Here is a 105,416-nt window from a genome sequence, read left to right as displayed (position 1 = left end):
AGGATCCGCACAGGTACCTTAACATGGTACCTTTTGATTTAAAGTGAATCCGTGAATTGGTACTCCGTACTATGGACGGAATTTGGTACCTATAAAAGTAGCTTATTCAGTACCCATTCCTGTGTATATGTATAATATCTTCAGAGACATAAAACAACCCATCAGCATCATCAGTCACCCAGGGTAGTTGTGGGGTTATTTGGAGACTGTTGTCCACTTAAACCTTGTTAAGTACAGATGTGACATGTAAAAGCATTTCGGGCCTGTTTTAGCTGAAGCATTTTTCTGTGGGGGGGCATAATGTCTGCCTGCTGAAATGTGTCAGCTGTTGATATGAACTCCTGTGCAATATTTCACAGCTCATATACCTTTACAGGTGCCCCCAGTAGCCCTCGTCTTTTGAATTGAAAAAGAGCAACTGTGCATGCATAAATTATAATGAGAGTCATTGGAGGCCTGGGGCACAAGTACCATGTGCCACAGGCTGGGAACACCTGGCCGGTCAGTCACTTTAGACACATAGCTCATTTTTCAAGTTATAAAAGAGTTTGCCCCCTCGCTGTTCCCTGTGTTCGAGTGTGGGCATGTGAGTAACAGTGAGGGAGCACAGAGTGGGAATAACATGCAGCAGGGGCTGGGACCAGGAAATGAAGCGGTGCTAGGGAGCACAGCATCTGTCACATGATTTGATTGGTGAGCTAAACGTGACCTCAAAAAGAGCATTTTAATACAGAGACTTCATGAAATTTCATGTTAATATATAAACAGACATCAGGGCTGTCAACGAACTCATTACTGTAATCATGATTAACTGCAGAATTTCCTCAGGTAATCATGATTAATTGCATTTTTAATTGCATGTTGAAAATCTTATGAGACTATTTTTTTAGGTCCATATTAACAACATACAGTGAGTCTTGTTAGTGAATTGATTAGGAAATCAAATGATCTTGGTGGCTCTCAGAAGAAAATCACATAACATCATCACATAGTAATTATATGCAGTGTAAAATAATTAAAGTAGGCTTTTACTGTCCACAAAATCAGACAGACTCAAAGAAGTACCCACTCCTTTAGCTTCTCCTGTATAAAATTTGTTTGATGGTAAAATGTCCTGAAACTCTTAAAGCAGCAAGTTTAGATAATACAAACGGAAAAAAAATCAGGGAAACTCCTCTTGTGCATGACAACGTAGCCTGCAGGTGGCTGAGGCATGCACATCCCCAAACTGTCAAGTCAAGGTGATAGAAAGAGACTTTATGCATACATATGTTACCAAAGATTATCAAGGCAATCCTATTTGTGCAAAAAGGCTTAAAAGGGGCATGCTATGCTGCAAAAAAAAAAAAAAAAAAATCAGCTGTGGTTTAAATGTAAGTAAACAACATGCGCAAGAATGCTACTTACTTTGCTGTGCAGTTTGTGGAGGATTTTGCCCTTTGTGCATTTTTTTCTTTTCCACATACGATGTTGACTTGTTTACACAGGTTTAGCAGGAGCAAGGCTACACAATCTTTTTGAATCTGGCCTCCACTTTGGATCAAAATATGTACAAAGATTCTCCTCAGACTGAGTGAATCTGATAAAGGCCTGGTATCTCTTGCAGTAAAAGCAACTACAGACTGAGGGTTTATGGTGTATTTTATTCATTGAAGGTCTCCAACTCTCCTTGTGATGTGGGATGTGGCTCTGCCAAAGTGTGGTCTGTTCACCAGCTGGTACTCACCGGTGCTTAGCTCATTGTCTAACAGTTGTGTGGTTATATAAACATTGTGAGTATCAGGAGGCTACTACTATAGAAACAACCCAGAGGTGTTGGTGATGAACCATCTATTACTTAGCCGTTATGGAAATCCCCTCTAGAGAATATTTTGCAACATAATCTGGAAACAGTAGCAGAAACATTGATGCTCAGCAGTGATTGAGGGGCAATAAAGAGGTCATTCTCAAAACATTGTCTAATTATTTCCCATTTTTTCTCAAAGAATGTAAAGTGAAAAGAGACATATGAAGCTCTTTTATTGTTCTGAACTGCCTGCTGATGTCAGTGACCCATTAATTATTTGTCAACCAAACAATTACTCTTGTTTCTCCAGATGTTAGGTGTTGTTTACCCAGCGTTGACTGACTGGGAATGAGTGTTTGGGGAAATGACACACAGACTTATTTGCAGATCAACAAACGAGTGTGTGAAGCACATTGTTGCACGGGTTACAGATGGATGGTGGCCAGAATGAGAGAAAAACTGAGGAGCTGGGAAGTCGCAGAGAGAAGGAGTTGGGTAGATTTGTTGTGCACCAGTGGGGTGAGAAATTGCAGAAGCTGCACAGATGGCGTCCTCTCACCTTCATCAAGCTCTTCCTCCATCAGTCTTCTTCTCCTTGGCACCAGTGTCACATTACATGACCTTCTGAATGCACCCTTCACATGAGAATCCAGTCCAGTTCATCCTTAGCGTGATGTGTGCATGTGCTGGGTTTATCCAGAGGAAGAAGGCTGTGAAGAAAGGTAGTGTGAGAAACACAGGCAGTGGATTTAAAAAAGTAGAGGCTGTCAAATCTCAGTAGAAAGAACTCCAGAGTTGAAGCTCATTGTTTAAAATTCTGATTGTATTTGAAAATATTAATGATAATGAATATTGATTTAATACTTTTCTTTTTCAAAAAAAAAAGAAAAAAGAAGGAGAAAAAAAAGGAAAAAAGATGCCTGGTTGGCACGAAGGTAAGTGTATAAAAGCAGTTCAATAAAATAATAATAATAAAAGATTAAATATTGAAAATAAAGTAGAAGTCTGACTCCCTAAAACCTGAAGAAATTGTAATTCTTGAGTCTTTTCCCATCAGTGAAATATTACATTATTTATTTCCACAAAGAAAGAAAAAAAAAGTGCTACTTAGAGTGGGAGAAGAATCAGAGCACTTTTATGAGTCAAACTACATAGCCATGAAGTATCAGATTTGAAGTATATACATACAAATTAGACTGAGATTTAGCAATCAGAAGGAATGGTGCGTTTTTAGTAATGTTAAATTATTACCTATGATGCAAATCCTAAAAACTCCCGGTAGGCCTTTCTAGACTAGTTTTATTTATTTATTTAAGTCTGTGATATGAGTTCTTACCGGTCTTATTTTGTAACATCCCTCTTTCTTCTGTCATGTTCTGCTGGTGTGCTTCCTCTCCTCTTTGATTGTATGACCCGCCCACATTGTTTTCACCTGTGCCTCGTTAGTATCACCTGTGCCTGATTACCCCATGGGCTCTTTTCTTTTTTGTGTCAGTTCAGTTCAACAGACTTTTCAGTGCTTTTCTAAGTTCTCATGGATTCTCTTTCAGCATCAGTGCTTGTTGGCCTTTTTGTTGGACTATCATTTTCTTTTAGATGTTGACTTTTCTGGCCTCTTCAGAAGTCAGCGTTTGCCTTTTTTATGAGTCGGGTTTAGCTTTGAAAGTCTGCATCTGGTTTTTCCATCATTTTGCAAACCTGAAAATCACAAGCAGCAGGGGAAGTTGAATACTTTAAAGGAAGCTTAAAGACTGACAGCTCTGATCTGGTGGACATCTGTCTGCATGGTGAAAGAACATGTTGCAACCATCCATCTTCATACACTGGTAAGTAAAGCTAAGACACTTAAAACATCTTCTGTTTTCCCCGCTCATACTCATGCTTTCAATGTTAAGAGACTGTGCTGCTGTTCAAGTGGTTCTTCTGAGTTAAGTATAACCCTTTTGCTTGCGCTAATGTTGCTAAACATTTGTAATGATGTTCACACACTCAGTAGTATGGACAAGTTATGTGAAAATATATGACAATTCATTACATAATAGTTGTAGTGACTCACGTGATAAAGTCTCATGACAGAGTCAGCAAAATGCTGGTTGGCTTTTCCAATATTTGTAGTTTGACTTAAATTCGTATTGTACATTCAGCATGATGCAACCTCCAGTGTTAAAGCAAAAGCCAACACTGCACTGCCAAAAACTGCCGACACGAGACTGGCTCCAAGGTAATCCTTTAAGAGCCTATATAAGATATAATGTAATTTTAACGTCACAAACATGTTTAAAGTTAATTGAAAAAAAAAAAAAAAAAAACAATGGTTTGGAGATAGAGACCAAACAATGGTTTGGTCTCTATCTAGTTTTTTCTTCATTAATAACAGCAGTACCAGAAATCAACTATTACATTCTTTAATTATGATAAACTTTGGAGACCTTTATGAATCAGGTATCAGCATTATCAGGCACAGTTTCATTCCATTCGGAAACAGGTTAATACTTTGAACGAGGGGAACCTTGTCTGTCTTGCTCTTGTTTCTTGAATTCCTTCATCTTTTGTTCAGAATCAGCTCCTATCACAGGTAACTGGCTCGACCTCCCTATCATTTATCCCCGCAGAGTCTCAGTGCTTTAACACAGTCTGACGCTCAGCGTCTTCTGACTTCAGTGGAGAAGCGTAGAGTGGGTTGTTCCACTGTGGAAACTGGACAGTCATTGGATAAACGCTGGGCTTTGTCCTACCCATTGGACGCTCAGCGTCTCTGGGGGTCTATGAGGCAGTGGGCTGGCCTGGACGCTGGGCTTCTGCATGATGATTGGATGATCTGTCTGAGGCTGAATCCCTTTTTGATTGACAGTAAAATGAGCCAGTCAGCGATCTTGCAGTATAACCCTCCACCAGAGCATCTTCTCAGTTTTACAGTCAGCTGTTCTGGACTGATCTGGAGGCTTTATCTTACCTTAGTAAGATAAAGTTTACCTTTGTTAAAAACGACAAGTGTTGAGAGAACACTGGTAAAATCCCTGGAAAAAAACACCTGGTTGGTAAGACAGGGTCACAGACAAGGAACAGAGGGTAGAATTTACGTTTAAATAAATAACCAAATTTATGAAAAAAAAGTGAGCTTCCCCTCCTTGACTGACCAGCAGGTGCCACTGATAAATGCATGTCTTGTATATAATGCTAATTTATCTGCCCATCCAGAACAGGGCCAAAAATCAACTACTGGAGCTGTCACTGTTCATCAGATGCTGTTAAAGCTCTGAAATTTCATGAAATGTTTTATCCAGTAATCATTTAAACCTTTTATGTGGCATGCATCAGGCTGTTTTGAGCACTAAGTGCATGTTCTAATGTGCCCCCAAACAATTTGCCTCCATCACAGTATGGACAGCAGTCTTTATTCAGTTAGCAAAAGAAATAAATAAAATACAAAATAGTGGTGCACATATGATGAGGGGTAAGTACAAGGGAAGGGGATTTATGCAACTAAATTTCCACCATAAACTGTGCCATAAATACTCACAATGCAAGAAAATGAACCTCTGCATCTATGAGGACAAAAAGCAGAAACAGAATTAAGAGCTTTCAAAATAGCCTTTTAATTGCTGCTGGTGACAGATCTACATTAACCATAGCTTCCTGTGTGCAGGTGTGCCATAGCATACAGCAGGTGCTCTTTTTAATTTCTGTTTGCCCCTGCCCTAAACAGCATGAGTGCACCAGTGAACCTTCCTGTTCAAACACTCCCATCACATACCATCTAAAGTGTATCTAGGATGCAAAGAAAGCTATAGATGGCCCCACCCCGCTCCCCTTCCTCTCCTTCATCCCTTTCTCGTCTCCTCAGGAGGGGAACAGATGCGTTGGCGGCACTAAAGCAGCAGCTGATTGTGTTTGTGATGTTTACCGCTCCCCTAGCTGTTGAAGATTTACAGTAAATATCTGCTTTATTGCTCACACAGGACCCAGCATTTACACTGATGCACCAGTCCCACCTCGCTTATATACCTTTGACCACCCTCTGTCGACTCGGGGCTTGTAACCACAGCTTGTATCCTCTCTGCCATATGCGGCTGTGGCTTTAAACGAGGCATCCTGCATGTTTGTCATATCATTGATCGCAGGATCTCGCAATGACTCTTAAATTTCACCATAAATGCACCCAGTGGTAAATACAGCAGCCTTTATTAGTTTTTGTCCTCAGTGAACAAACTTTAAGGTAAAAAGGGTGAAAATGACTTTGTTTACATTTATTTTTGAGGAATACCACGGCACAGTTCTTGTCTGCGTTAATCCACTTCCAACAGTAATGTTGTGCTTTTGAAATGCTGTTATTTGTATTCAGAGGAGAAGTGAACTTTAACCACAATTTGCAAACATAAATGGAATCCTGCTCTCAGCCGTGGCTTTGTTAAGTAACACAGAGGACTGTGAAGCAGGTGAAAAGTTATTAAGGCTTGTTTGTATGCGGCTGTGTATGTAAATATTGCTCTTACTTCTATATTTAGAATTCACACAGAGTGTGTGAAGAATAGATGCACCTCAGAGAATAAATAACACTCATGCTTTCTGTGTCATTCCTGCTTTGTGTTCAGAATCTTAATACTTCGACTGGCAGATACTGAAGTTTTTTTTATCGTATGGAGAGGGAAAAGTGGTGAAATTGAGGATTTTTTTAGGGGATGAAACCGAGGTGCTCATCTTCCTCCTGGCATCTGTTCAAGATAGATTTCTCTCCATGGATCACCCATGTTTTCATTTCATGCTTGTGGCCACGCTTCCGCTCAGCCAGTCAGTTATCAAACGTTGTGGAAAGCACGGGGGGAGACATGGAGTCATGGAGAGGGGAGAAGGGGGTTGTTCACATAAAGGTGAATGATACGGAAACTATCCATCCCGAGTGGAAGAGAAATGGTAGGATTTGCTGATGGAGGAAAGGATGTAAGGTGATGGAGGTGTGATGGAGGGATGAAGTGATAAAAGAATGCAAGTTGGACGGAGAGGGGGTTTTTGATGGAATGGCGGGGCCTCCTGGAGTCCTGGGTCACACGTTGAACTCTAAAAGCACCCGTTTGATCATGACATGTCAAGGATGTGAGTAGAGAGAGCATGAGGGACCAAGAAAGATGGCACAGCAGGCAGAAAAAATGCTCATCGTTTGGCACCAGATTGAGTGATCCGTTTCAGGAACTGGCCAATGTGTGTGTGTGCATGTGTGTGTCACCTCCATTTCATGCACTGTCTCGCGCCCATCACTCCTCATGGGTAGGTGGCGTATTGCTTAGCCCACGGATTTGACGGACGGCACATCAGTGAGCCGTATCGATCTGGGAGGTTCGGTGGGGGGCGGTGTTGGAGGGTAAAGTTGGAGTGTGGTTGTCACAGGCGGGGAGATGGAGGATAGTATCAGGCGTGCAATCTCACAGCCGGGGACCCTGGCGTGGAGGGATAGGTCGGGGCCATCCATCTTTCTGCATTACCCACAGCCACAAGGACATTAAGCCAGAGGGATAAGGGTCTGTCTGGGGGTGTTTAGAGCTACGCCTGGTTATCTCTCTGCGGGGACCTCAAACCCAGAGACCGGTGCTCCACCCAGGCAGATGCTGGGACCAGCACTCTGCTTTGAAGTCTGTTGAAGTATAGGAGGAGAATAGGAGGGCAATGCATGCTTACAAGGCTTTTACAGGCTTTTCTCAGTTTCTGTGTGATCTCTGGCCCGTTTCTACACTCAAATAACTCAAGTGTGTTTAAGATCAATAGATTTTTTGATGTTCTAAAGAACCCTTCTTTACAGAGGATAACAAGACATCGAGCTCAGGAGATATGGCCATATGAATGACTCTCCATTAAATATTTTATCTAAAAGATCTTAGAGAGGAAAATGAGCAGTGATGGATTTGCACTTTTAAGTTCACATTAATGCTGAAAATGTGCGATCTCTGTCGACTGATTGCAACTTGGCAGCTCATAAGACACTCTTGTCTAAAGTGCCAGTCAGGCTAGTCGGGAACTGTTAAAGAATAGTTGAGAGAGTGAGCTTTTAGATTTGAGACGTAGTCTGCAGTGTCATATTTGATCAAACCATAGTCCCTGTAACATTGCTCCTGACAGTTTAATGCATTCTAGCGCTTTTCTTTCACAATACATTTAGCTCATTGACCACAAAGAATAAAAAGTCAGTTTAAATCGCAAGCTGTGCTGAACAGGTACTTGAACCTGTGCTCTGTGTGAAATGTTCGGCAGGTAACACATTTTCCAGCTTCACAAAGCCAGAGTGAGATTAGTGGCTTTCTATTGATGCCATGATTACAATAAATGTATGGCACCAGAATGTACATACAGTATAAATCTCTTCAATCAAAGGCTTTTTGTCATATCTATAGGGGTGCTTTTGGTTGCTATACAGATTTCAGGAACTGAGCTCTCTGAGCAGTATCTTATTTATCTAAAAGCTACTACTACTACTTTTTTAAATCTATTTTTCTTTTTTCCCCAAAAGTGTGGTTGTGGGAGACACCTATCGATGCTAAGTGCATTACCTACAGGAAATGTTTATCTGGCTGGTTTCTCAACATAGGGACTGAGCAGAGAAGTTAAATTGAAGCTTGGCTACCAACCACTGTGGGACACGTCAATGTTACAACGTAATTAAGCTAAAACAAAAAGACCACTGAACAAGACTTGAAACAAGCACTGATCTTGGAGTGAGTGTTCACTTTGACACAACATTTGTGTGCACTTTGCATGGACATAATTCATAGTGTCAGTAAATTCATGGACTGCCAAAAAAATTGTGCAGAGAGTGATAGAGATGGAAACAGAATGGCACTGAGATAATCATTTCCCACAACCTAATACCAACAACATACCCTTACGAAAGAAAAATATATGTACCAATAAAATTTTTGAAATGTATTGTAATATATTATTGATATATTATGATATACATGGAGGGCACATATACAAAACATTATATATTCATGAAATATATTGCAATATATTGCAAAATATACAAATAATTGCTGCTTTCCATATATTGCAATACATTGGAAAATATAAATACTAAATCTCATATATGAGAATATATTACCTAATATACAACATGATATTTTCCAATATGCTGCAATGTATTTTTCTTTCGTAAGGGTAGGGTACGTGATTTTCAGGTTTGGGCTTGAAACTCTAATGAAGTTTTTTCTTTTTTTTTTTTTCATTAGCAGATATACTTATTGATTATACAAGATCAAAAAACTTGCCGTTATAGCAGTTGAGCCCACTTAGTCTAAAAGCTTCACAAGTGCAATAAAATGTATATGAAGCCTTCAGTCACATCGCACACGTGCAGCTGGTGTTTGAAAACCTTTTGAGCAGATTTTGCTGATCAAGTGCAATTAATTTCTTAAGTTTCTTCTACTTCTTAAGTTTAAATAATAATAAAATCTTAGCCTTAAATGTGATGGACACTTTGCCCTGTGTAAAATTTTACTTATAATTGCACTTCATATATTTCAGGTTCTCCTAAACAGGTCAAACTTCTAAGGTTACCCGCAGAGAACATCCTACAACTAAGTCCCTGATATACCTTGACATTATTATTATTATGAATAATAATAATAATAATAATAATAATAATAATAATAATAATAATAATAATAATAATCATAAAATATAAATAATAAAACAAAATCTGTGAGCTGAAACTGTAAGCTGAATGGGGACATTAACTGATTCATCAAGGCTTTTGATGAACAGAAAAAAAAAAGCTTCATCCTGTTACTTTACTAATAAAAAAAGCTCCCATCTGTTACTATGAAACGGCTACCATCATGCACCTTTTCCCTGCTGACACAAAAACTGTGCAGACAAATGAGCGAGCAAGCAAAACTGCATGGTGTCCTCACAACAAAGGACTCTAAGGCCATTCTGGTGTGATAACAGAGAGATTAAAAAAAGAAAAAAAGAATACTGATGGGGCCTTCAGGAGCGTCTAATCGTGGCGAGGATACGGCTGTGTGTTTCACCCTGAAAGCTTGTCTGTCGATCCTCACTGTCTGGCTGGACAATCCCTCGGTGCCTTAGTGTGGGACATCTCTGATCGATACTTAGTGCTGTCAGGATAAGTAATTGTTGATTAGCAGACATTCACAGAAACAGCATACGGCCACCTGCAAAACTATAAACAAGTGATAGTGAATCAAAGAGAAAGGCAATCAAAGATTGGGACGGTTAATGACTGGCATTGTCTTTTAATAGCTCCCCACTTAAATGTCCAACCAGAGTTTGTACCATCTACAACTGCAGAGATGTATATTATCAAACAACAACAACATTGAGTAATGGATGATTTAAAATTTAAAATGTAATCAGAATTAGCCTAAAAAAAAAAAAAAAAAAAAAAAAAATATGCCAAGCAGGAATAAGGTAATAGTGTGATTGGGCTTTTCTTTATATACTGTGAATATATTTTGCAAGGCAGACAATCCATGCTTCCTGTTAGTCCTCCTGTGTTTCATAAACCAGAATTTTGTCTTTTGGTACCTCACACTTTCTACCAAAATAAGAGAGTGAAACTACATTAATTTAATATTTGACTGTTAAAAGCTCAACTTCCTACTATTAGACCAGCTAGCTTGCGTGCTAAACCTACGGCCTTCTAGACTACCGGGAAATGTCCGTGTGTTTGCCACTGAAGTGTTTCCTCCCTTTTATGTCACTGTTTCCTAGCATCTTCCGCACACAGCTTTTCATAAATCAATGTGTTTGCCATCAGTCAGCTCTGTAGGCAAATTAGTCCCACCAGGAGACTCCAGCAGCTGATTGTGTTCACCCGCACAGGGTGTAGAGGTATTCTTCCAGAAGATGACTCACTGTTGTCATCAGTTGTGTCGAGGCAGAGGCGTTGCTTTCCTCTCAATGGAAGCAGAGGCTTACTCTTTATAAACGTGAATGAGTGACAGGTGTGGATCTCCCTGTGTATTGACAGCCTGACATGCCTTTCTTGCTGCTGCTGATGCCTTTGGAAAGCGGTGACACTGTTTCGTCTTTCACTCCAGAAATTGACTCTTCACAGTCATTTACAACTTAAATAAAGCACCAAACATTAAGAACTTCCATTACTGTATCATTTAAAAGAAACAGGATCAGAAAAGTGCCAAATTACCATAAAACAGTCAGGAGACCCTTGTGCCATGACTTTGTCATTTTAGTAAGTCTCATGAAGATCTTGTGATGATCTCTTGCTATCTTTAGAAAAGGCTGTTTGAGCAGTTTACAGACAGATCTGCACATAAAGTATGGACATAATGTTAAAATATGAGTAAATAGAAAACTTCCTCTTTAGGGTTGAACGCAAGGCTTCAATGTAGTGAACACTGTCCTAAGTCAGTGCTATTAAAACTCTTGTATAGAGCCTTAAAACATGTTAAGAGTGTGTTAGAAAAATGGTTATTGTCTGTCGAGCCTAATTTCTTAGTTTTTCATTTTACACCTTACAGGTTTTTCATTCTTTAGAGCACATTTTATCTGTCGATGGCTCAGACGTAAGTGTTTATTTTGGCTATCAGGCGGGCACGTTGTCACTATATGCCAAGAGGTCAGAGACTACACTCTATCTATACTCTTGTGACTATGTTGAGGAAACTTATTTGATATAGCAACTGCCATTGTTTGGTTTTCTCTTATATCGCAGAACACATCATAAATAAATAAATTAATCAATGTACTGCCTTGAGGTTAATCATACCACTACAGATAGCTTAAGTTGTATTTTGGTCCTCTTCAAAATGGTTATGCTCATGAAATCAGATGAAATCATGAAATCAGCAACACCTTCTTTTTTTTTCTTTCTTTCCTTTCTTTTTTTTTTCAGGAAAATTGTTGCTAATATTTTCAAGAAGTTCTGGTAATGAATAAAATCCATTTTTTAAATTCATTTTTTAAAATTGTTTCCTGCATTGAAAGAACACATTTACTAAAAAAAATACTGAAAAAGTTGCCAAAACTGCCAAATTTGTCAAATATGATAAAAATAAAAATCATCATAAAAAATACTAATAGTACAATTTTACTGTGTGTTTTATGCTACAAACAGTAAATGAAAATTTCAGTTCCAAAAAAAAATAAGGTCAAGAAATCCTGGCACAACTTCACCAACTTCCAAGGTGCCTGGAGAGAAAGAGTCTTGAAGAGGTCAGAAAAGCTCCAGCAACACTTGTAGTTTAGGAAACAACTTTATTTGACCAACACATTTTGGCTTGTGGCCATCATCAGGGTCATCAGAAATTAATTAAAAACAGAACTGTGCAATGTTAACAGCAATGTTTTTAATTCATTTCTGATGACCCTGATGAAGGCCACAAGCCGAAACGCATTGGTCAAATAAAGTTGTTTCCTAAACTTTATTATTATTATTATTATTATTATTATTATTATTTATCTCAAACTTTAAAAAACAGAAAACAAAAGGAAATAAAGAAATAAACATGTGAGTGCAAACACATGCACAGCAACCAGTTTGAGAAGGAGCAGAAAGAAGCAAAAAAGCTTATCTAGTTCTGCCCCTTTCCTTTTAAACTACAAGTGTTGCTGGAGCTTTTCTGACCAGTTCCAAAATAAATAAATAAATAAAAATTAAGGCAAGAAAAGAAAAATAAACTGGCAACTTTTTGATGGGTCAGGGTTTACAGGGTTAATGATGCTTCTTGAGAAACCAATTGCTGACAGCACTGAGGCTATGTTCATGTTTCATATTGTCTATGACTCGTTCCCAGCACACAGCTGTTGTCTGAAGCAACTGCAAAAGGCTAACACAAATCTATGCTAATGTGCTAAAACGGGTTATCATCAACTTTTACTGTTCTTCAGTCAGTATGCTGAAGAACAATGGGTCTTTTGTTTGAAATGGATGGATTGAGGGGAACTCAGTTGCAGTTACTGTCAGTCATCAGAGTGAACGATGGCATCGTTAAAGAGGCCAACCCCAGTCTGCATCTGTTCAAGAGCCATCTCGATAAGACTCAGCATCATAATGAAATAACTCCAACTCGACAGAGACGCAGTGTTCTCAGCTAATAATTGTACATTTGATGTGCTTTTCTTCAATTTCATTCATATCAGCGTCAGCAATCAGCTTAAGTGCGTTGGAATAATAACAAGTGATCAGCTAAAAACAACATATTTTGCATTCCTCATCAGTTTAACAGTTCTCGTGAGATCGCAATAGAATTAAATGACCAGTAAATGATTTTTTTTAATAACACAACATAACAGCATTTTCTGGATCAGCATAAAGATTGTTTTATTGTGCTTTTGTCATAACTTTCAGATGCTTCAGTGTGTTTCTGTATGTGTCAGAAAGTTTTAACTTCATTACTACTTCCCTGGGTTTTGTTGCTCTGTGTCGCTGGTCCCGAATGTTGAAACCCTAGAGTCTTCCATAGAATTGAGTCAACACTATTAGTCGATAAATGGAGTTATTTCCTCCAAATGTGGAGAAGAATGAACAAAACTTTGAGCATACTGTTTCCTAAAAATACTGACATCAAACCTCCAAATGTCCCCGCCTTCCCACAATGTTAACACATCCATAATCACCAGCAGATGTTGATTCAGTGTTTATTGTGATTACAAAAGTAACAGTGGCACACAGGCAGCAGATGACCCTTTTTATTAAGCTAACAATAAAAAAACAACAGCATTAATTCAGCCTCGTGTGGCTCAGTTAAGATCCGGAGCTGATACTGTCGAGCTTAGCATAATTTTGGAGCAGATTGAATTTCTTTTTAAACCCCAGCTGGTAACAGATGGGTTAGGAGACTGTGAGGAAAACATCATCTTCCTTTTTTTTATAAGCGCGTGTCTGTCAAATTAGCTTTGCAAAGTGTTGTGTGTATCCCAGAGGAAATTTTTGTGAAGTTGAATGTTTGACATGACTGAATGCTTAACTTTCATATTTCCTGTTTTTTTGGCAGCAAAACTTGAAAATACCTATTTATTAGTTTTGAAGAATATCCTTTCACAGCATCCTCTGCAATAATATCTGTTTTTTTTTTTTTTTTCTGGTACACAAGCATCCATGTATGAGAACTCTCCATATTTATTCCCACACACACACATGCTACATGTGCACGCTGTGAGCCCGCCGAGTGGAACAGCAGCCCATCCATTTCATTTCACGGTGGATTCTTCTTGCTGTGAAAGGCACTAAGTGTTCATGCTTGTAAGTACTTTATGTGCAATTTTGTGGGTTTTCTGTCCTTACAGCAAGTTTGTGTGTGCACCTGCTGGGCCTATTTACTTACATCACACAGTCTCAGTATGCATATGTACACACAGCTGCCTGTGTATCACAGCCCTGCTCTGTGTGTGATCTACACACAGCTTCAGATCTTTGATATTCTTTCATAGCAGCACAGGGGGACGGTAGGCAGTCAGGAGACCCGCACAAAGCCCACACCAGACCTTCTCGGTAGGTGGACGTGTTGTTTGAATAAAGCAGACAGCCACTGCATCCTTAAAAAAATTGTGTGTGCATATTCATGGGCAAGTTCCTTTGTTTGTCCTCACAGCAGCAAGGATCTCTGCCATGTCAATAACAATGGAAGGAGCCAAGATTTTAATGGGAATATAATCTCCTGCCTATTTGTTCTTTCTTTGGCACTCAATATATTTAGCCTGCCTGCGGTGATTCGGTGTGGGGAGAAGTGAAGGATAAAAAGAAAGATGGATTTGATCAAGTGAAGGTCTGCTTATAGATAAGAGAAATGTGAAGAAGGGACAAGGAAGAATAAAATCAAAGAGAACACACAAGAGCGCCCTAAAAGTGTAAAAATAAATAAAAAAGACAAGGAAGAAGTTGAAAGGGAAAAAAATCTCACTCGTAAAGTTCCCCACAGGTTATCTCGGGCTTTCTCCACAATATTTTTCATCCCACTCCAGGTCTTTGGCCCTCACCTCTCCACGAACGCTTTTATTATGGAATCACACCATTCCTTTTCAAGAGCTCATATGACACACACAACCAGAACCAATGATCCTTCCCGTGGCCTCAGCAGGACCAAAGACCTCTCTGTGAGGAGATAACGAGTTCCTGTCGAGGTGTGAACGAGACAGGGTGGAAGTGAGATACAGAGAGATGAGTCCGCTGATAGGGCTGAGAGAAATAACATTCGCCAGTGCATGACTCCCCCAGTCTTCCTGTGACTAATACTGTTGTCCTTTAGACAGCATGGGGTGTTCTTTCTTTAGTTTGTCTTCCTGCCTTTCTACCTCTTGACTCAAGGGTACATCCAGCCTGTCTGTGCTCTGTAGTTGGCATTAAAGCGTGTATCTGGGCAGTAAGTGTTGTTCTAAGAGGACAGTCGTGTTGCATTTGAGTCCTTAGGGCATGAATAAAAGTAATTAGTTTCTTAGGGTTGATTTAAATAATCACCCAACATAAAACTGAGTCTATCTGAAATATTTGATTTAAGTGATTGTCTGTTGTGTTTATCACTATTATCACCCTGGGTACCAACCAAAGACATAAAAATACACAATTTATATAACCAAAAATATTGCCAGTAACCCGTCCATGTCAACTCAACCTTGTGCTTGCAGGATGAATTAAACAAAGTGAATATTTCAACTCAAGGTCAAGTTCAAACTTTAGACTCTTTATGTAATATCACCCACATAAAGGGGAACATTTCCAGGGACGGTTGAGTCAGACAAGGTGAATGGGACTCCCGAAGGAATATTTACGTCGATTTCTGTCCTCATTTAGCTCTTCCTCCCTTCAAGACTTTGAACTTCACAGACCTTTAAACAGTATGACGCAAATACCAATGTCTGATATGACATATACATGTTTTTCAATTACATTAAAGCTAACAGTGACTAAGATATACAACTCACTATATTGTCTGCTGTTTCCTGGATTGTACAAAAAAGATCCTGCCCCGCTTTCTGAGATGGTTGCGACCCTAGTTCTTTCAAGTTTAGGGGCCCTAATGTACAGAGAGTGCGTACGCCCTTCTTCGACGCAAAGTTTAGATTTATCAAGAGTGAAATGACCATGGAAATGTGCGGTGCCTCGTGCCAACTTCATGGCTGGCCTATGCACGTTTCAACAGCTGGTGACTTTTGGCGACACTTAACCCCAATTCACACGAAAAGCGTAAGTGCCACGCTGCGGTTTTTGGGGTGATATCACAGGAGACCCACATGTTCCTGCAGGAATCCCACCCATGACAACATACTTGCATAGTGAATAACTAGCATGATAAGCTCACCTGGCCCTCCCAAAACTTAAGCAACTTCAGTCCATGCCTTCCCCTTTCTGTTGGTGTCCTTATAGAAAGAATATGTTGTGTCGTATAGATATATGAAGTTTTTCACCTCAAAGATTATTTTTTTCTCATACAAAAGCTTGGGTTTGTTTTGCATCTGACCTGCTGATGACTACTGACCATGTGCCAGTGATGTATTTTGGATAAACAACAAACGCGTGCTGTGTGAACGCAATGATTGACTAGAGTGGTTTCTAAGTACGGCGTCGTGCGCGGGCAAAGTGCGTGGCGCTCACGCTTTATGTGTGAATTGGGGGTTAGAGATGATGCTGGGAACAGTTAACACACTAACATCCACGAGTCTGCAATCACATTAGTGGATATGAAGGCATGCCCACATAGGTGCAAAAAAAACAAAATAGCGTTACATAACTGCTCTAGCAGATCTAGAGGACACTGTAAATGGTGGAATAAGAAGAGAGGTTGTGTTCAAAGGCAGAGAGGATTTACTGGACCATGATGACAACTGGCTCATCAGATACTTTAAGTTCCTGAGGGCAACCCAGACTACAAGCTGTCACTGTGCGCCATGGGTGGCTTCTTGGTGAGTAAATCTATTGGTGTAACTATTTTAAACTGAATCCCTGTTATGTGCGTTGAGCATGTGCGCACTCAAATTCTATTCAGTTTTCACAGCATCATTAGTTAGTGGTTAAAGTTCATGACTTGCTGTTTTTTCCCAGTTAAAATAAAGCTTAAGATTTATTTTTTAAGTCATTTTTTTAGCTTTTATTCCTTTAAGAGGATAGTGGATAGAGCAGGAAACAGGGAAAGAGCAGAAAATTACATGTGAAAAAGAAGCCACAGGCTGGTTTTGAATGCAGGCTGCCTGCTCCAGGGCGAACATCAAACAGCGTGACCTCGACCACTTGGCCGTTTGCACTCCTCAGTCCTCTTTGCCCAAGACTTTCAGAAAAGCCGCTGATCGTCTCTGTGTGCAAAGTATTCATGTTAATAAGCCCGTGTATAAAGTTTGAAATGTCTTTATCAGCCTCACCTTTTCCATTGCACACATCAGCACACACACACACTCTCTCCCACTCACTCCTATTGTGTTTGATACTGATGCTGGAGGACAGTGTGCCAAAAACACATATTTGCCTCAACTTCAGCAAGTAGCTCAACCAAATTTGCCTTTCATGAATGAAAAAAAAAATCATCTAACTCATTCTTTGTTCAGTTTTCTGATTATGCACAGAGGAAAATCTCAAGACTCCAGGTTCATTTATATATGATTTGCATATGGGGAACATAATAGGGGTCAGGACCTGGGGTTAATATGGGAGCGTAGACAAGGAGGGGTCAGGGACTCTAACATGTGTGCTTAATTCCATGTTAATTGGGATGATTTAAATGTGCTTGGATTCATGCTTGCGCACAGATTCATACATCTGAATGTATTTGGGCATACAACGCTTTTCTGGATTTCAGTGTAAGCTAAGTTTCGGTAGGAAATCCACGCAAGTTTTTGTGCACAAGGCCCCTGGATTTTAGGATCAGATTGTCCCTAGTGCTGCTTTTGCAGATGAGAACAAATCAGTCACAAAAAGGGTTTTTAGCAAACAGAATGAAGAAGTGAACACAGCCGTGTAATAAGAAAATCTAATCCAACATTAGCTGAGGGAAATAATCAAGTAATAACAGTAAATCATGCTTCTGTGACATTCAAAGTAACAAGAAATACTATTTTTCTGGCTCGTATGCCAGAATCATCCATCAATAACTGCCTGAAAGTTACAACCATATATATTGTAGCAGCTCTGAACCTTTGATCTTCCATGTTGTATTTCCTCAGCACTGAACTCTGGCTCACATAAAGTCTGCTCCAGCTCTGACAACACGTTATAAAATCTGCAGTAATCAATAATGTCATCTGCGTGTGTAAACCACAGAATCAGTTTGTGTGTCTGAAGTGTCATCCTCGACTCTGATAGCTGACCGAGCAGCGGTGATCCTCTGATTGACGCTCCCCGGAGCCACAGAGCGGAATATCAAACGTATGTCTCAATATGTAGGTGTCCTGTCAGCAACTGTCAACAAAATATACGAGAGAAGTAAACTAGAACTGCTGCAGTGATACAGAAGACATGGGAGAAACAAGTGAATGATATATGAGGAGCTCTGTCAGACAAGATACACGGTGGATTACATATGTCTACAAACACATACATATATGCACTTTTATGTTACTTTAATGCCACTCTGTCAAAATGACATGTGTTTTAAAAGCTCTTTAACCAAAATGATGTCTTAATACTTAAATATAATTATTGTTCTAATCCATGCATTTTTAAATGTACTTTTTTATAGAAAAGAGCAGAAAAAAAACGTAGAGTAAATTATTATTGTTTATTTATTTATTTATTTTTAATGTCAATTTACAGTTATTTCATGTAAAGGGAAATGTGTTTTAGTGGTTTTTCATTTGTTTTCTAATTAATTCTGAACTTCCATTCCCTATAGTTTGAAAAAAGGAAAAAAAATGGATGTTGAAAATATATTCAAGGTTAAAAACAGTTGTTGTTTTTTTTTTTGTGTGTGTAGGGCCCATAGACAGTATATAGAGTGGACATCGTGGCTCCACCATTTATCATTGTACAGTTTTGAAGCCAAAATACCGCCTTCTCAGGCGCAACCATTGTAGCAGTTTGGAGCCAGAGACGGCTCAGTACAGAAGATGGGGGATTCTGGGAGACTCCGAGTGGAGCTGGGTCACAAAAATAATATAAATATTTTTTTCTTTCCAGAGTCTAATCACTTCCTGACTCTACCTCCCAACATATTTTACAATCCCCCCAAAAATACACAGGAATGGCAGCTGTCAATCATCGCTAAACGTTACATAAAGCCTTGTTTTTAACCTTGTATAACTAATGAAAACATAACTTTTCAGAAAAAAGAGGACTTGGATACAAGACATCCAAATAATTTCTTCAAATCACCACAACAATCGGACATGAGAAACATTTCTATGAGGTTTATTCATTTTTAAAAGTTTGACCACAGACCATCTGAAATGGCTGGAGGGTCGGATTTTTTTTTACCTATACTGCAGCCAGCCACCAGGGGGAGCAGTTTTTGTGGAGCCCTCAATTGGAGCCGAGCAAGCGGACGTCCATTTTTTTTACAGTCTATGGTAGGGACAATAGACTGTTAAAATTAAAAAAAAAAAAAAAAATGGACGACATCTTGCTTGACTTGAAGTGAGGTTTTACGTCACGTTTAACAATGATTGACAGCTGCCGTTCTTGTGTATTTTTGGGGGGGATTCTGAAATATATCGGGAGGTAGAGCTGAGAAGGGATTAGGCTCCTGAAAGGAAAACAAAAAAAGTTATTTTTGTCACCTCCACCTCCAGGAGCTTCTCTCAGATTCTCCCAGAATCCCTCACAGTCTCTACTGCGCAGGCTCTGGCTGCACAACTGGTACCAATGGCTGCTCTGTGACAGGGGAATTTTGGCTTCAAAACTGCACAATGGTAAATGGCGGGGCCACGCTGTCCACTCTATATACAGTCTATGGTAGGAACATAGTGCATGTTTTTATCCTCAAATCTTACTACCATCTTTATAAAATTTGTGGCACTCTCTGGGGGTAAAAAGTAACCTGCAGTTTGTCAACTGCACAGTCTCTCAGCAGGTTGCGTGATGTGAGGGGCACCAGAGCATACCTCACATTGATTCACCGTCTGATAAGGGTGAAGCATTGCCACGCGCTTGGAAAAGGTCGCTGTCACTTGTTACAAATAATTGACCCTGCGTTTCACAATAGCTGCTGTATGTTCTCAAGCATCATGGATGTGGTGACACTTCACTCCCCCACTTTTCTCATTAGCTCAACAAATCCCTACAGGTGATGAAGATGTGACACGGGTTTGTGGAGCAGCCCTCATTGTGTCTTCACACAGCAGTCTTTATTAACAGTATAATTACATTTGGTGACAGTGCACATTATTAACAAGTGTTTCAATGTTTTCTGTCACTGTGCGCCGCTGATGACTTTTTTGTTTTTTTCTTCTTATCACCCCACATATTAATTTTTTGTTCTGTGTTTGTAAGACAAACTGAATTATATTTAGTGGATTAAAAGACATGCTTTAATCTTTTAATGACTTTGGGAAAGGCACGCAGGTCACATGTCCAAATAGAGAACATGACATGGGTCTATAAATCTGTAACTATTTCATTTATTCGTCCCTTCTCTCACCCCCAGAGCTGCCACTAAGCCTCAACTACAAATGTGTTTGTGCATGGGTTAGAGTTTGTGTGCATTTTCCTACCAGGTTTGACTTTTAGAAATATCAGGCCCTGTAAGTGTGCATAAAACTTTGACAGAGGGATAACTATTTGTTCTTTTGAAGTTGTGGTTTATAGCTGCTGAATTATATTCAGATGTGTTAATATTTTTTCTTCACTTACATCAGAAAGAAGCAGAAAACAATAACTCAGTTTAATTCATATAATACTAAATGTAAAAACAAACAATCACTGAGACCTCAATAATAACACTAGGGATGTCCCAATCCCTAGTATCGGATCGGGACGATTTTCACATTTTTAATGGAATTGGTAATTGGGAATTTTAGCCGATCCTCTCAACTGATCATAACGCCAAAATTGCTGCCAAACGCCAATGAGTTAGTAAAACCGAGCTCTATAAGTGCGCCCAACCTCATAAAGTTGATGAGAGAATGATAAAATAAGGAATGGTACAGTTAAGTAGGACACAGCCACACTTAGCTTTGTTACAGAACACATGTGCACAACCAGATACGTCACAGCAACTATATCTGCTTTACAGCACCCTACAGTAACTCAGCGGGGACAAACAGCTCAAAGCGCGAAAACAAACACAGTCAAGTCTGTTAGCTTAGCGCTAACAACTCCACGGCTTCAGTGTCAGCAGTGTGGAAATACATGAAACTAGAAAGTGAGATCAGTCCAACAGCCACATCTATGCTCTGTGATCTTTTTAAGAGGCGTTCAGTTCAACCAAAACTTCCCAAAACAACAGGCAACATAGTTCACTTACAGAGGGAAGGCTGCTCCGCTGTTTCTGGCCTTTAAAAGAATAGATAAATATCCATGGAGAGAGGACAACAGCGCCCAAAAAGCTCTGAGAAAAAGGTGGGACGCAGCTCTATGCCAACTCAGTTATCCACGTATGTCCTTCCGTTCAGACACTTGGGTTTAACAGCCTGCTTCACTGAAGCTGTACAGCACAGTCTGTAGTAACATGCGAGGATGTGATGATGGTGAGATCAGTTTAACAACAGAAGTTTGTCCAGTGTTTCTGTTAAGCCTCGCAGCACAGTGGATTGATCCCTTACCATGGATGGTCCAGGTCAGTTAAAGTTATAATCCAGTTTGTAGCAAAATAAGTATTTCCATGAAAGGGGAAAAACGTGAGATAGTCGCGTTTGTTTCTAATATGTACGTTCGAGGTCTCTCTGCGTCTCCAGAGAGTTGCTTTCAGGGTAGCCTCTGACTTTAGCACGCTGTATTACATGCATACAAGTTGTACACCATTTGTGGTTTGCTGAAAGCCATGTGAAGCTTAAATTATTTTGTTTTACAACTCAATTTAGAAAGCAAATTGGTCATTTTCTGCAAATGTTCTGAGAAGACATGGAAATCAAAGTCATGTTGATGAAATTCTGCCGTTTTCTGCATCACGTTAAGACATGTTTCCAGCTTTGCGTGTGATGCATTCAGGTACCCTCGGAAACTCGAGAATCTGACGATTACCCTAGTGTTTTCAGTTTCTGGATTTGACAAATAGCTTGTAAATGCCAGACATTTAAAAATAAGTGGTACTTTGATCCCGCTGACGGGTTTGGGATCCAGAGGGTTTCAACTTAAAAATTCACTGGATTAAGTTAAATGGATGTAATGAGCCTAAACTATTGTTTTTTTTTTTTTTTTTTTTTTTTTTTTTTTACTATTCTGTATTGTTAACACACACACACACACACACACACACACACACACACACACACACACACACACACACACACACAAAAAAAAAAAAAACACTTTGGTTCTTCACTGTCTCACTTTTATTAATAATATATTTAAAGTATATCTCCAAACCCAAAAATCGGATCGGGACTCTGTATGGCCCGAAACTCAAAATTAAATAATTGGGATTTGGGGCAAAAAATGCTTATCGGTACATCCCTAATAAACACCAGACTTAAAATCAGTGAATTACTTTCAGAAAAACTGATAAAGAAAGTCCTGAAGAAAATTATATGAATATGAGAGGCTTGCAAATAGTGAAGCCTTTACAGGTTAATGCATAAATCTCTATCTCACGATATTAACCTTGTGGACACCTGCTTGTATCAGCGACAGTAGTAAAGCCTCTGCCAACAGAGGAGACTGAAACATAAGGGGAGTGTAGTTGCAATTTCTCATCTTGAGCTGAGATGGAGTGACTCAGAAGCATGTATTTTTTCCCTTTAAGTAACAATGCACAGCTTGAGTGAGACTCTAAGGCCACTGTGCGGGTACGCGACTTAAAATAGAAATGGGAATTCGCAGCTTTGAGGTGTTTAGAGTTGTTAACGCTCACACTGTGCTTCAGAAAAGTCTGACTAAGATGATAAGTAACTTTTAAAATAATTAAAACCTTTGTGATTGCCAGGCTCCTGACTGTTTAAAGTAAAAACTTGATTTGATCTGAATTTGAGGTCACTACGTCCTACCACGCTTTTCTTTCAAGCATCTGCTGCACTTCAGGGGAAAATGAGCACATCTATAATTAGTCCTTGGGGGCGAATAAACTTGGTTGTAAGTAATATCTAATAGATATTAATCTTCTTTCCTTATCCTTAAGTTAAATTTCACATTCCCCTTTATTTTTAAGAGTCTCAGCTGCGCACTTCTTGCTTTTGGGGGGTCATACCTTGGGCTGGGCCTTTGGGAACTGAGTTTTCCTTTTGTCTTTGCTAAGAAGTTTTTTTCCCCTCCTCTAAAATTATCCACACCTCCAAGAGTGCAGGACCAAGGGAAATCACATTCTGTGGATTAGTTTCAAATCTCCCAACTCCTCGGGCAATAAAAATTACATAGATCAGCCAGATGGTAGCACTAGAAGAAAAAGTGTGTCTAAAACTAGACAAGGTGACTATTTCCATGGCACTAATGCAGCCTATCATCGACATTGACCAACTCTCTGTGTCACTCCTGAGCTTTAGAGAATTGTTGAGAAACCTGAGGTCAAAGTCAGAAAATCCCTGAGGCATTAATCCACACCTCAACCAATTACACTGCTCCTGAAAGTGGTCCAACTTTTTAACTTCTTCCAGAGCTCAGAGAAACAAAGCTCTGCCATCAGACTGACAGGGCTGGTCATTTGTAGTTCACAGGTATTGTTTCATGAGTTATTCCCAGTGGTCAGTGAGAGGTAAGGTGACCAGATTGTGAAAATGGGTACAGAGCTTGCCAATGCCAAGAGGGATGAATCTGATTTAGTTGAACTGATTTCTTATCATCGGGTAATATTTTTTAAAATTGAAAGGTCAGCAGCTGTATATGCTTGATAAACCCCAGTTTTGGGCCTTTCTAATAAGAAATCAGAGGGATACATTTAGTACCTAATGTGTCTTATTTTGAATTAAACCCCTTAAACATCCTCAGGAGCAGAGCTGCCACAACATCTCCACACATTTGTTAAACTTTGCGCCCTGTACATCGACTCTCACGCCACCTGGGATCCCCTCCCTCTGTGAGAACTTGTGCTAATGATATTCTAGCTTTAACTCACTTATTACATCTAAATTAAATTTAGGAAGAGTAAAGGAGTGAAGAAAACTGAGAATATAAACTTCATTTGTTGAGCTCTGAGTGCAGAACATAGTTCTTTCCTATTTCCTCGAGCAATCATTCATTTTAATTGGGTAACTATAGGGCCTTAATGAGCTCTTATGTTGTGAATAGCTGTGCTGGCTTGAGCACCTCCTGGCTGTCATGCAAGCACGGAGTGGAGTTTATCCCCCACTTCAAACTGTTTATGTCACCTTTAGAGAGCTTTCATATTTATATTCTTATTTCATAATGTCTTAAAAGGGTAAATCAGCGCTGAGTCACAGTGGGCAGAAAACGCTGCTGCTGTGCTGCTTTCTGTTCAAAATGCTCTTTCTCCAGACTGTTAGTTTCTTTTAAAATATAGATACTTTTGTCTTAACTAATGCAGATCCAATCAATATATTTAGTTCCTGACAGAGCCACTTATCTCAACATACTTCACAAAAAGAGAAGGTCTATACCATACTCTGTGCTGTCTGATACCTAAACTTTATTATAAGCTGACATGAGGGCCCCTCTGAAACGTTTGCAAAGTTTACCTCGCTGGACTGTGCCAGGAACCCTTGAACACTGGATGTGTCGATGCCAATGCATTTGCCCAAGTGCACTTTGAATGACCGTTATTCCTAAATAGTTTGCACAAATCAGGAAAAAAAACCAATGGTTTGTGAAAGCTGAGGTGTTGCTCTTTCAGCCAATATCTGGTTATTACGGTAATTTCAGTCAGACATTTAAGGTAGCCCATTACAAACACACTGAGTGCAGAAGAATGGATAAAAGGAAAGGACAGAAAATAAAGCAGAGTTTGTCCAAAAGTGCAAAAAAGAAGATCTTCTGGTGTTGAGATTTCTTGATTTCTTGGTTGATTTTGGGATCGAAGGGGCGTCTGACGTCATGTGAAAAAATACTTCTGGAAGGGTTGAATTTCAGGATTTGTATTTTTGGTGCTACTTTAGAATATTGTACCAAGACTTTTTTTTCCATGTGTGCATGATCCCAGGCTTGTATCGTGTGGTAATGTTTGCTGAACAATGTGCCATGCCTTGTTTGTATTATACAGTGAGTGTGACTAGCTGAATATTTGTCTCCACTACTTTCAGTTTGTCTGGTGATAAGGAGCGGCTGTCCTCGAGTGGCTTGTGTGTTTTCCTGACCTTTCCTGACCTTTTAATAGTCATAATCAGCAAATATAAAAAAGTCCAGGCAGACATTTTAAGGCTTAGGTGTTAAAGCATATTAGGATTTTCTTTTCTAATCTGCATTGGATTGCTTTCTGATTTCAAGAAACCTGTAAGAATGCCCCACTGAAGAAGACCTTAAAGATGCTATCTTGCACCTTTTCACTGTTACTGTAATGACAGGTTCAGTGTCTGAAGTCAAAGGAGAAACTTTTTGGAAGTTGTTGCATTTCTGTGCAGTGGTTGTTTTGGGTTGTTTTTTCCACAGCTGGCAAGAGCTGGGATATGTTGTGATGTAGGATTGGTTTATTTGCTGATAAACTGGCTTTAATGTATTTTAGTGAGTACCGGAGGCCCTTACAGGAACCAATATCTGTAATATACAAATTCTGGCACATAAATCAGAGCAACTCAAATGAAATGTTAGCATTTCAGGCATATAATGCTCAAAAGTACATCTGCTATGACCTCATGAACCTCGGTACGACCAGAAGTAAAACCGGTAAAAGGCGGTTCAAGTTTCTCTCTACTACTCTGGGCTTGATGATGCAAGTAAGAAGCTAATACACTAAATTCTAACGCTTTCACTCTATATGATGAACTTTACAGTGCCAAACACTAATTTGAAAGTTTAAAATTAAATCAGATACAGCCTCAGGTTCATTTGAGCCAGGTACTCTGAGATCAAGGTTAAGCAGTTTTAGTCATTACACAGATTGAGGCTAAATCACCAAATTTAAGTTAATGGCCCCATTTCCATTAAATCTAAATTGTAGCTGTCATCACAGGACTTCAGTATAAAATCTAAATGTTCTGATATTTGTAGAAGGTCATCAGTAATGTCACCACAGAATAAGAGTTTAACTTGAAGTGGAAGCCGTGACTTTAGAGCCTGAGGCAGCTGATGAATCTTGGGCCAGGCTGTGGTTTTTCATCAGCACAGCATGTCATGCTTTAGCAACACATTTATATTTTAAACTGTGACAGTTCCTGTTCTCAACTAAACTGTTTGCATCATCTAAAGTTAATGTACTCAGCATGGCAGGGTTTTAAAGAGGTGCCACTATTAATGCTGTCCATGTCAACTCAAAGTGTTCATTGCTCCTTTACTCCTACAGTTATGTGAAACCATGTTGGACTTTTGTTCTGAATCAAAGAGGCTATTTGATATGAATATGGAGAAAAATATCTCATGTCTATAACTTTGGCCTCATCATATTCAGATCTCAGTGCTTTTATGGTAATAATTTTCATAATTAAGATAATGCAACCTACCATCTCTCTGACCTGTACTCCTCCAGGACTCTGAGATTGTGGCTGACCCCTCTCACCCTGCACACGGACTATTTGAGACTCCCCACTAGTCAAAGACTGTGGTCCATCAGGACCAGAACATCTTGCCACAAGAACAGTTTCTTCCCCTCTGCCGTCAGCCTGATGAACATTGCCCATGCCCTCCTTCCTCCTACAGATAACCCAGACTCTCCCTATGAGACTGTCCTTATGTCTGCATATGCGTTACATTAACGCCCACTGAACTTTAAATTGCACAGCTCCAGTTGCACTTTGTATCCTCTGTTTCTCATTATAATTATTATTTTTTATGTAAATATTCCTATTTCTTATTTTCATTTAATGCCATTTTTTCCTATATGTTTTTTTTTTTTGATATTTCTATATTTTTATATTTTAACTTTTTCTATATTCTGTCATGTTACCCTTACAAAACTCAATAGTTCTTACCAGCATTAAATTTGATAGTTATTTTTTTTTCCCAGATGTACAGTAATGCTCTCACCTTGCAGCCCCATTGGCAGAAAAGAGATGTGTAAACTCATCAGCAAAATAAGGGACCAGCTCAAACTGGGATCCAGCTCTGAATCAATGTTGTGCATTTTTTTTGTCACCAGAACCTACATAAATATACAATTTATTAACAAGTGGAATGGTGAGGGTGATCAGTAATGACAGGGAGGTGACACAAGTTAAATGCAATGAAAATCAAACCGGGTAAAGTTCTGTGGAGACATGCGGACTGTGCTTCCATAGCAACTACCGCAGTCTGCTGCAGACTGATCCTGCTGCTTTCAAAGCTTTATGGGCGATGGCAGCTTTTGAGATATTTTTGGATGCAGCATCCAATTGGAATATTTTGTTGTTGTAATTTGGAGAGCGATTTTTACTGTGTGAGTGACCCTAGGATTATGGTTCATTGCAGTGTGAAAACAGCATCCTGCTGAGTGCCCTTTCTTGAATGCAGCCATTTTTTGGGGAATGAAGTTATATTTCTAAATGAAAGAAAGTGTTCTTGTAGTTATTGGAGTTCACAAAACTAGTAGATATTTTCCACCAAACAACGTGCTCTCCATACATCCTAAGTCTGAGACATCAAAATGTTACACTTCGTCTTTGAAAGTTTCAGATACATTTTCCTTCTTAATTCAAACATGTTTTGATATGTCACTATTCTATGAATAAAATATGGACATCAGAGTGAAAGAAAGGTTCTGTAATACAAATAAAGCTCCAAAAAGGAGGACATGGGGTAAAAACAGAGGGACTTGGATCCACTGGGGTTTACTTAAGGTACTGAGACTTTCCCTCCCTCTCAAATTGTTTGATCCCGGCTATGTTCTTTTCACTCTGTACGTGATGTGCAGTCCCGATCTGAGAGTCGTTTTGTTAATAAAGGAGGAAGTGCTGTGTCTGCACAGGCCTTTGATACTAGCTGAAGGCAACTCCATCTCCTGGGTGCCACATTAATAATACAGAGGAAGATCCAAGTGGAGAGGGAGCAAATGTGTCACTGTTTAAGCTTTGAGGAGATGTGTGGTGATATACCACCCACCGCACAGCAACCTCTCTGACTGCACCCCTGTCGCCATAAGCAGCCTCAGTCCAGCCCTTCATCTCTGTCTCTGTGTGCTCTCAGAGCAGCTGGAAGCTATAAAATGTGTAGTCTTTTAAGTTTGTGCATTGGGAAATTACAGTTTGCTTTGTAACTTTTTGAGAGAGATGCTCTAATCTTTTTTTTTTTCTCAGTTGTTTGCACTCTTTCCCAAGACAACTCAGAACAGCTTCAAATAAACAATATTGCCGTTAGTTCTGAGCAGCATTGACTTGAATTGATAAATAGAGCACATGCGAAAAATGGTTAGATTAGAAGACAAATGATTTTTCTTTTATTTTTTTAATTGAGCCATTTGGTGTTGGCTGTGTTAACATGCCTCCAACTGTGTTTTTAAAAAGACACAAGTGGGTAAAGTCTATATTTCTTGTTAGGCTGCTGCCCTGTTGGACAATGGTTTGTGCTCACATTACCACAGTGGGAGTTTGAAATGGCCTTCAGTTACAGTCATGAAAAGAGCCACTTCTCTGAAATATGTGACACTGCTGGACCCTGAAATTTAGCTTTCATTTAGCAGCATGTGGTCCCTGTTTGGCCCTGAAACTCATCTACCAGCCTGATACATCCCACAGCTCATGATTTAGAAAATAAAAGGGTCCTTAGTTTTCATGTTCAGTTTTAGTTACTCAAGTTTTAAATGGTGATATTCAGCTAACCTGCTGAAAGTAAGCTAATGAAATTTGTACATTTATTGGATCTTTAAAGGGGCTGTGAGGAGTTTCTCAGTGATCTTGAAAAAGTTAAGATATATGCCTGATTGTAATTCACACTTTAAAATGACAATCAGAACCAATATTAAGGGTTACAGGTTATTTAAAAAACTGCTTCTTAGCTTCCAGATCGGGTATCGAATAGGACTGGACTGATTTACGGCATGTCTCTATGACAACACCACCCAAGCTGATGAAGTTTAGTAGCGGGAAGAGATATCTGTGTTTTTCTCTGTTGAAAACAATTTCTGTGATTCATTTTGTTGTGATGGTGGACACTGGAGCCTAACTTTTAGACAGGAAGAGGGCAGAAGAGCAGAAGGAAGCTACACAGGAGAGTGATACAGCGCAAGCTAAAGGCTAACACAGGGGCTAAACTGTGATAATGTTCATCCAACCCACAGTCAGCAGTTATTCTGCAGTGGTCTATTCAAACTTGAGAGTCTATCAATAAGATGAAGAGTGAGGTTAGACATTACACATTACAGACATATCTTCGAGCTGTGGACTGCCAGCTAAGCTAAATATAAATAGCTACTAAACTCCTTACAAACTGACAGTGTTTACTTGTTGTCACATTAGCCTACAGATACGTCGGAGCACCAGGCTGCCAATGTCGCTACATGTAGCCAGCTACTAGAACGTTTGCTTGATGTCACGCCTCAAACCGTAGCGCTACCTGACTGTACCGATAAATACCTTACCTCGGTGCGTTGTATCCAGTAAAAAATTGTCTTGGACAAAGAAAATTTGTTTCAATCTGATCTCCATTCATTTCCAAAACAAACACACGCTGCATCTTTAACAAAGCAAACCCACACTGAGTTTATTCAGATCCAAGCTAGTTGAACTCATTACAACATTTTGTACACTTAAATTATAAGTTTAAAAAAAGTGTCTGAATCATGTGAAAACAGGTTTGGGTGAGGCTTTAGAAAAGCAGAAGCTTCTTCAAATACTTCTAAATGTCTAAAGCTGTGCTTTGCATGTTTTTCATCTGTGTGAAGTCGACACCTTCACTCATGCACACTTTCATGTGCCTCGCACCGCTGCATGCTAAATCAGTGTTGCAGCAGTGCAGCTGTGTAGTATGGGCCTGCTGCCGATATGCCAGTCATGGGTGAGATAGTTGGAGACTTCAAAGTGTTTGAAAGTAGCTCAGAGTCAGCCTCAGTTTTATGGCAAGCAGGTTCAGGTTTACCTGACAAGCCTCTTAAAACACTTAATCCTGTTAATTCACAATGTAAGTCTGTTTGCTGCACACTTCTCATCCACAACCAGGAGCTGAGCCCCGGCTGAGTTTGTCTGAGACAAGTTAAGCTGGAAAGTCTTTACAAAGAACATTTCTTGTGTGTCAGAATGAGTGCATGGAAACATAGAGGCTGAGCGATTATTTTCGGACAGTCATACCTCTTATTGGATGTGGTTTTGTGTGCTCTCTAATGGGGATGCTGAGTGACACAGAGACTAAGGTCAAAGCGAGAACTGTCAGTGTTGTGTGTCTTTTAAAGCCTCGCTCAACAAAGTTAGCAGACATATTTACAAAGTGATTATTCCTTTTTTAAAGCAGCATTTATGTGCAAGATTGAGTTAAAATTACCAAAAGACACTCAGCTGTCAGTTTCCAGTCGTCTTTGGTGTTATTCTCGTCAAAGAGTTAAGAGTGCCTAGTAAAAGAATAATCAAGGAGGCCTTGTCCCAGCTTTAAGTGTGCCATGCTTTTAGTGCATTACCAAGGTTGGAGCAAAAACACAACAAAAAAAAGTAACTAACTTCTACCTGCTCTCTCCCTGTTCTTACATGGAACAAATCCTGAACTTGTTTCAGCATGTTTCTGTGTCTTAAAATGGTATAGAAAAACTATTTATAAAAGAAACAAAAGTATATTTTAATATGTGCTTTCCAACATGTTTCTTTATTTATTTCCACTCAGGAAGCAGCTCACCTCTCCTCACCAAGGGTACTTCTTAACTGTATCACAGCTGGCCCTGCCGTGAGTTATGGCGCTCGGTGATTCATTGAGCGATTCTGATGAGGTTATGAGCGAGCCAAGGACAAAGTTATCTCTCCTCTGCCCAACAGAAACACTGAGTTTATTAGCCTTCCAAGCAATAGACCTTCTTTTTTTTAATCTAATCCTGCGTTGCTGCACATCACACAGGCACTTCATGCGACACATGCATTGGCTGGCAGAATACATAACGCCGTGGTGAAGCAGGGGGGAGAAAAAATGAAAAGAGGTAAAAATCCATTACACTGCTGCCTTGACTCATGAAGCCTATATATAGTGTAATTCATCCTGATGCTTGTTCAACTCGAAATGGCCTTATTTACCGAGTTCCATTACAAGAACAAGAGGGAAAAAAAAGAGAAAGAGGAACTTTGAGGGAGCAAAGACGACAGTGTGTCCCTGTGTGTGTTTGCTGTATGTAAGAATCACGTCCAGAGCATGTAATCCAATGATGGGAACTCCAACTGCTCCACCAGAACTAAAGGGCAGACTGAGAGACTCTCATAGAGATCATAGTGAATACATAGTACAGTACAATATATGTACAAAAGCATCAACTGGTTACTACTTTTAAAAAGTAACTAAATTAACTCAAGTTATCGAAGCAGCTTCGATGTTTCTACTTTTTGCTTCAGCGCTCTTAATATAGAATGTACCCTGACTCTTCTCTCACCACTCTTGGTTAATGAGTCCTCTGAGAGCAGCAGACTCAACATGGGAGTGTCTCCAATTACATACCTTACCACAGAGTATGAAACACACGGGATAATTGGGAAGTCCCCTCTATCTAGTAGTTCAGTTTTGTGCTCAAGTCTACCATATATGTAATATGCCATATACATATGAGATATGTGAAACTGTGTATATTATTTTTTTTAATCATTATTTTGTTTTTATTTTTGTCTTTTTTTGTTTTGTTGTAGTGGTGTCATGAGTGTTATCAATTATTATTTTTAGTTATACTATACTTTTGTAGTTTTTCTGTGCTGTGTCTGTAATGTCCAACCTTATGTTTGTTTTGTTTTATGAAAAAAACAAACAAAAAAAAAATACAAAGCAATATTTTTTTGTTATTGTTTTTATTGTTTTCCAAATATAATCACACAGAATAAACAAAAACACAACAAAAAACAACAACAACAACAACTGAAAAAAAGCAAATCAACAGACAAACAAGAGAGAGAAACAGACAAACAAACAAGAAAAAGCTGCCAACATCAGAGATATAAATAGGCATGTCAGTAAATACATTAACACCAGAGTCCAAAAGAGAACCATACAGTCATAGGTTGAGTCCATGAGACTGTGATTAAAAGAGGTCAGGGAGAGTAATGCCGCGGCCACACCAAACGCGAACACGCGAATTTACTCGCGCGAATGGCCTGTCACGCGCCGCGTGAACGCCCGAGTCTCGCCGCTGGACTTTTTTGACAACCTGAGGCGCGAACACGCGAATGCGCGGTACTGCGCATGCGGAGTAGAGAGCTCATTCATTTAAAGACCGAAAGTCCAAAAGAGCAGCTGAAAAACAATGAGCTGTGGTTTCAAAAGCATGACAGGAGAGTGTGTGAAAGCTTTGGAGATCACAATCAATGCCTGCTGCCTCTCCCTGGTAATCCACCAGCCCTGCTTGGCTGTTCCCTGCGATCTCATCCCCGATCCCCCGAACCTCCGACACCCCGTACCCCCGACCACCCGAACCCCTGACCCATGTTCCCGGAGGTCTCCCTGGGGATAATGAAGGGGTGGAGGAAAGAGAGGAGCACAGAGAACTTTCATCTTTTCCCTGGCTCTGCCCCTGCTCCACACTTTCCTCCTCTCTATCAGGCTTAAAACTCCGCTGAGGAAAACACAGTCGGACTCAGTGATAGCCCGTACAGGCAGATCCAGCTGGGAACGAATGTTTTCAGAACTTACATTCAAAACCTGTCTCCTCAGAGACTTTCAACCAAGCCTGATCCTTTTTTCCCGGTCTCTGTAGAGTACACACGTCGTATCGTATAACTCTGGATGATGACACACCGCACAGATTGTTTTCTCCTCCATCCTCCGGCGGAGTTGGAGCTGGAGCAGGCGGCAGTTGCCCCCCAACGTTGTCAAAACAATGACGTCGTGGGGGAATATTTTGAACTCGAGCGAATTCGCGTCTACCGCCCAAACGCGTGAACGCTCCAAACTCGCCGCGCCAAACGCGCGAATCGCGCCAAACGCGCGAATCGCGCCGCGAGAGGCGAATCGGCGGCTAAACGCGTCTTTGCATAGACTTTGTATGTAATCGCGCCGCAAATTCGCGTTTGGTGGGCCACACCATTAGAGTATCAGAGTACGATTGTTCAAAGCACCATGTATAAAATATAATCCAAGGGAAAACAGTTCAGTGTAGTTGGTCCTGAGGTTTCCACCTATCCTTCTGAATATAGTCAATGAAGGGGCCCCAAATATCCAGGAACCTTTGATGAGTGTCCAACAGGGTGTACCGGATTTCCTCCAAATATATACAGGAAACCATGTCATTCAACTATAATTTGTAGCATGGAGGAGAAGCCGATTTCCACTCTCTCCCACCCGCTTTGCGACAACTATACCAAACATTAGTTCTTGTTGAATTGGAAAAGAAGGGTAGGAGAAAAATTTGAGCATCCCAGTATTATGACAAGACTATCAGGAATCAGCTGAAAGTAATAAAAATTTCATTTAAAAAATATGCCATATACACAAAACATGGCTAATGTTGCTACCAAGGACACTGAATTGACTAAAAAGTCTACCAATGACTCTGCTGTAAAAAAAAAAAAATAATAACTAAGCACACATGTATGCAACACTTTTACCTTATGCACAGCAGGTGAATCACGGTTCAGTCAAATAAAAAATCTTCTTCTACCTTGACCCCTTACTGCCTGAAATTATTTACAGTTACATTTAAAAGTGGTGTTGGGTGTTTTTGCTTTCTTACAAATGCTACATTCAGTGGAGATTGTACATTTAAATAAAGCACATACAATAGTTAGAAACAAGATATATACTATATAGAGATTTACTAAGTTCACCCTCTGACCAATACAATGGGACATAGTGCATTTGGTGAAGGCCTTGGTGCGTGTGTGTAGAATATGAATCAATAGGCAGTAGTGGGATTCAGAGGTCATTTCAGCTGCATCACGACCTGACAGAGTATGCCACAAATTTGCGACAGTAGGCATCAAGGGGTTAAGAAGAACCACCTATAGACCCCTTGACTTGGCTTTCTGTACCATCCAGGTAACTTTCCAACTTAAATCCAAGATCTCACCAACGGTACTGGATGGATTGTTCCCAAGGGAGTCCGTTTAGGTCCACCAGCAGAGACGACCTGTTGGTGGCTCAGCTGTCACTGTTCCTGTAGATCTCTTGTTGTAGTCCCCTTTTATCAGGAATAGATCTGTTGCCATACGTTAATTCTCCCCAGTCCATTTCCAGAAATAAGTGGGCTCTTTTCTTTTGTATAAACAGAACAATATATCTTTCGTATCCTCACACCTTAACAAACTTTTCACACTTTCCCACAATCCACCTGTTGCCAGCTCATAGAAACAGCTGCCGAGGCTGCACCCTGGTTGATCCTTTATCTCTTGAGCCCTCATCCCTTGTGTCAAGAAGCTCCTTACTCTTCTGTAGACAAGCTATCTGCTACACTAGATCTGTTTAACTCTGCTTCTTTATGACTTTCTCAAAAGCTGTATTTGAAGTCAGAAAGAACTGAATTTTTCCTGTTTGATGTATTTTGTGCACTGGATCCATTGTGTGCAAACACTGGGACAAAGCTGCCATGAGGCTGTTTAGTGGGGTTATGGGGGTCATGATACTCTTTTTCTCCAGATATTACTGTGCAACGTTGCCTGCCAAGTTATTTATTTAATACAGTTGCCAGCTGTTTTACCTAGACTAACAAGTAACCAATCCTTCAAACCCTAAATATGTTTATTTGTGTGCCAAAATTTAAAGTAAATCACTGCATGGTTTGTACAGTTGTTCAGAGTGGCTCTACAGCGTAGGCTACATGTACTCTGCACTAAGGGTTTTGTTACAGCCGGTTTGAGCTTGTTTCAAAGGAGAAAAGTCATGTAACTAATGGTGTCCAAAGAGTCAAACCTTTGTGCTTAGAATAGCTTTTCATCTGAAGTTTGACAGCTCAGGCAGTTAGCTAAACCCTGTGATTGAAAGGAAGAGAGAAAATTTCTAACTAAAGAAACAGTCTGTGAGGAACATTTATACTGTATTAATAACATAAACATATCAGTGTCACAGATTTAGCTGCAACACCGTTAAGAAAAAAAACAGACAAGAAGACAACAGACAGGAAGAGACTGGCCTTTTCTGTTCATGTTTTCAGAGTTGGCCTCATCACCCAGACAACGAAGTGCTCCAGCTGTATGAGCACTGAAGCTTTCTTGAGTTTGTCTCTTCTACATCACAGTCAACAAACTTTCACTGACACCAAGTTGTTCATCATCCATGTCTTGTCTTCAAAATAGTGACTTCTAACCCTTGTTCATATAGGCGCCTCAGACAAGTGTCTCAGAGACTCAGACAGCACTCAAGAAAATAAAGTAAATCATTGGCATGTACTCGGATCATTGGACTACTCAGTTGTACACTCAACTTTGTCAGTTGGACAGGCAAATAAAATAATCAGTTTCAGGGCTAATTTTGAATCGTTTCTTCTTCTTCTTCTTCTTCTTTTTTTTTGACAGAAAAAATATGTTTCTATATACAGTATTTATATAATGTCACAGGACATTTTGAACACATTGCTTAATGAGGTCTAACGGCTGAAATACACCAGATGCCTCTGCAGTGCGTTTCTGTTCTGTCATGACAAACATATCAAAAAGTTTTCCATTTAAGTGAATGTGTCAACTTACACTGGATCTGCTCTGTTGCAGTACATCTGCATGGCTGCAGAAAATAGTGACCAGAAACTACCTAAAACACCCAGTGACTTTCAAAATAAAAACAAACTGTGTCAAAATCAGTTCATATTTAGCATGAACTCAATGACAAATGGACATAATGAGTGCAGCCAGGCCAGGAGTAAACAGGTTTGAGCTCTGAATAAAGAGAGACTTATCAATGGAATGGGAAGTGTAGAAAGTCCTTGGTCTTGCGACTCCAGCTGTCTGTCAGTCATACACCATCAAGATCAAGCGCAAAGGAGAGAGCAAAAATAGTGATTCTTCAGACCCTTATGCGTTGCGCTCTTATTAGTTTATGAACCGACAGGTGTCTGTCTGCTTGGGAATCAAAGTTTTGATTTGTTTCAGTCTCTGTGGTAGCGTGGTGTTGGCTCAGTTGGTGAGATATGTGGGAGGGGCTTGTGGGAGCAGTGCCAGAGCAAAGGTCAATTAAAGGTCTGCTTTCTGGCTGAGGATGATAATCTAAAGAATCATGTGTAGGAATGCCACGAGGTGTTGCTATTATCAGCTGTACCAAGTGAGGCTTCTGTTTGGGGGGTAGAGGGTTGGTTGCGCCAGTTTCTGTCCTTGCATTTTGTCTCATTATGTCACTCGTAATAGTAATAACTAAAGCTGAAACTCCATGTGCTTGAGTTTTTGTGTATTTCAATGCCCAAATCAAAGGTTTAACAGAAAATTTTCTTCACCCCTGCCTGTAGCAATGTGGTTCGATCAGGAAGTATTCAGAGCTACTGTTCAAACCACGTGGCCTGTGCTTAGCTAGAAAAGTTGAATCTTGGTTTTTAGAACACGATGACATGAAATGAATCTCTTTAGATGGACAACATAAATATTGCTCACATTGAAACTGATTTAATAACTGTGATGAGCTGTTCCAGACCCCTCAGTTCTCTAATGCTGTTTTCTGTCAGAATTTCCTTTTTATTATTTCCTTTTCTTTGTGTGTTTGAGTAAGTGAGTGTGTATACTGAATGTGGTTTGGGGGAGGGGGGATTGCGGGAGTCTTGTGTTTTCATTTTATGCAATTATGCAATTTTCTGCTTTTTATTCCTCTTCTTGTTATTTCACTTTATTTTTTTCACATGTAAATCACTTAGTATTACAAAGTCCTATATGAAAAGTGTTATATCGATAAAGTTTGATTGATTGATTGATTGATTGATTGATTGATTGATTGATTGATTGATTGATTGATAATTGGCACAAACACTTTGTTTATAGATGGGGAACACCATGAAACAGACAGGTCAAGGAGCAGAGGAGGAGTAGAACAAATATGGACTTTTGCTTCATGTGAGTACCCTTTTTTAAGATAACATCATTAGACCTCTGTAGTTTCTAAATGGCACAGCTCTTTTACTCTCAAAAGATGGATAAGACAAGTTATTTACCAGAGTAAAATGATTATTTTGGAAGGCAGGGAAAGCTTGGGTGTTTATGTTAAAGGAGCACGTAAAAACTCCAATTCAATCAGGGATGCTCACATTCAGAAGTGGGTCTGCTTTATTTAAGTGTGCCTGTGCTCCACTTAATAAGTAATGGCAGGGGTCGGGAAAACTGTCGGAGTGAATGGAGTGTAATCTGTCAGACAGTGGCAGCAACCGTGTAATTATCAGCTGACAAAACAAACAACAATGTCAGCTTATGGGGCAAGAGCTGCAACAGCTTTGCTACATGACAAATAATTATGACCTATTATGTCCACAATATGATTTTATGTATCTGTCCTCTGCCTTATCTATTTCCCCTGACTTGTGTGACGTGTTGGCTCTCACTGTGCTGCTGCCGGCAGATCTCACATACCTACACGCTAGGATAGCTGTGGATTGTGTCACTTCAAAGTCACTTTGCTCTTTGTTTACTATGTTGTGTTTTTCTTCTTCATTGAAGTTATTAGCGAGGTACACTATGTCACGCCGATATGGGGTCACGCTATTTAACTGATGTTACAATCGGCACACACGCCGCTTGCCACAAGGGGGCACAGTTGGCTGTGGAAACGCAAACAGGACCAGGCGTAACCGAGCCAACCCATACCAAACTGTACTGCTTGGTGAAACAGGCCATAGAGACTTGGACTGTCGTAAGTCACTGTGGTCCTGCTCGACCTAAATGGGAAGCTATGAAGTAGCATTTCGAAATAATCAATATTGGTGCTGATAATCTCAAGTGTGGCTTACGATCGGGCATATATCTAGAGGGGAGACTTTTTCAAGATCACTGAGAAACTCCTCACAGCCCCTTTAAAGTTGAGATGACTGCCTTCCTCTTAAAAAGAGAACTGAGTTGTTTTAGGACATATGCTGTCAGTGCAATGAAAGGACGATTACACATAATTAGATGGTCACGTCATGCTGGTTGCACCGCGGCATGCTGACAAATCCATGGAATCATGTGGGAATGAAAGACTATAGTTTCTACGATTGAACACAAAATCATGCAAACACACAAATACACACACACCATCTGAACTTATGGGGCAGAAATGACTTATCACCACACATTTTTCAGTTCTTGTTGCAGATATAGTCAGACACTTCACACACAAACCCATGTATGTGTGTGCATCTCACTCCCAGACACATTCTCACACTCACACATACGCCTGTTCGCCTCAGGAAACAGACTATACTCTGCTGTCTGTTTATGAACTCATCTGTTTTTCTGCAGACAGGCTGGAGATGAAGACATTTATAGCATGTTGCAGTATGGCCATGTATTTCATATAATTAATCTACTGTCTAATCTGCCCTCAGCACTCCCCGCACATCTTGTCATCTTTGTACATCCATTTGATAACATATTACAAAAGTGTCAGGCAGTTGCAGCCATCATCTGCTTCATTTGTTTCCTTTGAAGTTCTCAGGAGGGGTTTTGCTGTGAGGATTTTCCAAGCACCTAGACACTGGGGTGTCAGATGCTGTTTGGTTCAGAATTGACTAAAATAGAAGCTTATTAAGCAGGATTATGTAGAGGACAAGTAGCCGAGAATAACCAAAAGAAAAAGTCTCACGTAGACTGGAATAACTGAACAGGAAGCAGCTTTTTTGTGCGTAAGCAGACTCATGTGGGTGTGTAAGAGAGTGGTTTTGTATCATTGTGTTTGGTCTGTGTGACTCCACCTGCAGAAACCTTCACTTTTCACCCTGATGGCAGCCAGGGATCAATAATGCATCAGCCAACAGATGGGTGACCATCCCTCCTATCATTTGTTGCCTCTCCCTATCAGTTCTCCAGCCAAGGTATCAGGAAACAAAGGTGAAATGCAGAGACAATGAGAGGATAAAAGAGGTAGGGAGGGAGACAGAAGATGACTTCACTTTTTTTTTATTCTTCAAGGCTACCTCTTTAAATACTTCAATAGAAATGAAATGTTTCATTTTTGGTTCAATACATGAAGGTGCTTCTGTAATTGTAGTTGGAGAGTTTAAAGTCTCACTTAAAACGTTGTGAAAAATGTATTTGAAGATCTTATTTCTTCCTCATTTTTTGTTTGATTGCACAGCTTTTCTTCAACTGTAGTGCTGAGAGTGATGTTAGCACAAAAGCAGTGTTCAAATGAAATTCATGACAAGTATAAAGATGAAATGACAGTTTTACAAGGACAGCTCAAACTTGCAGTACAAGTTAAGAGGGGACTCACAAAGCTATAAATTTGGAGATTTTTAAGGAAGATCCAACTTGGCCCTGAGTGGGAAAGTGCTTTGCTGTGTAGAACAGTACTCTCCTGAGAATGTTTCGAGCCAACACTGAACATCAATAGTTTTCATACTTCCACCCATCTATGATGTCAACCACTGGCCATCCCTCAGGAAATCATGGTACATCTTCAAACATCCAAGATACCAGCTGTGGTGTTTGCAGCCCACTGCAATATCAGAGTGTGTGTTGTGTGTTGGAGAATAGTCACAGCCACAGCCAAAACTTAAACCTTTGAATCCCTACTTGGTCTTTTTTGTTGTCGAGAAGTTAACTTTCAGTCAACAGCCAATCATGTCCGCTGTTGGCAATAGATGGTGGATTAGTCCTTGGAGAGTTTTTGATTATTGCAAATAAGGCCATCGTTCAAAGTAGTGTATTCAAGCCATTACCAGTGTCAAAATATCTGGATGACAAGATATCTGTTTCAGAGCAGCAAGTCTCTGGATTTAAAGAGTGGATTCTGAACCTGTTAACTGGTGACTTCCAGCCCAGTGTGTTGGTGGATGATGTGATTACTACAGCCCAGCTGCGTCTTACAATGCAAGAACAAAGCAAGTGGTAATAGCTTATTTCTTGTGAAAAATTGTCTTACTGGACTAAATACATTCCATGTCAACCTGACAAGATATTAAAAACCAAAATAGGGTCTGCTAGCCTGTAGCTTGAAATGTGCTTAAAAATATCCTGCGGTATGAAGAGTGTACCTATGTATCTAAGTATTGAGTATTTTTGAATTAAGAAATAAGTTCCATTTTGAGAAAGTTGAACTTGCAATTTTTTTTTTCTTTTTAACGTTTTTAAGTTCCATTTGTATTTATAACTTTTAATAACAGATTTGCCTGGAATAGCGAATATGGCCCATTGTAAGTCTAATAACATTTTATTTTATTTATTCATTTTGTATTTTTTTTTTTATTTGCATTTGTTGTTTTTTTCATCAAAAGCCAAATGTACACATTGGATACATCTTAAATTGAAAACTAAAGACCTTTGCAAGAGATGCAGTCAGCTGAAAGTCGTTGAGTTAATAATGTCTGTATTAAATAGTATAGCACTGGTCTTATCAGTGGTTGCAAGCCATAACACATCAACTGTATCCGACCTCTGCTCAAACAACTTTTAGTCCTAATTAAATCATATACTGAGGGAAAACATTCATAGGAGGATTGTGCCTGCACATGCCTTAGCTCCAGATTATGACACCTGTGCAATATGTTGGCATTCAATGTGAAGGTAGTTTGGTTTCACTTGTTAGAACAGAAGGTGCCCTGTCCATACTGTGTTGTATTGTACTGTAGTGTGGAAACTTTTTAAGTTGGTTCTTACTCATCATGAAGCAAAGTGGTTTCCTGCCTTGTCATTGATGGTCATTTGACACAACTTCCATTCACCATTTTACCAAGTCTAATTTAGCCATAACACTCAGTTTTGTTTATAGATGACAGCTTTTGTGTCTTTGGCCTCTCTTGTCTTTAGTTTGCTTCTCCTGCCAATAACTTTTTCACCCCTTAAGTAAACAAAGCTACGTCAACGGAAATGGTTTTGATGGATTGACAGTCATCAGGTCCCTGTCTCTAAAAATGGTCTGCTACAGGAAAATGGCAAACTTGCTGTAATTTATAGGTCAGAATTGAATATTCAACACAGCTGTGGTTGGGTGATCTATATTGCTTGGAGGAAACATGCAGTAGTCACACGTCTCAGCGGATGATTTAATAGTGAGATGTGGGTCCACATCCCTCGCCTGGAAATGGTTTGTAGCAAGGGTTGCATCTTCACAGAAAAAACACTGGGAGACATTTCATGTGGTGATTTTTCCAGCTCTCTGTTCCCTATACGTCCTGAGCTTGCCGTATACAATGGTAGGGGAAACACTGTCATTGTTAAGCTGCGATAGAATATTGTCGGGTGATGTTTTACAGAGGTGAATGAAGCACTTCTAAAATACACAAGAACTTTTTTTTTTTTTTCTGAAATGCTGTGTCCATAGTTTTCCTCTTGGTAGGCACGTAGGCTTACATTATTTTTTGTTCAATATGGTCATAATATAGTAATCAGAAAATTTGAAAAAATAATCAAGACACATTTATTTGCTCTTATGGCCCACCCCTAGCTGTGAAATACTTTACCATGACGCATTAGCAGTCAACTCAAAGCAGATTTCTTGCGAAATCCTTCACAGTAGTCACAGTACGAGCTAATATTAGCTACTTGTCAGGAAAGCACATGTTATTCCTCTGCTGGTGAACCGTACAGCATTAAACAAAGGATGGCGTCTGAGACACACACCTGCTCTTAAGTCTCTGGTTACTTCCTGTTCAAACAAAACCATCAAAGGAGGAGGTGAGGCAGCTTTAAGACATGAGCGCACTTGGTAAAGAGTAACCCAAATTCCCTGCTTAACAGTCAAACTCTCAAAGTGTTTGACTCTTCATTTCCCAAAGTGCAAATCAACTATGCATTTCCCTCAGTTATATTCTCTTGTACTTGAGAAAACTCCATCATAGTCGCAAAATAAATCATGTGAATATCTTCACAGCCTCCCTCTAATTAGCGTAATGAAGTGTGTGTCTTTAAAATGAAGTGCTCCTTTCAGTCGTCAAACATGGATGCCTTCACTAAAGTCATTTATATTTGATTTGGGGTGTTAAAACATCAAACTGAGCTCTCAGCTAAAGCACATAAATAGTTTCCTTTCCTCAATCTGTAGAACTGTAATCACGTATGATTGGCACCAAAGCTAAACATGCAAAGCCCTGCCATTTGAGTTAAATACGAGACGGGCTGCATGAATAAGCTCCTCGCACGTGCATCACTAATTAGAAATCAACATTTCTTTTAATGTCTGAATATTTCCAAACAGACCAAATATGAGAAAGTTGGTGCATCTGTAAAGATGTTGTCCATATATATGTGTTGATTTAGCTCAAAGCTCTGGCATTTTTTGATGCGTGGGTGGAAAGTGAGACTCTTTTTCTCCTCTAGTTTATAGGAGAAAATACAGCTGCCCAAAAAATGTTTCATAATATGATGTTAAAAAAATCTCCTAAAGGATAACATGGACACACCATGAAATCAAACATAAATCCTGCCCAATTGTGAGAAATCACTTTTCGGAATTACTTTGTAGACACCGACAATTTGCAGAACATAGTTTGTTATCATGCAATCATGTTTGGCCACGCCTCTAAAACTGCAGAAACTCTCATCAGACAAACTTTGTAAATTGTTGATCCACAGGCAACATGTTGATTGAGCTGGAATTACCAACACATACACCTGGCAGCAGCCCCACAGGGTTGAATACAGCAAGTGTGTGTGACTGTGGAAAATTCATATATTGCAGTGACTTCATGCTTCTTTTTTTCTTGCAGAATGAAGGTAAAAAAAAAAAAAGAAAAAAGACAGCTTCAAGCTTTTTGTCTCTGCTTTACGAGAGACGGAGGTCCGCTGTAATATGAACGGAAGATATAATTTACTAGGTAAGGCAGTAAGCCGATTACCCACAGGGACTTCTTCTGTCATGCTGCCCACTGAGGTTTTGTAGCCCCTCAAATGTATTTCATGGATCTGCCAGTGGCACTGTCAATCATCCATGAGTGGATCAGAATGAGCGTGTAACTCATGTCGTACTCCCCTGTCGTGTCCCTTCATCATCCGTTTCCTTCTGTGGGGGGGCTTGTGCTCTGCTACCTGTTTCACTCTTTTATCTCACTCTCAATCCATCTCTCCTTTTCTCTCCATGTTGATCTTACTCTCTCCTGTTTCCCTGTAGTCCCCTGAAGGTAAAGCTTGTGCGGTTCAGATGCTGCTGCCAGTTGGTGAGTCTGACTGCTTTAACATATCAAAGGTGTGCTGTGCAGGAAGAAAGCTCCTCATTATTTCAGCGGCCAACATCAAGCATCTCTGCATTTGTTAACCACAAGCGGTGAAGGGTGTTGGCGGTGGCGGTATTGAGTCGACACTCTTAAAAAAAAAAAAAAAAAAGACTAAAATCATGACTGATCATTTTTCATCAAAACACACACAAGAATGACTTTTCCAGACTTCTTCTCACTGTTACCATAAGGCTTGTGGACTCTTCATAACTTCAGTCAAAGATCTCCTCTGACCTTGATTTGTCTACATTTTACAAATTTGGCCTTTCTCACTTGTATCTATGCTTCTCTTCCTCTTTCTCCCACATCTTGCTCTGGCTTGAAACATCGCTTGAACTTTCTGCTGCGTTTCATATGACTTTTTCTATTTTTTCTCCATGTTCTTTTGTGTTTGTCTGTGTCGTGATTCATTAGCTGTGCCCGCTGAAAGGTTTGGGACACATTCTCTCTGTCTCCAAAGCGTCGGAAAGAAAAAGATCTGTAATTTGCCGAACAAAAAGAAGGCTATCGAAACCCAGACAAAAAAAAAGAGACAAAGAAATGTAGCAACGAGAGAACAGGATTTTTTACTCATACTTTGAGAAAAGTTTGAAAGAAGTCTAATGTTGTCATTTATTTTATATAACAAACATGTACAAACACTTAACAGTGCATCGGCTGAGTAATTATACAGAGCTAGCATGGGGTCAGTATTTGCACCTTTGAAGAGGCCTAGCTTAGTCATTGTGTCTAATTAACACCATGCTGCTTAATGTAATCCTATTCAGAAGTGTGTTCAGGGCCTATATATGTCACATCACTTAATGTTGCATAGCCAGAGGATGTGCCTGCAACTCTGTGATTGCAGTCCCCCCCCAACAAACACACAGTCTCGCTCCAGTGTGAATGATATGAACACAAACCCAACACAATTTTTCTTGCTTCTGCAGGCCATGCCACGTGTAACCTGAGCAACACACACCTGAAGTGTCTCCCTACAAGAAGCCAATTATGTAGCACACTCTACATATGGTCCCCATCCTCTCAATTTGACCGCCACTCCAAACAGAGCGATGGTTTTGCAACACGTGCGCTGACAGAATGGGGAAAAGTACAGTCCCTGGGATTGGGAGATGACTGATAATGCTACGGCTTGGGTAAATGAGAGACGATGGCACAGAAGGGAAAGACAAGTGCTCGGATTAAATTTAGCTGTTTATCATATAAATGAAAGGTCGTGTTCAAACTGAGCCAGGGATAACAATCAATCGTTTGGCATGCAGATCTGTCTCCATTTCCTTGCCAGTGCCAGCCATCCACATAATTCTGCGGTGTCACATGGAACTCTGCCTGCATCTATTTGCTCTGCTTATGTCCCTTGTTTCATTTCATCACATCTGGCGTGCTCGATGGAGAAGGCGCTTTCCTTGCACAAGTCCCCGCTCTTGAAAAACACATTTTCATCTCGTGCAGATACCCAAACGATCACAAGACAGAGGCACTAAAACAAGTTAAGATACATTTTTGCTGCCAGTGAGGGTGGATAAAGTGAATTCACAATGTCATCAGTGCAAAGCCCATTTAATGTGTACAGAGCCTTAAAGAGAGAGCATTCAAATCAAGACTGGTTCCTTTATATTGTTCATTGCATTGTGATCGTGAACGCACCGGTCACCAGTCCATCGCCTCCAGTTATCTGGTTCTGGTTGCAGAAGAAGTAGACAAAAAAAGAAGCTCATGTGTTGGTCTTTGTCAAAAACAGCTTTTATTATTAGAGGATCTTAGCGAAAGTACAGAGGTACCTGCCATACCAGGACTTCGAGACTGTGATCCATGCTTTTAAAGGATAAGTTCGGTTCATACAGCTTTTACATTGTTTATAGAACAAAGTAGAACTAAATACTCACCCAGAAGGCTTTCCTGATCTAAGCAGTGCTTCAGGAGATATTTAGATCCAAAATCATGCAGCGGACGTCCGTATAATGGGATCCATCGGGGCAAAGACAGCGCCGCTCACCAATATTTCATCATGGTCCACTCCAGGTTAGTCCTCTGCTGCAGTCTGTGTCACTCCACACAGCGCTGTGTGGCTGTAATGACCTCTGAACTGACAAAGACTTTGTGTACGCTTGCCCCTCCGCACATGCGCAGTGTGGCTCATTGTTTCAGGGGAAGACGGCAGACTACATGACGACGCGCAGAGGGGCGCGGAGGGTGATAAACACAAGTTTTTGGACGATTAATGCAGTTTTAGGAGCAGCACTGTCTATGCCCCGATTGATCCCATTATACGGGCGTCCGCTGCACGATTTTGGATCTAAATATCTCCCGAAGCACTGCTTGGATCAGGAAAGCCTTCTGGGTGAGTATTTTGTTCTACTTCATTCTATAAACAATGTAAAAGCTGTATAAACCAAACTTATCCTCTAACAACTTGAGACTGGATAATTTTAACTCCCTGTGTTTGGGACTGGGAAACTCCCTTCTCCACCACCTGCAACTGGTTCAAAATGCAGCTGCCTGTCCTCTAACTGGTAAACGCAAGCGGGACCACATTTCCCCTGCTTTAGCTTCACTTCACTGGCTTCCAGCTGCTTTTAGAATAGATTTTAAATTTCTATTGTTTGTTTTTAAAGCTCTTAATGGCCTTGCATCCGAGTACCCGATCGAACTTTTTCGTCCTTATATCCCTGCCAGGACACTGAGATAGACCAGTCAGTTGCATCTGGTCACCCCCAAAACCAGATACAAAACTAAAGGTGGCTTTTAATCAAAGTTGACTGGACATGAGGCATATTTTTTCATTAATTTTAATTTATTGTATTATATTTCTTTCATTTTTTTTGTATTTCATCTGGTTTTATGTTTTTTTTATGTATCTTAGTACTGTATCCTGCTATTTGTGCTGTTTTTAATCCATAAAGCACTTTGGTTGTTTTAAATGTGCTCTATAAAAGTTTGAGTTGGGTTGAGTTGAGGTCCTTCTCTGCAAACTGCAAGGTCCCAAACCATTTCCAGACTGGTTAGAATAAATATTCCCTACATCAGCCACATGCAACACAAGTGGCCCCAGAGCAGCTGTCAAGTGATTGGGATTCGATCCGATGAGAAAAACATCTTTTACTTAGAATGACAAATTCTTACAGAAATTCCAACATTATTACAGATGTTGACTCCAGCATCTATCGTAACCTAACAACGAACCCCATGCATTGCGTTATTGAGCAGGTGCGTTTGAAAAGTTAACATTCCCAGTCCTACAGGGGTGAAAATAGCATGTCTCTTTCTACCCTTAAACCAAAAGTCAGCAAGGAAAATCGTCAGTTCAATCCTGAGTGGATGGGACAGGTTTTGTTTGTTTTGCCACCCACTCCAAAAACCAAGTCAATGTGTTTGCTCTGCAATAAGTGCAATGCAGCCCTGAAAGTTTATAATGCCTGAAGACACCACACTGAAAAACTCATTGTGTTTTGGACTAACTTTCCCAAGGGATCTCTTGACAGGGCCGCTAAAATTCAGAGTTTGACTGCATCTTACAACCAAAGCTGTACTACAATAAAGCAGACTTGCATCGCTCAAGAGAGGACCACAGCAGCTTAACTTTGCTGCTATAAATGTGTGGCCCAGCTTGTGTCCTTGGTCTGACAATCCAGCCCAACCAAATTTCTAGTCGAATAGCCCTGCCCTACATCATCTGCAACAAGTAATATAGTCGCAGATGAAGTTGATGTTAGCTTCCTGATCACTTGATCACCCTGTTCTGTTCTGTTCTTAACAGAACACATCTTTTACCACCCCCGTAAGACTAAATATCTCATCAATTAACTCTTTGTGAAGTCCGCAATCAAATATTAACTGACTCTGCTGAACCTTTTCCATTACACAGAGCCCAAACCTGTGCTATTTGATGGACCCGCTAAGATACAGACAGCCAGATCAATAGCTATCTGCTATTTCATTGCTTGGCAGGCAAAAACCTAAGGAGGGTGGAATAACAAGTTTCAGTGCACACAACTAAGTGATGCACACAGGCTGCCGGTGCTTCTCGATGTGACTTGCATCATCAGAAATCTCTTAAAGTATAAAGTTCCCTGCATCTCTGATCATCCTGCAAGGGGAACTTGCTCAAGTTGCGAGGTAACAAAATAGACCCTTCTCTTTGCATTTTAGACCTTACATCTGCTAGATTTCAATCATTCGCTGCAAACCTCTGTCTCCCTGCTGATGCTCAGCACATCCCCCGTCTTTTGTCTGCTTGAGCTGCTCTGACAAACTTTTGTCCAATCCTGCTCTCTGCACGCTTCTACTTTGCAAGCTTAACAATTACAAATCATCTCATAAGTGCCACAGAGGGGATGTTATTGAAGATGAATGAAAGGAATTTCTTTTAAATTTCACTAAGGCAAGGATAGAGGGATTAGTAACAAGGGAAGCTAATGATGTGCATTAGAGAAGCCCCACCATTGTTATATTTGACCTCTACAGCGCTTAGATTTTTAAAAATCCTGCCCTTCAGAATAGCTTCTAGGTATTAAAGGAGAAATATATCACACTCTCACAGCATGGGCTTCAATAAAAATAGGAATGTGGGCTTTGCAGCAGTGCTGCTTCCTTTGATTGATGGGTACGTGTAGACGTACACCATCTCTCACCGCCAACACAACCCAACCAAAATCCAGATCCCTTCAGATGCATCAACTCTCTGCTCCAAGAAAAGTTATTTTTTGTGACTTTGCCGTCTGCTGAATACAAAGAGAAGTGATTACATGGAGACCTCCTGCTGCTCTCTGCAAACTGCTGCTTCTGTAACTCACACTGGCATGGAGGCTTGGCACCGGGCGCCGTGCCGGAGTATTGTGGCCCCCCTGAGCTGTCATTAGCATACAGGCCATGTCTCACCGACTGCCAGCCTTTAGGCGGTGATTCCATCTCATTTTGAGACGCAGGGAGAGAGTGCAGTAAAGCTGCAACATTGCCAGGCTTTGACGGCTACAAAATTGCAGGAAGGCTGTGAACAGGAAAATGGAGAACAGCGGAAAAAAAATTACAACCTGACTGGCAGAACGTCAAGGAAAAAAAGGGACTGAACTCACAGAGGAGCCACTTCACCTTATATTTTCTCTGTTGGTGTTGTTGGAAGTTATTGATGGAATTGACCAGCCTAAGGACAAGGGAAAAATCTATAGCAGTGGAGGATTTTCTTTTTCTTCAAAATGGAGGCATCAGTGAAGGCAGCCAAGTTCCACTCATGTGTTGTAGGTCATCTTATTGATTGTGAGTTAACAGTAATTGAACGAGACTGCGCTCTGTTGTTAAGAAGAGACATGGCCCTTAGGTCTTTGGCTCACTCGTCCCAGAGGTAGTCCTGCTCTGCTGGTGTACAGCCATCAGGACTACAGAAATCAGAACTTGTTTCTTTCCAGTGCCAGCCTCTTTTTAAAACTTTTCTCTTCACTATTTTTCATGCATCACTCTGTCCTCCTTTTTCTTTTCCCAGAGTCAGACAATATTTAGCTAACGGATCACCACAAACCCCTATTTGAAGTCTTTAACCCTGCCTGAGGGCAAGTTGTGTTGCCATCATAAAAAACTAGCTTTCCAGTCAGATGAGCCTTGATCATCAAGAACACTTTCAAGCTGCAGTGCTAAAATGCGCTAATTATCCAACCACGTGTGGAAGGGAGGGAAAAAAAATCTATAAGGATTCAGACAGTCCCTGAACTTTCCACTAAAATCTTTTATCTCTGCTAATTTCCATACTTTTACATCTCTAAGATAGCATAACCTTCAAAAGACACCGAGTGAATGCATCAAAGAAATTCACAATCTCCCATCTGCTGATGTACCTGAATCCTTCTTTCTATACTACAAACCTGGTTACAAGCCATACATTTTAAGTGTAGTACTTGGGGTTACAGATCAAGTGATATTCACTGAAAGAGGTCAGTACAGCGGACTGCAACAGGGTGAGCAGGGCCCTGATGATGAAAAAAGGCTCTTGTTTCATCCTCTACAACCACAGCCTGTTTACGGTACATTACTTGTGTATTATCTCTCCAGTTCTTCTTCTGTTTAAGGTTTTTTTTTTTCCCCTCTAACTTTCTCTTTCCTTATGTCTTTCATTATCCTCACTTCTCTACACTCTCTTCTTCTCTTTTCTAGTGACTCTGGTTTGCATGAACCATAGCCACTAATCTAAATTGTCTGCTCTCTAAAATGACTGAAAGCGAGATAAAAAAAAAAAAAAAAATTGTACATGTTATGATGAGCATAACCATAAAAAAATGGACGTCCGCTTGCTCGGCTTGAAGTGAGGTCTCCACAAAAACTGCTCCCCCTGGTGGCTGGCTGCAGTAAAGGTTAAAAAATCTTGCTTTCCAGCCATTCCAGATGGGCTGTGGTCAAACTTTAAAAAATTAATACTCCTGGTAGAAATGTTTCTACCAGGAGTATTAAATGGCTCCAGGAAAATGTCATTTGGCTGTCCTGTATTCAAGTCCTTTTTTTTTCTGGAAAGTTTTGTTTTCATTAGTTATACGAGGTTAAAAAAGAGGCTTTACGTAACGTTTAATGATGATTGACAGATGCCGTTGTCATGTATTTTTTTCAAGGATTATAAAATATGTCGGGAGGTAGAGTCAACAAGTGATTAGACTCTCGAAAGAAAAAAATATATACATTTTTGTCACCCAGCTCCACTCAGATTCTCTGAGAATCCCTCATCGTCTCTACTGCGCAGACTCTGGCTGCAAAACTGCTACAATGGCTGCGCCTGTGACAGGGGAATTTTGGATTCAAAACCGTACAATGGTAAATGGCGGAGCCACACTGTCCACTATATACAGTCTATTGTGATGAGTGGTAACTAGGCAGGCTTGGGGGAGTAACAGACTACGTGTAATGGTGTTATGTAACTAGGATCCAAAAAACACAACTGTAATTTGTTACAATGCAGAAAAAAAAATGCAATCAGATAATTGGAATATTTGATAAAAATAGGGGTTACTTTAGCAGGATTATATTGTAAAATCAAACAGGATATACAATGCAGCAGATATTTCATAACAAACACCACAACAAACCAACACATGAAGCGACCACTGACGTAGCCTCAAGTCATATGTAAACATAACATGAGCTAAGGTTGTTCATCACTATGGCCACTGTCAAGCAAAAAGAAATGGCTTCACCGGGTGGAAACTGTGGCATCATTTTGAGATTGAATCAGAGAAGGGAAACCACATTATAGTACAGAGCAAATTATCATCCAGTGGCTCCACGTCCAACTTGGAGAAACAGCTACAGGTATGAAGACAAACTGCCAATTAACTTGCTGAAATATACCGAAATCCAGTAAGCCTCAATTCAGGTTTGTTAGTTGCTAACCTGTCAAGAACAAGTCAATACTGCTACTTGTTGCCACAGGTTACTAAAGTAAACCTCCCAACCCTGTAACATGGGTATCAAAACTAGGGAAGTATGTGCAAGTCAGTCTGTTTGTCCAAAAATCTTTCCCTCTCTGTCTCTCTTTCTCTACGTCTCCCCACCTCTAACCCACTCATCCACAATGAGCACACGGCTGTCTTGCAATGAGTCTGGTTCTATCTGACATGAGTCAGTTTCTGTTTGGGATATCTGTCGGTAGAAAGTAAATTTTCCCTTGTAGCCCAGAGCCACCTTCTGAAAAAAAATATGTAAAAGATGAACTTCCAATGACCTTTTGGTTTTTTGGTTGCTGTGTCCTCTGCACAGCGGCGAAAACACACACGTGATTCATCCAGAAGATTTCATTCAGTGAAGAAACCAGCTGCTTTTAATTTGCAGTGCATGTTTATTCTGGATATATTGTGAGACATACCAAGAGAACAGCACCATTTTTCAACAGCTTCCTCCCTTTTTTGGGTAATAAAAACTGCGCATGAATGAAAACTGTGGTGCATTTTGTGGCACACAAATCTTTGGTTGACAAGACTCCAGGATTTAAGGCAAGTGACAGTGAAGGCAGGTGGTGTGAGTCTTGGCACACTGGTCAGAGGGCAACAGGTCTTTCTGGACCTCATATTTGTTAAATTTGGTTTGTCAGGAATGAAGATTTAATGGTTATTAAGAAATGTTTTTGTGATATTTTATTGCACGTGTCTCCATCACTGGAATAGAAAGGCCAAGTTGGACTTTTAGTATCATCCATATTAGCAAACTGAACTCCTAGTTGCCTTATGTATAATGTATTGCTCTACACCTTTACATCGGGTAGCTCCTTCCTTGACGTAGATTATCAAAACCTACTCTGTATGGTGCCGAACTTTGATCAAACACGCCTGCCATCCTGTCAAATTAGCAACTGTGAAATTATGGGATTTGGCCTCCTTTAACTAACTGATAAAAAGGCAGCTTCATTTGGATCCCAATCCCTCTGTCAGAAGTAATTCCTGAGCACAGTCCATCCATGAATTTAGAAATAGGATGACTCACCACCTTCTCTCTGCCAAATAAAATCAGTCCTCGTCTGTACACTTACACACAGAGAGACTGTTTCTATCCGAGGACCTTTCCCTGACAGATCAGAGTCACAGGGAGAGGAATTCACATTCTCCCTTCCAATAAAGCAACAAGTTATCTTAAGCCGCTTGCGCTGCTTCTTATGGGGCACTTAGAGGAGTAATCTACTCTAAAACTGCACCCTGTGCCAAGAAATAAAGAAACTAATGTCTTTTATCCTGTTATTATTTTCTGTTCCTATTCTCCTTTGCTGTTATTGCTTTGCTAACTTGTCTGGCCTTCAGTATCACTTGGGCTTTTTTAACTGTACCCATGTCTTCATGCCTGCTCATACTGCTAATATTCAAGGAATAAGAGGAGGAGTTATTTCTTAATTTAAAATTTTGTTTCAGATTCTCTACCACGAAAAAAGTGCTTAAGGGCTTTAGAAAAGAGAAAGAAAAGAGAAGAAAAAGAGAAAAAATATCTTTACAACTCCTCTCTGTGTTAGCAGCCAGGAAACAAAAGTGGTCACAAATGGTCATGGCTTCAGGTCCAACTGAATTTCAAAGTCTACTTTTTAAGCTGAAGAATCACTTCAAGCTTTTAGTCACAAACCATGCAGATGTTCAACTGATATTGAGTTTTGGCCAACCTGAGGGTAGAAATGGTTCTAAGAGAGTGTTTGAGGTTGGGCTACAGTCCATCATCTTTACCAGTATCAGGAATGCCTCAGGTACAAACTCAAATGTGAGCTCTATTAGGAGGAGTACTAGCAATACACAAATTCAATAGTATATTGTTTTAATAGGTGCAATATCATCTTTTTTTCACCTTAAAGCATATCTGCAAGCTACATTTAAAATGTTTAATATTTTGTTATTTGTACAGTTGGATATTTTCATACATTTCGTACATACTTTTATGTTTTATATTATATAATGTAAAGTGATATTTACATGGAGCATAAGGGGAGCAGCCTGAAATTGTTTGTACCTTCAAAGTGCAAACAGTAAAGGCTATTCTCTTCTCTTCTCTTCTCTTCTCTTCTCTTCTCTTCTCTTCTCTTCTCTTCTCTTCTCTTCTCTTCTCTTCTCTTCTCTTCTCTTCTCTTGAAATTTCCCAATTTAAAATGACAGACTGAGTGGAAAAAAACAAAATGTATATAAATTAGGACTGCTGCACTGTCGGACTTTCCTCATAATTGCAATGGCTAAGAATAATGAATGAATGAATGAATGAATAAATAGAATCAGCACCACATTTGGAAACTCTGAACAAAACAAAGCAACACTATCAGATGAAGATACAAGATGAGGGTGGAACATGTTACCTCATAAACTTTATAAATGCACTGGATTTACATGCATGTCCTTCTTGTAGTGTGTCTTTAGATGACTATTTCTGTGTTTAACGCGCTTGTCCAAACAAATGTGACTCCTCAAATTTAAGCAAAATATTTTTTTTTTTTCTTTCCTGTTTCTTATCAGTCTAACGACAAAAGCATCTGCAAATGACTTTCTTTTCCGCAAACACTGTTTCTTTCTACAGAGTTTCTTGAACCCCCAAACTGGTGAAGAACCTTTTTTTTTTCGGTAATGTTGGAGTAGTTCTCTATCATGTGTCATCTATTTTAGTAACACATTACAGTACAAACTTGCTAAGTAGCTTGTTATTGTGGGATGTTATTATCTTCTTCTTCTTCTTCCCTCCACAACCACTACTGAGACCTTATTAGTTACAGTGTGCTTATATTTAGGTTCATATCAGTGTTTCTTTCTTCTTTCTTCTTCATACTTAAGATCCAAATTGGTTTGTTGCAACGGCTTTGGTGCAGATCCAGTATTTTTGAGTCATACAGAGGTTGAATTCTTGTCAGATCTTGAAAATTTGAGCATGACATCACTCGTTAATACTTTGGCACAGTCTCCAATAACTTTATACAGCAAAATCAGACTGTCTGCACACAGATGTTAGTGCCAGTGTTTGTGAATAAGACCAGTTTTAAAACAGGGCTCATTTGCATAGACAGAGTCAAGTGAATGCATACTGAGTCATTTAAATACATGCAAAAAGCAGTGGAGCACAGAGGTGCTTTCTGTTCTGCAGCACAGTTTTGAGTGTAATTGACCCTTTGCATGCACTTCGTGGATACTGGCCTTTTGTCTTCTTTGAGCAGATTTAATGGGCACAAAAGCCACACACCACTTCTTCTGAATCAGGCCTACACTCTTGATGAAAACCTCAAACAACCTCACTTCCAAACACTGAACTACTCTACAATGAGTTGATGAAAACCAAAGATCTGTGAATTGGCTTGAAACTGAATGTAGTCAGCTAGAGATGTTGTGATGTCCAAGTTGCAAAGCAGTAGTTTTACATGTATTCATCTGGCATGTCTTTGGGTTAAAAGATCTTTATATTTCACAAGATGAATAAGTTAGTGAAAAAGTTAGAAATATGTTTATTGCATGATGCAATGTGTTAAAATATTTTGAGTAAAATCGTCAGAGTGACACATCTTCACTTGTGAGGATCGTTCAGTTTACATGCAGAGTGAGTGCTCTGTACGTAAAGAGAGGATCTTTGATGTATCTCTGGTAAAAGTTAAGCTAAGCCCACGGTAAATGTTAAGTCTGAGAATGACTCATAAGCACGCTGAATGTGTTCTAAGTGTTTGAACCTTGGGAAACTTTCATCTTTGTAAGTATTTGTGTGTTCAGAGACATTAGTCTGAGGTCACAATTATATTTTATTTGAAAGCTCAATGTAAACAGGCGATTGTTGCTACAGCTATCTATGTAGTGTTTAGCATAAATAAGCTAGCTACCTGTATTTCGTACAATGGCGCATAGTGCACAGTGTAATGTATGTTTTTTCTGTATCTTTCAGTTACATTAATTTATTAACTACAAGAGACTTCCATAAAAGCAAGAAAAGAACATAGTTACGTGTTGTGAGGACAGCACATCATCTCTGACAAATATTTCAGCAGATGGTCCCTTGGGTGTTTAAAACCCTTGATGAACCTTGTGTTTCTCAGTGACTTGAAGGATCATTGTGAGAGCGGTTTGAACCTGCGCTTGGTGCAGCTCTGAAATGTGTTGTTTGGTATAAAAGTATTGATAGAATTTTGTACCCTGGAGGTTAATTTCTCTATCAGTTTGGTGTCTTTTTGTTCCCAGGGACACAGAGACAAGTTTTTCATGGCCCATTGGCCTGATCTAATTTGGTGGAGGAGAACACTCTATGTCTAAATTTGTCACCGCGGCCACCAAGGTTGGCACCGAAGATGGATCACTGAACAGCACCCTTGTCTCCCTCATCACTTTCAAACCAAACCCTAAAAATACTTTCTATTATACAAACGAGACAGAGGCTCCTGACACTTTCTATATGTTCTGACCCCCAGATGTCACCTAAATGTGTTGAATGCAGAGTGTCCTGCCAGGCTTGAACACAGGGGGAAACACTTGATTAAATGTCACCTGCTGTACCGTATATCTAACATGCTGCATATCACTTCAAAATCTATCACGCGAGTCGTGTCATCTGAGCTTAAACAAGCACTCAATTATCCTTTAGCCTTTTTATTTCCAGTCCACCACTATTAAATCAACCAGGAGCCCTGGGATTCATACAGCAGCTCTGTCACTTCCTACTTGCCAAGAAACTGCTTAATGCATGCTTCAAAAGCAAAACAAAGCAAAAAGGACCAATTATGTTAGCACCTCTAAGCACCAGTGGACGCCCCATCCTTTCTTCTGTCAACTGACAGCCTTTCAGGGCTGTCAAATCCACCCGCTAATCAGCTAATAACGCCAACAATTGGTAATTAGGCATCCCCAGAGTAGGCAATTAATTATCAGTTCACAACGCGCCTTCCCACCGCTAATAGTTTGGTAAAAACAGACAGCCCGCTTGATGCTATGTTTAATAGTCATAAACTTTTATTGCCTCTCAAACACGAGGAGTCAATTACGTAGGCGAGTGAAGATGCCTGCTGCAGGCCCTGCTGGGGGGAGAGGTTGATTAAGGGTGTTAAAGGCCCTGCAGCTTTAAAGGGGTGGATAGAGAGTAAATAAATGAGAGGGGGATAATTAGGGATGGGCACAAACAAGCTTTATTCCCTCTCCCTTCTTCCTACCTTTCCTGCTATCTCTCACATTGACCACTAGTTTCATTTTTACCCCCCTCTCTTATTAATGAAGTCGGATGGTGATCCGTCATTATCTGGGGACGCCATGCTGTTCTTTTTGACTGTAAGATTTTCTTTTCAAACCACTTAATTGAGAGCTGAACATCATCTGTTTGGGGTTTACTGCCTATCACTAATGGTCTGTTGATGGCTGCATTAGAGCACAGTTTATCGTCTTGGATTTTTGTTCTAAGTCCATAAAATGCTCAGAAACTTTCTGCCTCTTAATTACTTTGATTTTACACACTGACAGATACTTCTGTTAGAAAGCGCTGTTTACAGCAGCTCACTGCCACATGTCCACCTCACCAGTTAACCTTCTTTCTGCCCAACCCCAACCTTATCTATAGTTAGTATAAGGGCTGAACAGTTAATTGAATTTAAACAAACGTCATAATGTAATAGTATGCAATTTTCAAATTGCAAAGGCTGCAATTAAGAACAAAGTTTTAAATTGTATTTAAAAAAGTGTAATCCACATGTTTCCACATTTCGGTGGTTGAGCCGGAACTTTTATAGTTCTGCACTTTAGTTTGTGTTTGGCTACTGATGAGAGGTGAGTGAGATTTTTATACATTCAATATTTATATTCACTCAGTTCACCCACTCACTTCCTTTTTTTTTTTTTTTTTTTTTTTTTAAATAAAAAAGTGTTATTTCAGTGGTTGAGCCAGAGGTTTCGTCTAATTTACATTTCTGCACTTTATTTAGTGTGGGATTCATTTATTTTTCCTGACCTGTTCTGCAGTGCTTTGTATCTTTCTATGATTGGATTTAAGGTAATTAACAATAATTATATGACATGTCTGCAAGGCTTGAAGTTAAATTAATCAGTCAATATTCTTATGTGATTGCAATATATAATAAAGATATGTTATTCGTATCAATTCATGCATAAATTCATCTTATTTCATCATTAAATGTTAGCCTGGCTTACAGAAAAGAATTGTTTATATGTTACAGTATCCTTTGTTGTGTTGGTCAAACTACAGAATGATTTATTGCTTGTGTTTAGTGAATAATGCAAAAAATTAACTTCCTGCCAAAAATTGATTGCAATGTTGGTCCAAAAGAATCCCAATTAGATTATTTTCCAAAATGGTTCAGCCCTAATAAGTATTAACTAAAGTTCAGTATGGAACAACCGCTGTGGTCTGAAAGGGCTCTAATAAAAATAACAATAATAAAACTTGAAAGTCACTCAGTTGAGAAGTTCATAGTTTAATCCCAAACTACTACATTTTACATAAACAGGTGTCTTTTGAACAAGACATCAAACCTCTCACACAGCCTGTGGGATGTGAATGTGTATGAATTATTTCATCACTGCTAATGTACAGAGTGACACTCACAACAGTAACTGCTTTGAGTGTGTGAATATGTGGAGATGTTATGTAAAAAGTGTAAACAGTGTTCAACATAAAAAGCTTTTATAGTGTTTGGAAGGAAAGGAAAACACCATGTTAGCTCAGTCCATTAGAGAGAAAGAGCAAAAATGATAGAATCAGAAAAAAAACACCTGAAAACTTTTTTATAGCAAAACTGCGCAAAACTTTTCTCCTAGACTGTCTCACTGAACAAAAAGCACTCTCATGTTATTTCTGTTACTACATTTTATGTGACCATGTCTGTATAAACATGGCTGAATAGTTAAGAATAAACATAAAGTCACATATGCACCACACTGCAAAAAGTGATTTTGCATATTTGTCGTTCCAGCATATTCTTCTGTGTCAATCTATGTCAATCTATGTCAATCTATGTCAATCTGTGTCAATCTATGACAAAGGATGACTGAAACTTTTGTATTAACTCTAAATAATAGGTTGGCACCGTTTCAAGTACAAGAGACATTCCAACCTGAAAAACCATGTTGAAATAATTCAGAAATGCATGTCGATTCGACAATGAAGGACTTCAGGTGGGCATGGGATCAAAAAGTTATTACCCAGGGTGCTTTTGTGAGTTGTGATCTAATAGTTATTTTCACCATGAGAGAGATGGGAGCACAGTGGATATGGGCGCCTCAAACTGTTTTGTGAAGCTGCAACTTTCAAGTTAATACCCAGAATGCCTTTGTGAGTCAAAACTTTTCATCACCATAAGTAGGAAGGGTATGAAACCCTGCTACACAAAATGCAGCTTCACAGGTGATTTCTGACTGTTTGAGCCAAATGATGAGTTGTCTACCTTCAATGTTCAGGGTCAGGTGTCTGTGCCTCACGGCTGAAACCTGACTTTTGAAACCCACAATACAGAGCCTCTGGGGAAGGAATTTATAATGTCAAACAACAACCTGAAGAAGTAAATTTAACTAAAAAGCATACTTTATAAAAACAAAAATGAAAGGTCAACATAATAGAAAACTTTAGTTGAATTGAAATTAAAGGATTATTTTGAACCACTACCTGAAGAAGTTGAGTTAACTAAAAAGTCTAAATCAGCAAAACTAAGACAAGGATTGATACAAGATATTTTATATAATCAAGATAACTTATGTTGGTGTTAGAACAAAAAATGTATTTTTTGACCTAACAGAAAATTTTGAGGCAGTCCTGCTGTCTGTTTTGCTTTCACATAACTGATTACCTGCTTTGCAGTTGATCTGAGGATGAACCCAAAGCAGTCTTAAAGAATGGTTTTAAAAATGTATGTTCAGTCAAGTCAGACTTTGCCAACTGCAGTTTTTTTCCAGTCTAGGCAGGAAAATTGTCTTTGTCACAGCATTTAAGTTAAACAACAACAACAACAAAAGATCAAACAAAAAAACAATCTAACGGGTATCCAATATGTAGCGACCAGCAGAATTGAAGATGCACAACCTTATTTCCAAAAATAATGTAGTGTTGTACAAAATGGTAAAATGGTTGGGAAAAAATAGTTTTAAGGTTTAAAAATGATGCATTGAATTGAAATAGTGCAAAACAACATACCAATTGTTAAAATAAAAAAATTGGTTTCAAAGTGTTTCAAGAATTATGTAAAATGTTTACCAGTGATGCACTACCTTTCTTTTTAACAACTCTATGTAAATGTTTGGGGCCCATTGAGACCAGTCTCTGTAATTTTAAAAGTGAAATGATGTCTCAATTTTGCCCAGTGTAGGACTGAAGCTGTTAAACACTCAGCTGTTGAAATGTTTTCAATAGATGACAAACGGGCTGCAGGCAGGCCCTGACTCTACTTCTGTGCAGCCATTCTGTTGTAATATGCAGAATGTAGTTTGGCTTTGTCTGGTGGTTCGAAAAATGCATGGTCTCTCTGGAAAAAGATTGTCCCCAAACCTGTGTATATCGTGTACCATTAATGGCACCATCCAAGATGGGTAAGCTACCTACGCCATGGGCACCTCTTCATATCACCAGCTGTGCCAGCTTTTGAACTGTGCACCAGTAACTAGCCAGGAAGTCCCTGTCGTCCTTGGATCAGAGGACATTGTCCTGTATTTTTGTGAAGAATGTCAGATTCTGATAGTTTCTGGGAGTGGTTAATACTTAATACTTGAAGGTTGAATACACAGTAAAATAATTTCAAACTCAAATCCATCAACATTTTACACAAAACTCTACATTTCCAAATTGGAGTTGTGGAAGCCTTAAATGAGTTTTATGGCTTCTACTTTCCCTTGAGAGTATCACTTAAAAGTGAGAAAAGTAATTATCTGTGGCTGATGAAATAACTAATGTTGCCAGGCTACATTAACCTGTCATTGCTAGAGTTGTTGAATTGTGCCATCTATTCTTACAATATGCCTATGAGTAGGTTTTGCAATGTACAGAATAGAAGGAATTAAAAAACAAAATGATTTTAAATGATAATAATAATAAGTAAATTAATAATATTCAAAATGCAGACATTCTAAGTAAGTAATTGCTTGACTTTCATACTTGAAGAACACGAGCAGGTCACAAATTTAGACAACCCACCACCCACAGCATAGAGAGGTTTCTGTGAAGGATATAGGGGATCATTCAGGACAGTTCCATCTGACACTCATTTAAGAAGAATCGGTGGATATCTAATTTTAATTAACCCTCTGGATCTTTACAACTTAGTCCAAGTTGAAGAAGCTTTCTGCATGGCTGACATCAGCACAAAAGATAAAATCAGTTACTCTTCTTCATTAAAACCTGGTACTTTTCAGTGGATAGTTCAAGGCAGACTCAACAGATACCATCATACACACACGCACACGCACACACACACACATCGTGGTGACATCACTTGGGACATTACCAGTGTCTGACATTTCAGCAGAGGTTTTATGAGGTCTCGCACCGACTGTTGCCTCAACATAAATGCTTACTCCACTAATCTGTCAGTTAGTTTATCCACAAAGGAGGGACCAAGGTGAGCTTTAGGCCACCTGGATGACATTATATTTACAGATAAAGAAAGAAGCTCAATGTGAAAGCTGTTTTTAAAGGTAGGGTCTGCAGGAATTTTTGTTACTTGTTAGTAAACACAACAGTCAAACTGGGCTCCTCCCCCTTGGATCAGTGCCAGCAGCAGCGCACACCCACTACCTCGGATCATGACTAAATGAACACACTCACTAGCCCAGAAGCCACCTGTAACATTGCATTTTTATGTGCGAGAGACTCCAGAGCCATGCACTTGACTTGGCATGTTAGCACAGGCTAATCGTAGGTATCTGACTCACTCTTGGTTAGCAGAAAGCCAGCTTGTGTCGCTTTTTGTCCTGTGTCAAAGTTGAGCCAAGCCCCACCATCATTTGGTAAAAAGCTTTTTCTGCTTGACATTTTGTTTCACTTTGATTGTGCTTTTCTTCTTAGGTGCTATGTCAACTATCCCAACTGCATTGAATAACTTCTTTAACTCACTATCAACATGATAGGCTGTGATTGGCTGAGGTAACCATGTCTGCTCTCTGCCCAGAAATGTCCCTATACAAACAAAACATTAACACACAGGCAGAGGAGGGGGTTGAGGCAGACACTGACACTGAGGCCCAGAAGTGATGATTGAGCCGGATCATTCCTGTAAAAGTTGAGATTTTACTTCCTGTGGACCCTACCTTTGAGCAAGCTATTGTATTTATTTCTGCTGTCAAATCGGGCATTTATATATACTTCTAACATGTCTTTTTGCATTTTGGCATTGGCTTCATTCGGCATGTGATGTTGCAGTTTGGTTAAATGTCATTATTCCTGCTTTCTGTTTGCTCTGAGAAGTGATTCAGATTGAGATTTTACAGATGTGCAGATTTTTCTTTCTTTCTTTCTGTGCTCCTCAGCACAATACAACAAACTACAGCTCTACCCTGCTCAGAGTCAGTGAACCACCTTTGTCTGACCCTGCCTCTGTAACCTAATGTAGCCTGGGTTTGCACTTGCATTTCCAGGAAGCTTTCTGTCGTGTAAGTAAGGAGGATTCTTTTAGGTCTGTTTTTGCATTCATTTTGATGCTGCAACACAATCAAAGTTCCACAGAGCTATGTGTATCTTGTAGAAAAAGAATACATGAAGCAGATGTCTGCTTTCAAGTCACAGTACAGGTTGACTGCTTCTGTCTTTGTTTACTTTGCATTTTCTTTCAGTGTACTTACTTTCCAAACATTTTACCTCCTGGCAGTCTGCAGGCTGTGGAAACTCTTCTAGAGATTAGTCCTGTGAGTTCCATAATGCTTTTGTTGCCTTTAGCCTTTTTCTTTCCTTTGCAAAAGGTGTAGCTTTAGCTTTCCTTACTCCTGTTGCAGAGTATTGCTTTCACTGTTGCATCAAAGTTCATCTAATTTGTTGTCCCTGTTTCCCTTGCAGCTGTCGGTCAATCATTAGGGAAATGGTTCAGAAGTGTTCGAAACATGAGAGGGGAAATGAGCTGAGACGCATAGGCCCAAAAAAGCACATGGTGGGAGATTGAAGTGAATGAGACGAAGACAGAAATAAGGCTGGAAGGATGAGAGCAAGCAGAAATGAGAAAGAGAGAAAAAAAAGGAGCAGGCAGGTGAGCTATGAGCAAGCTGACCTTCTCTCCGTCAAAATAAAATAAACCCAGTCGCCCCTTCCCCCTGTTGCTGGAACCGACTGCCAGTCCATCAGCTGTCCCATTAACATGTCAGAACAAACAAACTAAACAAAACAACACAAAGCCCCGGCGTGCAGGAGGATGGATGGATGGATGCTTTAGCTTGGAGGAAGCCTGGCTGCATGGCTGCGTAGTGAGAGACGTACTGCTGAGCATTGTGGATCTGTCATCAGTCATTTCTCTCTGTCTCGCCTTCTTTTTCTCTCATACTGCCTGCAAACAATGGCACAGTCATGCACCAGCGCTCTCAAGCCAGGCACAGAAAGGTCTGGGATTGAATCTACCCACATGCATTGGGATATAATTCAAGACTGGTATGAAAAAAGAAAAAAGTCTCCTGAAATATTAGCGACATGTCGCGTCTTTGAGTCAGCACAGCATTGAAGTGGGTCACATTTTGTGATTTAATAAGCAGCCCTAAATTATGCTCCAACACTCTACTGCGTCTCATTTGCGGTTCACAAGGTGCAGAAAAAAGACAGAGAAATGACTGAGGCAGTGCGAGCCAGGATGCAGATTGTCTATTTGTTTATATGTTTGGACTTTTAATCTTGTCAAGTGGGTTATAGAGCACAGCTGTGGGTATACAAAACCAGTAGGGTGGCTGATCTAATACATTGAGCTCTTTTTACCTCCCTGCATGCCCCCCACTCTTTTTATCCTCAATCTGCCTGTCTTTGTAGCAGACATGGATCTACAGTGGCTCCTGGTGGAGCTCCAAGGTACTGTGCAAGACAGATCAGGCATGCTGTGGATGTGTGAAATCCTTGACCCAGTTCTGCTACTTGTCAACGTTGCATGTCTATTGTTAATCAAATCGATTTTTGAAAAACTAGTAGACCTTTCTTGAAATGAGCAGCCGATGAAGGAGACGAGAGAAGCCGGCGCAGTCTGACAGGTTAGCCCAGATCATTGATTCAGCGTGAGGGGAAATAGAAGCAGCCTGGCAATGATCACAACTGCTTTCATGGGTTCTAGCAACAGGGTGAGGGTTACGTCATTCAAAACTCAGTAGATGTGTAGAAGAGAGTTTTCTTTTTCTGAATCCATCCAGAAGGAATTTTCTTGCACTCAGTTCTATGTGTTACAGAGACCATAGACATGTTTTTTCTGGCATTGAGTTACGTCTCTTGGGGACAAAAGTGTGAGATGTATTGCTCATGTTATAAGTCCAGAGTAAAAGTATTTCTGGTGAGATTTCTCTCCACTAACGTGCAGTATTGATCAGGTTTGTCTACAGGCAAAGTTCAGGCGTGGAACATTTTGTCCTGTTAGGCATGAAGTAAGTAAAGCTTTTGGTAAAGTCCTGTGAAAGAATGCTCAGCAAGTCATCATGTTTTCATCTGAGAAGCAATTCTCACTCATGGTTTGCTTCACCGTCTATCTCTGCTGGCCAGAGGGGGTCTGGGGAATTTTGCACTGCCCAGTGGAAGGTACACATCAGACAGTGTGAGAATTACAGGACTAGACAAACATAAAGTTATTTATGCTCCTCCTGGTATTTGGCCCAGTGTTTGAACTCTGCTTTTCTTAAGCTTTACTGGTCTTATCTTTTATTTTTTTCTGCTGCACTGCGCTTCTGTTTGTCCTCTTGTGAATAAACTTACATCTTCAATGTTGGCTACTTCACTTCCTGTTCCCGATACACAAATGCCTATCTCTGAACTTACCATGAATTTGCAGTAAGGAAATACATTTTTGCCTTTTTTTTTTTCTTAGTCACTAACTTTTTAGTCACACAAGTTTGAACAGAAGATACAGTTTTCTCAAACTTGTATTGCTTTCAAATGTAGTCAGGTGACAAGCAAAAATCTCTATTAAGATGAAATCCAAAACTCACTGCCAGCATTTCTGGGCAACATTAAGGGTGCATTCACACCTGTGGCTCATTTGCGTTCAGGGGCAAAAATGTTACAATTGTAGTGGTTGCCACTTGGTTTGTTTGTGTTCACAAGGCAAAAGTCTCTTGTGGTCCAAAGTTGCAAACAAATGTCACGTGTGATCAATTTTTTTCTCTCATTGGTCAGAAATCATACCTGGAAGGCGGGGAGTTTCCTTATCTTCGTTCATTCATTCATGTTATTACCTGCCATGGAGCAACAACAAAGTGTATGGCTAGTTTGCATTGTCGCATTTATCTGGCTCATGTACCAGTGTGTGCTATATGAACAACATGTGCAAGTTTTTTCAATGAGGCATTTTATTTCCTCGCTGTTCCACGTGAGCCTACGACTCATTTATTTCTGTTCTTCAGGCTTCTCTATTTCTTCTTCTGCTGTTGTTGAGTCTTCTACTCATTCTTCTTATACTGTTTTGACTATACATTTGTCAATAGGGATGGGTACCGAATTAGATAGTTTTATAGGTACCTAACGACTTCATTTAGAAGTATCGAGTACCAATTCATGTAAAATCAAAAAGGTACCATGTTTAGGTACCTAAATACATCCTTGTAACTGTGAGGGACTAGAAGACTAGGCAATTTTCCAAACTGGACATGAACACAGCATTGCAAGGTTATTTACTGAAGAATTAACATGTTAAATAAAAAAGAAAAATCTTTATTAATAAACTTTTTTTTTTTTTTTTTTTTTTTTTTTTTTTTTTTTTTAACCACATAAACACAAAAGTACCTAAAATTGGTACCCTTGAGTACCGGTACCGATTGCAAAGTACCGGATATGGATAAGATATTGTTTCAAATGTGAAAGGTACCCATCCCTAGTTGTCAACCAGGCTCATTACTGCCCCCATCACTACACTGTGAGCCACAGTTATGAGTCAGTTGTGCCGGTTGCTGAGGCGTTTGTGTTCTCACTGCACAGGAACCACTACAGGGCTCTAATGAAAGCGAGCCGTGACCACCTATTTTTGGCAATCTCAACCCGCTTTTATTGTCCAGCATCTTAGCGCGATTGCTGTGTTCACATATAACCAAACTACTCTGACTTTTTTTTTTTTTTTTTTTTTTTTTGGGGGGGGGGGGGGGGGGCTGCTCACTGTTTCAGAACAACTGCCCCAAATGATCCAGGTGTGAATGATGATTAAACAGCACTTTATACGGTATATTATGGTCTTCACCAATTGATTAAAAAAATCAATACAATTAAACATTTTACAAGCCATTTTTCAAACTTAAGAATGTTGCCTGCCACTGTGAAGATTTTCTGAAGTCAGCTGAGACCAAGTAACCACACAGTGGCAAGGCTGTCTTAAGGTCACTCCTCCTGACCATGGCATGGTCATTCTTATGATTGCTGCTAACTAATGTTAGCCACAAAATGAGTCTCAGGTTGACTTGTTGCAGCAAAGAGATGAAATGTGTCCTCCACTGATGAGCATATTTGTCAAATGCTGGACTATGAGACCAGCTTTGTTTCACTGGTAAGGACACATGGCGCTTGTTCAACAAGCTTGAAAATTCCTCTGAACTAAACCTGTTTTCAGCAGATGTTATGTCCTGCAAAGCTGTGTCACCAGCTCTTGTGCTGTTGGTGGGTGGCTTGGTTGAAATTGGTGGGTAAGACCTATCACTATTTTCATGCTGAAATCTCACCTGCTGCTGGGGTGTGACAAGTCTAGCAACCATCCGTTCTTGTGACTTGGTTTATCATGATCTCACTGTTTCCAAAACACTCCAGAGTTTGACTCAAATGAAATCTAAAACCATACTTAGCGTGGGTGATTTCAAGAACCTATTCCTGAATATTTCCCATGGGTCAGGAATAAGTGATTGCTACTTTAAGGGCTGTAATCATACTTATTTCTGCTCCAAAGTAGGACATTTAAATGTGGTGCCCAAAGAAAATGTTCATGATTTTGTTTCTTGCCACAAGTAGCCACTTGAGGGGCTATGTTTTTTTGGCACCACTGCATTATCCCTAAGGGTTTCTCTTTGGTACAGACACAAGTGTGATGTGGTGTAGTGGCAATATTTTCCAAAACGTCAAACTATTAAAACTTAACTCAGAATTCTGGAGGGCAAACCCATCAATTAGAGAATCTATCTGGTCCCAAGAACAGCCCCATCCCAATTCTTTATGTCACCCAGTACAAAAAAGTATCCATTAATAAATAAAAACTTGAAACCTTATTTCAGCATTCTGAAGATGAAACACCCCTCTGATATGGCATTGGGAGGGGTCAAGGCAGTGCCACACTTGGCTGGGAGGCTGATGAAGGGCCTGCAGCTCTCTGACAACTTATTTTCGGTGGGTTTATCCGTCAACCATGTTGATTCCATTAGCTGGGACCTGACAGCAAGTGGCTGTGCTCCAAAACTCTATCAGTTTCACATCACAAGCTAGCCAGAGAGGGAGAGCAAGAGATGAAGAAATAGGGAGACAGAGATGGAGAGGAGTGGGGGAAAAAATGACTGGTTCTTTTCCTGTAAGACTCTTTCTTTAACCCTGTTACGAAGAGCATGATGCAGCCTGACGCAGGAATCATAAACAGTCATCAAATTAATGCAAGCTTAATATCCTTTGTGAGAATGACGACAGTGACAGTGAGAGTATCATCGACCAGGATGATGACTAGACCATTATGGCAGCATGAGAGACCAGCTGTGATATTCTGGCTCTGCTTGAAGTGGGTCAAAGCCCTAATGCTTTCTTTGTGGATGTGACAAAGTGTAAAGCGACCCCCCGACGCTGCCTTGTTAGACTCTTTTCCCACGCATAGCCTTATAAATCTCTTCTTCATTTACTTCTCACACTTTTGAAATTCAATTCCCATGGAAAGTGGTTCTAAAGGGATATTTCAGGTCCGGGAAGTTATCAGTTAAGGCAATACCCATCCCCATTTCGAGCTAGCTGAATTAGATCTGAGGAAAACAGAAAATGAGGTCAGGCCACCATATTTCTTCTTGAAACCAAAGCCCATATTTTTGGCGAGGGCATTTGACGCTTGAATTTACTCCGTCCAAATTACCCTTCTTCTGTGTTGCTGCCTTTTCCAGCTCCCCGTCCATCAGCTTTGACTCGTTATTACAATTTCCACCCAGGATAAGCTGAGGATAGGTCTATCCATAGTAATGATGATGGGAGTCACACCTAACAGGCTGTCAGTGTCTATCATGGACAGAAGAAGCAGCTTTTACCAAATATAAAGGGCAAAATGAAACCAAACTCATTTAGGGGGTAATGAATTTGAACATGATTAAAGTCTTTTATTCAGTCGATCTCACACCCAAACAGTCCAAGCTGGCAGGAACTGGCTCAAAGTCAGGCTTTGACAGAACAATTTGTATGATGCTTGGAAAGTCATTAGCTTGAGAAAGCTAATTAAAGCTTTCTGAATGGTTCCTTGACCTGTGAAATCTGCTGGCCAGGCAACCGTGAGAGAAGACTGAACAGGGTGGAAATCTTGATTAAAACTCAATAGGAACTCCCTGCTACGATTGATCGTTTAAGCTCATTCTAAGTCATGTTGGTTGGGCACTGGAAGACATAATTGTAGTTTGAGAGGCAGAAAATGAGAGCGCCAAGGACGGGAAAAAACATGTGTTACATCTGTGAGCTCTGCCTAATCGATTTTCCAAATTAGAGCACTAGAGAGGAGCATATCATTAGCAGACAGCATGAAAATATATTCTATTTGATTTTAATCTCTAGAGATTGAACCCTTTAATGGACCCACTCAGGAGAAAACAAGGCGCTCTGTGATCTGAGGGAAGTGGCTGATGTCAACGCCTGTAAATGTTGTTAAATATTTATACGCAATTTACTTCATAAGATCCTGCTACCACAAAATAGGAGACTGTCATTTTGTTATGAGAGTAAGAATCAGATAAAAGGTCAAAATTTAGGACATCTAGCTTTTCATGATCCGTCAGTACTGTACAACCAAAGGCAGGGAACCTTCTGACTTAAATACAACTTAACCCTTACAGATTTCACGACAAGGTTTTTCCTTTTTTTTTTTTTTTTTTTTAACCCTGCTTATTTTATGCAGAAGGCAGCTGCAAACTTGCTTCTTTCTGTTAGACTAGAGCAGTGGTTCTCAAATGGGGGTATGCAAGGGCACTCCAGGGGGTACGCAAGGTTCAAAGATGTAGATTCAAAAAATAGCAACTAAGCAAAATTCGTTTATTTCCATTTAAATAATCAATGTTTGAATCAAATGTATGTTTAAGTTCATAAATGTGATACTATATCCAAAAGACACTAAGAGTACAGTGCTATGTTCTATTTTTTTTTTTCCATTCACAACTGCTTTATATGTATATATATATATATATATATATATATATATATATATATATATATATATATATATATATATATATATATATTATATATATATATATATATATATATATATAAAGATATAAAGATATATATATATATATAAAGATAGATAGATAGATATAGATAGATAAATATATATAGATATATATATATATATAGATATAGATATATCATAGGGGGTACATCACTGTAAAAAGTCTGAGAACCACTGGACTAGGGGATAACACAAACTCATGATACTGACCCTTTAGATTGGCTTTCCCCACAACCCCATGCATTTCTTCCATCTGGACTTTGGGAGGCAAGGACTGCAAGCAGAGCATTTCTGATTGGGTGAGCACATACAATGTTGCCACTTAACCTGCCATCCAAAAATTCATCATACATAAATGGTAATTCTCCCTTTTATAAGGTTTGATTTCTTCTGTAAAAGACAGCATCACATTAATGTTTCTGAGAGCTCAACTGTTAAGGACCAAAGGAAGTACACAATCCCTCAGCTTTTTGCACAAATCAAGAGATGAGAAACTGAGAGGCTGTACACTCCACGGAAATCACATTTTTCATGTTGTTTACAAATGAAATTGAGGGGAAAAATGTTGAGCACAGCTTAAAAAATACTGTTTTGTCATAAATTTAAAAGACTAAAATCTCAGGTATTAAGGAGACTGCCCTGAGGCACACCACTTTAATAAAATGTGCAGTGAACTCACTGAAGTAGTTTAAATAAGTGCAGCATATGACTGGATAAAGCATGAGACGACTTAATCCTTGAAAGTTGTCACGACTTCCAAACCAAACATTTGAGGAGACAAAAGGGAAAATTGGGTGTGTGATCTGAAATCTCTCTGGTGCTTTTGTTGGAAGTCCAAGTGCCTGCATGAATTTCTAAAGTCAATGGAAGGGTCAGTCACTTCTTAAGCTGACGTGTAATGAGAATTCTGCTTTAAAGCGTTAACTCTGAGGTAAATTGATAGTAAATCTGAGTCTTATGATGTTTTATTCAGTGACCCTCAGCTCTGACATCTTAGAAACAGAGGAGAGAACTGATGTATGAAACAGCATAAATGCAACGACAGACCTTCCAAAGATGTCCACACTTTCAATTTCTGGATGACAATTTGGTTTGACGCATGAAACCACACACCACCGGATGACTGGGAAATAGGACTGTCGTCAAAAGTCTCCTTGACCCTGGCTAAATAGAGGTGGAATAAAGGGACAAAAGACATAAAGAAGAATTGTAAAGTAAAAGAGGATGTTTTTTTCCCTATAAAGGCTGAATCCCACAGGTGTTCCTCCTGTCTGACCTCCACAAAATGAAAGAAAATGGGCTAAACTCATCTCAGTGCCTTTAGGAAATCTGAGTCGGAGACAGAAAGCAGAAGGGGGAAAGGAGGTTAGTGCCCTCAGTGGAATTAAAGACAGTGTTCTCCTGACTGAGGGGCTTCAGGAGGCACAGGCGTTCACACAGGGGATTGTCTGGCAAAAAGCAGGATCGTGATCTCAGGGACTATGATGCATAAAATATTTCATCTGCTGCTGTTTTGTTACATTTCAGCCCAAACAAGTTGTGTCAGTTACAGAAGTTTTGCTGTTGCCATAGTGAACTTCAAGTAGCTACACTGCTACCGGGTTGTTTTCACGCTAGTGTCCATGCACCTACCTGCTTTCAAAACTTAATGTCTTAGCATTTTACTAATCTTTATTTTACATATTTGTGTTTACTCAAAATATCTCAATTTGGTCACCTTGCTGTCTCTTCACTTCTTTTCACACACCTACCTCTCTGCTTGATAACAGCACTCTATCACTAACATTTTAATTTGTTGAAATGTGATGACAGCATGAAGGGTTGGCCCACCCTTGAAATCTGATTGGCCAACCTTAAACCTGAACCAGGATTGGCTAATTGCCCTTTCATGGTCACATTTAACATTTTTTCGAGGTTATGTCTCAATAAGCTTCTAAAAGCTTCTTTGCATTCCTGTCAAATTTTCTCTGTTTGTACTTAAATGACTATTTGAATCCTCAAAAGTTAAAGTTGAGCAGATTTAATTTTGCCAGTCCGTCAAGTTACCTTTCTAAGTCAAAGTCCCTGAGAGGAGCTTTTGATGTGTGTTGACTTTTAAGAAAAAAGTGGAACATCTTATTTCTTTTGATGGTCGTGTCCTGTACATGTCTAGGTGTTGTGTAACGCACTTTAAATCCAACCCCTCTGTCTCTTAAGCGTCAAACATATCCCTCACTGCTCTGGAGAATGAAAAGGAGGCTCTATCAAGAGCACGACTTTGTCTGACACATACCTCTGACTTACGGCTGCAGTGGTTAGAGGCCTCCTGCAATAAAAAGTATGAGGTGAAAAGTTTTCTTCCATTTTTCTATATCTGGGTCTCACAGGGTTGGTGCATTTACAGGCGGGCCATACTGTTGGAGTGTTCTCCTCCTCTGCATGAGTGTGTTTCCTGCAGGGACCCCACAATGTTGCCTGAGGGCTATAGAGAATGTCTGCTAACAAATAAATCACAGATGGAGACTTGTGTGGTTGTCAACTATACTTGCGTAGGTGTTGCTATACCTGACTTTAAATCATACTGGCAACAATGTACACAGGAATCAGGTCTTGAATTCTAAATATTTCTGACATTATTCAGGAGAAACCTGAAATGAACCGCCGTGATAAAGCATTTTTCAGAAGTGGAAAGAAAAAAGCTTTCAAACAAGCAACATTTTTAAGCAGTGGAGGATAAAACGTGTAACCCAGTGTTAAGATAGGGTCTGCAAGATTTTCCTTAAAAAATACAAATTAACTTTTAAAGGAATAATCCTACACAATAATCTCTTACTGGCCTCTATATATATATGTGTGTGTCGGTGTCTGTGTTTCTGTGTTGGGACATTTCTGGGTGGAGAGTAAGCATGGTTACATCAGCCAATCACAGAGTGTGTTGATGAACGCAAGTGGAAGCTAATCAGAGGAGCTACAATAGTGAATGTAACATGGAGGAAGAAAGACATAACCAAAGTGAAACAAAACACCAGATAGATAAAGCTTTTTGCTAAATGTGGGTGAAGCTTGGCTCGACTTTAACTTACTTTCAAGCACTTGGAGAGCAGCTCAGGATGAAGAGCAACGTGAGTTGGTCTGTGTCAAATACCGTGATTAGCCTGTGCTAACACGCCCTGTCAGTTTCTCCCACGTAGAAACACAATGCTACAGGTGGTTGCTGGGCTACTGAGTGTATTCACGTAGTCACCGTCAGAGGCGGTGGGTGTGCGCTGCTGCTGGCACTGAGCCAAGGAGGAGCCGCCCAGATTAAATGTTATGTTTACTAAAAAGTAACGAGAATTCCTGCAGACCCTACCTTAAAGGATACCATATGTTGTCCTGTGCTTATAGTTTTTTCATTGAACTTCAATTTTAGGCAGAATCTGTAAAAGATTAAATAATCAGAAAAAGGTTAGAATGTATATAATCAACATCTGTTTACACTGTCAGGATAACAGCAGGAAAGGAAATAGTCTGTTACAGTCACTATCAACAGAAGGATGGGATCAGATCTAGAGACTTTCATAACCTGTGGAGTCAGGGGATGCTGTGAATACGCACCTCTTTTTGCACCGTCAGCCTTCCTTATCCAATTTCCCTATCTCTCCCATCTTTCTTTATGATATTTATACTGCTTTTATCAGCTCCTCCCTCTCTTTCTCTGTCCCCCACACACAAGAACAGCCATAGCCACCACGCAGTGAGTCCAACATGATCTTTCATTCAGGCCGGCGGCTGAGCTTAATGTGTTCCTGAGTTCCCTCCAAATGAGTTTTTCTATTATGCTTCTCCTTTGCATCCTCTGCAGGGTTATTCCCTCTCAGCTACGCGGTCATGTGAGAATACTAACCTGCTGGGAGCGAGTGGAAGCACCAGTGTATGTGGAGACTTCAGGCCTCGGTCACTGTAAAACAAATAACATAATAGGTTCTCTCATCCTGCAGAACTACATTATCTCTCCCTCACTGTGCTTGTTACCAATACTCTCTGTCTTAGAACTAAGCACAAGGTCTGAAACGCCCCCTTAACAAGAGAGATGAATCCCTCATGCACAGCACATTGGAACAAATCACACTCATTGATCATCCCCCCTCTTTATCTTCTCTCTCAGATTGTGTGTTCAGATCCACATCCTGATGCGCCGCTCATTAGCATCTCTGAAGTCACGCAACTGACTTTCTAAAGCTGCTGCAATTTAAAGCACATTGCCATTGATCATAGGTTTAAATTAGGACATAAACAGAGTTGGGTGCAGTGCGCAAATGAACACATAGCTTGCTCTTTGGAGCATACATGCATGTGCCATATGGAAACAATCACTCCTTATTTTCTTTACTATATGTTAGATAACTTGGTTGGATATTCCTGTCATCACGTCATTGTTTCGTGCTAATCCATATATGTTGATTGATTATCATAGAAAAATGTTGAATCTGTTGGTGAGAGCCATCACTTTAATTTTGAAGTGTTCCAGTTTCCACTGTACGTTTATAAGCTGAGTAGTATTGACAAATCATGCAACTAGGCAGAGATCAAAAGTGTGCAGACAGAAATAATCTCTATTAAAAAAAAAAAAAACAGATTGAGTGAATTGCTTAAAGTTGTGTCTTTAAAATAACGACATCTGAATTTTTAACTCCCTAATGCAGCAGAAACGCAATTATACTTACTAATCTGGATGTAAGTATCTTTGTTGGGAATTATTTTACTGTTTTGTTTTGCCTCAGAGAGTCCATTTGTTTTAGCACCATTCACAGATGCAACACATGTTGTCCTCTGCTTGCAGCCCACTTACTGGGTAATTTGGTCCCCAGGCTTTAAAAAATACAGAAATATAGCCACACAAAAAGTATCACTTAAAATAAGCTTGATTACCTGATAAAAATGACCCCATCTGGAGAAGTGAATGGCTTTGAGTTTGTGCCGGCACTGCCTGCAGAAGGGCGCAAGCTGGTTCCCCTATGGGTTAAACATTCAATATTGATGATTACACACTTAACCAAACATTCCTTTTAGCTGCCAATGGGACAACAGAATTCAGCCCACGGAGAAGATGAAGAAGTCACAGACTTTAAAAAAGGTTGCCACAAAAACTGCACCCCCTGGTGACTGGCTGCAGTATAGGTCAAAAAATCCATCTCCCCAGCCATTTCAGATGGGCTGTGGTCAAACTTTGAAAAATAAATACACCTTGTAGAAATGTTTCTCACATCCAATAATTGTAGTTATTTGAAGATATTAATAGGCTGTTTTTTTATTATTCAAGTTCTCTTTATTCTGGAAAGTTTCTTTTTTATTAGTTATTGGACATTAAAAACAAGGCTTTACGTCACGTTTTACACTGAATGACAGCTGACATTTTTGTGTATTTTTTTCAGGGATTGTAAAATACTTTTCAGGGGAGAGTGAAATAGACATTAGACTCTCAAAAAAAGAAAAAAAATATAAAAAGAAAAAAAATATATTTTTTTGTCCCCAGGCTCCACTTGGATTCTCTCAGAGTCTATCCTGCGCAGACTCTGGCTGCACAATGGCTGCCAATGTCACGTTTATCAATAGTTGACAGCTGCTGTTCTTGTTTTTTTTGGGGGGGGGGGGGGGGGGGGGATTGTAAAATGGGGTGGGGTCGGGCGTCCGTGGCGCAGTTGGCGCTTGGTCGGTGATCGGAAGGTTGCAGGTTTAAGCCCAGCTCTGGGCGACACATGGTGATGTGTCCTTGGGCAAGACGCTTAACCCCAAGCTCCCACTGCTGCGTCAGTGGTGTGTGAATGGGCATGAAAGGGCGTGACTGTGTTAGACATACTGATGGATAGCTAACATAGTAAAAAATTGGATCCATCAGTAAGTGAATGTGAGAGCGAATAGGTGTGGATGGGTAAGTGTGACCTGTGGTGTAAAGCAGCTTTGAGTAGTACATGACTAGAAAAGCGCTATATAAGCTCAAGTCCATTTACCATAAAATAGGAGAGAGAGCCAAGAAGAGTTTAGCCTTTCAAAAGAAAAAAAATATATGCTATTTTTTGTCACCCAGCTCAACTAAGATTCTCTCTGAATCCTTCATAGCTGATACTGCGCTGTGCAACGGCTGCCAATGGCGGCGCTTGTGACAGGGGTATTTTGGCTTCAAAACTGTACAGTGGTAAATGGCGGGGCCACACTGTCCACTATATACAGTCAATGGCCTTGACGTGTCAATTTTGTTCCCCTACTGCTGGCTACACTGCAATGTCCCAAAAAGTTCACCAGCACTCTGAAGGACACTTCTCCATTCTTGAGACAACAGCAGCCGAGTTCTTAGTTTGCAGGGGAAATAACAGGACTATCGAATTGATACCACAGAATGGATAAACACTGTTATTTATCTTTATTCTGTTTACCTCCTCTGCAGATTTTTAAATATATTCTTAAAACAGCACTTATCTCCATTAGACATCAAGGGCTGATGCTGGAAAGCTCTCCAGCATGACAAATATTCTGCATGAGGGAAAATCATCCCTACACCAACAAGCTGCTCCACAAATCTAACCCGCAGTATTGAAGAGTGTTAAAATGTGTCATCACAGATAAATTTCAAGTCCATAAGCTTATATTTGGCGAGATTCTCTCTGATCGTTATCATCTTCTGATCCCCCCTCACAGTATTTTACGCTATTATGCAATCAGAGACAGTGTGACACAAACAGAATGTCTAAGTAGAGGGAGACTGTGGTGATATGTGTGTGTGTGTATGCGTGTGCACGTGTGAGCAGGGGGAATGTTACAGAAGGGTAAAAAGATATGCCAAGTGCGGAATAATGGCTTGGCATGTGTGAAAATGAACACAGTGATTGGGATTAATGACCTTATGGGTGCCTAAAGTGGGCATAATGAGCTGGAAAAGGCATATTCTAGATAAACCCGCTGGAATGGTAATGGAACAAACTGCTGGAGTCAGAGCAGAGTGTTGGGAGGTGTCGATGTTTGATTCAGACCTGATGGATTTCATTTCTGCACACCTTCAGCTGATGTAGTCCTTGGATGCTCTTTACAGCCACCTTTCCTGGTTCTCTTTAGCAGTGAGGATGTTGGGTATCAATCATCAGTACAGACTGGAAGTAGAATTTTCTACCTCATCAAGCCAAACATATTTGTAGCTGTACGCAAAATCATTTTTTATTGTTAATAAGCTTTATGAAAACTTATGATGAATGACAGATCAAGTTAAACTCACTGTCCCTGTCTCTTTTACAAACCTGTTTTCCTCAGGGTGTCTTCTTCCTTAATGTAGATAAGCCTTTTGATTTACTGTAGGAAAAATAATGCTGCCTTTTTTGTCTATGGTATGACAAATTCTTTTAAGTTGGCAAAAAAGGAGTTCACAGCTTCACAATGGTCAGGACTTTCTCAATTACAGTATGATACTTTATATTGATCTGAATTCAAAACAGCTCAGATAAACAAGCCATTAACAGGTAAATTCTATCTCCCGCTAAACAGCAGATCAGACTCTCAAAAGTAACAAAGATCAGCTGAGGATGTCATGGTCTGGTTTTTTGGTTTGTGTTTGTGTATTTCAGGGTTTTGGGTTATCTTTCTCACCTGTGTTGGTGTGTATCTTGAGTTCATTTGTGTTTATTCTTTGTGATTTTTGTGTGTTGTTTATGTGTTTTCAGTGTTAATCTTAGTTATTCCTCTTGTGTACTCCTTGTGATTTCTAATCACTTTGTTGCTCCATGTGTTGGGTTTAGGCCATGTCCACATGTAGCTGGGTTTTTGGGAAACCACATATATTTTTGAATGTTTAGGCCTGTCCACACAAAACCATATTATGTTTAAATGAAAACACATTTTTAATTTGAAATGTGCCAAAACAATTTTGTGACCAAGAAAATTATTTTTCCAAAAATGAACAGTGCTGGAACAGGTATCATAAGTTACTATATCCAATGCCAAGCGACAACATTGCATAATTTCAGCATAAAGTAGAAAAAGCACACAGGCATCAGTCTGAAGTTTAAATAATAACTCAGGTCTTTCTCCTTTCAATGAAATTTGAGCTGTTTTGAGATTGTAATAATAGTCACGCTTTACAGTCATGAAGAAGGCAAAGAGCTTACGTACTGGGTTGCCTAATTTGTCTAAAAGATACATTAAGTTTAACTCTGCATTTCCAGAGTTCAGAAGGGTGTGATGTAGTTTTTTCCACTTGTTGCCATGGATTACAACCCTGTCAAACTTGTTTGGGAAGGAAGATTTACAAGGTCCACCTCAGCAGCCGTCCCTCAGCTTCTTTTTTACCGTCTTCCACAGAGTTTGGACTTTTCTTTGAGTCATCTTCTTAACTTCTTGCTGCTGGCTCCTGGGGCAGATGTCTCTGATTGTCAGTCACAGAGGGAGTTTCAGTCAGGTGTCTGAGAGCTGGAGGAAGAAGCAGAAAAAAGAGTAAGTGAAGAGTTTACATCCAACCCCGTGGGTGGATACCTGCGCTTATGGGGTGATGGGGCTACATAAGAAGGAAATGAGGAAATGGTGAAGCAGAAGTGAAATGAAGGGTCAGAAAGAGTGAAGTCAAACAAAGGGGAGGCAGTTTTGGTGGACATGTGTCAGACACAGCTGCTGTCCTGATGCCTGCTGGTATTGCTTCAGGCTTTTGGGCTGCAGACACAATAGTCTTGAGGGGGAGAAGGAAAAACAAAAAGACAGAGAATCTTTGATGATGATTGTCAAAACAAGATGAGGCCACAAACCAAGAGTCTTCTGTCTTTTAGTTTTTCTTAGGATTACTGTGCCTTGAAGTGCTCAATTTCCAAGCAGTGTTTTTGAGAAACGTCTGGACAGCCATGCATTTGGAAAGGAGTGGCTAGAGTAAATAAATCTTTCTTAAACAACTGCTGTTCTGGGGAGTTTTATTGGTAACCTTAACTAACAGGTTGCAAGGATAGTTGCAAAATACACTTTTTCTATATAAGTAAGCTCACTGTACTTCTCAAAGCACCATTTTTTTTTAAATGTTTAACTCCAGCAGATTTACTCCAAGTATGATTTTTTTTTTAACCAGCACTGCTTAACCACAGTATTTTTTTGACTCTAGTTACTTGGAAAACCTTGCTTGTTATTTTTATTTTTTATTTTTTTTTTTACCAGCGCTGCTTAACCACAGTATTTTTTGACTCCAGTTACTTGGAAAACCTTGCTTGGTTTTCAGAACTGACTTGCACAGTACAAGATGTGAGTTACTATCCAAAAACAACCACTGACAGACATCAAGCCCTGTATTTAGAACTGAGTGATGCTTTAGTTCAGACAGGCCACAAAGTCAAATTCAACCCACTGTCATCAGTTGATCTTGTTGCCACCCCTTGGTTGGTTGGCAGCTCAGTCACTTACCTTCATACATGCAATAGGAAAATGTCAAACTGCTTTTCCTGCCTACTCTTCCTCTTGTAAACCACTCTCCACCCCAGCTCCTCCTTTAATGCTGGATCTAATTTCGGTGGTGTCACATGTGGGTAAAAGGCGCGTAAATTATGTATGTAACTAATGTTTCGCAGATAAAATCTGATAGTGCCCAAAATAAGTATACTTGTTTTTATTTTAGCATTCTAATACACTAAAATGAAAGGAATAGAGACAACTGATGTTTACAACATACTGACTTTCTAAGTACAACAAAATATTTTTTTTTACAAGCTTAGGAAATGAATATTTTTAATATACTTTGAGAAAATATTTCATAAGAAATAACTTTATTTCATCAGTACACTTGCATTGCTTCTAGGAGGGTAAATTTTTTAATACTTGTGCTTTTGTGGTTACACCATTTGACAATTTTATGGTTCTGATTCTTTAATTGCTTAAAAAATGGTAGAAATGTCATATAAAATAATATGACACCAACAGACATGCACACTTAACACTTGATCATCTAAAATGTTATTTTAAGACGTTTAAAGCATATTTTCAATACTACCCCTTATTTGTCACTGTCCCCTGTTGCCACTCAATCTGTTTTGGATGGAGTTTTTTTTTTTTTTTTTTAACTCTTATTTTTGCCGCTTTTTCTTTCATGACAATCTTGAGGGGAGTTTTGCTTCCCCCATCTTAGGATTTAGCATTCCATGTGTGCAGGTGGAAGGGCAGGGAGCTCTTGGGGCAAAGCCATGTTCCCCAATATTATTAATATAGGAATCACAAATTGGACACAATTTATCTAAAACAAGCCTCTACATTTAAACACTGATTGTTTTTTTTTTTTTTTTTTTCTAATAGAGATAAATAGATGAAAAGGCATTCAAAAGAAAAACACACTTTGTAATTGTATTTTGTTGTATGAGTTGTATTTTAACTGTAAAAGAAAGAAACAGATTATGTTTTTATTAACAAAATTCAGAAAAAGTATAAGGAACTCATTCCAGAATCACACAAATCTTCCAAATGTCCCATCGGACTAATAGTCTATGATAACTTTTACTCTTTGAAGGTCCGTCAGCATTATGGCTCCACTGGGACCTCGCCTGTGGATTTATGGGGCCAGGTTAGTGAGTTGTAAAGGAGATGACTCTGGGAATGAGCGCAGGGCTGTTTAGGTAAAGCTTCAGTTGCTCTCCCAAAGGTCCTTTTGGTCATCACACTTGCCCCCAGGGGACCATGACTCAGTTCAGTGCCCCCCCACTCCCATCACAAGCTCATCGTGTCACCACCAAGGAAAGAGCACACACACGAGAACTCACACCCTGCTCGTATGTGATTTTTCCTTGACACCCTGGCCTGTTCTCATCACTCTTGTGTCTGCATCATGTTGGTAAAAGGCCCGGTGTGGTTGTGTATGTGTGTGCACATATGAGTAGTTATGTGTTAATGTGCCATATGTCTTACACTGTTGGTAAATGGCCCCAACAGCTCTCCAGGGCCTGGTTCCACTCTGACAGAGAAACGAGCATCCTGACCGTGAGGATAAACCAATAGTTCCACAGATGGATGTCTGCACTCTGGGTGATGAAAGGACTTCATGACCTGAGTCTTAACCAGCAGTAAAATGAGGGCTGTAGAGTCAACAGAAAGTTGTGTCCCTTTGGCGCTGCTGTTTCCCTCGCACGTGTGAAGGTTCGTACTTTTACATAATCCTGGTCTAACTGATTTCTTTAGGGCCAGTTTGCCCTGAGTGGATAGAACATCCAAGAGAAGAGATGAAGACAGCATACATTGTCCAAAGTGATACTTGATAGAAAAGTCAGTGCCATCTTTAATGCCACAGTACACTCACCGGCCACTTCATTAGGCACATCTGTCCAACTGCTCGTTAACACAAATTTCTAATCAGCCAATCACATGACAGCAATACATTCAGGTATGTAGACATGATCAAGACGAGCTGCTGCAGTTCAAACCGAGCATCAGAATGAGGAAGAAAGGTGATTTAAGTGACTTTGAAAGTGGCATGGTTGTTGGTGCCAGACGGGCTGGTCTGAATATTTCAGAAACTGCTGATCTACTGGGATTTTCATGCACAACCATCTCTAGGGTTTACAGAGAATGGTCCAAAAAGAGAAAATATCCAGAGAGCAGCAGCTCTGTGGGCCAAAATGCCTTGTTGATGCCAGAGGTCACAGACTGGTTGGAGCTGATAGAAAGGCAACAGTAACTCAAATGACTACTGGTTACAACCGAGGTCTGCAGAAGAGCATCTCTGAACACACAACCGAACAACCTTGAGGCAGATGGGCTACAACAGCAGAAGACCACACCGGGTGACCCTCCTGTCAGCTAAGAACAGGAAACTGAGGCTACAATTCACACAGCAACACCAAAACTGGACAATAGAAGATTGAAAAAATGTTGCCTGTTCTGATGAGTCTGGATTTCTGCTCCACATTCGGATCATAAGGATGAAAGCATGGATCCATCCTGCCTTATATTAAAGATTCAGGCTGGTGGTGTAATGGTGTGGGGGATATTTTCTTGGCTCACTTTGGACCCCTTAGTACCAACTGAGCATGGTTTAAAGTCCACAGCCTACCTGAGTATTGTTGCTGACCTTGTCCATCCCTTTATGAGCACAGTGTACCCATCTTCTGTTGGCTACTTCCAGCAGGATAACGCTCATAAAGCTGGAATCATCTCAGACTGGTTTCTTCAACATGACAATGAGTTCACTGTCCTCAAATGTCCTCCACAGTCCCCAGATCTCAATCCAATAGAGCAGCTTTGGGATGTGGTGGAACAGGAGATTCTCATCATGGATGTTCAGCCGACAAATCTGCAGCAACTGTGTGATGCTATCATGTCAATATGGACCAAACTCTCTGAGGAATGTTTCCAGTACCTTGTTGAATCTATGCTATGATGGATTAAAGCGGTTCTGGAGGGGCAAAAAGGGGGTCCAACCTGTTACTAGCAAGGTGTACCCCATAAAGTGCCCGGTGAGTGTATATCCAAATGTTAGAAAACATTTTCTTTCAAATTTTTGCGTCAAGGATTATTTTGGATTAAAATGTTCAGTGAGCTGAAGTTTGAAGTGTTTACCTATGGATGATTGATTTCTCACACAAACTCTGCATAAGAATGATGAATCCTTATGCACAGGGCTGATTTTTGGTATCTGTAGTGTTGTCCTTTAGCATTTCATTTAGCATTGCCTGAACAGAGAAAACATTCTGTGCAGAGTGCAAAAGAGACAGACATCTGTAATAGAAACCCAGATCCTTTTGGCAGCCAATGTGCCGCCGTTTAGCTGTACATGTTTCTAAACCTGTAAGTGCAGGTAACAATCTTCTCTTGGGACTAGTTTAGACTGTGTTGGTTTGTTGGCAGCTCTTACTCACATTGTCTCAGCTTTGACAGCAGATGATTGACAGCCGCAGCTGTGCAGTGGAGCAGTGGTTAGTGCTGTTGCCTAGTTCATATCCTTAGGCTGGGCAGGTGCATTTCTGTGTGGAGCTGGCATGTTCCCCCGGGGTTCTGAGGATGTGTCACAGTCCTAAAACATGCTTTGTCAAGTTGATTGGTTTCCTCTGAATGAGTATTTATGAATGGTTAGTTGTCTCTACTTAACCTTGACTTACTTGCATTACCAGGATCTCTGAAAAAAGTCAGCTGCCATTACTCAAAGACTGTTTTACTGTCAGATAGTAGGAAAGAGGTTTCTGAGGTGAAGCTTTGGTAAACCAGGGGATTTGAATTTTAGCTTTGATGTGCTTTTATTTATGACATCTGAAATAACTGTGATGATTCACATCAAACTGCCCACATGATTCTGGGGTATGAGGCAGTTTAAGATGCTCCAAAAATACAAATGTGAGCATGTATTTCTGGAAAAGATTAAAAACAAATAAATAAATATAACCAAAACATATTCTGTTGATCAGATCTGAATGAGGATGTAAATATTCATGCTGTATCTCTCTGGTTAATTGAAAATGTAAAGCTAAAATATGAATTGTTTTGCCTGGCTTTGTCCAGATTCTGTTTGTGCTTTCTCCACACTTGTCTCTGAGTTTGCACACTGGCATGAACTGTTCTGGGACATTACAAACATTTCACAAACGCTTTGTTCTGATTCCATGTTACATTTTGCTGTACCACAACAGCCTGTCCTGATGATTAGCCACACTTTGAAACGCTGCCTCTGGTGTATTATTTCTGTCAAAATCTATTCCTATGCACTGAGCCATGCATAAATGGTTGTGCACAGAGAAACACATGACGTCCAACTTGTTCTAGCGGGAATGGATGAATAGAATCAAAAACATATGTGCTGTAAGTCTGGAAGTCTTCCTTACTTGGCACAGTTTTTGTTTCCCTATCAAGGCCTCATTAAAAAGTCTTTGATTTATATTAGAAAGCTATAAAACCATAGTTTCTGTTTATATGGGTAGTTTGGGTTAGTTTTGCAGAAATATTATCCAACCATTAAACATCTTACTACTCCAGGATGGCAGTTTTCTTCCCATGCGTTTTTCTTCTGACCAGCTAGAATAAGTCTTAAAACTGCCATGGGAACCTGTGGACTTTATGATTGTGTAGCACAAAAATAATCTTGTTGCAGCAGTCTGTATAACACAAATGTCTCTAACCTTGTGTGCAGTGGATTCAAGCCAAAGCACAGTTTATTTCTAGAACAAGCTAATTATTTCCCTCCAATGACAGACAACTTTTTTTTTAATGACTTTGGTGTACAAAATTAGAATAATGTCACCAGTTTTAAATCAACTTGTGTGGGAAAAAATGCTCCGTGGAAGAAGAATATTTTATTAAATTAATTTCATGTGCTAAATGTTTGCTGCTGTACTCAACTAATCCAGCTCAATTTTAGATTACTCATTTGCATAAAGAACATTCTCTGTCATGAATTAGCTAATGCAGTTATGTGATCAGCCATGATGATTTCCATAATAAACATGTTTATGATTCTATGCCAGTGTGACCTGGTTCACTGCTACACCCTGAAAATGTGCTGTGGTAGTGCAATGTGCACCTTCAACTCTTCTCATTCGTTTTCAGTTATATTATACGGTCCATCTGGTTTCCCTCCAACTTGCCACAAGCTAATTAGCAGATCATAATGTGATGACTTTTCATCACGTTTCAGTCTTGTGAAGATCTCATGCTATTTTCAAAGTTGACTTTTTTAAGCAGTGTAGATTGATTCGGGGATTTTCCCCAAAATGAATATGCAGTTGTAGTGAAATCTGTGCATTTAGTATCAGTACCCAGCTTTACATCTTTGTTTAAGATATGGTGAACACCTCCTCTTTTAAATAATCAACAATTCAGAAGAAAGAAAGAAAGAAAGAAAGAAAGAAAGAAAGAAAGAAAGAAAGAAAGAAAGAAAGAAAGAAAGAAAGAAAGAATGAATGAATGAATGAAAGAAAGAAAAAGTTTTCAAAAAACACTGTCAAGTCAACCAAAGTCATATTTTGAATCCTAATATGTTGGCATTTCTACTTGAACTTAAACCATTTCTGCCTCTGTCCTCTTTGGATTGCTTTGTGTCCTGCTATAGGCCTTTTCTAAACTGTCCCATACACCCTCTTCCACAGTATTTATATGCTCACATGAGAGTCCACAACATTCACTATGTTTACATGCAGTCAATATTTGTGTTAAGCTCAATATTCCAGTTTCTGAAGCATTTGGAATAATACGTGAGCAAACAGGGTTAATCCTTTTTACAGGGTACACCGATCGAAACAGCAACACAGACAAAATTTTGGCACACGGAGGATGTCAAGGCGCAATGCGCGTAATTTCTGTATCATCTTCTCGTATCCACAGCAACAGCAGAAAGCAGTAGCACAGCAGACTCCCTGTACTCAAAAAGCCAAAATTCTTTGTGAACAGAACATGCGCAGAACACAAAGTAATGTTCCTTTCAATGGGGATATCCTGATAGGTGTATACATGACCCAATATTCATGTTAGGAAAGGAGTAACCTATGGTGTTTTTAAGGTTTTAAAAACCACAATAAGAGCATATTCTTGTTTTTCAAAAGGGTTATTGGTGTTTACATGGCTGCAATAGGGTTATTGCCAGTGTTCCCAACATGAAAGTGATACTGACTGCATGTAAACCTAGCCATTGAGTGGCATACCAAAACGACTGGGAGTGGTTGGGTGGACCTGCTTGGACATGAATGACAAACCGTCGACTGCCGTCTTGGTGATGGGTGCTCTGTTCAGTTGTTGGTGTTCATGGGGGTTGATAAGTGAAAAGGCCCAAGTGTGTCAGTCCTATCCTAATCAGACCCACCGGTGTCTTGTTATCCTTGATTGTCCATTCATAGATTGTGTGTTGTGTGTTTCTTGGTAGCCACTCATTCTAGTATCACTCCTCATGTTTTGGCCCCTGCCTGTTTTTTGACTAGGTCTTTTTTGCTTGCTCTTGTTTGGCTTCAATACACCAACTCTGCCTAGTTTTACACTTGTCCCTTGGTGTGAGCTGTGCATATTTGCGTCCATCATTCCTTTTCCTTCAGCATAGCTAGAATAACCCTTCTAGGAGTTTTCTGTTTCTTGAAGTAAGGGGGAAGATTGAAAGATCTTTTACTGCAGATCAAAGTATGAGCTCTCATGGGATTCCAAGGCGTCTTTTTCTTCAAAGGTTCTTCACTTTGGCCTACCTACTATAATCCAAAGTGAAATACACATATGTCTTCGAAAAATAAGAAACCTAAGCCCAAAAAACACCTTTCTATATCAGGTGTATCTTAAAAATATGTAATTTGATATGTGAGAAAGCTGATTTACATGTGCTTTTCAGACAGTGTTATGATTTCCATGTTTTAAACATGGATAGAAAGTAACAGTGTCAGGTGGGCATTCTAAATGTACCTCAATATTTGTACTGAAAACCCTGAATCTGTCCTTAATTCAGTTTTAATTTTCATTAAATGGTCATAATGGTCCAGTTTAAAAATAGCACAAGATCTTGGCAAGATCTTGACAAGACTTGCTGAAATGATAAGGTCATTGCACAAGGATCTCCTAACTGGCTTTAGACACCAAGGTCTGCCAGTCGCTCTGCCCCTCATCGGTCTCCAGAGCACTGGCCAATCAGAGGGAAGGGGTTTGTTGAGAAGAGAGCTTTAAAGAGACAGCAGATATAATTTTTCAGACAGAGGGTGTAATAAGGGTTTCACGCCAGTGTGAGAAAAACAAGGATATTATTTAGCTTTAATCCTTAGAAGCTACTGCAGGAATGTACTGGGAGATATAAGGCCTTAAAAAAGCACAGTACCCCCTCTTTAAGGTGTTTGAAGGATAATTTCATTGTGGAAAGAGAAAAATATGATTATCCATGTTTATTCTGTAAAAGACATATTATGAGGACCAGAGTTTGAGGATTTCTTTAAAAAATGGATGTTAAGCGCAGCGCAGCAGCTTCACATTCATCAAATATTCTCTTGCAGTGTGTTGACACGCCTGATTGGATTTACTGCTGATGCGCATCACACATCATCAGGCAATAGCTTTCAAACACACAGTGTTTGTCTTTGCTCCTCTGCTCAGTGTCATGTGTCCTTGGAGAGACAACGACTGATTTCTGTCAGATCACACCTTACGCAGTGCTCGATCCACACACACTGACACGTACACGCACCACAACGAGAGGGGAGCAGTTTGGAAAATGGCGTTAGCTCTGTCTATGTATGAGTGTGTGGGGGAAAGAGAGTGAGAAGCAGTGTGTGTTTGTGACCCACTTTCCCACAGTGAGAGAGGGGGAGCTGAAAAAGTTTTCCCTGTTCCTTCTCCTCTCACTCTCCTCTCCAGCATCCTGAGGATGCTGCCGTGTCCATGGCAACGCTGCAGTAGTGAGTAAGAAAGATGAGGCTTCATCATCTGCTTTTTTTTTCTTTTCTTTTTTCCCTCCCTATCTCCATTTCTCTCCCACATTTTTAGCCAAAGGCTGTGTCACAGGGCTGCGTTCAGATGTTGTCTTTGTAATGACAAAGATCTGTATCCTGTGATTTATTTAGCATGTCGGCATCAGGGAGTTCTTCCAGCAGTGTGTGACTCATTTAGCGTTTTTTTTTGCTTGAATCACCATAAGTCTGTTTTTGTCAGGTGGGCATTTTAAAGGTTAATAGGAGACTTTATATGCATAAACAGGTTGTTTAGGAGACATCCACAATGCTGGAGCTGAAGTGTTGTGGTGTAAAAGCAGCCACTAGAAAGGGATCGAGGGGACTTTGGGGAAGCTGTCCCAAGCATGCTGTTGATGTTTAGGTATCCTGTTGTTGTGCTGTTGACTCTTCCCAGCCCACTCCTGATTCCTAGATAACACCTCCTCTGGTCTTGTTCTCAGCTTCGCTTCGTGTGTGTGTGTGTGTATGTGTGTGTATGTGATCCCTGCCTGGCATTTTCAAGCTGAGGACTCCTGGCAAAGACAGAAGGGCTTTTGGGACCTGCAGCCGTATGAATTTTTCATTCACTTCCCTCTGCCATCACTCTGCCTCTCCCTCTTTCTTTCATTGACAAGTATCGTCTCTCACTTGTGTTTGCGATAGCACACCTGCTACCCCTACAAGCAGGGGGAGTCAACACAAAGGCGTGCACAGAGGAAGACACACACTCTCTCACACTTGCGCAAACACAGCATGCTGCCCGCAGACAGAGTAAACAGCTCCTAGACAACAGTGCTCGGTTTTCTACCCTCCACTCCTTTTTTCTCTCCTTCTTTCCTTCTTTCACTTCATCTTCTCCGTCTTCTCCGGATCCCTGAGGCTGGGCAGGGTACAGGAATGCAGAGGGATACTTTCAGCAGGAGCTAAACACACACATTCATACACCACAGAGTGGAGTAAAGAGGAACTCTCAGCAGCACTGCGTCAACAAACATTCCTCCTATCTCAATACGCTCAAACCTCCTCCCTTTGTTCACGTCTGGTGGGGATTTTGTGGTCACTCAATAGGGAAGGTCTGAAAAGTGTTTGCAACACAGTGGTGGAAACGTCTCCTTTTTTTCAACACTTGTTCCACATTATTTTCACATTTCTTCATTTTGCCGCGGGCTTGTTCAGACCTGGTCTCGACTTCCCCCTGGTATCCACCCTCCTGCATGATTCTGGCACAAGTAGACAGGTCTAACAGCCAAAATGCACCAGATGCCGCTCCGGTCCAGCTCCTCTCTGTCACGGCACTGGATTAGATAGGTTTCTAATCAAGCCGATCTGTCAACTCACACTGGATCCACTCTGTTGTGGTCTGGCTGCGTAAATACCCCTGCAGGTCACAGGACATATGCAAGCATCCTAATTTTTCAGAATGCCAGAGCTGTGATGCATCAATTTGACAAAAAGATACTTGAGCAGGACAGGCAGATGTGCATGGAAACTACCTGAAAACATCCAAAGTAAAACAATTTCCAGACCTCACCATATTTAGATTGACTGTTACAAACAAAATGAGATGATAAACTCAGCCAGACCAGGAATCAACAGGTTCGAGGTTTTACAGCCCAATATGCATCATCAATGGAGTGAGAAGCATGGGAACTCATCAGTCTTGGGCTGAACGTGCAGCTGAATACAGAGGAGCGGTAAGTGATGATTCTTTCAACCAATCAACAGACTGCAGTGTTGTAGTTCCACCTTCTGGGGTCGGATCTGTATGTCTGGCACCTCATAGGAAGGGTCCCAAAAAGCGATTTGGTACTGTTCAGTTATTTTGGGTTCCATCTCGGAATTAGTCAGAGGAAACACCACAAAATGCGTGCCGTACTGAGACAAGCCAAATTGTACCTCTTGGTGGAAATGGGGCTTTAAACAGTCTCTTTCCCTCATGATCCCTCTAATTTATTTGTTTATCACCCTGTGGCTATATTTTTCTGCTGATACCGACCAATATCATAAAAGTGGTGTTTTTGTCCACCTGTCAACAGGAAGTTGTGAAATTATTACCAACAATGATATGTGTGACATTATAGCTGGGTTTCCATTACACCTAGAATTGCGCAAAACCTAAATATCACAACAAAGAAACGGTAATGGAAACACCACATTTTCAGAAACCTCTCAGATTTTGATAAAAAGTTTTTACGCTCTCATGAGGTGGGTTTTCAGAAATTTCGATACCGAACTTTGTCACAAAAGTGCAATGGAAACACCTTTTCTAACAACAAACAACGCTCCTCCCTCACTTCCTCATACGTGTCCACTGCCACACAAACAGACTCCAGCGTTCATGTTTTATCAGCTCTACTCTTATTTATATGTTCAATGCAGGGTTAGGGTTGTTTGCTAGTTTGACACTTGTGAAGGCATCAGGACGGCTGTGAGCCGGTCAGAGTCAGAGAGCAGCAGGAGGGAGGGGCAGAAATCTGTGTGTGTACGTCAGAGTATGTGAGCTGGAGATGATGATTTTCATTCAGTGTTTTGTTCCTGCCTGTTTTGAGTTAGCGTGATCACGGGCGAAAGTTTGACTAGTGAATAATAACACTAATGTTCATGAATCAGCATCAACATCAGTGCAGCGACTGGACGTTACTTTTTACTCAAGTTGGGCGCAATTCCACCTTCTGGGTGGGAAACACCGGCAAGGCGCACTTGTTCTTTATCGAAACTTCAAAAATATTGCTTTTATTTTGCGAAAAAATGCAGCTAGAGTGTGATCAGACTTTCCCAAGGGACACCTTTTCTACTTTGCCTGAAGTACCTTTTCAAAGGGTTTTGACCAATCAGAATCAAGTGTTAAAATTAAAATGGATGAGTGGAAACTGTTTGCAGGCCATGTCTCCTGATTTACATCATTATTGACAGCTGGATGTAAAAACATTAAGCAGATTTCGAGTTTTCTGATGTGGAGGACAGAGCATGAAAAACACACAGACAGATCCATGATAAATCATCCCTAATTCTATCCTCAGGATGCCTAAAGAGGCTTTCCTTCCCATAGTTCAGGCTTTCCACTTGCACTGGATGGTTACTAATGCCAGTTTTTAAACAAGCCCATAGTTTGCCTTTTGCTTCCTCTGTCTGATCTGGGCACATGCTGCGGTCATTCCAGTTAGGCAAGACGAGCATGTGCTCATATTTGTAACCTGTCTCAAAGCCTCCTGATGTCCTTGTTTTAAGGATAAAGCAGAAATCCACTTTGTTAGGTTATTACAGGCACCTGCACACAATTTCTCTGCAGACAGACCTGTGAGGGCAGGCTGAGGGTCTGTTTCATTCCACTCAGGTGTCTCCCATTGCCCTCTCACATCCCTTCCTTGCATCTGAGCTCCATGGAGAAAGGATTGAATTGGTATATGTTAAGATATTTCCTCTACTATGGAAGGTTATTGGTTCCATCCCATCCCTACACATCCAAGTGTCCTTGAGTAGGATGTGTACCTTAAATAACCCTATGTGGAACAGCCAGCAGTGTTTGAGTGCATGTGAATGGGATTAGATGACACTGATGGGTATATAATATATATCAGCTTCTACCCTCAGTGTATGAATGTGGTGTGGTGTGGTGTGAAGTGAAGCTCTTAGAATAATCAGTATGTACATACAGTCCATTCCTCATGAAGTGACACAGCACTTATTACTCCTTTAGGGGGAATCTTACTGTAGTAACAGCTTGAAATGTTCAGTATCATTACAAGATAATAAGTGAGAAACATGACACACTAACAGAACTTAGGGAGCAGTAAGGTGAGGAGTCAAAGCCTGAAGGTTCAAGTGTAAAAACTTACTAACACAGAAACATTTATTTAAAAATGAAACTCACTGGTTCATTCATGTATCAAAGATAGATAAGATGCCAGAAGCTTCTTTTAATGTTCAGTAAGTTTTCAGCAGTAGCAGGCAGCTGTAGGTTCATGCAGGAGAGGGTGATGCCAGTTGAGTGGCTGCCTGTTTTTGCACATGTGGTTGTGTTATGAAGTCTGATTGAAGCAGATGAGATAGACCTCCTGTTACTTTCTTTGAAACATCAGGGGGTGAATAAATCTGTTGCTGAAGGTTTTTTTTTTCTTTTCTGCAAAATAACAAAACACAGCTGTGAAATTTTCTTGATTTCAGCTCTGAGTTAAGATAAAATGAAAGTAAAAAATCAAATTTGAAATTGAATATGAAATCTATGACATACAGATAAACTGTACGTGGATGTTGTATTTACATTAACATTAACCAGTGGACAGAATAAGACCTCCCTCTCCACCATCTTCAGTTGGGCTATAATGCTGCTGTAAGGCTCCTGACCAAGTCCATCTGAACAACTTACATCACACCAATTCTAGCCCCCTACATTAGCTCCTGGTCAAGAATTCATTTCAAGGTTCTTGTTTTTGCGTACAGGCTCTGCATGGTCATGCCTGAAATAAACCTGCAGTTACGTCTGCAGCGTAACTACGTTGCCCTGCGTATCGACTGCGTTTGTCAGCTTACACCGGCTGCGTGCTCAGTCCATAGACTGTATAAAACATGGAACAAATCCTCCACAACATCACCCGTCCTGAAACAGTGAAATGAAGCCAATCTGCAGCCACATCTAATATGATCCGGCTGTGAGTTTCCTTTCGGATAACCTGAGCTGTGTCTCTGATTAGACAATCAAATGATCCTAATAATTTCTAAACTGCAGAGTTAGAAAAAAAATCACTCACCATACAGTGTGTGCTGATAGTGAAAGCAGGGTTTTAGACCCACGCCGTTTTTGAACCAGGCTGTAAATGTGCTTTTTAATACCAAAAAAGTCATTTTTTTGGCTGGGTGTGCATGTGACAGCCTCAAACGGATTCTCAATGAACAGCAACTTTTAGCACTTCTGCATAGGCTTCATTTTTACTAACCGGATGTTGCCCCTTGGTTCAGTCCGACAAGCAGCTGGAGTCACAGACCGAGGAGTTCCCACGCTTCCTTCTCCACTGATAAGTCTCTCTTCATTCATGTTGGGCTGTAAAACCTCAAACTGTTGACTCCTGGTTTTATGTCCCTTTCATCCATCCGTTCATCGTAGTCAAGCTGAAAACAAACTGATTTTGACATGATCTGTTTTATTTTGAAAGTTGTTAAGATCGTTTCTGGTCATGACTTCCTGTCCCGCTTTATCGTCCCTACACTGAATTTAAACGTCACAGCTCCACATCGGTCAAAAATAGGATGGCTGCGTATTACCTGCAACATGACAGACTAGCCACGCAGATGAACTGCACTACAGAACGAATCCTGTGTAAATTGACAGATTGATTTGAATGAAACCTATTTGATCTATTTGCAGTGACGGAACGGGGACGTACTGCAGATGAATCTGGTGTATTTTAGCCATCAGGCCCCTGATAGTACTACTGACCTGCTCCACCCCTACCTCACCGGTTGGTCACTCAGGTCGTGCTTTTGAAGTGGTGGCTTCAACATTGTGGAACAATCTTTTTATATACTAGTTCAGCTGCCTTACTTACAAAAAAAATCATTTTATTTATTTATTTAAGCTGGCCTCTGACTCTCCCTGTACAAATAAATGATTATTTTTTCTTTTTCTTATTGTTTGACAGCATTTTTTAATGATTTTTTTTTTTTTTTTTTGTGAGCTGTCATGATCTTTTTTTTTTGTATGTTAAATGTGAAGCACCATGAGTTTCTGTTCTATAAAAGCTGCTTTATTAAAAAAAAAAAAAAAAAAACTTACTTAACCCCATTTCTGATCCTTCTCTTTCAGGCAGAACATGGACGATCCTTCATCATGGTGGATGGGGACGGATCTTTAGGTTACGCTTTGAAGAACCCTGAGAGAGGCAAGACTTTATGCAGTTACTACTTTTTTTTCTGCTTTATTTATCAAGACGTAGTTTTCTTCTTTGAACCTTTTCCTGGGCGTCTGCCTAGTTACTGAAGAAGATGTAAGTGTTTGTCCTGGGACCTTTGTTAATTTCGAGCCAGACAACCCAAATATTTAAAATGCAATCTAAGCTCAGTGACACAGATTGAATGGACGGATGAGGGAATAAATAAAAAGTAAAGAGTAAAGGTTTTCACTTCTGTCAACCACTTTATGCATCACTTCTGCATCCACGCACACAAAGCAGAGAAAGAATGACGCTGCGAGACAACCTGACATGTCCTTTTCATGGGCTCCAAAATCAAGCTGTCAAGTGGCGATGGCACAGCTGAGCCATTGAACCCGGACAGATCAGAGAGTAGTTGAACCCTGGAGGCCATGACATTTAAGATTCCAGCTCTTGAGACATTTCAGGAGACATATTGTATATGACATGGCAGCTCCCAGAGCTCCAGGTGATGTCAGCCATGCAGAGATGTTTGTGTGTTATGACTGTGGACTGGGTTTGTTTGTCGGATGCTTGTGCTCAACAGGGGCTCCCCTGGTTTCTTGGATCTTTGGAGAAAGTGAAATGGTTGCCTCCACATGATGCTTACAGTCTTTGAAGAGACAGAAGATTCCCTTGATCAATTATTGATCAAAGCCATTACAAAGCTCTGAGAAGAGCGTCACAAGTGTGTAGTGAGCTGTGGTGTCCATGTGTATTGGAGTCTGTTTCTGTTTGTTTGGAATGGAAAGAGAAAGCAAAACCTGTGAGCAAGCAGGTGGTGAAAGAAAAATGATGTTGAAATGAAAGTAGAAGTGAAGGAAAGCAGAGACACACATGCCTAACCATATTCCTAATCAAAAACAAGACTATGTAAAATAGTCTACAGTTGTTTATAATGCACAGAAGGTTTGCAGCCAGGAAAAAATGACTCATAACTTTTCTGCACATCTTTACTGTGCTACAGTATTTACTGTGGTGTTAAACTTTAAACCTAAAGTCAAAACTATTTGGATAGTTTACCATTGTATTTTAATTTCAAGTTTGTTAACCAGTTATCTATAAACCGTACTGTCTGGTTAGTGGCTCAACTTCCAAGAGTGAAGCATTTTTCCAAATGTAGTCCATCCTGTCTGTCCTTTAGTTGTTTTCTCTAAAATTATGGATGGTACTTGTTAACAATATTGATTGAACTTTTTTCATGTTGTATTTAATTTCTATATTCTTGATGGATTCATGAGAAATAAACAAATTTAAGAATATATATATTGTAAAACACTGAGCATGGTAGCTTAAAAATAACATATGCCCTTTCAAAATCTTTTTCTGTTGATTTTTTTTGGAGGATTAACTTTTCCAAATAGATCATGTTTGATTGATTATGAATAGGATTACTGTAGTTAAAAAGCTCTAGGTATGGAGAACAGTGAATCTGCCATGTGGTATTTGTTTGTCCTGATTTTGTGGTAATATTGCTTTTGCTGCATGCTACCACATGCTCAACAGGCCACCGTGTACCACAGAAAGCACTCGGCCCTAGATTTTACTGTGTCCTTTGAATTTTTTTTCCCTCACACTGTCAAGCAAGCCACAGGCACAGTTTATGTCTGATTTCCCATGACTTTCTCTCACCCTATTAATGATGAGCACTTATTCCACGCTTCAAATCAACCAACCAACTACCATCTTTAGTGGGCGGACCCAACTTTTTGAGGTTGGGCGCAATCATCGCGCTCAGTTATTCTGGCAAATTAGCATTTGGCAGCAATTTTTGCTTAATGATGGCTAACGTGAATGATCGGTTGAGATAATCAGCTAACATTCCTGCTCACCAATACATTTAAAATGCCAAAGTTGGGCCTGATCTGATACAAAGGATAGTCTCTATTAAATGATAAATTGAATTTATCTCTTTTTAGAAAACTATGTGTAGTTGAAACTTTTTTTTACTCATACCAACTTTAGTTTTATTGACCCTTGAGTTAACAGGTGTGATTTTATTTGAGTGACAAGTGGATGCTACAAGACACAACACACACCTCTTTTGATCTTACATCAAAATATTAAAGTACAATGATGATACAAAATGCTTGTAAAAAGGCAAAGTGCAGGACTAATATGATTATTTCATGCCCTTTGGTCGCATTTTCTTTCTTTCTTTCTTTCTTTCTTTCTTTCTTTCTTTCTTTCTTTCTTTCTTAACCTTTTATTTTTATATCTTTTATTCTTTCTTTATTTTCTATTCTTTCTCTTTTATCATTACACTTCTCTTTTTTATTGTCTGTCTTTCATTTTATTTTTTAAATATTATTTTTCATCTTGTCTCTTTCTAACCTTTATCTTTTTCCCAATACCCCTCATTTTTAATGTTTCTTTCTTTCCATCTGTCTTCCTGATTTCTTTTATCAAGTCTTTCATTCCTTTTTCTGCTACTATGCTGCTGTCAACTCTCTCTTTGTTTGATTACATTCTATCCACGTTTCCTTTTCTGCTTTCATTAAAGGTCATTTGGTGACATTATAAATCAAAGTGACTGAGAATTTTTCATTATGTGTTTTTTTTCTTCAATTAAAACATCAATATTTTGTTCTGGTGTATGGATTTTTGTATCATACAAATCAACTGACTTCCTCAGTGATGGTCATCCAAGGTTCTTTCCTCAAGCTATTTAGTTGCTTATTTTTAATACTTTTCAACAGATATTTCTGTAGTACTACACTTTCCATACTTGACTCATAAACTTGTTCCATGCTAGTTGCCCAGTTATTGTTTCATCAGATAGTGTATAGGAGTCAAGGCTACTGTTTGTTTTACTCAGAGAAATACAAGCAGATGGTATTGGCAAGATGTTATTGGTTTATTATTGGTCAGGTGGTCTGTGTTAGCCATCTGCTTGTTCCTCACAGGTAATCGAGCTAATTCAGCTCTTATACAATCACCTCAAGCTTCTTTATTCTGATTTTTCAACAGCCTTAGTCACATCCTACTCTGAGGGTAAACTAGCATTGGTTAGAGCCTTGCTCCTCTCCAAAAGTTGTTACATTGTCATCGGTTCTGTTTATGTTTCACAAGTTTAAGCTTGTGCCTAAAGAATGACCCACTAATTAAATCCCATCGCAGTAAAAATTTGTGTGCTTGTTCAGTATTTGAAGGAATCAAATTGCTTTGGCTGGTTAACTTTGCAAATGGTTTTTGGAGCTGTCTAAATGTTTCATTTACTTTCTTCTTTTATGTTTGCCTTATAAAGCCTTACATCCTCTTATGAGAAAGTAAAGAATTCGTTTTTCATTTGTGTTCACTGAAAAAAACATGAATAAAGAGGCACAGACAGGTCATATTATGTCAAATAGTGCGACTATATAAACTTTTTTTTAATGCAGCAGAGGAACAGTAGTACCAAACCAATCCTCTGTAATAATGACAGGACAATACTTGGTTAGATATATTGTCCGTCATAAAACACTGTGTGTTGGACTGTAGCCTGTTTTATTTATTTACTGATGCTTTGCATGCCGACATATACGACTCCCAGGCCCCAAACTGCTGGTTCTGATTTGTATTTGAATGAAAACAACTGATATGACTTCTGTGTGTCAAACATTACGACTTTGTTGTTGTTTCTCAACTCACTAAATCTTAGCTTCACAGACTCACAATTATTCTGCACTAGATTTCCTATCAACTTTTCACCAAATGTGCATACTGTGAGAATCTGTAGGACAGTAAAGAATAGGAAAAGTTGGAGATATGATCATAGAAAGTTCTATTACTTTTAATGACATTACCATGATATTGTTATAAAGCACTTTTAATGGAAGTATTCTAATCAGCCTCTACATTCCTGTGACAGTGAAGCAAGTTGCTGCTTTCTGATTTAATGGATCTCCAGCACGGTCTGTTTGCAGCACATAATAACATCAGAACATTCTGGTCCCAGCAGCTTCTTATTATCAGCTCCTCGTTTGTTAAATTATGATTGGCAGTTGCAAACTCACTTACCTGATATATGTGACCACCATGAAAAAATATGGCACCCAGCACAGCGAGCAACATTCATTACAAGTATTAGATGTTATTAAGAGAGTCAGAGACTCATAATAACAATTGGCAGCTTGTGTAGAGAGAATGAACAAAAACGATTCACCTTTCCGCAGAGCAGTTTTAAAAAGCAGTTTGTGATGCTACAACAGCGACAAACATTTTAGCATCACATAATCACATCATTAATCTTTGTCAAACAATCTATTTGATTTAAAATATCAGCCTCAAAGGTTGAAAAAGAAACCTGAAGAAGAAACCTCTACTGGTGTGTGCTGAAAACAAAGGGAAATAAGCTCAGAAATCTCCTTTTTAACCTCTGTGAAGTTTTAAATAAAGGTCTCTCCATTACATTAGTGAGGTACCAGGGTTGTTTGATCCACTTCACATCTGTCAGTGGATGTGTGTTTTGGACTCCGACTCAAGCTGAGTACTAATGGCCAATTTAGGCCAATTACAGCAGTAATTGCAGAGCTTTTGGCATTTGGCTTGATGAGGGAAAAAAAACCCTGCTCTGATTGGCCGGGCCAGGTAAACACAGAGGGACACAAAAGAAGTCATTTGGCTGTTATACACTTGTATTTGAGGACATCAGCTGCCAAACTTGGTTAATTTTCTAACCAAGAACATTATTTCATTACGGTACTCTTCAAAAACAAACAAAACATAAAAACTTTTCTGATTTAACAATTAACTGACTTAAATCTCATTTGTATCACTCATTCAAGGAGCCTTCGGTGTGCTCTACTTGTGAACTTTCGCTCATCACTGACATTTCTCCTGTGCTGCCATGTTTTCCACAGCGACTCTCCTCACTGTCAGCACTGTGACGGCTCCAGAAAGCAGCTTCTCTGTTTTCTGCCCACATACAAGAGGATCCCACCAGGCACACGCGCACACACCCGAGAGACAAGCTGACATTCCCACCAAACCTGAGCACACAAACACACCCACGAGGAGCGCTCGCAAGGATATATATACAGCTGTGCATTGCAAACTTGTATACCGGTGCAAACACACAGTAATAAGGCTACACTGGGTTAACACTAACAAGACCAAATGTCCTTTAAATAGATTTGCAGCCCTCAGTATGAAGCTGGAAAAAGGGCTTACTTATTATGAAGATAGAGACAGTCCAGATGAATAATTAAACTAAAGGCATAAAGTTTGCATCTCTCTATCTAGATTAATAAATTAGAGTCGGGAGAGTACTGACTTTTCTTGTGATATGTCAGAAGAAAGTGAGAGGCCTGAAAGAGAACTTGAGTGCCATATAAAAGCAATAGATTTGAAATTTAATATTATATTAACAGGCTTAGAAAGTAGACTGTGTGGAGCTGTGTGTGTTTTTGAGCAGGCCTGCTGTGGCTCTATGTGTTTACAGGTCCATGGCTTCTTTCACAGCTGCATTTATCATGTTTACAGTCTGGTTTTGGTCTCTCTAGCTCATCTCTTTGTTTGTGAAAACTGTACCTGAGTAAATTTGTTCTGACTCATCTTTTTTGAATTTATGAAGGCTAAGAATTGAGCATCATGGGTCTAAATTGTCCAACAAGGGGCTGCAATAGAGATATGGGAGCTCACAAAGACTTTAGACTCAACTCTGACTCATGTTTTGGGAACATGATGATGTTTCTTTTTTGGCATATTAAGAGTGAGGAAACAGACAAGCTTAATGTGATACCTTCCTTTTTTTCCCGTGGTAACCATGGTAACCACTCTATACACAGGTGTGTGCCTTGTGGCATTTTGCAGAATCACTTGTACATCAGATTACGACAATAGCAATTGGTGGCTCACCTGCAGCTGCTTCTGAACCATTTTTCATCACATTTGTTTATTAAAAAATTAAAAATAAACAGGATGGCACCAATGAAAGGAATCTGAATCAAAGATGCTGGATCCATCACATCAAATTTTATCAGGCACCCAAAAACTCACCTAGGTCAGTCACATTAGCGCATATGGACGGTTAGCTCAGCATTAGCTATCTAGTGTTCACTTAGCTTTCTACCAGCTTTGTAACAGAATATTTGAATAAATGAGTGAAAGTTAGCTTGTTGCACTTGTTTACATTGAAGTGACGGATGGGTAATGTTAACCATCTATGTTCTGCTGCCTCCATCAATCATGGCTAACATTAAATGTAGAAAAATACAGAGTTACACTGTCAGCTTACAGGCAGATTACACATATTGTTGACCACTTAGCGTTAATGTTACATATTTAATGCTATCAGATTACCATCACACTTTGTATGCAGTTTGTATTAGAGGGTAGAGAAATGTGTCATTAGACTTAGTGTAATCAAAAAGTACGGTTGCAGAGTACAAACCTCTAACTTCAATTCAATAGACAGCTTACATTCAGATAATAAAAGCTCAGAAGACCTATTTTTCAGAGACTTAAGACTTGACTTGACTTGGACTCCTGATCAAAGACTTGAGACTTGACTTTGACTTGCAAAAAAAGACGTGTGAACATCTCTGCTGCGATGTAGCTGCACCCTTGATTTCAAGTGTCAGTAACCTGCACTAGTAAAGTCTTGGACAGCACCGGTTAACTAGTTGAAGCCTGAAACCCTCACCAGTGAAAAGAGTGTGCTTTTGGCTGTTACTGGTTAACTTGTGAACATAACACAAAACTCCACCACTTGCTGTGCTACTGGCAGGGGCGTGGCTACAATTAGGCAAACACAGGCAGCTGCCTGGGGCCCCAAGATTCCCAGGGGCCCCCAAAGCATTTCTTAGAAACTGATTTATGAAGTTCTCTTCAATTGAAAGCATATCTTTTTTCTAAATCTTACTCCACATGCTTCAAAATACATCAAAAGGCTTAATCTTTAATGATGGTTTTGGGTACTCCCCCTCCCTTCTTATTCAATGGGCTATTCCATGTTACAACACATCTGAAAATTTGATTCAGGAAGAAAGTGGTAAAAAACACTTTTTTCCCCCTTTTTTTCTTATTTTCAACCAAGTCGGAGATAAAAGCAATGTTGCTCTGAGATCTGAGATAAACATAGACAAGACAAACAAGACTTTTAGGCATTTAAGGACTTTATCTTGCCCAGGAAATAGGATAATTTTCTCAAAATCAAACTTTTTGAGTTGGTGATAAACATTATTGTACAAAATCTCCTTTTTGGATACATAACTCACTGGACAGGGGATCAAATAAAAATACATTAACTTTAAAATAGTAGTACCAAAAAGTATGGTAACTGTAAATATCACCTCTTTCAGTAGATTTTTTTCCAGTTTTATGTTGTGCTTGATATTTACATATTTTCTCATTACTAATTTTTTTTTTTTTTATATTTACCTATTATAATGTTTTCACTTCATTCTTTCTTGTTTGTTACTGTTACTCTGTTAATTCCCCACTGTGGGACAAATAAGCTGTCAATTAACCATAAAAGATTTCAAATCCAGGACAAAGTGGACTAAATTATGTATTCATTTTTTTCAAAATCAAACTAAAGTACAGAACTTAAGTTACCATGTACAAGATTAGCACTGTCTCATGCCTTGATTCTGGAAAGAGACAATGGACCCAGGGAAGGCCAGTCTAGCTCTGAGGAAGATGAGTTACAAGGACATGGAGGGCCCCATTGACTGGGTTCGCCTTGGGCCCCCAAACTTCTAAATACGCCCCTGGCTACTGGATGTTATACTGATACATCTAATGGTGCATTATCCAGCTGGAAGCATTGTTATGAGATACACAGACCGAAGAGAAAAAAACAGCCAAATCAGGTCAGTAGTAATCTGTGAGTTCAGTTCAAAAGCTGCTCAGCTGGTGCTGTGTGAATCAGGTGACTCTTATATTATCTCAATTTCCAGTGATTTCAGCTCATATGACCAACAGTGCTTGATCTTGCAGATATCCACCCACATGACTTACCCCCCTAAAAAAAATGCTTTTCTGAGAACCCATCTGCACATCACTGCATAAAATGAGCTTACAATTGTTCCCTGTCAGCTCCCATGAACGCATCTTGCCACTCTTCTCTGACCTCTTTCTCTTATGATGCATTTTTGTCCTCAGAATTGTTGTTGCTGTCAGGATGCTTTTTTGTTGTGCATTGTTTGCGCCGCTTTCCCGGCTCAACTCTGTCATTCTGCAAATACCCCAGTGTGACGGCTGTTTGTCAGATGCTGGAACCGGCGTGTCTGTAATGATCATAGCATATTCAAAGCGAATTAAATTGCACGTCTCGCCCCATTCCAGCATTTAGCTGAACAGCAAACTGAGCCTCTCGACTCTGTCCGCATGCCTTATGTCTTATTTACACATTACTCAGTCTGGGTAGGCGTGCTGTTTGTATAAAAAGGGGAGGGGGAGCTGAAACCTTTTTTTTCTTCTTCTTCTTTTTTGTGAGAAACAGAGAAATGAAGAGTAGAGAGACTGGCAGCAAGGAAAGCCTGCAAGCTCATCAAACAACATAAAATCTAGTCTTATGGTTTGATCCCACCTCAAACAAAGATACATTATACTTCATTAACCGAGAGCCAGCTAAGGCTTTGATTTTACTCTAGTTTGTTATCTTGAAAGCAAAAATTCTCTCTTTGTAGCACAGTGAATGCTAAATTGATTGAGTATTTTCAGCCTTCTTCACATGAGTTACTGTTTGATGTAAAATGTAGCTCAATATAGAAGAATCTAATCTGATTTTCTAGAAGGATCCCCCCTCTCCTCCATACCGTAGCCTTCAGTTAACCATCTGCTGGGAACAGGAGCACATGTTAGAAGATGTGTTAATGAACGCAGAGTTATATAACCTAGACCTGTGACGGTGGAGGGAAAGACAGAGAGGCAGTGTGCAGCAGCAGCAGCAGCCAGATCCTCATCTCTTTGCATTGAAGTTTCTTTGTGCCACCACTGCCCCCAAGTGGTCAGAGGTGGAACTCTCCTCCTTTTCTTTCACCACCTTCTCAAACATGACATGACAACAGCTGCTTTGCCTTTTCTCCTTCTATAAAGAAAAACTCCAGAGACATAGGGGCTGATGTATCTTGCGTGGCAGGCTGATATAGGGATGGTATTGCTTTTTCGATGACCACTGTTAAATGGGGTTGCATGCTGACACAGTACACCACAAAGCAAGGACGACTATTACAAATCAGTCCTCCTCACCCTCCCTCTTTTCCTCCTTCTTGCCAAAATGCCATACCTGGCCCCTGCCCTGGCCAGCCATCATAGCCTTATGAATCAAAGACACTGAGGCACAAGTAGGCAGAGACAAGGACTTATGAGCACTTGGCTCTATCTCCCATTCCCCTTCTTTCTCTCTCCCCCTCTTTACTGGAGTCTGAACATTTTTCTCCCGCTCTCCTGCATTTATCTATCCAGCTCGGTTGGCTGATAAATTCTCAGGCGAGGTTTAAAGCACCAGCTGAGCAGAATTTTCTTCGGTCACACTCTGTTCTCATCAGTTGATATACAAAAAAAGTCAACATATGCAAGAATAAATGTGGAAAACATCCCCCTCCCACCCACTAAAACCAGATATTAACAGATCAGTCTTTGTCTCTCTCTGATTAGTTGAGCTGCTTTATTGATAGAACTGTTTGGTAAAAGTTTTACAGATTATAGCTGACGCAGCGCGAAAAACAAGTAATGATAAAATAGCTTTGGCAGAGAATGTGAACCATCTTATTATGGCCTCAGTGCTGGCAACCACTGGTACCTAGAAAGGCATTATGAAGGCACAGTGGCGTTAGCCACATTGGAAACTCCACATTTCACAATGATTTGAAGTAAATCAAAAATCTCGACCCACAGGCAAAAAGTTGAAGTTCGGCCGGCTGAATTCACCTGAGGCTGGCTGCATTTGACAGCCATAAAAGCCCAGTCCTCCAATATTCATAACTCTTAGCCTGATGCTGTGCTTAAATCAGTTCTTGTACTGTTTTTAAAAATAAAGAATTCAAAAATTTTAATCATAAAAACAAAACCCTTAGGTACTAAATGCTAGTTTCTCACTCTCAGGCGCTGCCCAAGTAGCTACCTGTTGCAGCAGCTCTCTCGTCTTTGTCCGTTTCTTGTAATTTTTTCCTCTCTTTTTCGTAATCTTTGTATTTTGAGTGGATCATTACTTTGTATGGTTCATTGTCGGTCACGGACACCAAACTTTTTGTGGCTTCGGCGGTATTTTTTACTACTTTTCTCCTGTGTTTGTCTGGAGATCCTACATGTAACCATGGCTGCATTGTTTACATGCGAAATTAGCTGTTAGCAGCCTGTAGCATGTCAATGCTAACTAGTGTAGGGCTTGATGATTTCCCTCGAGCTGAGGAGGAGGAGGTGAGGACGACGTGCTGGTTCTCGGATGTGAGCTGGGAGGTGACGACGTGGACCTGTCCTTCCATCCATCGTTGTTGGGAACGTGGGATCTAGTCCCGGGGGATGGACGAGCTAGCTGTGCTAACCCAGCGGCATCGTGCTGTTCACGGACATGGCTGACGGAGCTGACATCGGACGCCGGCCCCACATTGGAGGAGCTTCGCCTGCTGTGAGCAGACAGGATCCAGGAGACAGAGACTGAACAGACTGCTGGGGAGGCTCAGTCCTGGACCCTGTGGAGGTGGAGACTGGCTGGACTGGAGAGTGGTGGACGAGTGGTGGACGGGATGTCGTCATCTAATTTCTTATGGACCTTTTTTCACTTTCTATACTCTTTCTTACTTTTGTTTTCTTAAATGCTGCGGTGACTCCTGAATTTCCCCTCGGGAATAAATAAAGTATTTTCTATTCTATTCTATTCTATTCTATTCTATTCTATTCTATTCTATTCTATTCTATTCTCAGGGAAGCAATACTGGAATTTGAATCCAACATAACATGACAGCTACACACTCAAGGGAACATTTAAAGCTGCAGCTAACTGCTAGCTAGCTAGCTAGCTAGCTAGCCATCAGTCAGAATCAATCGGAAATCCTAAAAGATTGAGAAACAGCTGACAAGTTTAAGCTTACAAATAGCATGAAGCAATGCTTTATGTATAACCGAAGACCACACATTGTCGTTTGTTAAATCTGTTAAAAAAGATGTTCTTGGCACAGTATCTTCTCTAGTCTTTAGCACTTCCTGTGTCTGTCTCGTGGGGAATCACAGAAACAAAGTTCAGCAGAGGTTAAAGAAGTGTTCTGATTGGATGGGATCATTCATCACAAAACAATTTGTGTATTGTTTTTATTTGTTTGTTTTCAGACTTTACATGATACAAAATTGTAGCATTGACTAACAACAGGAGACAAGTCCACACAGAAACATTAACAAATATCGAACAAAACTGACAAGTATGTTATCATTTTGACTTGATAAGTTGTGAGTTTGATTTGCAGAAATTGGGATTTGATTTGCATAAAAATGTAGTGATGTAAAGAAAGAATCAGGTGATCATCTCCAGTTAAGCTAAGCCAAGACCATCAATTTTGGGTATATTTTTCCCACAGAGAAAGATGTGTGATCACTCATAACAAAAACTTTCTCACAAGTTTGAATTTTTAACACAGGCAGTGTTTTGTGTATTTGCTTGTTTTAGTTCAGGTTAATAAAAAAAAAATCCTTAATAAATCCAAATGCCTCACAAAATATGCAAAACTAGATGATTTCCATCATTTTCTTGGCACTCTTTTGTGTTTGAAAGTCACAGTTAGACTCTTCAGAAGCCTGAGATCTGACTAGAATTCAGAACTAAGTCGCACTGGATTGAGTTATGCTTGTCTAAACAGCATGGATTTGTAATAATGGACCTGCCAAAGAAGAGCTTAAGCATTAGATTGTGGGACTATTTACACAGTGCAAGAGGTTTAAGAAGAGATAAAAGCTCTGTAGTTATCTATTTAGGACATTCCTTATTTGTAAAACCAGCACGATAAACTAACCCCCCCTTAAATTCACCACTGTGAGTACAGCGAAATAACAGACTGTCACAAATATTGATGAAATTGTAACACCCTTCTAAAGTTACTATCTCCCTCTGCCTCTGTGCTTACAAATAACCCGTCTAATAAACAGAGACTGGGACGAGTGGAGGAGCAGTGAAGCTCACACTCTGGTCTGCTTCACTGCTCCTGAACACAACCATTTCATCTGTTGAGCCAGCAGGCCAAATCAAGTGGTCTTTATTAAAGTCGCTTTGATGGATTCACCCCTGGCCTCCCCTGCTGTGATCTATCGCCTGTCCGGGGCTTGGAGGTCGTAATAAACTTGTTTAGCAAGGGGGTCACTGCATGGATGCTGAGCATGTGAGTGTGTATGTGTGTGTGGGTGGGTGCTTTCTGCTTTGACATAATGCTGTGTGGCTGAGAGACATGCTGTATATATCAGTAGCTGTTGTTGATGTAATACAGACTTACTTATTTATACATTCTTACCATGGTCATGCATGGTATGAGCACTGTTTTCTCCATGAATAGTTCCACCACCATGAGCAGTTCCTGCATATTTCTTAATAGAATAGTAAATCAAAGCATTTGAGCCTTGATATGTCCTTCAGGATTTATCATAGCTTCACACAGTAATACTGTTATCTGCAAAAAAGGGGATTTTTTGTGAAGCTTTCCAGCAAGCATATATTTTCATTTTTTTCAACCTAATGTGGGTCTTTTTTTTTTAGATAGTTGTGCAACACACTGAAATCAACACATGCTGCAAAATGACCAGGGGTGGGTCTCAGGAGGTGGTCAGTGATGGCATGGAGCGTCTTTGAAATCTGATTGGCTGCCTGAAAATCCCAAGGGATGATTGTGTGCTCACCATGTCTAAGGTAGGGCTGAGGTTAACATAAGCTATTTCAGCTGTATGTGAAGTGTAAGCCCTGATCTTTTCAAGCTCTTGTAAAGAACTCTCTGTTCCTGTGCCCTCTGCTCTCCTGTAGTTTAGATGATCTTATCTCATTTACCAGCCTTGTTCTGTAAGAATATAATGTCTTCAACCACTTTTATAGGCTATATAGAAGATTTCACTGCATTGGTCCCAACAGAAAACCCAGTTTAGTCATCACTTAAACCATTAAAAAAAAAAAAGAAAAGAAAAAAAAAAGGTACGCAATTAATATCCTGTGAGTACATGGCATGCCAAAACCTGAGGAGGATACATGAAATGCAAAGACAAGAACTGCAACTTCAAATTTTAGAGCCAAGTGGCTTCACCCATAGTATTTACTTAAAGAATGAATTGTGATTAAGTTTGACATTACTGTTGGACTACAAAAATTATGATTGGCAGAGATGGAGAAGGGGAATCAAGTCTGTTCCCTGTATGTTGGCATACATATTTCATGCCACCTTCCCACCTACAATGAGTCAGTACTGTATAGCCCTACAGTGAGAACAGTTTGAGTCAACCCTTTGTATGACTTAATAAAATAATGAATGAATAAATAAATGATAAATATAAATAAATTAATAGGTAACACTTTACTTTAGAGGTCCCAAATTTCATCACACTTTGGTAATAATTAGACAATGTTTTTTTCTTATTTCTTTGAAATCAGCACATAACTTCTTTAAAACAAAGTCTAAATTTATTGCCGCAAGTCACAATTGGTAGGTTCCTGTTTTTTCCAGTTTCTTTGAAATTTCTTCCAAATTGCAAGGTAGGAAGGTGACGATTAGCAAATAATTTATTAGAAATTAAATCACAACCCACCACAAAAGTTTTTAGAAGTATCCCAACGTTTCTGCTATTTCCAGAGAAACAGGTGATGAAAAACTGCTTAGTTCTTAAATACAGAAGTCAGCTTCATTGTTTCCTCTGATAATTACCTTTGAAATGTTCAGAGAATAAATTAATTTCCCAATAAGCAGTTGATAGTTAGCTATTTGTTATTATTATTGTTATTATTAATTTCATCAAGTTCTTTAGTACCCAGTT

At 39.8% G+C, this 105,416-nt stretch overlaps 1 long non-coding RNA gene across 1 annotated transcript; it reads left to right on the top strand.

Moving 5' to 3' along the window:
- Nucleotides 1-3,291: 3,291 nt before the first annotated feature.
- Nucleotides 3,292-91,665, top strand: LOC141803540 (uncharacterized). The gene is made up of 3 exons (XR_012599573.1): nt 3,292-3,612; nt 36,905-36,976; nt 91,388-91,665. It is a non-coding gene; the product is annotated as an uncharacterized LOC141803540 (long non-coding RNA).
- The last annotated feature ends 13,751 nt before the right edge of the window (nt 91,666-105,416 follow it).

Source organism: Halichoeres trimaculatus, unplaced genomic scaffold, assembly GCF_033239565.1.
Source record: "Halichoeres trimaculatus isolate MK-OKI-2021-1 unplaced genomic scaffold, fHalTri1.1 fHalTri1_scaffold_14, whole genome shotgun sequence".
Classification (NCBI taxonomy): domain Eukaryota; kingdom Metazoa; phylum Chordata; class Actinopteri; order Labriformes; family Labridae; genus Halichoeres; species Halichoeres trimaculatus.
This window is presented reverse-complemented; position numbering and strand designations above follow the sequence as displayed.